Genomic DNA, 144179 nt, shown 5'->3' with positions numbered 1-144179 from the left:
TGCTAAGCTGGAGCTACAGTCAAGGAGGAAACCCAGGCACTGCTGAGAGACCCTGCTAAAGCAAATAGAGTGAGGAGTATCCTGGCCTCTCTCCGCTTTGGATTTGACCATTTTCTCCCCTTCCCACCATTAGTCAACCCATAAAGACATCAGATGGCAGAGGAGCCTGCACAATGCTGTCTGCAGGATTAGCCTTTGTAATATAAAACAGAACAAACAAGGGGAGAGAATGCATCTGAGAGCCAACAGGCAAATAGCTGGCACACCCAGTTATATGCTCCAAACATTTTCTAATTGGTCTTCCCAGAGCTCTTTATGATTAATATCTGCTTTCCCTCTAAAGTGTAAACTTTTAAGGAGAGGAATCACACATGTCTTTTTAATATTTTAACTCTAATGCCTAGCATGGTCCTTAATAAATGTGTTGAATAAGTATAAAAATCATTTAATTCATCAACTCACTCTTGTGATATTTCAAATAATCCTTTAACTACTATCAAATAATCATTTAACTATCATAATAAAATTAATCTGGTGGCGTACTCCAGGTATTCTAAACATATTTGGGGACTGTGAGCCTTTTTTAGTATCATGTGAAAGCCATGAATCCTTTCACGAGAAAAATGCATGTAAGCACACAATATTTTACATTGATTTTTTGGAAAGGGGGCTCATAGATGGGCTGAAGCCATCCAGGAATTTCTAATAGTTCTAATCTAGAAACAATGCGATCCTTTCCAGGAGAATGTAGAATTATTTGGGTGTATTTGTCTTCCCAGTATCTGAGACCAACTACTGTCTTTTAGTGAGAGAAGACCAGGTAAATTTCTTGCAAAAAAATTTTCCCTCCCAAAATACCTGTAATGATCCATCATGAATCTCAGGACTTCAGATTAAAATTATACTGGAGAGAAAAATTACTTGCCTATCAAATTCAAAATAATGGTTCCCTCTTTCTTTGGTGACAAAGAAATTCATGAAAGCAGCCTAATTTTAAAATGGCTTCTGGGACTATATACACGTTCCATATTTATTAATGTTTGATTTACATAATATCACCAAATTTTGAGAAGTTTACAATAAAATGTAGATACATAAACAGTAGAGTAATAAATCTCACCAGACCTGCAGGTCAGGAATCCAGGTGTAGTTTACATTTGTCCTCTGGCCCAGGAACCACCAGGTTGTAACCAAGGTGCTGTACGCAGCTTGGTCTCATGTTAAAGCTCTACTGGGGAAGGGCCTGCCTTCAAGCTTACTTACCTGGTTGTAATCAGGGTGCTGGTCCTTGAGGGCTGTTGGCCAAAGGGCTTCAGTTTCTTCCTGGCTATTGGTCAGACTACCCTCAGTTCCTTGCCACATAGGCCTCTCCCGATGACAGCTGGTTCTGTCAGAACAAGCAAGGGAGAAAAGCCAGAGAGAGTGCCAGAATGAGATAGAGAGTAAGCAAGGCAGAAGTCACAGTCTTTTACAGCTTCATCTAGGAAGTGATATCCCCTCACTTTTGCCATATTTTTTTCATTAGAGGTAAGTCACTAGGTTGAGTCTGTACACAAATGAAGAGGGTTGCACAAAGGCCTAAATACCAGGAGGCAGGATCATTAGTAGTCATTACAGAAGATTCTGTACCACAGGGATGAAGCCATAAAGGCAAAAGAAAATACCCTTCTTGAAAAAAAAAAATTGTTATCTAACGGTAATTATATTTTAGCTGCTAAAACAGTCAATGCTTTTATTCATAATTTATTTAACAATTGAATTTTCTCTCCATTGAAAGACAAATATATAAATATTATCTAAAATTTCTCTCCATTTTCACTCTAGAACCTCTCACCTTCTCTGTATCTGGGCATTCTTTTAATGGCACATTTAAAAAGAAGGAATTATGTTTTATAAGTTAAGATAAAATAAACTCGAATGAGTTATTACAGAAGAGTTTGACTATCTTACTCCTAGGAGTGATAATATAATTTTACTTGTGAGAAGACCTTTACAACTCATTAGCTCGTAAATTATGTATCTTTCACGCAAAGAGAGCAAATGTAATCCTAACTCTTTATGAGTGAGACACCCCATATTTATTTCTCTTAAAACTAAGTAGAGATGCCTTCAGATTTTTCATTACTCTTAAAGAATTAAATGGCTCTAACAAAAGTCAACTTTCTCTTCTCAGCAGGCAAATAAAACAAGCACTTATTAATGCATGAATCCACTCTCCAGCTTGTACATATTTTAACAAGAAGAAATTTACATTTTTAAAATGATCTTTAATTGTGTACCTCTCACATAATTACAACTGCTACTGTTCAAAGAAGGGTGGGTGCTGATACTTTATTTTAATTTGAAACTTTTGTCTTACCTGGAGGGATAGTGTTAATAATATTTAATCATATTTAAAGGAAACTGCTTTCCTGGCTATCAAGTCTAAAAATATCCGTCCCTAAAATAAGAGAATGACAAAGCAGAAGTGGACAAGTAAGACTAAAGATTCGTCAAAAATCATAGTCGAGAGTGAACTCAAATCAATGGGGTCATGCAACTAGGCCACATTTTAGGCCTTATCATTCTAAAAATAACAGGAAGATTTATTGTAGAAGGCTTATGAAGTTTAAATGTGGAGCATTTTTTAGGCTTGTTAGTTGTGTTTGAATGACTGTACATAGGATCATTTAATATTGCTGATTACTAAATGCCCATTGACAGCACCGCCCCCGTCCCCATACACTGCATATCCTAAAATACAGTGTCTGCAGATTTTGATGGCAAAATGGGTTTGGGAAACTTCTCGAATAAGGATTTAAAGAGAACATTGGATAAGCAATAGAGTACTGGGCAAATACTTACATAGAAATAAGTCAAAATAAAGCCCAACAAGGCAGCTAAAACACACACACACACATATGCACGCACAACACACACACACACACACACACACACACACACACAGAAAGAGAGAGAGAGAGACAGACAGACAGACAGAAGCACTGAAAATAAGCTTATTTTTTCCCTATTTGTCTGAAATCATTTCTGTTCAGGCTTTGTCAGAACAAAGAAGTCCAAATTCCAGACCTCTCCAGACCAATTACCATGCTATTTTAAATCTACTCAAAGAAAGCAGGTTATATGCTATATATTGCTCTTAAGACTTTTCAGGAAAGGAAAGGTATAAGAGCTGGGAAAACTAGCTCTTGTCCATCATTACTTCCAGGAATTTAAGGGTGAGAAAAGAGCACAGAATGTATCAACCATCTTTCAAAGCATTGCCTACTTTCAACTTGTCCTGAGGAGTAAAAGCAGAAAAGGAGAGGAGCAATTCTCAGCCTGGCCATTCCAAACTTAAATACAGTTTTATTTGTTGATAAATTGATAGAGTTTGGCCCGAATTAAATAGAGACAAACCTAAAATAGAAAAGCAATTCCGTGAGAAGAAAAGAGAGGCACAAGAAGTAAAATGAATCTCACTTGCCAATTTTGCTGTGGTTCTTCATGACTATGCAGTGACATCTCTCTCTTTAGCCTTGAGTTACCTTGAGCTTTTCTGATAAAACAGCCATATGGCATGAAAATACTCAGTTCATCATTTCTGAAATCCCTCCAAAGGCTCACTGTAGAACATCACTGTGTCACATTCACAAAAATAGAATGAAAAGATTAAATAATCACCATATCATACCACAGCCCTATTATTGTGATATTCTCAATGTCACATAAGTACCTCAGCCTCAATTTGTGCAAACTAAACTAATCTCTCCACCCTAAGCCTGCCCAACTTTCTAATTGAAAGACATCACCATCTACCAAATTGGTCATTATTTTTTATTGTGTCGCTACTTGCCCTGATCTCCGTTATTCTAATTAATCAGGAAGTTACGTTAATTAAAACCTTAAAATGTCTCTTGAACTTATCAACTCCTTATTCTCTGCGAAAACTGTAGTTTCAATCGCAACCATCTCTCCTTAAGACTTCTGCAGCATTCTTTATTAACATCCCTGGCTTGCTTTCCTTCTCCACCTCTACACAATTGTAATACAGATAGGATACTGCTATGCTCATCCTTTCAAGTTGACTTAGCTTTATATGATTTTCATGACCTGTACCTGTTTTTCTTTTTATATGTGATCCCTTCTCCTCTTGCCCCCTTGCCACCCTCCCACACGTACATCTATAATCCTAATTATACTTCAAGTTACAACTTAATCATTATTTTCTCTTGAAAGACTTCCCTGATATGTCTAGGTCATCTTGTGTGCCCCTATAACGTGCTTACATTACAGATGTTTAATTGTCTCTCTTTCAGAACTGAAAATTAGAGAGGGACTGAGGGTGAGCATTCACCTTAGCATTCACCTTTGAGTCACCAGCAAATTTCCTGGCTCATAGGAGGCACTCCATAAATACTCATTGGATACTTGAAATAACTTCATTTAACTTTCATAAATACAAGTTCCAGTTTTAAATATCCAATCATTGACAGCGTGTTGTTGCATTTAAACAATACTGCAATTCGTTTCGTTAGTTGAGTATGAAATGCATTCTCTGATATTTTCAGCACTTGTATGGCAAAATTTCGGTGCAAAAGTATTTTAAATTTCCCAGGTCCAGTCTCCAAAGAGAAGTCTTATTATTATTCTAATCATATCACAAAGGAAGCTGAGGCAAAAAGAGTTAGGTGACTTACCCAAATGACACAGTGACAATTCAAAATAAATGCAGATTAATCCTCTAAATAGTCTGAGTCTAATATGATTGCTTAGCTTCTGAGCTGTGCTCTTTAACATTCATGGGGGGAAAATGTATTTTTCAAAGCGTTGGACCCTTAAAGATGAATGTTATTTTTGTTTATAACAGATGTGTAAGTAAATATAAATATATATTTACTTCAGATATAAATTGGCTCTGGACTGGAAAAATCTAGCAAAATTTATAAATTTTGAAAAGTGAATTGGTAACTAAAGAAAGTATGCATGATTTAGGAAACTTGACTTTGGTGATCAAAATGTCATTGTAGGAAAGTTTACAACTCAAGGTAGATGGTGTCATGATCCTAGTGTTCTCAACAATTTAAAATCCTTTTGTTTAAGCAGTAACCCATGAAAAGGTTGAGATCACACGAATTGACTCAGCTCTGGACTCAAGCTGTAAGTGAAACTGGGCAACTTAACCTATTTTCACAAGAAAACCAATTAACAGCAAGGGTGCTGCAAAAGGGCAAGATTACCTGGAGCACCATGAGCTCCTGGGGAGAACTCCTATTACACAGTACTCACCATCTCACTTCAAAATGCTCCTAAGACCGACCCCTCCTCCAAAGCCTCCCAGGCAGGAAGTCAATCCTAGGGTTCCTTTCTTTGAGGTTCTCCTTTGTTTCCTTCACCTCAGAAAGTGTCCCAGCCAGGGAAGTGGGGAGAGGGACTTCATGTCTCTTATGTAACTCCCTCAGGTCAACACTCTCTCTGTTCTTACTTAGGAGGGAACATCCAAGGCTTGACAAATTAGCATTTAACACCTAGCCACTCAGCCAGCAATAACAAAAAGCTTTCAGTTTCTTGAACCCATTCCCCTTAAAAGGGAATGAAGTGAGTTAAAGAACATTTTTTTTTTGTTATTCAGGTATAAGATTTTTAAATGAACCAACATGTTTAAATAATAACTTCATCAGGCACCCGTCTTAGTGTTTTATGCCTGTTACTTCTTTTAATCTCATTAACAACCAGATGAAGTAGGTACTGGTTCTACTTTAGAGATGCATAAATTGAGGTCCAGATATAGTAGGTAGCTTGACCATGTCATATGACTCGTCACATGACTCAATGCCTGGCAGAGCCTTTGTGTCAACTTGAGGTATACATTTTTGTGTTTTAGCTCTTAACCACCAGGTCTGCTTCCTCTCACTCACAGGTATATGAGCATATGTGGGTGGGATATAATATGGATGCAAATGTAGATATAGGTGAATATAGTTATATGTCACTATATCTACAGTTACCTTTTAAATATAAAATAAATAGTAAATATATATCATATTTTTTTCAGTGTACTTCTTTATTTCCTTTGTAAGTTTTCTTTCAGTACCTTGTTTCACTAACTAGGTTTCTTCCTTTCTTTCCTTGAACTATTTTCTGCGTGGGGATAATTGCTTATTCTACCGTGAGCTACTGACACTTCCCTGAAATAACTGAAAAGACCTAAGGGACAGATTTATAGTCAGAGGCCTTAGGTGATAAAATACCCTGAGGACTCCAATTGAGCCTGAACATTAGAGCCCTAGAGAATGGATATGCCTTATCATTTTTCTTTGCTTTCCTTTACTGATTATTCTTACTAAATGGCAAAACCTCCAAGAATACCGCAAAAAAGCCATATTGTTCCTCTTGCTTTTTCATTGTTAAAGTGAAACACAGACTTATATTGCCACAGGCAATGTAAGTACACATAACATGGAAATTGGATAATTAGGAATATATCATTTTAGAATGATGAAGGATTTCTTTAAAAATATTTAGAATTGCTAAATATTAGAATGATAATTCTCTTCCAGTTATGCACCTAGAGAGTTCATTGCGAGGAGAGAAAATGCAACAAAAAAAGTCAGATTAACAATCTGTTGCGAAAGAAATTATAAATGCAATGGCAAGGTCAGGTATGTCTGGCCTGGAGAAGACGGGCACTTACTTTCAGATGAAAAAAAGCAATTCGGCTTATGTGAGCCTTCATTCTCTGCCTCTGTCATTGAACAGAGAATAGAAAGAAATTAAAACTAGCTGGTTTATTTGAGAGAAAAGGCAAAAAAGTGTCCCACTGTTACAAATTGAATGATATTAGAAATTATTATCCATGAAAGCTGTTACATCCCCTTACCTGGAGGTCTTCAAAATTAAAGCAAAAAGAACAGCTGCTCAGGATAATAAGGCCGGTTTAAATAACCCAATTCTAGTGGACGCCATGTGCCTGTATGTGTGGGAGAGAGGAGAAAGATATCAATCAGATAATCTCCAGTGGAAAATTTTGAAAGCAGCTTTTCATATATGATTTCATTAAAAGAGATATAACTTGAAAAATTAATAACAGGTTCTATAATTATTGCAAAAGATGATCCTGTTGGATAATAAAAAAGACAAGGCCGTAAAACTTATGTATACAAAAATCTTTTGTGAGTCCAGAGAGGGGGAAAATTCAGAAAGAAAAAAAGACATTTGGAAAGGGGAAGAAAGGTACAAAAAGTGAAAGGGGCAAGATATTGCTGAAGGCAAATTCAAGTAGCACACACATGTAAAACTCGTGTTCCAACTGTAGCTTAACACAATCAGAGGTGTGAGGAAAAAGGAGAATTAGATTCAAGGTTAGTTTATCTCTATTTAGAGCAAAAATAAATAGGATAAGAAGGTTTCTATTTTGAGAGCAAATACTTTAAGAGAGATGACTAAGTAGAAGCACTTACTAACTAATTGTCCTCTATGCTTTCCATTAAAGAGAAAAAGAGGGAGTTGAGGGATAGAAAGGGGGATATAAAGATATATGTTTGATTGTCCAAAAACACTTAAGCATCTAACTTAATCATTTCATAACAAAGATATATAACATAGCTTCAATACCTATTTTAAAAAGAGACAGAGAGACAGAAGGAGAAGGAGAGAGAGAGAGACAGAGACAGAGAATGGTGATGTGCTGTATAACAAAGTGCTTAACAGATTCTTAAATTTGACTACCAGGTTGCAAATCTAAACTCAGAATGTTTACTTACTGTGGAAACTCGGGCAAGTTTGTTAAATTCATTATCCTCATGCAGAAAGAAGTTGGGGAAAGAACTTAAAAATATATGGTTAGTGAAACCAGATATTAAAGGAACAGATTTTAATAAAATCAGAAGGGGGTTAATTTTTTTTATAATGAAATATTTCTACTCTAGAATTGAATAACATTCAATAGAGACAGAGACAGAGACAGCCAGACAGATGATGATAGATAGATAGATAGATAGATAGATAGATAGATAGATAGATAGATGGATGATAGATAGAGAGATAGACAGACAGACAGAAAGCAAGAAAGTAAGCAAGCAAGGAAGAAAGAAAGGAAGAAATTATAATTATCTATCATCTTTACATCTATCTATCCATCCATCTCTTGGTTCGGGTACTAATATCTATGTATAATTGAGAGATAGCATGTCTAAAGATTAAGAGAGCAAGGCATCCGTGACCTTAAAGAAGTTATTTATTTTTGCTGTACTCTGGCTTCTGTACCAGTGAAGTGAAATAAATCAAGATAGCTCCCTTAGGAGGATTAAGTGAGAACACCTATGGAGTACTCTGAGTGGTGTCTGCCACACAGAAAACACTGGCAATTGTTAAGGGCTGAGTAATGAATAAATATTCATATTGTGTTTCCAGTGTTACAGGCTCTTTTCTAGACCCTGGAAATATAGCAGTGAACAGAAAAAACATTCTCACCCTCATTTAAGGGTAACATAATGTTATTGTTAAAGTTAGGAATATGATACTTATTTTTAAGAGTCTGTTTGACTATTTTAGATGGGAAAAGCTTGAGCATATTTAACTGAAGGAAAAGAAATTATTCCTAGACAGAGTTTAAAGACTGAAGTCACAGAAGGAATAATTTATGGCCTAAAAGATTTCAGGGGGCCAGAAATGGAGAGTACGGGTTAAGAGGTTATTCTTGAAGAAAAGAAGGCTTGCTCCTTTTTCTGAGATGAAAAGGGGAGAGGTAGAAATTGCTAAACATATTGATAAGGTTGTTTTAAAAAGGAAGGTGAGCCTTGAGGTGGTGTCTATTCTCTTGGCGAAGTATTAGGTGAGACCTTACGCTGAAAGATAATTGGGGTGGAATGGAAGAGTGGAGGATGAAATGTTGATAGTTAGACTATTGAATGTAGAAAAAAAGGAAGGTTGACCATGAACTTTTAGGAGGGCTAAAACACAAAGCCACTGACAGACTATGACGTCTCAATGAAGATCCATTTGATGAGATGTTTTCTTTCTCTGTGGCATGTAGAAGGAGTGATTTTTACACATTGCTTCATGTGCTCGTTCATCAAATACTCACTGAATGCCTACTGTCTTTTAGGTATTGCAATACAGAGGAGAATAAGGCTGACCAGGATCCATCTTTGCCTTTGGTGGGATAGGGGTTGCTAAAGGACCTGAACTTACACAGAGGAGTGTAAAAACACTCCTGGGTACTGCAGGGAAGGAACTAATTTGCTAATTTCAGAGGTTTTAAAAATTATTCTTATAAGGAACTGTAAACAGAACTTGTTATTTTTCTGAATGATGTTCACATGTAACTCAAAAATACATTCCTACACCACGCCAGCTCTCATGCCCAAGAAAGTGAGAGCAGATCACAGAGCAGTAAAAAAACACAAAAGGTTATTTTTCAGGAGAAATGAACCAGCGCTTCACACTTTAAGTAGTAATATACCCAAAACCAATACCAGCCAAAGAATTTAAGATATTCTGTTATTTATCATGGAAACACTTTTTCCTGTTTCTGTTTCTGACTTAATCAGATTATCTTAACAAAAATCAAATACATTCACAGCACTCCTTTAAATAAATGTTAATGGCATTAAGACAAAAATGTTAAGTTGAAATCAATTGCTGCTTAAAATGAAAATTTATGTTTTAGGATATAAATATATCTAGTGATATATTGAAGAAATGAAGATGATTACTATCTCTTAGTAAAAATTGAGCGTTTTTTAACTCCAAATTATGCTCATAACTATTACTTCTGTAACAGGGTTGTAGGGTAATTAGTAAGTAGTCAATTAATGGTATTCCTGGAAATCTAGGTAGGAACAGAAAATAATATGGTCTATCAAGATAGAGAAGAAAAGGAGATCTAAGAATTATGAAATTTAAAACAAAACTCCAAAGATTCTAGAAGTAACTACATATTTGAACATAAAAAAAAGAGAAGAGCATGGCACTGAAAGTCAGAGCCTAAAATTTACACGAGGTCAAAAGAATATTTATCTCCTTTTATTTCCTCCTTTAAATCCCTATAGTGTAAGCAAAAGATTTTTATGCTTCTAAGGAAGCCAAGCACTCAATGGAGAATGTGCTACTCCTAATAGAAACTACCTGTGGATCTGAGAAAATAAAGTGGTTCTTACCTCTGAGCATTGGGAAGATAATAGCAGGTACTGCTGCAATGCACGCAGGATATAAAAGATTTTAAACATCCATACATTTTATCATTCTATATATAGGGTGACCATTTTAACATTCTATATGTAGAGCGATCATATATATAGAATGTTAAAAAATGTGTGCATGTATGTGTGTGTGTGTGTGTGTGTGTGTGTATACCCATTTAGGTTCTGTGTTATACCTGTTATATACAAGTTTGTGGAAGATTGCATTAATGTTCACAATTCTTCATCTTTCCTTCTACCCACACCCTTTGCTATGTAATTTTGCTATAATCTCCCATTTTAGGTGGAGCATACTTTCCCATCTCTTGACTCTAGGTTTGGCTGTAGACTTGCTTTGAACAACACATGACCCAAACAGAAGCTTGAAGTTAGACCCAGTCTAACTAAACTTAAAATCTAGAGTCGAAAAGAACAAACTAATCAAAAACAGACTCACAAATATAGTGGACAATCTGGTGACGGACAGAGGGGAGGGGGTTGAGGGCTGGGAGAATGGGGCGAAATGGTTAAAGAAGTACAAATTAGTAGATGGTCACGGGGATGGGGAGCACAGCATAGGGAATACAGTCAGCATTAATATGTTGGCTATGTGTAGAGCCAAAGGAGAGAAAGAGCAATTAGGGGGATTGTTTTATAAACTATATAAATGTCTAACCAATGTACTCTATACTTGAAACTAATAAAATAAATTTAAAAAAAAAAAAAAAAGGAAAGAAAGAAAAAAAATTAGGGTTCTTTCAATATCTAAGAGTTGATGAAAGAGCTGTAGCTTCTACCTGAGATTTAACCCAGGTTCGGGGAAGGAATGCTTGACAGAACGTGGAGGGAAACCTCCAGCTAATTCAATAAACTAGTTTTTCATGCAATTAGAAAACTAAAATGGGAGAATATTGCTTCCTTTGTCACCATCAATAAGAAGAAAACTATCCAAAAGAGTGGGAATGAGCAGCAGAGAAAATGCCAGATGTATCATCTTGTAAATCAGAAATATCTCCTGTTAAAACTATCTATTCCGTAAGAGGACTGCGAATAAATTTCGAATTCACAGTTTTATCCCCAGTGCTTGGTATAGGGCCGTACATAAGGGTTGTTCAATAACTATATGAGAATATAATAAATTGATTATTGGAAATTATCGTAAAAAGGATGTGTATTCATTTATGTATTTATTCAATAAATAATTGTTGAGAAATTACTATGTATCATGTCTTATGGCAAGTGCCAGGCACACAATAGTGAGAAAAATGAACAGATAAATCTCAGCCCTCATGCAGTTGATAGTCTGGCTGCAGAAAACAGAATAAATGAGGTACAAAATAGTCAGATGATGCTAAGTGCTATGGAGAAGAGATACATCCAAGAAAACAGATGGCTGGATTGGGATGGAAGGTCTCTGCAATTTTAAAGAGGCAGTTAGGGAAAGTCTCACTGGAAAAAAAAAAGAGAGCATATAAATAGATTTGTGAATGAGGTAAGGGTGTGAGCCATGTAACTATTGAGAAATAATGTTCCAGGTAGCAGTAAGGGCAGGTGCAAAGGCCCTGAGGCAGGGGTGTGACCGATGGGCTTCAGACATAGCAAGGTGGCTGGCTAGTGTGGCTGAAACAGAATAAGGGAGAAAGACTATTAAGTGAAGTATTCAGATAGGTCAATGGGGCCAGGTCTTGTTGGACTTTCCAAACCATAGTTAGAACTTTGGCTTTGATTCTAAGTAAGGCAGAAACACAATGATTTTGAGGAGAGAAGTGGGAGGACATGACATATTTTAAGTGAATCCTCTCTGACTACTGTGTGGAGAATATACTAGTAGGTGGAAAAGGCAGAAGCCAGGAGAGGAGACTTACAAATTTCCAAGTCAGAGATGATGGTGGCCAAAAAAAAGCAACATTCCATGAAATCGGTTACCTGGAAAACTTATAGAGAACATGCATATGTGTTTTTCACTAATGATTCTGAAGTTGAAAATTTTAGAGCAGCTATAAGCTAGAATTCTACTTTAATGCTATTTCATAAAATTAAAAATCTCCTTGCTCTTCCCACTATGTAATGTTCTCTCTTCTTATAGATAGAATATTCAGATATCTATATGTTCTACATGTACACATGTGATTTGAGTTACTTATACCTAAAATTCAGGAATGTATACCTCATTCCTTCACTGTCTTCTACTCCAAGAAATATAAAATTTAAGCCCTGAGTAGTCATAAAATGTCAATGAGTTACAAGATCCTTACCTAAAACTATTTATTTGCATGGCCAAGTCATCAAGAATTACTTCTACCATTAAGGTCACAAAGAGGAAACATGAAAAAGTATCCAAAACAGAAGAGGGATCCAGAGTCTTAAGATTAAATCTACCCATTTTGATTTTGAACTAGCCTCAATGCTTTCCTTAAAAAAAAAAAAATTGAAAAACATCAAACTGCAATGATAGTTGGGATAAAAATTACATCATTTTGAACACCTGCTATAACAATTTATGCAGCGTCTAAGAGAAAGCATTGCACACAGGAACAGCAAAGCAGAGAGAGAGAACTTTTCTAAAGGCCTACTTTCAAATTCTAACATCATCTATTTCTGCAGAGGTTTGAACCAAATGCTTGATTCAGTTTTGAAGTGTCAAGTTTTTCCTCTCTAATATGGTAGGAACAATGTCTTTGGACCATTATATTTTGAGGATCAAATAAAAAATAAATAATGCTTATAGAAGAGACTTACATGGCTCCTGGAAGATGTCATTTTTTTATTCATATTATCTTGCTCTCTGTAAAACAACAGAAAATTAATAATCTTAGGTAGGTAGAACTACTGAAGCAAAAAAGAGCATTGTTCTACTTCCCAAACCAAATAAGACAGGAACTGCAGAAACAGAAATAAGAAGTGTGAATCTGAGGCTCCTTTAGACTGTAGAGATTCTAGTTAACCTAATTAAGATAATGGAACCTTAATAAGCCTAAGGGTAGCTCCCTGTGATAAAATTGTGAGAACACATAGATTTATGCTGAATGCCTCTCAGAAAATGAAACCTGAGGGCAGATTCAGACAATTGACAGTGGTATAATTAATTCTGATAAAAAATTTTAATATAACCACGACAGAGAACAAAATTGGACATTAGCATGCATGTCATTGTTGTTATTATATATTTGCATATTTTCTCTTATTCAAATAAGAGTTTTAAACTAGTACATATATTGATTTTTGTATTATTTATTAATCCTTATATCTAAGTATTACTTATAACTTGTAAATGCTTCTAAGTCAACAAATTCTAACATTAATTTGAATTTTCTCATGAAATGATTGTCATTTGAATTCAATTCCCCAAGTGCCCCAGCTGTCCTGTCCCAGGAATATTCCTGTAGTATAATCTCCATGAGAGGTGTGTGAAAGAGCTTTTCTGTGCTCTAATTAAAGATTGTCACACACCTCCAGTACCATGTAAAATGAAATGATTATTACAAATAGGACTCTTCAAGTCCAAATATGCTTGATGTGGCCCAATTCTCAGTTTTTCCCTTGCAATAAGAGGGTTAATGTTTTGGGGGAAAATAAATTAAAGAAAACTGCAGAATTTGCTGCTACATCAAAAATCAACTTGGTTACTATTAAAATTATATTTAACAATGTTGCCATATACAAGCTTCTATTTTTTGGCTGGCTATACAGATGTGGATCTAAAGGAGGAAGTGCGTGACTTTCATCTTCGCCTGATAATTTTATGTTGATTACAAATTATACGGATGGAAGGAATATGAAATAAAGTGTAATGAAGGCCAAGAAAAGAAGGGGCTAGCATAGTTCAGTGACTGAGGAAACCAATTTTGGAATCAGAAAGACGTGTTCAAATCAGTTTTTCAACTTATTAGCAGTGCAACCTTTGGTGATTTATTTAACTTCTCTAAATTCATTTCCTGATCTTAAAAAGATACCTAATACCCCTATATCACTACGCTATTATGAAAATTGAATAAGAAAATACACAAAAGTTATTGTCACAGTGTCTTTAGCATATAAACGTCCAAGTATTATATTTACTCTATTATGTTACCTTTATAATAATAATAATCACTCAAGTATTATTACTTAGTTATTGTGGTTATTATTACCATAATCATTAAGAAAAGAAATAAAACATTTGATCTGTGATATTCAATATTCACTCCTGGCTAATTTAAGCTCAGTTTCTGTCTGGCCCACTCCTTTCCTAAGAATAAGGATTCTGATTATAGATTACAAAAAATCAAGGAAAACTTTCCCCCACTATGCTAAAAGATAGAGCTTCAGGCTGAGTGGAACAAAGGAAAGGAGTTGCCAACTATCTCTTGAAACAATATTCTCCCCCGAGGATGGGTATGTGAGTGATATAGACATAGGCCAGGCCTTATGAGAAGACCCAACTACAGATCTCTGATTATTGCTAATGGCCCATGACTCACTTGTTTCCGGTTTTGTTTTGTTTTGGTTTGGTTTGGTTTGGTTTGGTTTGGTTTTTTTGGCGGGGTTGGAGGCTGGGGAGAGTTTCTTGGCATAGAATGTCAGTGTAGCCTTGGTAATGACAAAAGTGAATAAACTTTCTCTCATCTAAGGTCCTAACTCTCCACTCCCAGGCATCTGATGAGTGAAAATGTTTCTGGGGGACAAAACCTTTTATGGAAAAGAACAGTGCTCTTTGCTCTAATTTCTAAGCCTCCGTTTGAAAGCTGGGACGCAACTCGCCTTAACGTGTATAGAACATTCCTTCTGGATCGAATCCAGGGAGAATCATAGGAATCCTACAACGTCGAGGTTTCCCTATGCAACCATGAGCAGACAGGGAAACTCGCTTTTGAAGCCCATATTAAGAGAGAGAGTATAAAGCAGCAAAATGCAGGGAAAGGAGAATGAGATGGAAGTGACACGTAGCAGGACTCGGGACTCCAAAGAACTCTACTGACCTCTAGAGCTGCAAGCATCCGTGTAGCCGCTACTTCGCCTCCAGCTTTGTTTTTCCCAACTGGGCCACCGTACCTACGTTGATTCTGAGCATGCGCAAAGCGGGCCGGTCGCCGAGAGCCTGAGGTAAAGACGCCGGTGGTCGCCATGGCGAATAAGTCGCGTTTCCGCGTCAAACTTCACGGTCTGAATGAAGACCAACAATGGACTGATCTAGGCACCGGATACGTCTCCTCCGTCTACGTGGAACGACTCCAGGGCGTGTGTCTGCTAGTTCAGTCAGAGTCCAACGGCTCACTGATCTTGGAGTCGAAGATACAACCAAACACTCCATACAAGAAGAAACGGGGCCTATTAATAGTTTGGTCTGAAGCTGAGAACCATGGAATGGCATTGAGTTTCCAGGACACAGCCGGGTGTCAGGAGATCTGGGAAGATATTTGCCAGGTTCAAGGAACAGACCCATCCGTCGACATCACACAAGGCTTCTTGGATATTTCAGAAGAAGAAGAACTTGATGAAATGCCAGAAACTAGTAACATGGTTGACCTCCCGAACTGTGAACTCGGTAAGCTTAAACAGATTGCTACCATAGTTACCTCAGCTCTCACTTCGCCTATCCGTAAAGAAAGGCTTGCCCTGATCTTGGAAAATGAGGACTATATTAAAAAGCTACTGCAGCTGTTCCACACTTGTGAGAACCTAGGAGACACTGAAGGCTTACAGCATTTGCATGTAATTATGAAAGGAATCTTATTCCTCAATAAGACTTGTCTGTTCGAGATAATGTTTTCTGATGAGTGCATCATGAATGTGGTGGGATGCCTTGAATACGACCCTGCTTTGACTGAACCAAAAAGGCATAGGGAATTCTTGACCCAAAATGCAAAGTTCAAGGAAGTGGTACCAATAACAGACTGTGAACTTAGGCAAAAAATACATCAGACGTACAAGGTGCAGTACATTCACAACATCCTTTTCCCTGTACCATCCGTATTGGAAGAGAATTGTCTTTCTACTATCGCAAATTTTATTTTCCTCAACAAGGTTGAGATAGTCCGCATGCTACAGAAAGATGACAAGTTTTTGCCTCAACTTTTTTCACAGTTGAAGGATAAGGCTACAGATGATGATAAACGGCGTGACTTGGTATTTTTTTTCAAGGAATTCTGTACATTTTCTCAGTTATTGCAGCCTGAAAGCAAAGGTGCACTATTCAGAACATTCACGAAATTGGGAATTCTTCCTGCTCTTAAAATTGTAATGATCCTGGATGACCTGCAAATAAGGTCAGCTGCTACTGACATATTTGCTTATCTGGTGGAGTATAGTCCATCCATGATCCGAGGATTAATGCTGCAAGAATACAAGCGGAATGAAGACTGTAAACTTTTCATTAATTTAGTAATTGAACAAATGATCTGTGATACCGATCCTGAGCTAGGAGGTGCTCTTCATTTAATGGGACTTCTTCGTTCTCTACTTGATCCAGACAACATGCTGGTGACACCTGATAAATGTGAAAGAACTGAATTTCTACATTTCTTCTATAAACAGTGTATGCATAAACTCATAGCACCACTTTTGGCCACTACTTCAGAAGATACATGTGAAAAGGATAATATACTTGAAGCTGACAAAAACAGCAAAGATTGCTTCAATGATTATCAAACAGCACAGCTGCTTGGCTTAATTTTAGAGCTGCTCACATTTTGTGTGCAACATCACACATATTACATAAAAAACTATATTTTGAGCAAAGACTTGCTAAGAAGAGTCTTGATCTTGATGAAATCTAAGCACACTTTCCTAATCTTGTGTGCTGTTCGCTTTATGAGAAGAATAATTGGCCACAAAGATGAACTTTATAATCGTTACATCATCAAGGGAAATCTTTTTGAGCCCGTTGTAAATGCTCTTCTGGATACTGGAACTCGATACAATATGTTGAATTCAGCTATTATTGAACTGTTTGAATACATAAGAGTGGAAAATATCAAGTCTCTTGTTGCACATATATTTGAAAAGTTCTATAAAACACTCGAATGGATTGAATATGTACAGACATTCAAAGGCTTGAAGATCAAATATGAACAAGAAAAAGACCGACAGAATAAAATGCGGAAGAATCTTCATTACACCCTGTATAGTAAAATATTTCACAGAAGTGCCAGAGTCTTGGAGAAGAAAGAAACCTGTTCTAAAGAAAATACACAGAAAGTAGAAACGGTTACACAACCATCGAAAAATGATACATTTACAGAGACTAAAAATCCACAAGAAAATGAAAACGAGCTAGATCTTTCAAAAATAACATCTTCTGGTGGCTGCAAAGTTACTTTTTCCAATTCTGCTGGTTCTGCTAGTGCAACAGGTAACCCAACCTGTAGTAGAGTAGTTGGCTTGGTGGATTATCCAGACGATGATGATGACGACGAAGAAATAGAAGATGAAATGCCCCCTGGGAAAAGACCACATCTTGACCCATAAAATCTTCATGGGAGACCTTCAACATCACTAAAGTCTACATTACTAAAATTCTAAAACTTCAATTAGCTGAAAAGCCTGACTCCAAAAGCTTTCTTCTGTGAACTTAAAATAAGAATGCAATAAGTAACAAATATGCTCACTGTTAATCATCTAAAAATGTTGAGTTCTATAAAAATCTAACTTTCCAGAATCTTATAACAAGAACGTTGGTGCATGATAACCTCTTAGCAAGAAAAGTCTCATTTTGGGGGGAGGAAACAAGCTGATAATATAGTATCAACGTAGTTTATTTCAGCAGTACATATTAGAAACAACTGTAACATTACTTGCCTAAAGGTTCTGATTCTGGTTTTCTTTAAGTTGCCTTCTTTGAAACAAAAATTTATGTTTATGTTTATATAGAAAACAAAGTTAATAGCAAAATGTGAAGTTAAGCTATTTATGTTCTCATGAAGATTTAATAAAAATTCAGCCTTATGAGTAATTGGAGGGAAGTAACTTTCAGTGTGTATTCCCATGAATAAAAAAGCTGTATTCAGAATGTGCAGTTTTTATTTTGTTTTTTATTAGAGATGTTAAGAATCTGTCCAGTAATATTTTAAAACGGTATTCTCTAGGACCCTGGGAGTGGGTAGAACAGAATGTTTTCAACTGCCTAGATTGTTAAAAATACTTGAAAGTCATTTTCTGATTCATTAATAAAGCTGTGTCTGACTCCAGAGCAGCAAGTAAATTTTAAAGTGTAATTTATGAAGACTAACATACAAAAATTTATGCTGAATGAAGTGGCACTTATTATCTAGAAACCATTTTGGACCAAGAAAAAGTTGCTTAGGTGTCAAATTTCACATGCAGTAAACAAACAAGGGTGTAATACAAAAGGACAAAAGGTGCTTTGTTAAAGAGTCAATATGAAGGCATTTCTAAAAATAAATTGTTGCAAACAATTACTAGGTTTTATTTTTAGAGGAGCAAATTAACTGGATCCATTTATCCTGGATTAGCTTAAATTGAAGCAGTTTTTCCTGTTTGGAAGATTTTAGGGTTAATTTTAATTTTGACCATCCTTTGAACAAGATGGGCTGTCTGCGTAGGTATAAAGTATAGTTTTTTAGAAGACAGATATTTACCATGTACTTCTTTTGTTTCATTTAGTGATGATATGCATACTGAACTAAAAAATTCATGACTTAAAAAATAACCCTATAATTCCAAAAATAAAAGAGACCATTTAAAAAGTACTGTCGTGCCAATAGGAGACACATCTTATGCAAAACTAAGAGACTGTTGTGTAAAAGCTATAAAGAGTGTATTCCTAAAACAAATAGTCATTTCAACAGATACAGTCTGCTAAAGTGTGGATATGACCCCACGAGATGTCATTAGACATTACTGAGGACATGACCCAGCAGGGGAACTGCGTTTTCACATCTCTCAAACCATGCTTGTTAAATTAAATGTAATGGGATTATTCAAGGTAAAGTGACTTTGTGAGTAAATGTCAAAAAAGGCAGCTTGTTTGAAAAGTATTTCATGTTTTCCTTCTGGCTAGACTGTCATGGGGAATGTTATCCGTAGTACACAGATTTATATGCACGCACAAGAGTTTTGCTTTGAAATAAATATACTTCACTCTTTCTTTTGGTGGGAGTAGTACCCGTTCCTTAACAGAGCAGCTATTTACATCTAAACAGAGAAGAGCAATTTTTTTTTATTGCTTTCTGCTTATTCTCTTCCCTTCAGCTAGTTTTAATCGGCCATAAAAAATGAACGCTGTAGAAAGAAAAAAAGTGAATATTTGCAGTTTTTGTTATATTGTCCCCAGTGATTTTGTAAGGCAAGTTGAGGGAGGGCATAAGTGTAATGGCAAGTTAGAAGAAAAATAAGTAAATAAAGAGGCGTTCTATTGAGCTGTGTAACCTCTATGAGCCCTTTTCTAGTGTCAGCTACTTAATGTTAGGGAAACAACATGACAGGCAAAATGGTGCAAAGCCAAATCGCCCATCAGATGGCATAACCTACTATTAAGGGAATAGTTAAGAGGGCAACAAAACACAGAAGAGCAATCCTAACTGTCTGCACACTGAGTGAAAAATTGACCAAAATGTTCAGTCTCTCTAGATAGATAGTGTGTGTGAGAAGATACCATGTCAAAAATGTTTAATTTCCTCAAGTTTTTTAGAAGTAATTTTAAAAGTCCCCTCAAGTGGGTTATTTATGAAATGAAGAAACAATTTGGAATGACCCTGTATGTACAATAACATTCAGGTGAACATTTTTAGAGAAGTGCCCTAGGTATGTCAAGGTTTTGGCTTTTAATACATGACTTCTGCTAATTTTTATGGCTTAGTGACTCTCTATACACACTAACAAGGGGAGGGGGACATAACAGATGAAGTAAAAGCTTCCTATTCAGACAGCCCTTGATGACAGTGCAGGCTCTGACACCAATTCTATGACCTTAGACAATTCACTTATTTTCTCCTCTAGCCACAATTTCTCCATCTTGTCTTAAAAGTTAGAAATTATATGTAAATTACCAAGAATATAGTTAGTATTCAATAAATATCTTTTAAAACTGATTATCATCAATAGCAACAGTATAATCATTTCCAAAAAATGGGGGATAAAGTGATATACGCACTTACATCACAAATTATGTTCATATATCAATAATCCTATATCTTGGATTAAATTAGTAACAACACGATAAAAACTAATGAGTTCAATTTTAGTTGGCAGAGAAGTCTACATGTATGCACTGTGTCCTGCTGAAATACAACTGAAATAAAAAGCATAAAAGTAGAAAAATAAACCTTCATTGCTATGAAGACACTTGGGTGGAGTGGTGTCTGGAATCTTAACCAAGAAATGAGAGATGTCAGGAGTGAAGAATGAAATTGCAATCAAAAGAGTTGGAGAGAAGAGAGGAGGGCATCAAAGATTTGTAAAAATAACAAGAGCACTTAAGCCCTGTTCTCTATTCCCTTGCCCCTCCGGACCCACCCCAGAAAGCAGAGCAGTCTCTAGAATGTGTCTCTAAATAACCGATGAAAGTTCTCTTCCTAAAGCAATTGGAAAAAAGAGGCAAAGCTGAGGGCCCTAGCATGGATGTTGTTGCCGCAGAGTTAAGCCCTTCTCTTTGGGGTACTGGAGGATCCAAGATGCTGAAAGCTTAGCACTCTAAGGTACGAGTCACTATTTTCAAGAAAGAGACACGTTAATGCCCATCTCCCATCCAAGAGGTACAATCTCAAGCACACAAATGGTGCCTCTGGAAAGAAAGTCTTTATAATTGGCAGTCCTATCAGATAGTACCTATATCAGGCAGGGAACACAGGTTGGGAATGCTAGCAGGTAAGCCTTAAGGTTCCCTGTTCAGCTAAAATAACAGCCTAGACCTTGTTTTGGAGGGTTTTTTAAATGCTGTCTGTCAATCCAATCTTATTTGTCCAGCATGGTGGTGTGACTTTAGTCCACCCCATGGAATGACCTGAGATTGAGTGTGGAGATGACATCCAGAGGGTGTGTGTGTGGGTGTGTGGGTGTGGGTGTGTGTGTGTGTGCGCGAGCGGGTGTGTTAGTGTTAGGAGCTGGGATCATGCCCAGTTTTTCCTAATCGATCTCTCAGTAAGATTAAAGGAAAAGGTGGTCAGAGTTACCTGGCCAGGGATGGCAGACCCAGCAGTCAGTTAAATTCAAAGTGCTTGCAATGGTTCGAGAGAGCCACGTTGGATTTTTTTCCTTGAGGAAGGCTTCAGAGTTAGTTCTGAAGTACAAATGTCATTAATGCTCCTTCTTCCCCTGTACAACTCTAAGAAATGGGTTGTTGCTCTTCCTCCACCTCCACAAATCTGAGTGTCCCTTTCCAGAAATTATAACTTTGCCCTTTTTTCAATCATTTCCTACTCTCATCCGAACTTTTATCCAGAAGGATCAGATGTGAGAGGGACAAGGGCATTTTTATAAAACCAGAATTAAGTATGAATCCTATAGGTCCCATTTTTTCTAGGCTGCCACCAGATGGTATACCAACCAGGCTGGCCTGGGTAAGGAAATATGCCCAGGAATGGTCAAGACAGAATCCTAAATTTTCAAAAGAGATCTATACAATTTCCCATCCCTTTAGTCCTGATTTAGTGACCAAATTGCCTTCTTTTGATGTAGGGCTTCTCAACCTCACCACTGTTGACATTTTGGGCCAGATAATTTATTGTTGCATGAGACTTTCCTGTGCATTGTAGGATATTTAGCAGCATTCCTGACATCTACCCACTAGATGCCAGTAGTATACCCCCAGCTGTAACAACCAAAAATGTATCCAGAAGAAGCTAAATATCCCTCAAGGAGGATATTAGTCTAAAGATGTGTGGAGCTTAATACAAGGGCTTCTCTTACTTTGTGGATATTAGGTCCACATCTATTGGGTTGAGTCACCTTCTCTTTTATCCTCAACCTGAAAGGGCCAAGTTCATACAAGGGTATAACCATGGCATCTTATTTGACACCTCTACTTCACAATTTTCTTATCTGTAATGTATGGCTAACACCACTGTTATGGCTGAATCGTATCCCTCAAAATTCATATATTGTAGTCCTAACCCAGATGGCACTGGAAGATAGGGTCTTAAAAGAGATAATTAAGTTAAAAAAAGTCATTAGGATGGACCCAATTTCAATATGACTTGTGTCTTTAGAAGAAGAAATTTAGACACAGAAATACACACAGAGGGAAGGACCATACAAAGACCCAGAGAGAATATGGTCTGTAAGCCAAAGGGAGAGGCCTCAGAAAAAAACAACTTTGCTGATACCTTGGACTTCTAACTTCCAGAACTGTTAAGAAAAAAATTCTGTTTTTTAAGCCACCCAGACTGGAGTACTTTGTGATGGAAGCCTTAGCAAACTAATATAAACACCTAATAGAAAAAAGTTTTGAGAAGATTAAAGAAATATATCTTCTAAATATCATAGAATTATGATAGAGTACACAATTAAGATATGGCAATAGCTTTTCTTTATTGAGCATGTATTATATGTCAAGCACACTTTCCTAGGCAAATTACCAACATTATTTCTAATTTCACATTAAACCTACCAGGTACATGTGGCGGCCATGAGAATGTACCTTGTAAAAAGGGAGGATAAATGATTAAAATTAAGAGCTCCAGCCACTATGCTCTGCAATCATTGCTTCAATTTCTCCCAGGCCATGTCTACTTCTTGAAGAACCTGAACTAACACAGGATGTATTTTGACTCTATTTTACAGAAAATAAGAGGGGCACATAGAAGTGTGTGCCAGTAATTATATAACTAGTACTAGTGAGAATGTATTCAGATATGTTTGTCTGATTCCATAGATTGAGTTCTTTCTCCTACATATAATGTGTCTTGAAATATATAGTGAAAGTACTTTAAACATAAAAATGATTATATGTGCACAACATATATATTTATTAATAAAGTAGAAATCTGAAATCAATGTATCAGGTTTATGAAAAATCTATGCACATAAATAGTACCAATATCTTTCTTTCTGCTTTACCTAGGTTTCCGAAGGCCATTTTAAGTTAACACTGCTTGAATTCTCCACAAAAACACAGCACAGCACTTTGCAAACCACTGTCATCACACTCATCACAGGAGTTGCTAAGAAATAACTAGTGAAAATTTCACTCTTGCCTCAGAAGTCAAGAGAGATAAAATAGCTACCTTTCACTTGGTGCCAAGCACCATGCTAAGTGCTTCATATATGTAGTGGGATACTTTGACATTAAGAGTGGAGGTCCATATTGCCATTCCTCTTCATGCATTCCCCCATGCTATAATTTAGTTGCCAATCTGAGAAAAATGTTGAGACCAGAGGTCTACTTAATTTACTGAGATTAAGTTTCAGCCCCATTGAAGAATGGGGGCTTGAAATAGAAATTATATTCAATTTTATAGAACTTGAAATGAAATATCTTGCCCTTCTGAATGTGTAGACTGAGTTTCCTAGCTAGTAGCCTTGCATCTTTTCTACCTTTCTTCTGGATTGTTTGAGTGTTTGTTGGTTTCCCTTTTCCCCCTTTATTGCTTTGGAAGGTATTCTTTCAATTCTAATCTGGTATTGAGTTACCTTTAAATTGTAACAGGTACACTTCATTTGAAAAAAAGACTAAATCTAATCAGTCAATCCTTCCCTGGAATAATAAAGGAAATCGTTTTACATCCATCATGTATTGTTTTAATATATCTGACACTTTTAACTGTTTTTACTAGAAGGTCTTTGGTCTCCAAACTGTTGGAATCCGAAGCAAACCAAATTTGAAATACATTATTTCCTGCCTTCACTACAATGACTAAATTAAGCAATTATGTAGGTAGTATTTGGAGAAAACTGCAGAAAATTACTTTTGTTGGAGAGTTACTAAGGCAACCCTTTAGAAAAGAAGGACATGTGAAAATGGTCTGAGGAGCCTGATTGGCCACACAATAATATTAGGATATTTCTGCTGTACACGTTTTCAAAGATACCCCACAAAATCTGAAGAGTGCTTTAGTCTACCACATTTGGCAGTGAAGAATATACAGTATTTTTAGTGTATTTCCAAAGATTGTGAAATATCATAGAACTGCAGATTTATTTCATGCTTAAAATAAGATATTCTATGGAAAGCTTTTTATGTTTTTCTCATATTTGAGCAGTTTTTTTAAATGTAATTAAATTGTGTATGATTTCTATTGATCCTAAATACGAAGATTTCTTTTTGATGTATATCATATTATGAGGAAAATCACACTATATTAGAGTTTTAAAAATATATCGGTTTCCTTTAGATAAGTACATTTTTGTTAATTGTTTTTTTTTCCAGTCTTATTGAGATATAATTGACATATAACATGAAATTAGTCCAAGTTGTACAACATGGTGATTTGATATATGTATATATTATGAACTGATCACCATGATAAGTTTAGGTAATATCAATTATCTCACATAGTTACAAATTCCTTTAGATAAATACATTTCTAATGACAGTATTATGTCTGATGGCTTTGCTTATCTTCACTAACATTTCGAACATAAGTGAAAATATATTGCATAGGATATGGGTTTAGAAAGGCTGGCTTTGTGTCATTGTTGAAGTATTGTCCACCTATCAGACTTCAGATCATTCATATAACCTCTTTAATCTCTGGGTATTTATCTATAAAATGATGCTTATGCTATAAATAACAATGTTGGTAAAATTATAAAATTTTCAAACACCAGGGGATGTTGATGAGTAGTTTCTACCTAGTTAATCTGACATTGTAACAATTTTTTTTATATCTAAAAACTACTGTGGTTTTATTATTTCTCAAATAAAATATAATATTATGGTATACAGATATGTAACCCTATATTGATACCCTGAAATTGGACTATAAGCAATGAATTAGAGTAACTTCTTTATGTGTTTCTTTTTAAGGTATTCAATTTAGATATAAGACAATTGGCATGTTTTCCTTTCTTTTTTTGTCCCATCTGTACTTTGAAATTTAAAAAATGATATTTAATACACGAATATAGTATTCCTATAAAGATACCAACTAACAACATTAAAATCTCCTTTTATCATTACCCGAAATCTAAACTCTATCACTCCTACATTTTGCTCAAGAGCTTATCCTTATCAGTTCGATATATATGAATTTGGTGTTTCATGAATTTTACATAAATATACTCATAACAAATTTATATTATAACTATATGTGTATATACATAAAATGTATACTTTATTATGTAACGAATAGATATTTTCTCTTTGTCTTTTTTATTCTCCTCCCTTTCCTTGAGAAGTATCCTAAATTTTCAATAGGAAATTTAGCCAAGCAGTTTGAGTGAGATTGACACTACCCCATCACCAACCCCGAGGATGTATTGATGTATTGCTTGACATTTGCCATTGATACATGGATAAATATGCAAAGACAAAATGAAATGCATACATTTCTAGTTATACTCTCTTCTTCCATGAGAACTACTTGAAAATATTCTCTTTGCTGCTGGATGTAAATGAGAAATGTGTTGCTTTTGGAGCTGGCGGCAGTCATACTTTGAGAACTTCCTAGGAAGAAACTTCCTGCAGAAGAAACCACTGTCAAAGAAGCAAGCCGGATAATTGTATAGGAAAAAATCCATCTGCAATATTTAATCCCTAGATCAAGTTGCATCTGAAACTTTACTTTTGGATTTTTGAATAGGCAGAGAAAACATTTCCTTTGTAATTTAAGCTGATTTACATTAGGTTTTCTTTATTTGAAATATTATGAGAATATTACAGATGAATTCTGTTTTACCTTCAAAGATATAAATGAACTCCAATGCTATTTTAACTGTTTCAGGGCACAGACAGAAAAAAAATTTTCCAAACACTCGAAAAATTGGATCGAAATTTTACTAGAAAAAACAGACGAGAGCCCCTGCCAAAAAATTTAATTCAGATTAAAGCAAATTCTTAAACAAATTGTTACCAATTGAAGCCTATCAGTGCATTATGAGCATTTTCCCAGAGAGTAAGGGCATACTTACACATTAATATTACAAATAAGAAAAAAATTCATCACACAGAAGGCAAAAAAATTTAACACCTATGTCTGGTAAAAAGTTAATACTTAAAATTAAATGCCTAGTAATACATATAATAATATAATAAGAAATGTGTAAAACCTATATGAAGAAAGCATTAAAGTCTCTTAAGACATAAAATCTTTTAATAAAATTTTTAATTAAAATCCTATAATAATAACATGGCCTGATTTGGGACAGGAAATCTGCATTGTGAGGAATTCCATTTTCCAAACAAACTCATTAATGTAGTGCAATGCAATCCAAAGAAAACTACTATGAGGATTTTTTTTTAATAACAAATTATTCTGAAATTCATCTAGAAATATAATTAGTTAAAAGTAACATGGACTTTTATGAAAAAGAATAATGTTAAAGGATGAATTCTAGCAGATATCAAACTATGTTAAGTCCAGTTAAATAGCAACATTACTGTATTGCTGCAGAAAGAAGGAAACATTTCAGTGAAAAAATAAAATTTAGTTTTATGTACAAATGAGGTTTCTCATATACTAAATATGAGGTAAACTATGTTATGCAAAAGCGATGTTGGTTTAGCAGTCTAGAAACTAGGAGAAAAATGCAGCTTCATCTCACATTAACTCTATTATTAAAATAAATTTTATAGAAATCAAATAGTTCAAGAAAGTAAATAATAAACTTACTAAAAGTTTATTTTCTGAAAATTTTACTAACTGTAGATGGTAAAGGCTTTTTCTTTTTTTTTTTTTTTTTTAAATAATGACAAGAAGTCCAACTGGTGACAAGGGGAAAGGCTGATGTAACTGATAGCAAAAAAAATGTTCTGTATTGGTGAGGAAAATTAAAAATATACCCCTTTTTCTCTGCGTTATACCTTCTTTTCTACAATAAAAACAGAAAAACAAAAATAACTAAATTTAATGCTAGATGAAAACATAAATTAGCAGTTCACAGAAAATGAAATACCAAAAATCAGTAAACATATAATCACATACTGTATGGCAAGCTGAAAAAGACATCCCCCAAAAGATATTCACATCCTAATCTCTGGAAACTGTGCATGTTACTTTATATTGTTAAGTCTTTGCAGATAATTAATCAAGGGTCTTGAGATAGGAAGATTAACCTGGATTATAAGGCTGACCCTAAATGCAATCACATGTATCCTTATAAAAGGAAAGTAAAGGGAGATTTGACACACATACAAAAAAAAAAAAGGCAATGTGAAGACTGAACAGAGAGAGATTTGAAATCTTTGCCTCAAAGACTGGAATGTTGCGGCCAAAAGCCAAGGAATACTAAGAAGTCACCAGAAACAGCTTCTTCCCTAGAGCATCTGAAGGAAATGTGGCCCTGCTGACACACTGATTTCCACCTAACGATACAAATTTTTGAACTTTTGGTTTCTACAACTGTGAGAGAATTTTTTTTATTGTTGCTTTAAGTTATCCAGTTTGTGATAATTTGCTACAGCAGCCACAGCAAACGAATCCATGCTCTATTAATTAAAAATATAAATTAAAATAACTGCAATATTGTTCTGAACTTATCTCATGGGCAAAGATTTAAAACCATGAAGAAATGTGGTAAAAGAAGAAAAGTGTGGTACTTTATTCCACTGCAATTTCAAAATATGCAGAGTAATAAACAGAACCCTTAATTCATATATTTTCTTGGAATTTTTTTCTGCTAAAATATTCAAAAATCATGAAGTGACAACTGTACCTTGATATTTATTGCAGCATTGTTTAGATCAGCAAATTCTGTAAATAGCTTAAGTATCCATCATTGAGTGACTAGAATTACATTATAATATTTTAGCTATAATATTTGTAAGATTATATATAATATATATGTAATTTGTAAGATTATATACATAATAAATATGTAAGATTTTAAATGAGAGTCTTTTGTCTAAGTTTCAACTGAGGTCCTACAAACAAAACAATAGTTGCCAAAGTGAAGCATGAGTTTACTTATGGCAGTTCATGCAAGGAAACTATGTGATAAAAGCTTTTGTGACCTACAGCCTAAAGGTAGGTAAAGAGAGAATTTCTTTAGAGGTATCTGTAGGACTCTGATTCTTTCTCTTATTTCACCATTACACTTATCTCTTGGAAAGAAAAGATGAAGGTGCTTGTCATTGCTAATTTGATGAGAGGAGCTTTATTTAAGGAAACCAGCTAAAAGATTTTCAAACGTGTCCACTGAAGTTTGAGGAACACCTGGTGTTTGACTCATACCCGAGAATTCTAAAGAAGCTGTAGAATTATCTGGACAGAAAAAGGGTCATATTAAGAACAAACTTCACTTCCACTTACAGGATGAGCAAGGCTATGAGTGTGTTTTCTACAAACTGGTCTGTTAACATGCGATCAGAGAAACAGAAAAGAGTTTAAAGCCACCTAAGCAGGGACTTGGCCTAAAAAAAGGTACCTGAAAGAGAGCTGGGGCTCTAGGCTATGAGACAGCAAGGAACTTAAGAGCCATCACACACATTATGTGGATGAATTCTTTTCAGTGGTTCTTTGCCCAGCCTTGGGTAGGTGTGTTCTCATGCAAATCCTCTGATCAGTAATCAGCTGAACACTTAAGGGGAACCCTCTGCCAATCTCTGGTGTTCTCTCTCTGTACAGCTCTCTCCAGTACTCTTTCCTAAGAATAATAGCCACTGTGGTCTCCCCAGATTGTCAATTCCACCCCAGGGATCCTCCAGGGCAATGCCTGGAAACTCTATAGCCATGAAACTCTCTCTAGGGAGTAAGTTTGGCAATTCTAGGCCTTCCCTTGTTTATGTTCCATCTCTGAAGAATCTCTTGTTCTTTGTTGACTGATACTGTAACTATTGACTGATATTATAAGTGTATTGTATCTGTTGTCTGTTTAGGGAATTCAGTCCTTATTATTCTACTTTAGTTAGAAGTATAACTGAAGTTTTTAAAGTAGAAATGCCAGGTAAAAATATATAATAAAATTCTAAATAGAGTCTTCTCCATTTTACACATCTTCCTTCTCATCCAAGAGGCTTTTGAAATGACAAAATAAGCTCTAAAAGATTGAATCCCTTGTCTTTACCTAGTTAACTTCCTTAAGATCTTAGCTCACTCTTTCAAGGTTCATTTCCCTCATCTCTCACTTTAAGGCTGTTTACCCACAATTCATAACATATGCTTCGATTACAATTTTATTTTTGTGTAAGCAGTCATTTGGTTAATCTCAATTTTCCTTCTTAAAATGTGAAAAAAAATATTATAAAATGTAAGCACTATGAGGATAGGTGCCCAGGTTTTTTTATTCCCCACCTCACTAATCTCTCCCCAGTGGCTATTTTGTTATAATGCTAGAAATCAAGAAACTGTGTTTCTTGGACATCAAATGTATTTGCTAGCATCCTCCCTATAATAATTTTGAAAAACTATGTACCCCTCACTTCTTTTAAGTAATTTCTGATGTGCTGAAAAAATTGTAATTTCAAATAAAATAATGCCAATTTTGGAATCACAACCGATGGAGCTTAAATATCACTATGAGTTTTTACTTATCTCCTGAAAATTGTTTTAACCTAGTTTATGTCTAAATGTTTTTTTTTTGATCACTGTTAAAGGAAAATGAACAAAAACTTAGATATGAGACACCTTGAGAGTATAAAGGACTTCAAATTGAAGTTATGTAAGAAAAGCATGTTTTCCTTTGTTATACTGAAGCAGTCTAAAAGATTCACTTCAGATTATTTGATTCTTTAAGAAATTGTACCTTTGTTTGGATGGCAATTTATTATTTATTAGAGTCTAGACTTCAGAGTTACATGTTAACTTATACAGATGGCATTCAGTAGAGATGTGTTATTTCTCTCAGATAGAAAAAATAATCTTAATAATTTATTTTTGTAGTAAGATATTAAACAGCTTTGTCTCCAATTTGGCAACTGTATAACAGAATGCCTTTCTTAAACCACAATATAACCACTGTTTGAATTCTCATTTGAACCAACTCTCCCACATACTGTTTTTCCTCATTATTTCCCTCATTATTTAGTTAAATAAATATTTGACATATGTTCACTTTATAACCTTAACTTTTGAAAGTTATTCTTATATAACATCCTTCCTGAAGAAAACAAAAAATACTATATATAAATATATAGAGAGAGAAATTTTAATGTGTTTTATACCTGTGGTGTAAGGATTTAAGAGTTATTTAAAAACAAAATTCAATTTAAAGATCCAATTGGCTTTTTTAAATGATTCATGAATTGGGGAGAATCTCATCTAACGACTAGAAGGAAACTCCAGTGAATTGTGAAAAATGGAAGGTTTTTATAGGCAGAAAGAGGGTGAGACCAAGAAATTAAAAGTGGGTTATTTCCTACAAGGATATCTTCCCTCAGGAGATGACAGGGGTCTTATCAGGCAGACTGTATCACTAGTGTTTATCAGGAAATTCCAGACCGAATGCTTTAAAATTCCATTCCTAGGAGAGTCTGAAACTGCAATCAGATTATTGGTTTTGTCTTATAGATTTATTTTTGTTACTGAAGGGGACCAGAGTTTGCCATCCCCAAATATGCTTCTTTGGGGATATTGGTTCATCTAGGCTGGTTAATTTTGAAAAACAGCAGACAGGGGAGAAGCTCTGAGGACCAAAAAGAAAGGACATTTACATTTGTCAGGGGAATCTCCATCTGTAAGGGTGGCCCCTTCAGGGTACCAGGCCTGGCTACACTATCAATGGAGAAGGTGGAGACTTAAATCTGCATAACGACCCTACTTTTATTTATTGTGCTTTTCCTGGTCACCTCTCTTTACTGACTCCCCACCCTCCAACATCCTCCTTTGTCTTTAGCTGAAGGTACTATTTAATGTGATGAATTTCACCATTTGGGCAAATGACTCAGTGTTCTGGGTCTCTACCATCTATACAGGACACATACTTGTTATTAAACTTTAATTTGCTTTTCTCCTGCTAATTTATATCATTGAAACAAGGATTCATGATTTTGATTTGATTTGTAACTATAGCTTTAGAAATCATATTTTTCCTATCCTTCCACTAGGCTGAAGTAGAAGACAACAGCCTAGTCTGGACCTCTGGCAGGCTAAGGATAACATCTTGACCTAATTTATGTTTCAGCTCCTGAGCTCTACGGGGGAATGATGACCCCCTGGCTATTTTTCAAGAAACTAGACAGAGGAACTCCAGGGCAGATCTCAGAGCTGTCCTCAAAACCTGAAGAAATGATTTGTTATTCTTACCTCACCTCCAACCAGTCAGCTCCCTACACAACTCCCCTAACCCACTATGTCTTGTGATTTTGCCCTATAGAATCTGTAACCTACATGCTATCGAGAAGTTGGGTCTTTCAGAACACTAGCTCACTTGTTCTCCAGATTGGCGCCAATTCTATACATTTCTTCCTTCCTCCATTGCAAACTCCTGGTTGTGCATTTTTTGGGGCCAATTCGCACAGGCAAAACAAACTCAAATGTTTGAGTATGAGAACATTGTTACCGCTGGAGTGATGTTAAACTCAGCATCACCTTGTTGTGGTGTGTTCAAATCTGAGACCCACGGAGCCACTGACTCTCCCCGCTAGGGAATCACCCCCAGAGCTTTGAGCTTTCAGAGGAGGTAGCTTATAAAGCCTATAATTACATTAAACAAGCAAGCAGGTTTACAGTAGCAGAAGTTACCATTAGCATATCTTTGCATAGGATAACTACACCCTTAACATTAGCATATCTTTGCACAGAATATCTCCTAGAACTACGCCCTGGTTAAACATTAAACAAGCAGGCAGAAGTTGGCCATTTGAAAATTTTCCCCCCTTAACATTCCCTACTGGTTTTCTAGGGGAATTCAAATCATTGATTTCCCAACCTGGAGTGGTCAGCATAAAAGCAGCAAGTCCTACCTAAAGCTATACAAATAAGGCAAGATCAATGCTTTATGAACGCATTAGTCTTATATGTATGAATTAATATACAAGACGTTTATTTCATTTTACAGATTCTGAAACTAAGCTGTTTAAAAGGTAAATTCTGAAACTATGGTTGATCCAGTAAATGAATATATCAAAACAAAACTTTATCTAAATATTTACATTAAAAAAGACATTTAAAACGGGGAAGGGTCCTTCTCAGTGAGGCTCAGGCGAGGCAGGTTGTGGCTGGGTGAGTTGGGACTCTGGTTGTGGAGACGAATTGGTGAGTTTTTCGCCTAGTAGTGGAGAGCCTGTAAGGACTTAAGAAGGAGAAGTTACGGATTTCTGAGAGCTTATTTTTTTCTAGTTTGGGGAAAAGTGGAGGAGGTCTTTTAAACATGATTTCATAAGGTGTGATCCCTTTACAGTAGGGGGTGTATCGTGTCCTTAACAGAGGGGAGGGAAGGAGGCTTTCCCAGTTTCGCCAGTTTCTAATTTGAACTTGGTTAAAGTTTCTTTCAGGGTCTTATTTATCCTCTCTACCTGTCTTGAGCTCTGAGGCCTGTGAATGCAATGTAACTTCTAATTAATTCTTAACACCCTGGCTAAAGATTGACTTAGTCTGGGCGATGAACTCTAGGTCATTGTCGGACCCCAGTGTTATGGGCAGGTCAAATTGAGGCACTATTTCTGAGACTAATTTTTTTGCTACTACCTGAGTTGTTTCCTGCTTGGTGGGAAAGGCTTCAGTCCATCCTGAAGAGGTGTCAATGAACACAAGCAAGGACTTGAATCTGAAGGTGCCTGGGCTGACCTCAGTGAAATCTAACTCCTAATGTTCTCCCTGTGCCTGTCCACGAAGTTTTGTCTCTTGCTGTACTCCCTTGGAGGGCCCTGGATTCACTTGTGTGCGGATGTGGCACTGGGCCAATATCTGCTTGGCCATTCGTTGCAGCCCCGGAGTGTAATAGTCTCTTTTCAGCAGTTTAATCAACTTGGTCTCTCCCAAGTGAGTGCTCTGGTGAACCTGGGTTATGAGGTCTCGGCTCAAGGCCTCAGGTGCTACAATGCGGCTGTCTGGGAGCCTGACCCACCTAGCAGATTTTTCTTTTTTTTTTTTTCTCAGCTCGTTGCATAGTTTAACTTCTCTTAGAGTGTAGGTAGGGGTGTCTGCTAGCACCCTGGGCAGTAGCGCCGGTAGAATGTCAAGTGGCCCCACTGGTTTTCAGGCAGCTTCCTTTGCGGTCGGTTGGCAAAGGAGTTGCCTCGGGCTATCTCAGACTCAGGCCTCTGGTGACCTGGGCAGTGTATGATGGCTACTTTCTTAGGCAGCCAGATGGCTTCAAGTAGAGCTAGGATCTCTTCTCTGTTCCTGACTTCCTTCCCCCCTGAGGTGAGTAATGTTTTTTCTTCATATAGTGTCTTATGAATACGTGCAGTAGCAAAGGCATACCTGCTATCTGTATAGATGTTGAGTGTTTTTTCCTTACCCCATCGAAGCGCTTGGGTCACGGTGATGAGTTCTGCTTGCTGAGCTGATGTTCTGTGGCTCAGGGCCTGAGCCCAGATGACAGTTCTTCCGGTAACTACTGCCACCCCAGCATACCTGACTCTCTCTGAGACAAAGCTGCTCCCACCGGTGTACAGTGTGGCATCTGGTTGTGGCCATGGGATGTCAGTCAGGTCTGATCTGAGGCTGGTGATGCTATCCAAGAACTCGAGACAATCATGTAATGGCTGTTGAGGGTCATCATCAGGCAAAAAGGGTGGTTGGGTTAAGAGCAGAAGTTTTCAAGAATCGTACTTGTGGGGGGTAAAGGAGAAGAACCTGGTATTGGGTGATTTGTGCATTGGAAATCCAACGATCAGGGACGCTGCGGAGCATGGTTTTCACCACATGGGGGACTATAATCTGGATAGTCTGTCCTAAAGTCAGTTTCAGTGCTTTTTGGTGAGGATGGCCATGTCCACAATGGCCTATAAGCAATTAGGCCACCCTGCTGCAACAGAGCCACCCTGCTGCAACATAGTCCAGTCTTTTGGAGAGGTATGCAATGGAGCTCTTCCATAGTCGTAGAGTCTGGGTGATATTAACTTTATCCCAGGGCCACCTCAACTAGCTCAGTCAAATTCTTGTTCTTAAACCTTTTTATCCTTATTACTTTTTTTCCTAACATCTGGGGCCGACTGACTGACAAAAGCAAGGTTTATTATTTGGGTCCTCCAAGTCAATAGGGGCGTATAACTGGTAAGACTCTAAGAATCCTTCTAGAAATGTCGCCAGCGAGTCATCCTTGGCCTGGATGAATTCGCTTACCTTAGAAAGGTTAGTAGGCTTTTTGGTGGCAGACTGGAGGCCCTGGAGCAGAAGCTGGCGATACCGATCGAGAGCCTCCTTACCTTGTTTGGTGTTGGGATCTCAAAGCAGATGGGTGTACGGGATGACATGGTGGACGCGGATGGGATTAGTGGTGGGCTGCCCCTTTGGGTCATGCACAGTCTTGGCAGCCTCTCAGAGAATCTGTTCTCATTTCTCGGAGGAAAAAAGGACCTGGAGAAGCTGTTGACAGTCATCTCAGGTGGGCTGATGGATAAAGAAAATAGCCTCTAAAGGAGAGATTAGTCTCTGTGGTTTCTCTAAGAAGGGTTTTGATGTTTCTAGTTATACAGATCTTTCCCGTTATCTGAAATTCCAATTTTAATATCAAGACCATGTATTTATTTAAATCATAGCTATCTAATTATTGTAATAGTTTTACTGTCATGGCCCAAATCAGAGCCATGCCCTTTGCTTCTTTATAAGTCCTTTGTTTTTGAATAGTCAGGTCTATTTTTGATATTTATGACATATAACAATTTATAATAACTGAAATTATGACTGATACCATTATACAAGGACATATGAATAGTAAAGATATTGACAAATTTCTAGGAACTTTATACAATTTCTAGAAAACTTGTATTAGTAACATGTATTTATAAAAATGTAACAAGGTTAAGCATCATTTATTACTTGACAATGCTTCCCATATAATGTAATATATTAAATGGACTGAATTAGCTTAACATTTCTCTTTTACAAAGTGACAAAACCAAACCTTTGAGATTTTCCAGGTGCCCTCTGGGAAGTCTCAAAGTTATTTTGAGATAAAACAAAAGATCCCATTTAGATTTTACGTTGGGAAATTTGTCATAATGTCAAAAGGTTTGATCACTTGATTAAATAGGATCACAGGTCACTATGAAACAATATTTAGTTATCTATTTAACGAAAGTGATAATAAAAGATTTTAAAAGTAAATATGACTATATAAAAACCTTAGCACTCTTAATGTTAAGACTCAGTTTTTTTAAAATAATCAAAGACAATAAAGACTATAAAACACAATATTTTGATAAGATATAGAATCTTTGTTTCTTAAGTGTATTGCTCACAAGTAAAGAAAAATCTTTTACAATCTTTTATTAGGAACAGACCAATAATCCAAACTCTAGTTTTTGTGTCAGTACACTGTTGATATTAAAGTTTATTTTAAAACTTTATTATAAATACATTTAATTTTAGCCAACTTGACTATATAAAACAAGATTTCCTTTTTCTCTTTTTCTTTATAACTTCATATATTTACCTGTTATTGTCCTTTATTTTTTTAGAATTTCTCTTTGCAAACCTTTTTTCCACTTCTCATTTCTTCAGTTTGCCTCTTCTCACTCACTCAGAAATAACCAACTTTAAGACAAACACCTTTCCTTCAATTTCTTTCAAAATAAATCTCTATACTTTATACCTTCTGTTACCAAAAACATATTTTCCTTTACTTGTATTATTCTCAGTAATTCATTTTGCGTATACTAGAATTAATAATTTTTAGTAGCCTTAATTAGAGAAAACAATGAAGCAGGCAATTATAAACTATGTTTTATATGTCAGCATTCAACAGGTTAGCAAATTTATGAATATACCAATTTCATAATTTTTAAAGGCATATTTTTTCTTATTTGGAAATGCTCTAGAGAGTCAATGAATATCTATTATTAAACTTAACTAAGTATTTTGCCCAAAAGATTTTGGAAACTATTTTTAAACATCAACACTCATTTTTAAGCTTTTAGGTTAAATTTATAATTTTATAATCTTAAACGACTAGTAGAAATAGCATAAACTTATTTGACTAATAAACACAGGTAGAATAAAATTGTGTGTCTGAAAACTTGAAAACATACCTATTTCATTTAACCTACAATGTTAAACTATCCTTATTACCAAAGATTATCTCAGATCATGTAAACTTGATAAAACAAAACTAAACATTTGGATTAGTTTCTATTTTTCTGACAATTTTAGGAAGACTTAATTTATCTATAAGTGCTTATCTCTCGCCGAACCAACCAAAGCAGAGCTCTTCTACACATCCACCTTTCCATAAAAACAAACTCCAACCCAAACCGAAGAACCAGTTAGAAAGGAGACTCTACCATCTAAAATTTTGCCCCACAGACACTCTGTGAACCTTCTAATCAAATTCACGTTCAGTCTCTCTCCAGATTCAAACCTCTAACACAAATGCACATCCATCTCTCCACCATCCCTCAACGACATCCCCACTTCCAGTCCCCACCTGTACGACCATTTTCCTACTGCTCTTCCCTGCTCTAATCTAAAATATAAAGAAGGATTAGCCTAAGATGCCCCTATTAGCATTTTTTAACTCTTGTAATTTCAATATCAAAAACAAACTCTCTTCCATCACTGGGTAAATTATTTAAACTTCCTGTACTTCAGTTTCTTCATCTGCAAAACAAGAATAAAAAAACAGCTAGCACCCTACCACTGTGCATCAGGCACATGACAGGTGCTGAACCACTGAACGAAAGAACTTTGTCAAAAGTTAAATGCCGCAGCAACGCAAGCACCTAGCACACTGTTAGGGACACCGAAAGCGCACGTCAAATGGAAGTCACTGCCATCAGAATCTTTAGTGCATCCCCACTGTCCACAAATTCTAATTTAAATCTTTCTGTACTGTTTTAAAAGAAGTCTGTGATTACCGTAGATAATATTCTGCACCTGAAAGGCTGTTTGCAGGTCGAGTGACCCCTTCTGATGGCCACCCTTTTCCAAATGTGGGCCAATCTAACTGGCAGAACCTCTGGAGATCGAACGGAGTGACTGACAACCCATACCCTTGGGCCCGTCATCTGAAATCCTTAAAACTGTCCACAAGACACCGCAAGGGAGTGGGCTTAGAAGAAGCCTGTCCCAGGGCAGCGGAGATGGACGTGAATGAGAATAAGAATCTTGTGAAAGATAAGAATGTTAGGCAAGGTCCACTCGGTGACTAGATAGCCACTCGGGTGGTGCTGTAGCAGCAAGAAACCTGCAAAAAGAAGAATAGATTAAAAAGAATAACAAGAAAATTACAAGAGACCTTTAGGGACCAGAACGATCAGACAATGAGACAAACTTGACGGAAACCAAAGTAAGTAAACTTATGAGGACCAAGACAATAGGAGGGTAACAGTATATCCGACCAGTCCAGACAGACACAATACAGACAGATAAAACAGACTACAAGTAACACACACCGCTAGCGTATCAGGCAGGTACTGGGTCAGGATCTGACGTCTCAGACCTGATCGTACTTGAAAAGTTGTGCTGCGTCCAGCCTTCCACTAGTTCTTAGAGCCCACGGACAGGAACAGGTCTAAGCTGAGACTTAGATGAACTCTAGGGCTTACTGGCAGACAGGTCTAAGCCGATGCTCAGACACCCTAGAGCTCACAGACAGGTCTAAGCTGAAACTTAGACGTACTCACCGGTGAGACTGATTCAGGTGGCTCGTGACTAATTCTTAGTAGAATTTATCCTCCAGCCTCCTGGGCTGAGATTGTCCGGCGTCCGGGGTTGAGGAACGTCTCTCAGCGGCCGCCCCCTGAACGCGGCCAAGTCTCGCCCGGACCTACCGGGGCCACGGGTCTTGGAGATGTTCCCCTTCTCTCTCAAGGGAGAATCTCACTGGGGCCTCCCAATGTTGTGGTGCGTTCAAATCTGAGACCCATGGAGCCAACTGAGATTAATAATGAGCCTTTATGAGCCGGCCGGCGACTGACTCTCCCCACTAGAGAATCAGCCCCAAGCTTTGAGCTTTCAGAGGAGGTAGCTTATAAAGCCTATAATTATATTAAACAAGCAAGCAGGTTTACAGTAGCAGAAGTTACCATTAGCATATCTTTGCACAGGATAACTACACCCTTGCATTAGCATATCTTTTCACAGGATAACCACACCCTTAACATTAGCATATCTTTGCACAGAATATCTCCTAGAACTACACCCTGGTTAAACATTAAGCAAGCAGAAGTTGGCCCTTTGAAAATTTTCCCCCCTTAACAGCCTGAGTGGCTTAGGGGAGAACAGTGGTGCTGTGTGTTATGTTGTCCCTCAGTTCTTCCCCGCTGACAAAGCGAAGAATTATAGGTCAGTGAGATTTAGAAAAAGTGAGATTTATTGAAAGTACATTTTGGAAGGCAACAGGCCACGCTAAGGAAGGCTGCAGCCCTGTGGAATTTGGGAGGTGAAGAGATAAGACAGGGCACGCCCCGAGGGAGGAGTTAATTTTCAGCAACAGGAGCTGTAACAAAGCAGAAGGGGTAAGATCTGTTCATATTTGGTCAGTGATGGGAGGTCCTAGATGATCCTTATATGAGGTTACCTTGGCTGACAGCTGGCTTCTATATATCTTTTTTGCCTACTGCGCATGTGCTTACCCAGAATTCAGTCTGTTACAATTAGATTCATGAACGTCCAGGCATAAACGTAGTATTCTAATGAAGCTTAAACTGCAGGTAAATTAGGGTAGTACCTTCTGAGCAGGCATCTGTACATGGATTAGGCCAGCTAAGACTATGGCCCTCTTGTCCTTTGTCTCCGGGTATGCAGGAGGGGTTCTCTAACTACCAATAGGGTGTTCTTCGGGTGGTCCGTAGGCTGAGACTTTATTCCTTTGTTCCCCTGTCGCTAGTGTCTGACAAACTACCTAACAACATTATGCCAATTTGATTATTAGACCCAGCCCGGAAAACCTTGAAGGGTAGAGTAAAACTTTTCCCTGACATTAGAATAATGGTTAGTGTACAATTGGTCAAAACAATGTAAGTACATTTTATATATTTATAATTAATACATAGTAAAGTTTTATGAAAACTGTACCTCCTCTTAAAATATGATAGGAATTAACCTCATTATTTAATATCTGAGAGCTAATTTTTTTATTAATGGGTAGAAGGACATATTAAACATTTTACAAGATAGAATGAGAATTGAATTTGTAAATAGAATAAGTATTTCATAATATGATTTGATAAAATAGGTTTTAACTTCATTATTAAAAGCCTATACTAAATTTGAACAAAATTGGATAAAACTTTTATCCTTGAATTTTATCCACTGTGTCTTGAAAATGTTCTACATGAACCTTCCAGTTCCATATGATAGTGTTGTGGTGCGATCAAATCTAAGACCCACGGAGCCAATGAGATGAATTGTGAGCCTTTATTAGCCGGCTGGCGACTGACTTTACCATGCAGGGTCAGAGGAGATCAGCCTTGAGCTCCCAGAAGAGGCAGTTTATATAGCCTAGAACAAGTAAGCAGATTACAGAAGCAGAAGTTGGCCCTTAGCATATCTTTGATCAGATTACCACACCCTGGTTAACAGAATCAGAAGTAAATATTTAATGCTGGCTTACTGGAAAATTTTCCACCCTTAACAATAGTATTAATATCATTAACCAGTACAGATTTGGCCACTGAAAGGTAATTGTCTTCCTGACTACTGATTTGCCCTCGGGGATGAGTATTGAGAAAAGCTAAATAGAGTTGCCTATATTTACATATGTGGAAAAATATTATTTTGAGCATTCGGTATTTCTTACTAAGACTTTATTTACTTTTCTCTCATGAAACTGTAATTGTAAAGGAGATGTATTCCTTTACTGTTGTCTGATGGGGGAAGAAAGGCATTAAGTAAATTATTACTACTACCATCACATTGTACCACATAACTGAATTCAAAATATCTCATCATGGGGCAAAATACCAAATTTCTAACAGATGGCTCCTAACCGAAATATGTAGAAAACAGGTAATACTGGGAACTTTATATGTTTATGCTTCCTCGATTCAAGTTTAAAGCAGGCTTTCCATTTTTTGGTGACCTGGAGATTTTCACACCCTGAGAAAATGCTCCATTGTGGGACTAAGAGTGGGTAAGAACTGCAAAGAAGACTCAATATAAAATTCTTATGTAAAGAGAGAGGAACTCTACTGTGAACTCATAGCTTTCACAGTCAAATCAGTTTCAGAGAAGAATACATATGGAAGGTGACTGCTTCAGAATTTATGCCTTTAAAATGATCTATTCATAATTCCCTACCTCCAGAAAAGGTTTAGCTAACTTTGCAAGGATGAATGATCTCCAGATAGAAGGCTATTTGTCCAAGGCATTCAGTGTGAACTTCAGAGCAGAGAAATGCAGAAAGCGGAAATTTGCCTCTAGGCAGTGTTTTCTAATTTTTTCTTATGATAAGAGTTGCTTGGGGTTCCTACTAGACTGTGCAAATCTGTTGCCCTTCCCTGGAGATTCTGATTCAGTCAGTCTGGAGTGTGATCCTTCAATCTGTAGTTTTAATAAGTGCTCAGGTGATATTTGTAACATATAAAACTGGATGCACTTTGAGAAAATGCCTCAAGGATGTGGTTTTCAAATCTGGCTTCTCAATTTAGGATTTAGGGGAGCTAAAAAACAAACAAACAAACAAACAAAAAATTCAGGTGCCAGGCTTCAATTAAATCAAACTTTCTAGGGGTAGAGTATAGACATAACTTTTTATTCATTAAGACTGTGTTTTTAGAGCAGTATTAGGTTCACAGAAAAGTGAGGAGAACATAAAGAAATTTCCCATATACCCTTTGCCCTTGTTAAGGGTGGAAAATTTTTCAGTAAGCCAGCATTAAGAATTTACTCTGATTTTGTTGACCAGGGTGTGGGAATCTGCTCAAAGATATGATAATGGCCAACTTCTGATTCTGTTAACCAGGGTGTGGTAATCTGCTCAAAGATATGCTAACGGCCAATTTCTGATTCTGTAATCTGCTTACTTGTTTTGATGTTAACTAGGGTGTGGTAATCTGCTTACTTGTTAACCGGGATGTGGTTCTAGGTTTTATTAACTGCCTCTTTTGGGAGCTTGGGGCTGATCTCCTCTTATCCTGCCTGGTAGAGAGTCAGTGGCTAATAAAGGCTCACAATTCAGCTCACAATTGGCTCCGTGGGTCTTAGATTTGAGCAAACCACAACACCCTCACACATGCATAACCTCCTCCATTGTCAACATCCCCACAGAGTGGTACATTTTTTATAATTAATGAACCTACATTGACACATCATAATCAACCAAAGTCCATAGTTTACCTTGGGTCTCACTCTTGGTGTTGTACATTCCATGGGTTTGGACAAATATATAGTGACATGTATCCATTATTCTTTTATTGTTAGCCTAAAAAAATGTCCAAAGTGAGAGGCAACAAGTATTTCTTTGAGATATAAAAGAATGGCTATTCTGGGAACACCGATTCAGGTAGAAAACGAAATAATGTTCTGATTAGGAGGTGAAGGCAAGAGGTACTTATGAGAAAGGGAAAGGAAATAATTACATAAATAGAAGGAACAAATTTCTGTGGGTTCAGATAAGTTAAGGAAGGAATTTCTACAGGTGCAGATAAACTAACATAGTGATGTTAATCCTGATGTCTTTAACTTTTAGTCTCATAGTTATAACTTCTGCTTCACTGTTAGTTGTGCAGTCTTTTGGAATACAATGCAGCTTTAGGCCCAGTCCAAAGGTTATTTTGCCCTGTTTTAACATTTCAAATATTTGAGCAATAAACTGTGCACGGCAGTTTCTCTGGCATGGCAGCTCGGATTCCATTTTGAAGTGGCTCCATTTATATTATTTTTTATGGTATTGTGTGGAAGATTTTCACTGCCCTAAAAGCAGTCTGTGTCTGCCTATTTATCCTTCCCACCTTCTCAATCCTGGCTGATCTTTTTACTGTTTCCATAGTTTTGCTTTTTCCAGAATATTATATAATTCGAATCATATAGTATGTAACCTTTTCATATTGACTTCTTTCACTTAGTAATATGCATTTAAGCTTCCTCCATGTTTTTTCATAGTGTGATAGCTAATTTTTTTTTGGAGCTGAATAATATTCCATTGTCTGGACGTGCCAGTGTTTATTATTCATGCATTTACCAAAGGACATCTTAGTTGGTTCCAAGCTTTTGGCAATTATAAATAAAGCTGCTATAAACCTCAGTGTGCAAGTTTTTTGTGGATGTTTTCAACTCCTTTGGGTAAACACCAAATAGCATGATTGCTAGATTGTGTGCTAAGAGTATGTTTAGTTCTGTAAGAAACTGCCAAAGTGTCTTTCAAAGTGGCTGAACCATTTTGCATTCCCATCAGCAATGAATAAGAGTTCCTGTTGCTCCGCATTCAGTGTTGTCAGTGTTCTGAATTTGGGCCATTCTAATAGCTGTGTAGTGGTATCTCACTGCTGTTTTAATTTGCATTTTCCTGATGACATATGATGTGGTGCATCTTTTCATATGCTTATTTGCCATCTGTAGAGACATCACTTTTTAAAGTTCCTCGGACATTTTAGTGCAAAATTTAGAATGCAAGCGGGTAGCAAACTACTTCACATGGACCAAATCTGGCCCACTGCCTGGTTTTGTAAATGCAGGTTTATTGGAACATAGCCACACCAATTTGTTTCTGTATTGTCTATGGCTGTTTTCATGCTACAATAGCATGGTTGAATAGTTGTGACAGAGACCATATGGCATGTGAGGGAAAGCAGAATTGGCTACCCCAAAATATGCCTTTTGGATATTGACTATTTTAAATTGGTTATTTTTAAGAAACAAAAGACTCAGAAAGAACCATTGACCTTCTCCCTAACTGCCTAAAAAAATTAGATAGAGGATCTGCTACAGTTAACTATGGTTTATTATGAACTAGATGTGATAGACAGGGAGGAACCTAGCAAGACCCCTTTAACCAGAGTCTTCTCTGAGTCCTGTGATTAAAGGTGGCCCAGTAAACATTTGTTTACCAAACATTTGCTTTTCCATCTCCATGTGAATTGCCTTCCTATCCTTTGAAGCCCAAACCACAACCCCGCTCTCATCCCTTAGTTCAAGATGGTATATGAGCCTTAACTGCCTGATCTATTCTGGGGTCTCATAGTCTTATGGAACAACCATATTTACATACATAATAAATTTGGTCATTTTTCTCCTATTAATCTATCTCATGTTAATTTGATCATTAGTCCAGCCAGAAGAACTAAGAAAGGTAGAAGGAAAATTAATTTTTCTACCCCCATGTATGCAAAGCCTGGAATATTTACTGTCTGGACCTTTATAGGAATTGTTTGCTTACCACTGCCTCAGATTTAGAGCAATCATCATGACCTTTTAAGAATTACTTTAGAAAAAGCTAGGGTAGTTGTGGACTTGTACCTCGAATCAGAAAAACACAGCTTATAGCTTCAGGTTCTCTCTCAGTACTTTCTAAGTAAGGGCTCCTAATGGGATCTGAGAGAAACAGAAACAGAACAAAGTCTGAGGTAACTCTTGACCTCTACAACACAAATATTTGTTTATGAGATGCACATTTGGAATTGCAATTTACTTATGACAAACTAGTATATGAATAGAATTCTACTGTCCAAAGGAGAGGAAGCTGGTTAGCCACTAAAGTTTGGAATTAACACATAGCCAAGTTTCCAGTAGTAATGGAAATTTTACAGAAAATGTGCAATCTATAAGAATAAACTATAATCCCTGCTGAAGCACACAATAGAGGCTTTGCATACATGAAAATTGTTTCCTTATATGGGAAGACTCAATATTGGTTCTCAATTTCTTCTGCACTAATCTATAATTTCAATACAATTCAAAATGGTTTTACTTTTATCAATTAAAAATAATTGAAAAAATTATAGAAAAATGAAGATAGAAGGATTTCTAAGAGAAAATTATAAAATTTGAAATGAAGGGGGAATTCCTTTGCAGATGCTCAATTATTTGTAATGCCTACAACGGAATGTATTATTGGCCTAAGATTAGGTGAATCGGTGGAATATATTAATATATTAAAAATTAGCTTTTTATATCAATTGGAGAAAACAATAGATTTATTTATTTCATTGTCTCTCAAATATGATGAAAAGTGTCCACTAATCACGAATTTGAGAAAAACTCTTTTAAAAGCTAAATGTTAAAATTTTATATTTCCTGAATATGTGACTACATGAGGGAATATAAATAAGGACCTGGAAATCAATAGATAGCATTTGACTATGACTTAGTCAGTCTCAGACTGTCTAATAAATGATGTTAGGAAAATCTCATTAGTATATGTAGAAAAATAAAACCTGACCCCTTGTTCTCTCAAATATAAAGAGGATTAATTCCACATGGTTTATGAAACTACATATGAAAAAAATTAGAAAGTTAATATAGAACAATTAGAAGAATATATTTGTCAGCTAAGTTTGAAAGACAACTTCTTAAATAAGGCTCAAAAAGCATCAGCCATGAGATGCAGAAAAGAATTGATTTGATTACATCAAAATACAGTAGTTCTCCCCAACTCCCTACCCTCTGCTTACCTGCAGTTTCACTTTCTGTGATTTCAGTTACCCATGATTAGCTGTCATCTGAAAATATTAAATAGAAAATTCCAGGAATAAAAAATTTATAAGTTTTAAATCATACACTGTTCTGAGTAGCGTGATGAAATGTCCAGTGCGTCCACACTATAGCTACTCCCTGCTCACCAGTTATTTAGTAACTGTCTCAGTTATCATAGTGCTTGTATTCATACTTGAGTTCATACTCATTATTTTACTTAATGCCACATTCACAAACTTTTATTACAGCATATTGTTATAATTGTTGTTTATTATTAGTTATTTTTATTAACCTCTTAATGTGTCTAATTTGTAAATTAAACTTTATCAAAAATATATATGAATAAGAAAAACAATGGAATAGGATTTGGTACTAGTCACAGTTTAAGGCATCTACTAAGGGTCTTGGAACGTATTCTCCACAAATAAAGAGATACTACTATAAAGATTTTTAAGTTTTTCCCCAATAAAGGACACCCAGAATAAATCTAACAGACGGATAAAATAAGGGAAAAAGATATTTGTAACATCTAAAACCCATAAAAACATAAACAGAGGATATAAATAGACAATTCAGCAAAGAGGATACCCAACAGGTGAATGAATATATAAAAAGATAATCAAACTCATTTGTAATCAAAAAATGAAATTACAATAACAGGAAGGTAGCACTTTACATTGGCAAATAAGAAAAAATTGCAAGTATCAGTACAGATGTGAGAAATAGAATCCCTTGTGTCCTGCTGTTGGGTATATTAACCATTGCAAATCTGGATATAAATTTGTCAGTACTTAGTCATATTAAAGTTGATTGTACTCTATGCTATAGTGATGCCACTGACCATATACCTGGAAATCATTCAAGTGTCTTTAACAGATGAAAAGATAAACAAATTATGACATATTTATAAAATGGAATTATATTCTGACACATGCTGTATGAGTTGCTTAGGGCTTCTGTAACAACGTACCACAAACTGTGCGGCTTACAAAACAGAAATTTATTGTCTCACAGTTTTGGAAGCTGGAAGCCTGAAATCAAGGTGACAGCAGGGCCATGCACCCTCTGAAACTTGTAGAGAGGAGAATCATTCCTTACCTCTTCCTAGCTTCTGGCGGTTTCTGGCAATCTTTGGTGTTCTTTGGGTTGGTAATGAATCTCTCTAATCATTGGTTATCACAGGGCATTCTTCTTGTGTGTTTCTTCACATAGCCTACTCTCTGTGAATGTCTGTATCTATGTCCAAGTTATCCATGTTTATAAAGACACCAGTCATAGGCCCCACCTTGCAGCTCCGGCACTTCATTCCATCTCTCTCATCACATGACATCTTGCATATCTGTGTCTCTTCTCTTATAAGGATGCTAGTCATAGTGGAATAAGGGTCTACCTTACACCAGTAGGACCTCATTTTAACTTAAATAATTACATCTGCAATGACCTTAGTTCCAAATAAAGTCACATTCTGAGGTACTGGATGTTAAAACTGCAACATATCTTTATGGGGGACAAAATTTAACCCATAATAATTAATCTTAAAACAATTACAGGTATACCTTGAAGATATTGCTGGTTCAGTTCCAGACTACTGCAATAAAGAGAATATCACGATAAAGCAAGTTGCATGAATTTTTTGGTTTCCCAAGGAATATAAAAGTTATGTTTACACTACAATGTAGTCTATGAAGTGCACAATAACATTACGTCTAAAAAAAAAACAATGTATATACTTTAATTTAAAAAAGACTTTATTGCTAAAAAAGTGCTAACCATTATCTAAGCCTTCAGGGAGTCATATCAAAGATCGCTAATCACAGGTCACCAAAACAAATATAAAACAATGAAAAGTTTGAAATATCGCAAGAATGATCAAAATGTGACAGAGACACAATGTGAGCAAATGCTGTTGGAAAAATGGCGCCAATAGACTTGCTCAATGTAGGACTGCCACAAACCTTCAGTTTGTAAAAATACTGCAATATCTGTGAAGCACAATAAAGCGAAGAGCAATAAGACGAGGCATGCCTGTATATTGAGTGAAAGAAGCTTGACAAGAAAATGTTTATACTGCATGACCCTATTTAAATAGAACTTCGAGAATTTCAAATGAATGTATAATAGCATAAAAGGATTGCCTACAGATGAAATGGCAGGAGGCAGTGTTGAGAGTTAAAAAGAGAAATTATAAAAGGCCATGAGGAAATTTGAGGAAATGATGCATGTGTTTATCATCATGATGATTGTGGGGATGTATACATATGTGAAAATTTATGAAACTATGCATTTTAAATATGTGCGGTTTATTCAATGACAATTATGCCTTATTATTTATGTTAAAATAGGTGTAAGTTTTCATATTCCTAAAAAATTATTAAGTATTATACATTTCAGGATTTTATATTTTATGTAAGCTTTGAAACCGATATAAAGATAAAAGGCATAATGATGTCTTAACTTATGATTTATCTTTATTTTTTGACCCACGAGGGACACTTGCTATTGGCGGGAATTATGTATTATTTTATCGATAACTCTAAGTAGAATGTCATGCCTTTTTTAGTCATAATGTGATGGCCTAAATATATATGCTTGGACATACGATACTCCTAACCTATGTCCCCAGGAAATAATTAAACCAATTCTACTCTCATTAAATTTAAGTGAGTTCCAGGCACTTTAATTATTTTTGCCTCTCAAAGAATGGAGCAGATATTACTGTGTAAATATTAATAGTGGTCCTAGTCTATAAATTAATTCTTTTTGCACTCTTCCTTGCAAACATGCATATTCCATCACAGCATTAACGCAACGGTCAGGTAACGGGCCATCTATCATGCAAACTGTTTAACTATGGTGGCAAGAAAGGATCCATTCATATCACAAACCCAGAGAACATTAAATCCTGTTGTTTAAAAGAGTGTTATTTGGTCATGAGTTTACTCTCCATACCTCCCTTTAACTATTACTTAACTCAGGAGAAACAGGGGAAAAAAAAATAAATTTCTACAAACCTCTCATCATTCTCTTTCTATCCTCTCTCTCTCTTTCCCTATTCTTCCCTAATTATTATTTTGCCCTGTCCCCTAACTTTTTATCTCCTATTCTATTGAAACGCCTTCATTTTAAAAAAGTATTTATTATTTCTCCTGATTTAGGAAAATGACAAGAAAATGAAGTATTCAGAAGACTTTGGGGTTTTGTATTCTTTTAAAAGATCATATGGCAATATGGCCTAAAATGGTTAAACTGACTTCTTTTAAAAAATACATATCATTGTTCCTTTTTCCATGGTTCAGATACAATTGTTTATTCTTATTTCAGCTTTGAGAGTCTGGGATCACACAGGTACTTGTTACAGATAAACTTTGTAAATGACAAGTTTAAAAAAAGGAATTGAGAATAAAAATTTTAGATTACATCTAATAAATACTGTTCATTTAATAACATGTTTTGCAAATAAAAACACCTTAATAATAAGTTAGGTTAGGGCTTAATAATTTATATGAAAAAATTATCATTTTCTGATGTCTAAATTATCTAGCAGTTTATAACATATTCTAGATATGCAAAGAAATGGAAAAACTATTAATTCAGCCTTATGCTTTTCTTAACTTTTTATTTGGTAAGACAGTATAACTTTTTATTTCTCTTGCAACAAAAATAAAATAAATATCAACACTTAAAAATTCAAAAATATAATTTCTACTGGGTTTATAGTTATCTTTGCCAAGTATAGTATATCTTATATCTCATATTTAATATATCTTACATAAATAATCCAAATTTTCCTTTTTAAGAATTCCTTTAATAGGTGTTAGAATTTTTTTTAAGAGTAACTGATTTTTCATTCAACATTAAGTGGTTTGGCTGATGAAATTTTATATGTGGTATGTCACGTTTCATTTCAGGAGTCTCTCAGTATTCTTTTCTTTTCTTAAGGCATCAAAGAGCAGTTCTTGGTCTAATTATTTTTTCCATTTCTTCCTAGTTATATTTCAATCCAACATGCATGATGTTTCATTCTTTACTAATCTTGCCTCACCTTTCCATGGATTATTTGCTGCCAGTTTTTTTGGTGGGCATTTTACCCTCATAAAAACATTGTTAGTATACATCTGTTATAGAGACATGTTGTGGTTAAAAGGGTGAAAGATCAATGTATAAATGAATAAATGTCACTTTGTGTGAGAATACTTGTTCTAGCATCTTGCTTCATATGCCAAGCAGATTTATTCATGTCCCCCACTGAACTCACTTTGTTTTTATTATGGATATAATGTCTCTCATTTTTTAATTTGCTTTTATGTGTATCTCTCATGTAGATAATGAGCTTCTTATGGACTAGGTCTAGATTTTACCAATATTTACATGCTTGGAATATAGGAGAGTTTTAATAAATGTATATTTAATTAATGTAGAAATACTCCATGATTTCCCTTTGCACATATTTATTAATGACATATTTTCATTTTTAATGAGATGTTATAAATCTATTATTTTAAATTGCATGTATTTCTTTTCATTTCATGGAATTTTAGTCAGGAGTTGGAAGATGCATGTTCTCTGACAGTAGACATATTTTTACAAACTATATTAACAAAATGAGAATCTTGAAAACAAGATTTTTTTCTTCTGGATTTTTATTTAAAATATATGAGGAGGGAATAGGAACATATCTATAGATGAAACATAAGGAAATATGACAAATAGTTTCTTATGCGGTCTACTTCTAATTGTTGCTAATTTGGATATGTCATCTCAGAGAAGGAAATATGTATATATATGTTTGCAGATGCAGAATTCATTTATGATACACATAATGTAATGAAAGTAATGTATGTTTGTGTGTGCATGTGTGTATATATATGCATATAGTTGTACCTATACATATAAATCCTACATTTTCTAATTTTCCAGTGACTCAGTGAATTACAGAAGCTAATCATACTGTTACGGCACATATATTGTAATTTTGAATTGCACGCTCCCTGTTTCCTCACTATGTGCTTGAATAAAGAATATAAATATAGCCATAGAGAAATACATTATTTTTCTTATCTACCCAGAGATGATAAATATGATAAGTTATCATTTTACACAAACACATATCATATACTTTTTCCACAATCTCTTTTTCCATACTAATTTTCTTCTCACCCATGTAGTTTAGATGGAAGAAGGAGTTGCTTTGGACCTTTAGTTTTTTTTTGGAAAATACAGAGGTCATTTGTACTCTCTTGTCCCATTCCCCACTCCAGGATAAGAGGTAATCAATCAGCTGTTCTCACTCCACAATCCATTCCCCAGTCCCATTCTAAATTAACTTCCTTCTCATTCTGGAGAGAAGTAATGACCTTATGACTTTTTAGGTCCGTTGAAAGGAGGAGATTTAGATCCCCCTTAGACTGGTTGGCTTATTTTCCTTCTTTTTTTTTTTTTTTGTCTCCCTATTTAATACTTCTGATTTTTAAGTCTTTGAAACCAAATCATGTTTGTATCTGGGGAAACGGATTTGAAATGCCTTTAGTGGCTAAACATAAAACTCATCAGTTTTATAGCAAACGGAGGAAAAAACTGAATGATTTCCACATCAGCTTGGAGCACAGTGCAACCTAACATGTGCGCGGAAGGAATCGTTGGTATCACAACCAAGTATTCTGTTCTTAAATGATGATTGAATTGTCATGTTCATTTAGGGAAACCTCTAATATCATCTTTTGTTTGTTGTTTATATGAAGAAAGAGAACTGACATTTAATAGTCATCTAATATGAAACATGATCTTTGCTTTAGAAAAGTTGCATGGAAAGATTGTAGACGGATTTATAAAACATCACCATAGAAACAAGTTCTAGCACATCCGTCGGAGGCCTCTGCCTTTTGTGACGCTCGGGTCTTCACTTTACCTCTGCTCAGTTCATTCTAGTGGGATCTTGGCCAGAATACTCTGACCATGATTGGTGGCCAGGTTCACCCTTTGTCCTTGGCACAGAAAACGAAAGGAAGACAGGTAGGGCTTACGATTTGAGATGCGTTTTGGGCTGAGGCGGCACTAGGTATGCTCAGCGATTCGCTTTCCCGGGAGCTGTGCACTGGGCAGTGTCACTTCAGCTGCGGGTCTTTTTAGACCACATTCATTAATGAATTAACATATCTCTCAGTAACCCAGCAATCTTGGTCACACTTTTATTTATGGACTTTCTAAGGAGCTGTAGGAATTACTGCCAAGCCCCGTCCAACTTCTACAGACTAGTGAATTCTAAAAAATTGTTACTATTGAGAAATTCCACTACAAACGAATAACCTGAACATTGTAGAACCGAACTGAATGACATTTCGCAAGAGTTCTGACTAGAATGGGGTAGAGTTGAGTTCACTGATTTTCTATTGACTGATTACTACTGTATTAAAACACTGAATTTTTTGTTTGTTTGAAGGTCGATTTCATTTTCTAGTACTCCTAACTTGGCATAGTCAGCTTACTGAAAATTTCAACTGCGTTATTTTGAAGTAAACTTCAATTTCTTTATATCTTTTCTGTATTTTTTAAAAAATAATTACATCAACAGAACAGGGATGAACCGCCTTGCTCCTGTAGAGATTGCATACACAAATATGAGATTTCTTATTGCGCACAGTCCAACCAATGCCTCCTTAAACAAATTCTTACAGGAACTTAAGAAGAACAAAGTTACCACCATGGTAAGAGTATGTGAACCAACTTACAACACCACCATTTTGGAAGAAGAAGGTATCCAGGTCCTGGACTGGCCTTTTCGTGATGGTGGACCACCATCCAGCCAGATTGTTGAAAAGTGGTTAACATTTGTGAAACAGAAATTCCACGACGATCCAGGTTCTTGTATTGCAGTTCACTGCGCCACAGGCCTTGGGAGAGGTCCGGTGCTGGTTGCCCTAGCGTTGATTGAAGGTGGAATGAAATATGAAGATGCAGTACATTTGATAAGACAAAAGTGCCGCGGGGCTTTTAACAGCAAGCAGCTTTTGTATTTGGAGGAGTATCGTCCAACAATGCGCTTACGCCTCAGAAACCCCAGATTCAAGTGTTTCATTCAGTAGAAGGCCCGATGCTATGCCTTGAAAGTGAAACTTGAGATAAAACCTTGTTTATTTTTTATATTAGCCCTTACGAAAGTATGGTGAATACTAAGTTGAATGAAGCTTGCATAAGAACACTGAAAAGTAGTTTCGGGAGGCCACAAACTTGCCAGAATTAGAAGGTTTATGTTTAATGTTGCATTAATACTTAATAAAAGAGCTGCAATATTTAAAATCTGTTTTTCATTTGTATCACTTGTATCTTATTAATATATAAAAAATTTAGAGTAATAAGATGCCAAAATGCCCAGCAAAAAATTTGTACATTTTTGGTCTCATATAGTCCTTATGTGGTTTATTCCTTCGTTCATTTCAAAAATTGAAGATAGAGCCCATATGGTCACTTGTTCACTTTATGTTTATATCTTCCACATTCAAACTGATATATAGTAGGGTTTGTACCACCATTAATTTTGTTGGATTTGTACAAACTCTTAGGTAACTTTTAATTTGCTTTTATAAATTTAATTTTGGTGCTACTATAAAAATTTTCATTTTAAAAAATCACATACACACAAAATTCTGATTGATAGTTCAATATACATTGTACAGAAGCACATGTCTTTAAAATTTTCAGACAAAAAAGAGTTACAGTTAATTTGAAGTTCACACTTTGAGGTGCAACATAATAGGACCTGAGAAAAGAATGAAGGAAGGTTATTAAATGTTTCTAGTAAAATATTTCCAAATGTTTTTTAAATTTAGTAAATATTTTTAAAGGATTAAAAGACTTTTGTAGCTGCAAGTCTTAAAATAAATATTCCTGAAATCTTGTTTTTGGATATTCTGGAAAACTGTTTTGTACCATACCTATTAGAAATTACTTACTAGGGGCAAATAAAAAAATAAAATGTTAAAAAAAATTATGTATATATAGTATGAAAAAAATAAACTGAAATTTAAAAAAATAAATAAAAATAAATAAATAAATTGTAATAATCCATAACAACAACAAAAAAGAAATTATTTACTAACTATGATTCATTTTGGAAGTTAGTTAACATTTATTTATTTATCATAATAGGGAGAAGAGTCATAATTAAACTAGCATTACACATTATTTTGTTTCAAATGAGCATCAAAATTCATATTTTCTGTGAAGCAGTTTCAAATGATGTTACTATCAACACTAGCAGGGCAGTTAATGAAATATTTTTTTAATAAATAAATACATATTTGTTTTTGTCTCATTTTCCTAGTTGAAATATTGTGCATTGAATATTTTCTAAATTCTAGGCCAAAAGAAATTCCCTAGAACTCCAAGGGACGATACAATAATGTAATGGTCTTGACAAGGTAATGATCTTCTAAAGCATTAATACAATTTTGTGAAGCTGTAAATACAGTGATAGGTGGATAGGTATTAACAACCTCAGGAGCACAAAGGTGAAAATCAGCCATCACTGCATATGGGAGAAAGGTCAGACAACACTTACAAAAAAGAACAATAGCAAGAAGGGATGGTGCTGTAGATTGAATTATTGGTCTCATTCCTCACTCTCCTTTAATAGATATTCTTCCACCCTACTGCCAGGTCCCAATGGTGGTTGATGTGTATTTCCCTGTTGTTTGAATTCATTTGTGGCTATGTGTGTTGGTTTGGCCAATGGCATGTTAGCTAATGTGATGTAAGCAAAAGCTTGAAATGTTTGATCAGAGATTGACACATGCCATTGCCATGAGAAAAAAATGCCCCTTAAGCTTGTGCTGCAGAATGATGCACATGGAGCAGACTTAAACTTGGCATTTCCTATAGCCAAGTCCAGTTGAACTGTTAGGTACCAGCTAAGCTAAGCCTAGGTCTGCCAGACCCTTAGCCACTGAGAAATTGAAGTGTTTTATTATGCAGAATTATTGTGGCAATAGCTAAGTAGTACAGTTAGCATTTCAGCAGCTGGGAAAAAAAGTGTGAAATAATTTGTGGACAGCCTGAAACTCCAGAATATTTGATGAATTAATTGTACTTCATTGCTACTGAAAAGTAAAGTATGCAAGACTTAATATATGCTTTAACACAAAGTTTGAATTTATTTGAATATATTCAAGCTTGTTTCCTAAAAGGTAAGGTGCATGTCTCAGTTTTCATTGTATATTAACACTTTATACAGTGCTTGATATAGAGTAACTGCTCAAACTGCACAGAAATAAACTAATTTAGACACTCAGAAACAGTAATTTATAATTGTTATAAGCATAATGGAACATAATCCAGTGTAAAATATCTGGATTGAAGAATTTCACATTTTACGATCCATATTATGGTCAGTAAGTTCTTAACTAGTTTTATTTTAATATCAGAACCAAACCTAAAGATAAGAGCTTGACAAATTGTAGTGTCTAAATACTGACATATTACTTTTCTTACTTGAGTTTAGAACACAGTGTGATATTTAATCTACCTATATATAATTTAATGGAAATAAACACACTAGTTCTTGGTGGAAATTTTTGTTTTTCAATCCTATTCCACCCTTTTAAAATTTGAATACAAAGTGATACTTTTTCCAGCTAATATATTATGAATGACAAAACTCTGAAAAATGCTAATATGTCTTTCTTTTATCTTTTTTTTTTGAAGGCAAATAAGTAATGTAAAGCAATGAAAAACTGGTCCAAAATGTGGACCATAAGAGTTTACTGTGTATAAATTCTTTTTGGTTTTGTTTTTTTTCCTATTCATTTTATTTTACTTTTTTATGTTTTTAATTAAAATTAAAATGTTTCAAGTGTATAATTCAACAATACATCATATATGTGTGTGTGTGTGTGTGTGTATATATATGTGTGTATATATATATATATGTATATATTACATTGTGTGTTCACCACTTGATTAAATTTCCTCCTGTCACCAAATATTTGATTCCTTTTACCCCTATCTACCTCTCTCCCTCCCCATTTCCCTCTGGTAACCACTAATCCATTGTCCATGTCCATGAATCTCTGTTTGTTTGTCATGTTTGTTTGTTGCTTTCAGTTTTATATTCCACATGTGAGTAAAATCATGGTTTTCAACTTTTTCTGTCTGACTTATTTCACTTAGCACAATTATCTCAAAGGTCCATCTATGTTGTCACAAGTGGCAGTATTTCATCTCTTCTTATGGCTGAGTCATATTCCATTGTATATACGTACCACCACTTCTTTAGCCAATCATCTATCGTTGGACACTTCGGTTGCTTCCATGTCCTGGCCACTGCGAATAATGCTGCTATGAACATTCCCTGAACTAAGTGTCAACCTGTATCACCTATGCTATTCTTCCAAAAAATTTCATTGAATGGTTATGTTTAGATCAAATTTCAGGGATAAGTAATATCTCTTTCTGAACTATAAAACAATAACAACAAAAAAAGAGTATACATATAGACGAAATCATTGACACACCACTTTGTCCAGGAATATATATATATGTTTGTGTTTGTGTGTATTTGCGAATTTGAGTTTGAGCTTGTATTATGTAGGAAGTTGAAAACAAGTACTTTCAAACTACTTTTCATTAAGGTGCTTTTTATTTTGGTAGATCTATCAAAATTGTAGTAATTTTTTGCCAATCAGAGGCATTTTATAAGACACAAAGATATAACAATGACTTAATTATTGGAGCTATGATGATCAATCTGCTGTTTGAAGAATTATATTTTAAGTTTTGAAAAAGCTTTATGATTCTCCACTTTTCTCCATGATATCTAACTTTCCAAACACAATCAAAATTATAGAACATATATTTTTAGTTAGATCTATAACAAAAATCTGCTTTAATGAAAAATATATTCTTTTTCTTCTTCTACAATGGTACTCATGCAACTATAGAAGTATATCACATGAGCATTGCTATTAAAAACATGAAAAGAAAGATGATGGGTCCTGGAGTTTTTTTATAGGTATTTTAGAAAATAATTACATTGAATTAAAATGAAAATAAAATGTAATCTTTTCAATTTTATTTTCAGAAATTTGTATGCTCTCCTGATTGAATCATTAGCTATTATTTTATCTTGATATAACTCTACTATGTTTATTTGCAAGCATCAGCAGGTTTGGAGTAGATAATTCTGTCATACACACACACACACAAATACACACACCTCACTCCTTAAAACATTTTTTTCAAGTTGTAATATCATGATGGTCTACATTCAGTCTGACAGTTCCATTTCAATACTTTTTATATATATTATGTACTGTACCACAAAGATGAGCTCGGTGTTTTGTTTTGTTTTATTTTTGAGCTACTCAAGGATTGCTTCTTTATAATGCATGAACTGTAGAGCTTGAAAATGACTCACAGAAAGCATCACCTTGAGGAACATAAGCTTTTCTACTACTACTCTGGCAAATTTAAATGCTGTGATCAAAACCAGCAATTGTCTTTCTTTATTAATGACTATAAAGGGCCTATTTGTTTCTATGTTGTTGCCTATTAAATTGATCTTGGTTTTATTGAGTACCAAATATGAATATGTTAGTGCCTTTCCACATTGGTATATTATATCATTGTAAGACTAGATATAGTTCTTTCTGAGGAAAAGTTAAATGCTATTTTTATAAAGCTGTTGATTTATGGAAAGTAAGCCATATGTAAAATTAACAAGCTTACTAGTATTTATTACAGTTCTTTTTATTGAAAACATGGTCGAAATGATTAAATGAGCAAAGATAATGGTTGTACCATGCAATGTCAATTGCCAATTATTGCAACTACCAAATACTTAAACAGAAGGAGAATATGTAAGACCTATCACTGTCAAACTAATGCTTTATGGTCTGAGTTTTGCATAAATTGAGATGGACCCGTCTATAAAGAACAAGTCGGTCTGCCTCTATACCTAATGAATGCTTTACTTGTTTTTAGGGTTAAATATCACAAAGCATTTACTAATCAAAGTGAAAAATTAACATAAAGGTCTACAAAGTCATCACATTAAATTCTAATTAATTAAATTGATGCATATCCCTCCTTTTAGGCTCTCAGTTTTGTTTTTTTGTTGTTGTTCACTTGTTTTTTGAAGTTATTTTTTTCTAGTAGTTTTATTAAAATATAATTCACATACCAAACAACTCACCCATTTTAATGTGTGTAATTCAAAGGTTTTTATTATATTCACAGAATTGTACAACCATCATTACAAATTTTAGGACTTTTTCATCATCTCAAAAAGAAAACCTGTACTCTTTAGCTATCGCCTATTAGTTCCCCAGCCTTAAGCAACCACCATTCTACTTCTGTCTGTAAATATTTGCTTATTCTAGATTATTCTTATAAATGCAATTGTATCGTATGTGATCTTTTGTGACTGGCTTTTTATTCAACTAGCCTAATGTTTCCAAGATTTATTCATCTTGTAGCATGTATCAGTACTTCATTCCCTTTTTTATAGCCCAATACTATTTCATTGAATGAATATACCACATTTTGTTTACCTATTCATCAGTGGATGAATATTGGGTCTTTGTTTTTGTTTTATCTTTTGGTGATTGTGAATAACAATGCTATGAACAGTCATGTGAAAGTTTTTGTGTAGACATGCATTTTCATTTCTCTTGAGGATAAACCTAGGAGCAAAATTGCTAGGTCAAATGGTAACTCTATGTTTAACTTTTTGAAGAACTGCCAGACTGTATTCCAAAGTGACTGCACCATTTTGCATTACCACTAGCAGTGAATGTGGGTTTCGGTTTCTATACAACCTCACCAATCCTTGTTATTATCTGACTTTTTGGTTATAGTTATCCTACTGGGTGTGAAGTATCTCATTGGTGTTTTGATTTGCACTTTCTGAGGACTAACAAAATTGAGCATCTATTCATGTGTTTATTGGCCATTTGTATATCTCCTTTAGAGAAATGTCTATTCAGATTCTTTGCCATTTATTTATTTATTTATTTATTTATTTATTTAGTCTATTTATTATTGAGTCTCAAGAATTATTTTTTTGAATTTGCTTACATTTTACTTATTTGTTGCCTGAGGACTCTTTTAAAGAGAAAACTATAGGTCCTAAATACCCTCACCTGTGTCAAAGCCCATGCTACATTAAATACCTGACCTAATTGCTATTTAAACCTTTCCTAGAAATAAAATCTTAATCAACCAGTCTGGAATTTTCTGGTCAAGCACCAGTAAGGTAATCTGTCATGTGGTCCCTCTCCATCTACCCTATCCCACAGAAGGAAGAGGCGGACTGCACAATAGGAACTCTCACCATTCCCTCTCCACCCCCCCAAAGATGTCCTGGTCTAAAAATAACCCTTTCTTTTCTTAGGTTAATAACTCCTTTAATCCACCTTTCTTCCTATAAAAACCTTTCATTTTGTGCAAGCCCTCAGAGCATTTTTCTAGTTGCTAGATGAGATGCTACTTGATTCATGAATTGCTTAATAAAGCCAATTAAATTTTCAGGTTGACTCAGTTGAATTTTGTTTTTTAGAAAATCTTATCTTTATTTTTTCTAGCTTTATTGAGGTATGATTGACAAATAAAAATCACATATATTTAGATTATACGGTGTTATTTTTAAGATGTACAACATGATGATTTAATATACATATATGTGGTGAAATGATTACCATAATCAAGTTAATTAACACATTTATCACCTCACATACTTTTTTTGTGGTGAAAACACTTAAGATTTATTATGTTAGCAAGTTTCATGTATACAATACAGTATTATGAACTATAATCACCATATAATACATTAGATCCCTAGCACATATTCATCTTATAACTGAAGTCTGTACTCTTTACCAACATCTCATTTCTCCACCCCCAACCCTTGGTAGTCACCATTCTAGTCTCTGTTTCTATTAGTTTGAGTTTTTTAGATTCCACACATAAGCAAGATCATATAGTATTTGTCTTTCTGTGTCTGGCTTATTTCACTTAACATAATGTCCTCTAGTGTAATATTGTGATTTATAATAAGAAACATATATTTGGTCTTCATTTCTGTTTCTGTTGCCGAGTTTCTAAAACCCTTGGAATTTCCTAAGTGATGAGAGCCAAAGAAATTGTCTTTCTTTATGTTAATATGGCGACAATTGGAAAGCAGCTAAGGATGGGCTGCTTGCAAGTAGAGCCAATCATGTGATTAGAGTGTTGGAACTTCTAGTCCCACCCCCAGACCTCCATAGAGGGGAGAGGGGCTGAAGATTGAGTTTAGTCACCAATGGTCAACGATTTAATCAATCCTGCCTATGTAATAGAGCTTCCGTAAAACCCCAAAAGGATGGGGTTCAGAGAGCTTCTGGGTTGCTGAACATGTGGAGATGTGAGGGGAGTGGTGCGCACTCAAAGAGGGCATGGAAGTTCTGTGTTCTTTCTCCACTCCTTGCCTGATGCATCTCTTCCATCTTCTTGCTCCTGAGTTATATCCTTTTGTAATGCAACTGTAATCTAGTAAGTAAATTGTTTTCCCGAGTTCTGTGAGATGCTCTAGCAAACTAATTGAATCCAGGGAAGGAGGAAGTAGTGGGAACCTCTGATTTATAGCCAGTCAGTCAGAAACACAGGTAACAATCTGGTGTCTGAAGTGTATTTGGGAGAGTCTTGTGGAACTAAGCCCTTTATAATGTGTGTACTCTGATGCTATCTCCATGTAGGTAGTGTTAGAACTGAATTGATTTTTTGGACACTCTGCAGATAGGTGTTTAGAAGTATCCAGATATGATTTCAATATGAATTTCCTCAAAGAATAATGATATTTAGAAACTTTATACACTTGCTGGCTTTTGGGTTCTCTTCTTTTGTGAAGTGCTTTTTCAAATCTTTTGTCCATTTTAAAAATGAAGTGTCCTTCCATTTACTTATTGATTTGAGGAGAAATTGCAGAATACACAATCTTTTCAAGAATGCATTGAAAACTTATAAAATGTGGCCATATACTGGATCATGAAGTGAATCTCACAGAATCCCAAGGAAACGAAAACATACAGAGGTTCTTTTATCTGTATATAGCTGTATTAGAAATCAATATAGAAAGATAAATAATTCCCACCACAGTTGAAGTAAATTCAATTAAAAACTACCCATGGGTCAAAAACAAAATTACAATGAATATTAGATAGCATTTCAATGATGATGAATTATACTGATAATAAAGATGATAATAAAATTGTAATGAAAATAGAACATTGCCAAGAACACTAAACCTAAAAACAGAATAAAGAAAATGATAATATGCAATGGCAGATAATCTATTAAACCAAAATCAATTGACTGTTTCAGACAGCTAATCAGAAAAATGAAGAAGTAAAATAGAATAACTATAAGCCATGAAGATGAGAGCAGTTTTACAAATCCAGTAGGTATTAAGAGAGACAATGAAATGATACTATGAACGACTATATCTTAGCCCATTTGGGCCGCTTTAGCAGAATATCAAGGCTCTGGGATATTCAGTGCCTGGTGAGAACTTGCTTCTGCTTCCTGGTTCATAGATGGCTATCTTTTCTCTGTGTCCTCACATGGTAGAAGGAGGCAGGGGAGGCTTTTGGCCTTTTATAAGGGCACTAATTCTATTCATGAGGACTCCATCCGCATGACTTAATTATTCTTCAAAGACCATATCTCCTAATATCATTACATTGAGGACTAGGTTTCAACATATTAATTTCAGAGAGACAAAACTCCATGCTATTAAATGGGAAATTTAGGTGAAATTGGCAAATTACAAAAAAAAAAAAACTGGTCGAATAATTATGTAACTATTAAATAAGTTGAATAAATTTTTAAAATTATTTTTCCAAAAAAACTTCAATCCCAGTTGGCTTCATTAAAGAATTAAAACAAACAGTTGAGGAAAAAAATAAAACCAATTTACACAAACTCTTCCAGGAAACAGAAATAGTTGGAATAATCTCTGCCATTGTGAGAAATAATGCTTTCCTGTAAACAGAGGTCATTCTCTCTTCTTATTCTCCCAGCTCAGCTAAAAGGAGCTGATTTTAACTCCATTTTTCTTGAAATATTGCTTCAGTGACAGCCTATTCTATAGCATGGCTTTGGAAATATTTTCCATTACCTTGCAACAGCCCACGGAGAGATAAATTTGGGACACTCTAAAGAAATAAGAAAATGCAAAATTCTGTTTATGCTCTTTCTTATTCCTTATTCTCTCCAGCCTGATGTATTTTTTTAACTTGAATTTGTTATTGAAGTTTCTTGTTCTACAGCCCTAAAGATCATACACCCATTCTGGAACAACAGGGCAATATAATACATTGAATTATTAACTTTGATTAATTTTCCATTCTCTATTCAAATTCAGCTAATAAAATACTGAGCCTACTAATAATTGAAACAATTTCCTAAATAATTTTTGCTTTGGATATTCTTCCTGTATATAAATAAAAATAAGATAAAATAACCTAATATTTAAGAAACGTATTACCAGGATTCCTACTGAAAGAGCTGGTAGAATTAATTGCTTCATCCTGTTTTTAAGCCATTGCAGTTTAAGGAGTAAAATTTAATAATCAACATAAAAATGATTTGCACAGTTATCTAAGGAAATAGTTATAGCTAATAAGTGACTAACATGAAAAGCATTGGTACTGTACTATATAACCAATGATAAAAATAGTGGGCTCTTCAAGTACCTGCTATCATTAATCCCACAGGTTCTGGCAATGAAATCCTCATAATGATGAACAGTCATTGTTAATGAAAATGAAGATTATACTGTACCTTCAACAAGGAAACTATTTATATAATACAAAAGGTTGAATTTAGTCAATGAACACCGGAGGTGGGGTTTGGGTGAGGGGATAGAGAATGGTTTATTAAAGTGTTATTTAATGTGTCAGGTCCCACATAGTGTTCTAGAGTTTCAGGTTGTGTAGCCCTCCATAGATAAAAACAAACAAACAAATAAATTAATAAGGAATAAAAAGCTAATTATATTTCTATTAAAATTAGACCGTGAAAATAATATACAAATATTTTTTTAAAGTATACATGATTAATTAGCTTGGGGAAATGGTTTTATTTTGGAATCATGTCATAATCAAAAGAATATAATTCTTTTAGAAGCCTCTGAACAGAGTTATGCTAGTATATGAAATGTAAAATTAGGAAAGCATGCTATTTCAGTGGATGTCTACAATAGATAATGTAAAGCAATTCTCTCTCTAAAGACTTAAGTGATATTGAATCTATCACAAATTCAGGCCTTAGTGATTTAATTAACCAGTTAGTTTTATTTTTGTTAGTGTATTAACAGGATTATGGTTCAATTGTAACTTATTTTGAAATAATAGTTTTGACACATTTTGTGTTAGGCCAGAGTTTTCCTTTATTCTTAGTTCTAGATTATGATATAGATTAATTAAGCAAATTTTATAGATGGGAAAATTATCTGTAGAATCAAACCGTGTAGTACATCTATTAATTACATTTCTAATTACTCTGTATTTTACTTGTCTTTATTTAACTGTATTATTATATAGCTGATGACTTTACAAGTTTTTGAATTTTATATTTGAACTATATTGAATATGCTCAGAGTGACGGACTCAAATTAAGAATCATAACGTGCTTATTTTACAATTAAGAATTCATTTTATTGCTAGACTCATTGATAAGATATAATTAATGTAGTTGCAGAGTGAGAAAGTAAATTTAAGATTGAAATCCATAAATGCTGCTATTAAGAAGTTACTGTAACATAGTAGGCACTTAATAAATATCCATTGTGTAAACCAATGGCACAAAGTAAAATACTATGATTATGTCATTGATTATACAAGTGGTAATTGATAAAAATTATTTTTCACATGTAGGATAAGTAAAATAATTCACAGATGCCCAATATACATCCATAAATATGTATAACATAATATTTAAAATTAAAATGTTATAAACGGTTAAGAATTGGTATCCTGTTTTCATATTAATATATCTTTTAAAAATATTAATCCTTTTATACTTTTCCTAATTTGCTATAAAAGAGATAGAAAATGTAAACTTCAACAACCTGACATTTAAGACCATGTAAGAACACATACCATAACCTGAGACTGAAAAGTTCATAAGTGTTTTGAAGAATGAACTATATCACCTAAAGTATAATTTGCAGAAGCTATAATGTATTAAAACTAGAAGGTTGCTTGACTAAGCATTCATTCCAGGCTGAAAAGTGGTTTGGCAATGGGTCAGCTTCTGGCAATTCAAGTGAGACTTCAATCTTATTACAAGTTCACTTATGGATCTTAGTTCTGGAATATATCCAAAAGCACAATTCATAAACTAGAATAACTCTAGGTAAAAATAACCTATCATGTCACTGAACCTGATCCTGCAACCTGCTTAGGAAAACAATCCTCAAAATCTTTTTATGAGCCCAAGTAACGATATCTTATAGCATCCTGCTGTGTGAGAATTTCACTGCTATTTTTTCAGGATGCATATATACACGTACCTTTGAAAAAAAATAGGCTTTAGTTAGTATCATTCTTATATCTATGATAATTCTTCCATTATAAAATCCAATTCCATACAACTTCTTCCGTGTTTGATCCATATTGACTTATGAATGAACAGTTCCGGGAATTTAAATAAAGCTTCTGATTTGTGAAATTATGGTTATAGCAGGAGGTGAGAATCTTCTAAAGATAATAATGCATATTTAAACAAATATTTCTTGAATAAGTACTATGTTCTAGATATTGATTATAGTACTCTTTCAATCAAAAACATTTTATTTAAAATACATTATGTGCCAGGTATTCTTGTGGGGTCAGAGATTACAATGGTATGATAAAGTCGATTGCTCCCTTAACAGAGAAAAGGTTACTGGTAGAAGAGAAACAATTAAATATATCAACGTTTGATAAATGTTTTGGCAGAGAAGTATAGATGTTCCAGGAGTACCTAACAAGACACTCAATTTGATCTGGAGAGATAAGGAAGTCTTTTCAGAGGAAACTGAACCTGAAATATGAGTAGAATAGCATTCAAGGCAGAGAAAAATCACATATTTGAAGAATAAAAAGAAAGAGAATTCATAATGCATTCAAGTGTTTATAAAATTTTTAATCTTATAAAGATGGAAGATTGAAGTTACGAAAAGTACAGGAAATTTCATTTTATTTACTTTTATATTTATATACCATCTGTATGATGAACAGTGTTTATCTCCTAGTGAGGGGTTGCCATAGCTTACCATGTGTTATTTGCTAATATAATAGAAAATATACTCTCGCATTTGTATTAATATTTAAAATAATGGTCTATTAAATGATACAAAAGATACATAGATATATAATATACACATACACACATGTAGATAGGTATATTAATCATGTTAAAATCTCAAGATTAAACAACTAGAAATGTTTTGCCTCTTTGGCCGTATTCTTTTTTTTAGTATAATGCATGATCGTACTTTTATATCAGAACACATGGCTAAAGTCTTTCAATAAAAATTATAATTCATATTAGCAGATATTTTTGGTCTTTTTTAGCTCTCCAGAGATTATTGAGAAAACTTGGGAGACAGTTTAAAAGGAATCCTGGAGTATAGATGTTCCAGATGTTTATAAAATGTGTTTGTATTGTTTCTTACTTGTAGCAGATATCTTAACTAAATCTGAAGCGATGTGAAAGCAAATAGATTTAGCTACCCTCCTCCTCCCTTTCTCTTTTCAAGAGCATGCTCCTCTCTTAATTATATGTGGTAACATTAGATGAAAAATATTAAAATGTGACCAAGTATTTTTCAGATGATAAAAATTAGGTAGGTGCATCAAGGCAATAGAGTATAAGATAGTATAGCTGAACAAAATAGATAACGTAGTGCCTTTTATTAGTCAGTGCATAAACAGGGTTTGCTTATTCTTTTTTCATGCTGAAAGCTAAAACCTTTCTCAACCAGAATAGATTTCCACTGCAATAGTGGTTTGTATATTGATAATTTATGCATGACACAAATTACATAATGCCTTTATCTAGTCAATAATATGTACAGTGTTTCTATAGAAACTATTATATTGTGGGGTTAGCATTTTATATGATTTAAAAATATTTTTAAAACAAACAGTATATACATCAGTCGAAATCTTTTCAGAAGACCACAACAACTTTAATAAAAGACATTTTTTCCAGGCCTTTGCTTACCTGTTTATTGTAGCTAAAGATGGTTATGCTAGCAGTCAGAGAGATTTCTCACACCATCTTCTCTCAACATGAAGCAATGATAATTTTTTCCTTGCAATGTAGAGCCATGTATGGTTCCATTGTCTCAGTATGTGAAAATTGATGTGATATGATTTTTTTCTTTGGTAGTGGTGATATATTTAAATGGATTATTTTTTTGTTGTTGTGTTCTACAACATCAAGTTGTCATTCTTGTGACAAATAGGATTAAACAAAAATTAAATTATTTTCTCTTAATTTTTTGATCTGAGCATAAAACATCATCATAATTGTGGAAATGACTTTAAAAGGTTATTTTAATTCAAAATATTTGGGGGGCAGTTTTGATCAATAATCAAGGAACATCCCTTTTCCCATTCATATCTCTAAAGTATTAAGTATGTACTACCTATAAGTCAGTGAATGGAAGGTTCAGATTTCTAAGATATAAGATCCCTGTCCAAAAGGTTGTTTTCTTTTTTGATTAAATTAATTTTACATGACAATCAGATATTACTAGCTTTAGTTTCCAGCCTTGCCTTAACCATTGTACCATTTTGATGATCCAAGGAAAGCTTCAAGACATGTTTCACTCTATGACTCCCTTCTCCTCCCTCTTAGAGCAGTTCTTAAGAAGAGATTTGCCCATGGTCGAGCACTATGAAAGTGAATTTGTGACCTCTCTTCTCCATTGAGGTCACCTGTCTTTTATTTTAACCCCCAAAATGTTCAACAATGATGACATCTAACTTTATCTTTTTTTCTTTCTTGTTGTAAACACTGATCAGGAAGTTTCTGCTATTTACCAAAAAGATATTTCAAAATAACAAGGAGGAAGTTTCTGATGATATACCATTAAACACAAAGAAACATCCCACATCACACTGCTTTTCCTTGTTATAACTTCCACAAATGATCCTATATACTGATTAAGCCTGTTCTAATAGGCTGACAACTTGTATTCACAGAAAATTCATATTCACAGAGCCAGTTGGAAAAGGAAGGCCCTATTCCAGTTTCGAAATCTCAGGTCCATGTCAAAAAATGTACATTTAAAGATTTTCCTTAATAACTTGGTCAATAACATTAGTTAACAGCATGACAGACAATGAGAGTTCATTCATTCATTGATCTATTTATTCAATATTGTCGTGAGCAGGGAAAGTGGCTAGTAAAAAAACACCATTTGACACATTTGTGTCTTTCCACAGTGCCAAGTTTATTGAATGGAACCTTCTATACACCAATCAGGTACACACGCAGGTTAACACACAATACACAGAGGGAAGGTACAGACTGTCATATGACAGAGCCAAGGGACGAAAGTACTTAGCGCCTCCCAAGCGATCTCTGTCGACTGGTGGTGCGAAGAGCTGAGCATCAATCCCAAACCACTGGCTACGGTGAGCAGAATGCCCGAGCCTTCGGCTCTCAGAGCATTTGTCTGCGATGCTCTGGAGTCAGGCTTGAGCATCGTCTGTCTCAGGTGTTCAGCTTCTATGCTCCTTACAAGGTGGGATGCTTATGTTTATTTGGCCTTGCAGTTGCGGGCTTCTCCAGAACAATCCTGGCTGAAGTTTCTGTGATTTGGGGCATTCTGGTCACACCCTAAGGGTGTCCCTATTATGTAGCAGTTGACATTACTGTCATGCCTCCCATGGAATCTATTTTGTAGGGTTCACAATGTCCTCAATTCTTTATTGTCTGTACATTCCATCCCCTGATTCCTTGATGCTATATCACAGATGGCGAGGAAGAAGCACTTATACCCTAAAATCATGCTAATACAATACTAAAATGTAATACTGATTATCAAATTATCAGAATAATATGATACTAAAATCTAATTACATTTTTACATTATATTTTAATCTGGCCATGCAAGCCTGGCAGTACTTATTATACAGACAAGCCATCAAACAATGTTTCACAATCAAGTATCCAATGTTAAGTATAACTAATAGTAAGTATATCCAATAGTAAATATAACTAATGCAATATTTTGAAGATGGTTCCAAATAGTTGAGAAAATATTATGTATAAAATACATATATATATATATATATATATATATATCCTGACTTAATCCAGTTAATAAGGTTCCAATCTGACCATGATCCTTTGCAAACGGTAGGTATAAAGATTCTCTTAATTACTTGTCAAAAAGAACAAGGTTGGTTAAGTTCAGGCATATCCTTAGTTGATGCAATATTGATATTTAATATTGTCACTGCTTTATATACATTCTTAGCTTGGGTTCCTAAAGCAGTGATTTCATTTTTAGTGAGTTTGTGAAAGGAATCCAATGACAGTAAACTATCTTGAATGTGTTTTTCTACTGTTTCTGTATCAATCTAAGGTGTTTCTTTAATATTAGTATGATATGACTGTGGGAAATCCCTATAGGTTATTTGTAGTATGTATGTGGTCAATCTAGGTATATTTGTTTTATAACTAGTATAATATTTATAACATTTGTCAGTTTAATACACTCATTCTGTAAAGAAAGTCCATTATTATATCTACTAGTATGTTATAAAAAAATACAGAAATATCCTTAGAGCTCAATATCCCTTGATAGTCTCCTAAGTTCAAGTATATTTTAGGGTAGGGCAAGTATCTTGTTGGGAATTTCAGCTAAAGTAGGAGTTAAAGTGGTATAAGTGTAAAATATGTGATCTGAGAATTAGAATACCATTTCTTTTTCTAAATAGTACCCATCTACATATAGTGGTGTTTTTATGAGGTATATTATTTGATTTTCAATTACTTCTGGTATTGCCACAGTGTGATAGGCTAAGAGGGGTTGCCCTATTAATTCAATGAGATTACTTACACATTCTCCATTACCTTTTCAAATTGATTGTTTAGTGGAGTTAAATTGTACTATGGCTGTATCCCATGAGTCAGATTGTTCTTTTCCGAATGTAATCAGATTCCTAATGTCATCCCAAGCCTTTAACAGTAATATTTCTGTTTCTCTTTATGATCGTTTTAGTTGTTGTACAATTGTATCTCATAATGCAAGTAAGTGTCTTGAGTATGTCCACCTTATGATTTATGTTATATTTGAATTCCTTGTTGTATTCTTCCATGTCTGATATATGTGTTAAAATTTGGTGTACTTGTATTAATGCCTGTGATCTTTCTTCTTGTACCTTCTGTATTCCCTTATGTGCAGAATTAACTGTTTGTTCAAAGTCAAATAATTTGGTCTTGATCTCTTGTATTTCTGCTTCTTGTATGCCAGCAATAAAGAAGTTAGTAATTATTCCTAGTCCTGCTAGCACTTGTAGTGGTTTTCTTAATGCTATTTTATCTAGAGGTGGTGGATCAGGTAATATTAGAGGATTAAAGCTTTTAAATCTTTACATTGGGGTATCATTTTAGTTACTTCAAATCGTTCCTTACGAAATGAAATGTGTACCATTCTAGGTATGGGTTAGTATATGATCCCCACAGGATTGGTTAGTATGCGTTCAAATACATTAGGTGTTAAAAGTTTTTGTGCTGGCCTAGTTATTTCATGTGTCCACTATGGTTTCCAATGTGCTGTCCTCAGGCATATTGTGGCATTAAAGCATCCTCTCTGAATTATACAGGGTTCTGGTGAACTGTCCTTAATGTGGCATTCTTCCTAAGATACCTTTTTTGTTATGAATATTGGTAACCTAGTGTCTATTCTCATTATGATATATTGGCTGTTGCACTGACCATGTAATCAATGTCCACTGATCTCCTCTAGGCATTATTGTAACAAAATAATATGATCCAAATCCCTGATCTATCTACTGCTATCAAATATTCTTGGTTCAAACTTACTCCTAGTGTCTTCCACTATCTTATTCCTTTTCACTGTATGGTGTTTTCTTTAGGTATGCCTGGGTAGGTGTATTGTATATAATCAGCAAATCTATATTGGCATACTGCCAATATTAGGGTTTTTTTTCTGTATAATTCTGACTCTATATACTCCTTTAGATATGTTGCATTATAAGTTTTGTTATGTGGTTGGCGTAAAAATATTTGAGATTTTACTTCTTTCAATATGTATGGTCTTAGTACTCTGGGTGATGACACTATAAATTCTGTGTATAATCTAAATAGATATAAGCATGTGAATATGAATCCATAACGAGTGTTAAAATTAAATATTCTATTTTTCTCTCGTGGTTCTGTGACTATTTTCCATGGATATTTTACCCATGGTGCATTTGATCATCAATCTGAGATGTTTTGATTTTTAGGTTTTTTATATGTGGTCACATTATATGTTATAAATGGTATCATGAGAGGTCTTTTCATCCTTTGTGCTTCCTGATACCTTGCTATTCCTGTGATGTTCCACCAAATAGCATTTTTGTCTACGATAATGTATTTCCTGAGTAGATTTGTCCAATCTTCTATTATGTGTAGTCCTTTATCTATTACTGATGCATTCCCAAGTCCTTGTACTCTTAGTATATTACTGAATGCACTTACATTAAAATGAGTATCATTATACCATAGTATAAATGTAGCTTTACATGGACCTAGCTGTTTCACATGGTTGTGTATCTAGGCCTTCAGTTACTGTGGTGTTTTTGTATTAGTCCATCTCAGTATATTATTAGTTTGTAAATTATATGTGGAGGTGAGATCTAGTGTTCTGGTGTAATGTGTACCTTCTCCCTCTGCTGTTATGTCTGTCCAATGTAATTGTTCTAAACTTATGTTAAAACAAGTTAATATGGGTTCTACCTTGATATACTAATTATTGTTCATTGTTTTGCATTTGTTTGAGCTTCCTGCAATATTTTTCCTATCGTTTTTTGTGTTACACTTTCTGTGATCCCAGCATGCATGTATATCTGTACTGAGAGCAGTGTTTCTACTATGCCCAATCTGTTCTGCTCACTGTCTTTTCCTGTTTTGGTAACAGTCCTACATGTGCATAAGTATCTATTAATATTAGTGGTGGTATTTTCTGTTGCCAATTCAACATTTTTGGTGCTAATTTCTCTGGTTTCTTATCAAAGTGTTGTTCTGGTATTAAATACTGCTCTAGTTTTGAGTATATTATTTTATACTGAGTATATTATTTTATCATGAACTGTGCATATTCCTAGGCAAAAATTTCCAAATGTTGGTAAATTAGGAAACCTGTTAGTCTATATTTACATGTTATTCTCTTGTCTGCTATAGTTACATTATATTTTTCTGGGTACTCATAAAACATAGGTATCTTACCCTTTGGTGGTACAAATTTAAGTTATGGTGCCTGATACCATGATATAGGTGTATTTGTTATAGTGGGTGTTGTTGTGTTATCTGTGGCTATAGTGAATGTGATAGCTTCATCTTCTTCCTCATCTCCTTCTCCATTAACTTCCTCGCAATCCTGATCTTCTATGTTTAATACTGGTTGATACCAGAATAGGTATGTTAGTTTGGTCAATGAAGTATAGGATGCTGTCAGCAACTCCATACATGGTAGATTTGCTGAAGTCAAGACAATGAAGTGTGTAATAGTTACAATAGGGATTTCTGGTTCTGTCCATTTCTTTGTTGTGCCTATTCCTAATGTTATGTGAGCTTTTGTAGTAGTTGTAATAGTATCAGCACTGTGTGTCCAAGTATTCCTCCAAATCAGAAGTGTAAGAACCAAGAAGGTCTTGTAATAGTGGTGTGCAAAATGGGTTTGGGGGTTTGCAGGCAGTAAAAATAATAGTTCAGTACATGTCCTAGTATTATTACATCTCTAGGTGTGCCATGTTCAGCTAGTCCCTGAATAGTATCTAACACTGTTGGTATTTTGCATAGTATCCCTCCATTATAACTTCTAGCTTCTTCCTATGTGACTAAGACTGGTCTTATATACCAGGGTTGATCTCCTATGGGTGGGAAGTCTAATTCTCATCTGAGGATTCTACAATTGGGTCCTTATACCAATGTGATTGTAGGCTATAGCTAGTGTCCCCAGGTAAATTGTCAAAGTTCCCAAAGTACTATCCAATCTCCGAGTATAGTAAGAGTATTGTCTGCTCCAAATTGTCTGGTGTGTAGCTGCTCGATGCAGCCAGGGAAGACTCACTGTTAGAAAAATCAGAGTCCCAAGGTTCAGGTGCAGGAATGAGTTCTTTCCAAGGTCTAGGCCTGATGATCCCAATGGGAGGCAAAGTTACTACGATGCAAGGTGGAACTTCTGGTTTATCCATTAGCACTCTGGTTAATGAGTGTCTGAAGATAATTCATCTTGCTGGTTTATCGTCTTCCCATCTGATGGGGCTTCTGTCTCTTCAAGGGCTGTGTTTAGGTTCCTTCTCATCAATATCACTCCAGTTCTCCTTGTGGCAAGACAAGTCTGGCGTTGAATGAGTAGTTTCAGCCTTCCTCTTATAAATCCAGGTTGCTATTGGGAGACTGGGGTCTATTTGGAAAATATAGTAGAAATGATGCAAACAGTGTAGTTAGTTAGCATATAGCAAGCATGAGGGGTGGTATTATTGGTACCACACTTTCTTCCCTCACAGAAAAAGTAGTAAGATGTTCCAGTTAAGATAAGAATGGCAAAGAAGATATTACGTGAAATTGTGCAAAGCAGCTTAGTCAAAGTGATTGGTGTCATTGTGGTAATTTGAGCCCTGCTCTAATTCTAGCTTCATATACAATGTGCCTGACACAAATGTATAGGATCAGAATGGCAAGAAATCCTGTGAATACATGTACTACAACAATGCACTTATAATCAAATGCATGTCCTGTTGTGGTGGGGTATACATGCCAATATGTGTATGAATCCCAAAGCTATTAGAATTAGTGCTGCCAAGCTATAAATGCTCAAGGATGTTTTTATAAATCTTTTATCTCGGTGAGGTATTTGTGGCTTTATGTAGCTCCAATTTTCCTTTATCTCCTGTGGTCCAGTAAGTATTACCATCTCTGCAAGAAAAAAATTCCTGTTGGGAAACAATAGAATTGTCCCTATTTTTCATAATTACTTTGTAAGGTATTTGATTTCTTGTAGGCAGTGAATGGTACCTTTCTATCTTTATATTTTGGGGTGTAATTTTATCACAAGTGCAGGTTTGTGTAATCGGATTCTTTGATTTAGCTCAAAACATGCTATACCTAATTCTTGTAGAAAATTTCCAATCTTTTCTATTGATTCTAAATGTCTTTTCAATAATCCATTAAATCTTTCAACATATCCAGCAGCTGTAGGGCTATGTGTCAAATGAAAATCTCACTAAATATCTTTTTCTTTAGCATAATCCTGTGTATATCTAGCTGTGAAGTGCATTCCCTGATCTGATTCTATTATTTTAGGTGCTCCAGAATTTGCTAACCAATTATCCAATGCTCTACAGGCTGCATGTGCTATTAGGCTTCCTGCAGCTGTAGCTATGCTTATTCCTGAATAAATGTCCACTATTATACATGCATATTTCTGTGGATGTTTATTGTTTAAGGGTTCAATAAAACCTATTTGTAGCATAAAATTGAATATGTTAGGTTTTTATGTTGTTGTGAGGAGTCTCAATTCATATTTATCTAAATGTGTCTTAATGTGGGACAATTATCAATTGCCCCTTAAATCTTGCGCTATGTTATCTTTATGTTCCTCTCTGTAGCCCATTTGTATAGTGAATGTTTTCTTATTTGTTCCATTGTTTTATGTATGTTTAAAATATCTTCTCTTGTCCATATGTGGTCTAATCCTTTATCTATCTTCCATTTATCATTTTCCTTTTTTAATTTAATGAGTGGTACTATAGGCATTTCCCAATCTCCTTGTGTTGACCTTTCTAATCTTAGTCTAATAGGTTTGATATTCCTTATTAATACATTTGCCACATTATACTGAGTTGCCTTACTATTATCTTTCCTATGTGTTAGTGTGTTACTGAAATTCTTATCTTTTAACTGGCTTCATCTAATTCTTTCTAGTATTCTGCAGACCATATCTCCTTTCCATTAATCTTCCAACTTGTATTCTTCTATTTTCCAGACCACAGGGCTATACCATTTACTACTGCCCAAGAGTTTGTAAACATATATATGTTTCTGTTTTATGGTAACACCACACCAATCAGTTCAGCATGCTGTGCTGATTTGGACTTACCCTTCTTCCCTCTGAGTCATATGGTCCTTGGGTCTTAGGGCTACAGCTGTCCATTCCTTGCTACCAGAGGTCATGGAGGCCAATCCATCTGTAAACCAGGCATTGGTGAGATCCTTGGACCATTTCCCAATGTTATGGGCATGGATGTTCTCTCTTACCTCTGGTGGATGCCCTATCTCTACCTCCTCTAGCTCCTTGATGAGGGCTCCGGGCTTGACCTCAGTGCTTGACATTTCTGCCCTGGACATGCCATTTCCATGCCAGGAGTCTAAGATCAATTTCTATGCCTGCCAATTCTTCTGGTGTCATCTTTACCCATCGTAGGACTGGTAAACGACATCCGATGATAATGAGTGAGTCTCCTGTTATTGGTTCTGTATATCTTAAAGCTTCATAAGTGAGTCATATATGCTTAAAGAAAGAATACTCGTTGGAGTGTGAAAATTTAGTAGTTCAGAATCCCACTGACATAAATGTTAGATCCTTAGTATCTTTTTTTCCATGTGCCATAATCTTGTTTACATAACATATCTAATCTTAATTTATATTCTTTAGTAGAATAATGTAATGTGCTCAATGTCTCAATGTATTCTTTAACTAACTGTAATGCCTTCTCTTGCTTTTCTCCCCATACAAAATCTTCTGCCTTCCTAGTCTCTAAGTATATAGGTTTTTAAATGACTGTTAAGAATGATATGCACTGTCTCCATTATCCAAAAAGTTCGATTAGTCTTTGTGTCTTTTATTTATTTTTAGATGCCGCTAATTATTTAATCTTATCTAGTACAATGGTGGAGATTTTGTGAATTGAATGGCCTAATTAGATGACCATGAAATGCCTAAAAACCTTGCTTCATGGAGGGTCCAATGGTTTTGTCCAGATTAATTGTCCATGCACTGTCCCTTAAATTTTGGATTAGCTTATCCTTTTCTACTTGTAATATATCCTTATCATTGTTTGCCATAATTATGTCAATCTATGTGTGATATTATGAGGCTTTTGTACCGTGTAGTATCTGTGAGTGTAGTTAGTATCAAATGTGCTATTACTGGACTATTTAAGTATTCCTGTGGAAGTCTTTTAAACCTATATTGTATTCCTTCCCATGAGAAAGTAGTATATTCTCTTGAATTGGGTGTATTGAAATTGTAAGGAACATGTATGACATATCTATGGTTACTTAGTATGTCATATTTGCTTGTGTTATTTTGTTAGTTACCTCTTCAACATCTGGAAGAGCACTTGGTGGTTGAAGTGATTCCTTATTTAGGTTTCTAAAATCTACTGTTAATCTGTATGAGCCATTAAGTTTTAAAACTGGCCATACTGGGATATTATATAAAGTTGATCTAGCTATTTCTATATCTTCCTTCAATAGTTCTTATATTTTCTTAGTAATTTCAGCATGTAAATGCTTTAGAGGGTATTGTTTAGTATATGTTCATTTTTCAGGTTGTGGCAATTCTATAAGCTCAATCTTTACTTGTGCTAGATTGCATATTTTGTTATTTTTAATATTTTTCAGTGGTCACTATGTGTTATATAATTTTGCTATGAGACCCATTCCAATTATATTTTCTAAATTGGAGTTTGCATAAAATTTATGTACTACTGGTTCTCTATCATACAATAGTATTTTATCAAAGACTGGTGATACATGTGATACATAATTTCTTAATCTTGTTATTGATATTCCTTTGCCTGTTTTAGCATGATATTGGGTTATTGATATTTGTGGTCCTGTATGTATCTAATGAAAAGGTATAGTTTAATTTGACATGTTAAAATTGTGCTGTCAGTTGTATAAATGGTCTTATCTCCCGGCAGCCTAATTAAGATAATCCAAGTCTGTACTTGTTTTTTCGAAAACATTTTCTAGTAAAGTTTGTAGTTTGTTGTTGCTGTCTAGTCTGAAATTTGGATTAAAATTATTTTACCTCGTTAGTCCACCTATATTTCTTGGTGGCCCCTTGTTCTGTTGTCTCTGATTGTACTGAGGGCTAAAGTTTGGACTGTTCGTGAATCTAGGTTTAAATTCTGAATTGGCCAGTCTAAACGGTTTAAATCCAAATCTTGGCCTTGGATTATAATTTCTTGAGTTTTGGTTGTTAAGTCTCTTTCTCTGTACACTGAATGTGAATAATGTATTAGCATTAAATGTTATTTTATTAGTGCCTTGTAATTCTGCATTTAGTCTGATTACCTGTAGCATGTCCTACATTATCTGTGCTGCTGCTAGTGGACTTGAATATGGAAGTTAAAGATGATCAGCGATTAATATCACTCTCTTAAACTCATTAGTAGCTGGCACCTGAAATGAGGTGGTGTATCATCCTTGCTGGTAAGACCAAGGTGAATATAGCTAATTTTCTAATTATTTTTTTGTGTCTGGTCTAAGTTATTACATTTTGAAGAGTCTCCAGATTTTGTGGGATTTATATATGGATGTACTCTTCTCCAGGCTCTTGATATCCAATCCCATAATGTTTCTATTCTCTCCGGAGCTGCCTGTGTCATTAGCATTATGCTTTCATTTAATAATGAGTTTTCAGTTAAACTACTAATTTGATTCATCTCAGCTCCTGTTAATTGCATAATATTTGCTCCTAAATTTCATATTTGTAGGAGCCATTCTATATCTGTCTTTTCTTTCTGACAGAAGTCTGTCCTTATTTTCTGTAATTCTGCCCTAGTATATTCTGTTCTTTCTATTATTTGCCTATGCTGCCCTTGTCCATGGTTATAATCTACTACTGTTTTCTGAGTAAAGATGGTCTAGCATAATAAAGTCACCTCTTCCTAAGGATTATCACTGTCTGCTGGGTTCTCTGGATGGAGGTCTTGAGGCCAGATTTTAGGATCTGTGGGCTCTTTTCCTTTTGGAGAGGCTGGCACTCTTTTTCCTAAATTTTTGCATCTACTTCTATCCTCATCAATCTGACAAATGGTTCTCAGCAGTATTGCTAGTATTTCCTTTTTCTCAGCCTTGGTCAATAAGGGATTAACATTCCTAGGATTTTTTCTATCTATTTTCACATCTTCTATTGTCTTGGTAGGTACCTTCTGCATTACAATCACTTTCACAGGCAAGGATCTTCTACTTGTAAATTTGCCTGCGGCTTCTTTTTTAGCATTTTAAATAAATTGAATGTTGTTTATGCTAGCTTTGCTGCTATTTTATACAACCAATAGACCTTTTGTTTCTTTCCATCCCACTGTAGCCAATTATATGTTGTTAAATTTTATCTCAGTTCAAATTCTATTTTCTCTGCTTATTCAAATATCAGTTTTGCTATTATATAATCTCTGATAAAGCAGTTCATCGTTAATTCTCCCAAAAGGTTTAATGTTAATTTTATTATTTACTGTTTTGACTAAGGAATATTGCAATACTTTAGTTGGTTGAGTACGTGGATTCGATAAATCTGACAATGGTATTGTAAATCTGATTTTTAATTTTTTCATCAGATCCATTGCTTGATTTAGGACATTTCCCAGCCACCGAGATTAAGGGTTGTCAGCCCCTGTAGTCTACTGCATCAGTAATATTGATCCTGTCGGCAGGAGGCCTGAATAGATCTGTAAGTGCCTACTATACCAATTGTCACAAGCAAGGAAAGCAGCTACTGTAGTAAGACCCTTGGACACATTTGAGTCTTTCCACAGTGCCAGGTTTATTGAGTGGAACCTTCTCAGATATACCAATCAGGTACCCACGCAGGTTAACACACAACACACAGACAGTGGAAGTACAGAGTCTCACGCGACAGAGCCATAGGATGAAAGTTCTTAGCACCTCCCAAGCGAGCTCTGTTGACTGGTAGCAAAGAAAGCTGCATGTCAGTCCCAAGCCCGCGGCTACAATGGGCAGAAGGTCAGAGCCTTCAGCTCTCAGCACACCTGTCCGTGATGCTCTCAGGTCAGGCTTAAGCATCGTCTGTCTCAGGTGTTCAGCATCTATGGTCCTTACAAGGTGGGATGCTTACGCTTATTTGCCCCTGCATTTGCGGACTTACACAGGACAGTCCTGACTGACGTTTCTGTGGTTTTGGGTGATCTGGTCACACCCTAAGGGCATCCCCATCATGTAACAGTTGACATTGCTGTCATGGCCCCCCATGGAATTCATTTTGTAAAGCCCAAGGAGTCTTCAGTTCTTTTTGCTCTGTACAAATAGATACTTACCATTTGCTTGAAATACAAAAACTTCAGTTTTTAACTGAGGTTAAAGGCTCCGCCCTCTATGAGCTCTGGGTATAGTACCATTATAACCTAATTCTTCAAAAAAAATTATAATTTTACCTATAAGGAGGCTTGTGTTTATATAGAGATTTATGAATTGTAGTCTTGGCTATTTTCTATTATTAGAATTTGGATCACAATTTGGATTTTATTATTCATTCATTAAATAACTAAAATTATCAAAGTCTTGCTATAAGCTCTGTACTGTGGGGATACAGAGAAGAAAAACATTGCTAGATTTCACAAATGTTTATAAAATACAGAAGCAGTAACAAATAATATATATGCACACCATCCTATGATAAAAATGTGTAACAGTGGGTTAGAAATCCACTGATCTAGCCATCGAATCAAATCGGGAGTTTAAAGAAAGGTGTCAGTAACGGATAAAATTTTGGATAAAATGTGTAGCAATTATCCAGCTGGAAAATACAGTGAGGGATCCTGATTGTTTGTAGAAGCGTGAAAAGCCAGAGAACTTTAATATACAGTTACGCGCTGCTTAACGTGGGGATGGTTCTGAGAAATGTGTAGTTAGGCGATTTCGTTGTGCAAATATTATAGGGCGCCCTTAAATAACTTAGATGATGTAACCTACCACTGTAATTGCATGTGCTATACTTTTATACAACTGGCACACAGTAGGTTTGTTTATACTGGCATCACCACAGACATGGATGGAATTGCAGTGTAAGCCCTGACAGTTGGTTTTTCTTTTTGAATTGCAAGTGCCTGACTTAAGCTTTGATTGCTGAGACAATCATTTCAAAGAAGCATCCACAAAGAGGCCTCTGGAATAAACACATTGCCAGCCTCACAGCTAAATAAAGAACCAGGAAATGTGCTAGTGTGGGCCATCTTGCCCTCTCATCCACCCTTAGGCTCCTTTGTTTTGGAACCCTGGTTGATTTAGATAACTGACCATTCGGGTCACTTGTTTTTCTCTTCCTGAGCTTTGAATTCCTGCTCTTGCATTTTAAATTCGCTAATAAGGAGTCAGCCTTTGAAATCCTAGGCCCCTCCCCTCCAGCCCAATAAAAAATGGGACCCCAGCTCCTTGATAGCTCTCCCTGTTTCTCTCTCTGCTTGCCACCTCACCGTGTGCTCGCCACAAGCCTTGTGAGCTCCAGGGCTTACAAGTAATAAATAAACTTTTTTCTTTCTTTTTTATTCTTTTTCTTCTTTAGGCACGGCAAACCTTGGTTGACCTCACAGATAGCAAGGACCTTGTCAGCTTATAATCCCTTATTTTTTATTTTTTACACCTTCAGCACCTGATCTTCCTAGGTGGTCTCCCATCCAAGTACTAATCAAGCCTGACCCTGCTTAGATTCCGAGATCAGACAGGATCGAGCTTGTTCAGGGTGGCATGGCCATAGACAAACTCTTTTTTCTTTCAAAGTTTCCTAATGGTTACTGATGAAGGGTCCCTTGCAATCTTAACAAAACCCCCAAGGGTCAGTCTAGTCTTAACAATGGTTTAGAAAGGGAGGCTGTCTGTGGGAAGCTCACAGGCCTGGCTGAGTGTCCCCAGGTGTTTCTATCATGACTATGAATAGGCTGAGATGGCACAAAACAGTAATGGTTTGCATTTCCTTATGACTTTACTATGACAGCTACTATGTCACTGAGTGATCAAATTTTTCAGCTCCATTATAATGTTATGGGACCACTGTCTTATATGTGGTCCATGCTTGACCGAACTGTCCTTATGCAGGGTATGACTGCATCATAATACAGTTAAATAGATAGGAGAGTGTGTTGGTCACATGATGGAAGATAAAGATGTAGCTGTAAAGGGCAGATCATGAGAGATTTGTGCTACAGACCAAGTGATTTCTTCTGAAGGATTTCAAGAGATAGGGGCAGATTCCTTTGTTTATGATATGGATGATTGGTAAATGGCAGAACTGGTGACAGGGGACAGTTAGGAAAAGCATTACCGTAACTCAGGGAAGTTATGCGGGCTTAAATAAGCCAATGACAAAGAGGATACCAAGGTATAGATCACTCTGACTGAGTTTTATAAGATTCAAAGCATAGCAACACATATTTGTCTCTTTTTTTCCCACTTTCTTTTGCTTCTGGAGATCCACTCTCAAATAAATTACCTACGACCAAGTCCTTGTCTCAGAATCTGCTTTTAAGGAAACCCATAGGAGGTGTCTTATCATTCTTCATGTCAAACATCCTCTCTGGCCAAGAACCAATGAATATCTTATTTCAGTTGCACAGCAAAAAAGTAAGTTATCAGTGTAATACCACCCAATACTATACACATACACCAACCGATCTACTTTTCAAATCATGTATTCTTTTTTCTATTGCAAGAATGGGGTCTCCCTTCTATCTACTGCCAACTCCTTCATTTAACCACTAGAACTTATTTTCTATTGTCTAGTTAAGGACTTTACTTTTGCAATTATCTCTTACTCTTTATGCACCATTATTTGGAATTCTATCTATTATCATTACTATTAAAACATCTATGATATTTTTTATCTAGTGGGGAAGAGAAAAATCTTTCTTGACTTTGCATCCTTTTCAACTGTGTTCCTTCCTCTCCGTCCCCCTTAACAGAAAAGTTCTCCAGTATGTTATTTGTACTGTTCTCTTCATTTCCTTGCTTCTACTCACTCTAGAACACACTCCTATAAGACTTGGATTCCCAGGTCTTATGCTACTGCAATCATTTTTATTAAAGTTGCCCAATGACGTCTACGTCAAGAAAGTCAAAGGAGAATTTTCAATTCTCATCCCATTCAAACCTACAATAGCATGTGAGGTTTAACCACTGTTTTTCTTCATAGCACTTACTAATATTTGACATTTTATTGGTGTATATTTATTTGGTTTATGTTCTCCCACTAGAAGGTAGGCTACATGGGAGCAAGAACTATGTAATTTTTTAGTTTACTATTTAATCCCTAGTGCTTAGGACAGAACCTAGTACCACTACTAAATAAATCAATAAACAAATGATTGAACCTATACAATGTTAATGGTATAGGAAGCTACAAGAATGTTGACTTTGGTTATTTCATGATGTTAAAGAAAATGCCACCTTGTCATCTTAGGTATCATTAAAATAAATGTAGAAAAATTATCCTTTCTTTATCTTTAAGCAAATCGAATTTCTTGAAACATTTAACAGAACATCAGATGCTTTTCAGAATCGGAAATTCTAAAAGAAAAAAATCCTTTTAGTAGATTTTTAAATTAAGGTTTGGTGGTTTTGTGTATCTTAACAGAAAATTTAAACATGATAAAGGGGAGCATATTTCTTAGGTCATTTTGTCATCATCATTTTAAGGTGATGAGGCTGAAAAGAATAATTTGTATCACAGGACAACATATGTAAAAGCTCAATCACAATAGGCTAATTAATAGCATTTCTACAAAAGAAATAAGGTAAACCATATGTTTATTTAAAAATGTATTTAGATTTACTGTCTGAATCGCTTTAGTGGCTGACTGATTTCTACATGATTTAAGGAATAGCAGTATAGACTCATTTGCTTGTCTTCCAAAATGTCTATTCAACAAGTATGTATTTTTAAAAAGTTAGCAAAGAGTATCAACTGTTAACTTATATAGAATGTTCATAATTTGAAGTCAACAGGCATTTGGAAGTCAGCCAAAGTTCCTAGCTGTGATTTGAAGAAAACCAAGAAGCAAGAAAGCAAATGCATTTCTTATCAAGTCTTGACAAAATCTGTTTCCTAATTTTCATTTTTCTCAATCAGCTGCTGAAGGCATTCATTTTCATCTCCTTGATTAGATGCTGTAGTGACTGATTACTGGATTTAATAGTTCTTTTTAATGGAACATTGTCATTTGCTTTTCTATGATTACCTTACCTAAATTGTTAGTTCCTTATTTATTTCCAGTTTTTTCTCTATGTATTCTAGCTCCAACCACCAAGCCCCTGATTTTTACCAAACCACTCAGGTTGCCCAAAGTAATCTCATATTGAGCATTCCCTTGTCATTTAGTTAAGCTTATGTTAAATCCATCTTGGACCATAAAATCTTTCACTAACTTATAGGAAGCAGTGATAAGATATCTAAAAGCAACTCATAAGCTTTACGACTATTTAATGTCTTTTTAATTTAAAAATGATGAAAAGAAGAAAATTATGTTATTTCTCCCTGATATCGAGATTTTTTTCTATTCACAGTAATGATAATAGTTCACATTTTTTTTTATGCTATTACTGGATTCTATAAAGTTCTGTGAAGTAGATAGAATTGGGATCATTTTCTTTTTCAGAAGAAGAAAATGCTGGTCTTAAGGAGTATAGAATAAGATTTATTTATTTATTAATAATAGTTTTTCCACCAGACCATATTAATAATCAAAATAACTTTATAAATTATAATTTTCTTTGAATCATTGAATTTATTATTATTTGATATTTCCTGAGACTATGAAGTATACATGATACTAGAGGGTTTTTTTTATGATATACTGTTATAGTTTTTAATGGTTAAAACATCATTTCTTTAAAATGTTGATGACATTTTTTGTCTAATTATAAAAATTATATCCTGAATAAATTTGAGCCTTATTAATAATTTAATATTCCATGGTCATGCAATCTCCAATTGAAATTCAAATATCTAATAACTGTGACTCATTTCTGAATTGAAGTCTTTCACTGATATTTTTGTAGCCATCAGCCCCTGATAGACACACAAACCACCAGAAATCAGTGAGTTATAGAAAACGCACTCTTTATTCATCCACCTGGGTCTGCCAGGGGTACGCAGACTCCAAATTAAGCAGCCCCAAAATGTAGAGGTGCAGGAATTTTAAGCCCTAAACCCCATTCTTCATCCTGTTTGAACACACAAGTCTATTTTTCTTCTTCTTACTAATTGTCAACCCACAGGTCGGTTGTGCAAGCGGGTGGGTACAGAATCAGAAAGCTTATTGTTAAAGTGTTATGTTCCCATGGGCGATAGCCAAACAGTAATTTTCCAGCCAGCACAATATTTGTATAATAAGTATCATTTTACAGAAAATTCAAATTTAAAGCACATTAGCAGTTATAATGAAAACCTCTACATGGTCTGTAATATAACATAACTACATTTTTATAATGACTTGTCAGGTTTATGACTCATTTATAGATTATTCTGCTTCCAGTTGTCAAAATTGAATCTCATAGCAGTGCTGACTGGTGAGTAAGCAAATATTAGCAAAGTTTTAAATATGAAGTGACTGAGGTTCTGAAAGGTTAGATAACTTGCCTAAGGATACAGAACAAGCATGAAAATACGAAAAAATGAAAACCAGATTTCTGACCCATAGGCCCAACACTCTTTCTGTCACATAACTAACTTTGAAGTGCCAGAAGGGATTTCTGTGTTAATTAATTCCATATCTCTAGCTTTATAGATGAGTAATGTGGATCCGGATGAGATAGATGTCTTGCCCTTTCCTTCTTTCAGTCTCTCCCAAATGTTAAAATCAATCATTTGGAAGCTTGTTTTTTACCCCCTCTGCATATTATTTTTAAATGTTCATCAATTTCTTTGAACATTTTTTCATATTTTTGACTCAGTAGTATTAAATCTTATTTCCTTTATTTTTCCCCTTCCAATTTCCTGTCTTTGTAGCCATCATTGTCTTCCTCTTCTTCTCCTTCTTCCTCTTCTACTATACATCATAATATTCTTTTTTATTCGAATCTAGTTAATCTTCGGTTCCTACCTGAAACATAAACTGTGTATCTGTTTGTCTTATTAAATCTGCTAAGCCTGAATTATTTCTTGAATTTCTTAAACTAGTTTTAATTTGGTTAAGAGAAAAAAATAGTATTTTATTAAAAAGAAAAATGACAACTGCAATGTTTTGCTTTAATAAATTCAAGTTTTCATTAAAGTACAGCAAGCATACAAGAAAGTATGCAAGTCATAAGTTACAGATTGATTAATTTTCACAATATAAAAGCACTCATGTGACTAGCATACTGAGGAAGAAATTTAACATCATTAAAAATGATGGGATTTTAATTGGGATTATATTGAATCTGTGACTCAGTGTGAAAAGATTAAAAATATTGAATCTTCCAATCCATAAAAGCATTATACCATTCCAATTGTTCATGTCTCCATTAATATTTCTGAACAATTTTCTACAGTTTACTGTGTACAGACCTTGTACATCTTTCATTAAACTTATACTTGGAGTTTGATATTCTTTGATGCCGTTGTAAGTGGTATTTTATAATAATGTGATTTTTAAATTACTTGTTTGTGGTCTCTAAAATTACACTTGATTCTTTTTTCTTAAGTTTGCATTCAGTAATCTTGCTAAATTGACTAACATACTAACCATAGACTATTTCTAGATAGTATAAATAGATAATGACACAATCTGTGAATAATGGCAGTTTCATTCCTTCCTTTCCAATCCTAATGCTTTCATTTACATCTTTTTCTTGCATAGTGACCCTGGTGAAGGGCATCCCTAAAATGTTGAGTCAAACTGGTGACAGAAAGCATATTGTCTGTTCCTGATCTCAAGGGGATAAATTTTCAATATTTCACCACTAATCATTATATTTGCTTCAGATTTCTAAGAGTTTTTTTTTTTAATTGAGTATGGTAAATGTTGTGGCTTTTTACATACTTTAGGATAACCATATGATTTTATTCATTTGTTCTGTTAATGCTGCTTAATTTCCAACTGTTGATGTATCTTGGATTAAGTTTGTTATGCATTCTTCTTTTTTTATTTAGTCATGAAAGAGATAAACCTTTGATTTTCTTTTCCGATAAAATCCTTGTTGATTTGGTGTAAATTTCAAATGGGTGTAATTAAATCATTTTAAAGATTTTTACTATATTTATTTTCTGGAAGAGGTTGTGCAAGATCAGATTTCCTAAGTTTTTTTTTTTCTAAGTGTATTTTTCTTGGAATTTTGTCATTTCACCTCGTCAAATTTATTGGCTACAATCGCTTATAATTTTATCTCTATATCTCTAGAATGACCCCCATTATATTTCTAATGTGGATTATGTGTACCTTTTTTCTATATGTCTCACTAGGTGTTTATCAATTTTATAAACCTTTTCAAAAAAAGAACTGTGTTGGTTTTGTTGATGTTCTCTTTGTACTTTAAAAAATTCATTAAATTTTGATTTTAATTTTACTATTTTATTGCCTTCACTTTACCATTTTTTTTTCCTAAAGTCTTGTGAGGTATAATCATATCCTGAATTTTCTTTAGATGCATGTTTTGGTGCATCCTACACATTTAAAAAGATTTCTTGAGGTAAATTGATATATAAGTGACTGCACATATGTATATATTTATGAAACAAGATAGTGAACATATCTGTTATCTACTGAAATTTCCATGTGGACTTGCAGAATCACCGTTCCTGACTCTCCATAGCTTCATGCCCAGGCAATGAACATTCTTATTAAAATATGTATATGGACATATGCCTTAACTCTTGGGGATAACACCAAGAAGTGGAAGAGATAGATCACACCATAAGTCATATAAAGTCAATAAATTCTTTTCCAAATAATTGAATAATTTTATACTCTATCAGTAGCATGTGGAAATTACAGTAGTTCTACATCCTTGCCAGCACTCGGAATGATCAGTACTTTTAATTGTAGTTCCTCTAACTGGTGTACAGTAATATCTCACTGTCACTCTAATTTGTATGGGTATAACCAAGTCATTGATCTTTCTGTTTTAGGCATCCACAATAAATAAAAGAAATATAATATAGGCCTAATGTTAATCTTTTATTTCCATTCATTTTTGCATCTATAGTTATTTTTGATTACAACTAGGTTTTCTGTATGAAATATTATGGAGATAATTGAAGGCCAGGGAACATTTTATTTTGTTTCCGAGGGGCAGTTAGCATGGGAGCAATTCATCTTATAATAATGAAGGATTGAGTCCTTTCGAAGCTAGGTCTCAGGTTTTCTAAGTTTTGTATTTCTGGTTCATATTTACATGTAGAGCATATTCTCTCAGAGATGTCAAATGATCTGTTGGATTATTTTCCAGAACCTCTCCTTCCTGGTGTGTGGTCAGATCCAATTTGTGTCCCCTGGGCTGGTGAGACTACTAGAAGGCCTGGTTAGCTGCATAGCTTCTGAGCTACAACTTTCTGCTTAGCATTTTCAGTCCTCAATGATGTCTTGAGTTACTAAAGGACTGAAAGGGAAAAAGGTGATACCAAATTTGGTTTCACTACTTGGGTTTCTCATCTCTCCAAGATCCTGTCCCTTCTTTGGGCCTTTCGTAACTTTGCATAGCATCTTTAATATCTTCCAGCTCTCCTAGTTTTTCTGAGTAGGATAGTTGGGCTGAAATGGCTGGCCACTACTGGAAACAAACATCTATACAAATACCATTTTTTTGAGGGACTATTTATTAATTTGTAATAGGTTTGCTTCCTATAGCCAATTAATCCAAAATAGATATTAAGAAGATGAACAAATTCTTTCGAGGAAAATATTCTTGGAAATTCAATCCTTTTTGTCATCATTTGCTTAATTTTCCTCCATTTAAAATTTTCATTGACTCCATAAATGTTTCTCCAGTTCCCAACATGTGCCAAATATGGTCCATCTCTTGGAGGTATATTATTTAGTCATTGCCTAATGTGGAAAAAAACAAGTTATTAAGGAGATATATTAGAGAAGATAAGGGCTAAGGTACAGGTAGGTATGTACATGTTCTTATATTAGCATAAATAATAGACAGCTGATCATATCTATTAAATCTTGAAATAAGTATTAAGGATTTTAAAAAAGTTTTAGCAAACAAATTACAATCTCTGACCAAGTCAATCTATCAATCATCAGTCTGTCTGTCTGTCTATCTCTCTCTCTCTAGCTACCCACCCACCCACATCTATCTATTTATCTATCATTTCTCTCTCTTCCTCTCTCTCTCTCTCTCTCTCTCTCTCTCTCTCTCTCTCTCTCTCATCTATTATCTATCTATCTATCTATCTATCTATCTATCTATCTATCTATCTATCTATATGATAAAAACAACCTAAATGTCCATCATTTGAAAATAAATGTACTAGAACTGTACAGATCAATATGGATGAATCTCACTAACATCATATTGAGTCAAAAAAACAAAGTCAGAGGCACATTAGGATCCATAATATGTACTCATTTATAAATTGGAGATGCTTGTCTGATCAAGGCAGGCTAGGTAAAACAGATCATCTATATCATCTGAAATGGTGGAAGAGAGAGAGAGAAGGAGAGAGAGAGAGAGAGAGAGAGAGAGAGAGAGAGAGAGAGAGAGAGAGAAGGAGAAGGAGGAGAAAGAGAAGGAGAAAGGAAATTAACAAAGGCAATGGTTTGCTGGGAAAATTACAAAGTGAGGATCCATGGACTTCAGTTGAGCATTTGCAACTGTCTTTCCCCTTGACAGATCTATAGGTTCAGGTAGTTTACTTAGAGGCAGAACTTTCAATAAACTCACCAGGCCACAGGAAAAACAGATTTCAGGATTCACTAATCAGTGTCTGTGTGTAGTGGAAAGCAGGATAAGAGGCTGTAAATTCTGCTGGATTTGGGCGGGACACTGAAGGCTGTGGTTGGGAGCAACAGTAAACCTGAAATTAACCAACTCTTACCAGGCTCAACTTTGAACCATTTTAGTCTCTGTTTGGATTAAATAGGCCTGGAAATGATAGGGCTATTAGTTGCTCAGCCATAGTAAAATTACATTCGAAGTATCTCTACAATTTTCATATCTAGTTTCTGGCATACAATTAAAAATCATCAGGATAAGTAGGAGAAAAAAACATGTGACTAAAATTCGATTGAAACAGTAGATAGTGGAAATAGGACTACAAGTTAACCAGGTAAAAGACCTATAAGATATGTATTAAAAATGCCTGATATGTTCAAATAAATAGAAGACAAATGAAGAATTATAGAAGAGAAATAAAAATTACAAAAAAAAAATCAGATCTTGTTTCATGTACTTTAAAATTCTGCAGTTAGGCACTTAAACATTTAGTATTGCCTTACTGATAAATGTATCTGTTAATTACAATGTGATGTCCTTGTATATCACTAGTTATATTCTGTTCCTTAAAGTCTATTTTGGCATAAATGTACCCATTCAAGTTTTGTTCTGCTTAATTTTACATGGTATATTGTTTTTATAGTATTACTTTCAAGCTAACAGTGTCTTGCAATTCAAATTACATATAAACAGCATATAATTGGGTTTTGCTTTTTATCTGGCCTGAAAAACTCTTCATTTTAATTGGAATGATTACTTCTTTTTAAATTTAATATTATTATTAAATAGTTTGCTTTAAATTTTACCACCTTGTTATTGTTTTTTTATTTTTCCCTGTTTTTGTTTTTTCCTTTTGTGTCTACTTTTGTGTTTATTGAAGACTTTTTACTACTCAATTCAAATTATTTTTCTGAATATTTATTTGTGGCAGTCTAAAAATATGTCCACACATTCTTTAACACCTTTTTCTTAGAAAGATGGGTTTTATGGCTCTGCTCGGAGTTTTGAGCCAAGCTTAATGAATCTTTGTGTCCAAGACAATGTAACACTTGAGATGCTGCACAGATTCCTGGGCTGGAATGCCAGACAACTGACATTACCTACTCCGACCAGGAGAGGGCGACATCTTAGTCTTCCTCCCAGTGCTGTTCGCACATTTCACTTCTTCTTAGTTTCCATCTAGAGCCTTTTCCCTTCAACCTTTGAACTTACGGTAGCAACGTCAGTAATAGGTCGTAACGGACGGTTCCTCACGGGTTTGTTTATTTGGGTCCGTCTTAATTTACTTTCAACTTGGAAAGATAATTCTATTGCCAGTTTTATCTTGTCTTTCAGGGTCAGAAAGATTCTGTTCCATTATTTTTGGTTCTCTATGGACTCTGTTGAGAAGGCGGCCATTGTTCATGTCGTCGTTCTGAGGAAGGTAACGTGTCTTGACTTCTCAGAGGTTTCAATTTTGTAGATTTCACTAATATTCTTTATGTTTCATATACATATCTAATATATAGTTTACTACGAAAATATTTAAAAAGTTAAATAGCTATTTCGTCCATCCAGAATTTCTCATTTGTATAAAAGGATAATTTATTGGCTTTAAAATAGCAACAAAAGCAAAAGCAAAAAAAAACTCAGGTGAATAATAGCAAAAGCCAAGGCATCCATTTTTTTCTTACTAAGATACGTAAAAATATACATAGATTATCTAAAAATTAAAACTAAGCATATTCATAAGCAAAATATCAAAATGACTTGTTATAATTGTTCTAATATTATGTTATAATTGTTGAATTCGATGAGAAACTAATATGAGACTCTTAATAAAGTGACATTTATTACCTACAGCAAAATATTTATATTTACTGTAATTATATACAATAAAATTCTTTGGAAAACATTGTCGGTGAAATTATTTATATGGAGTACATATCAGAACCAGTTCAATAGCGGAATATATAGAATGGGAGTGGAAGTAATATTTTTATGCATATATACATGTAAACATACTTAGGTAATAATTTTGATATTCAAATAATTATATACTCTTTAAAAATTATATTAATAAAATGAATGTGATAAACACAAAAATAAGTACTAATTGGCAATTAATATACAATGTGCTTAATACTTAGTGGAACTTAAATAAATAGAAAAGTATAACCTTTTTTATATATCGATACTAGAATTTGGAGGGAGTGTAAAATGGTATTGAGTTTTGGAAATTAATTTACTATTTTTTAATCAATATTTTAAATTTGTCTACCTTTTTCCACAGTAATTGCCTTTCTATCACTATATCTGACAGAACCTGTCAAATGGGTACATAAAAATATATAAGAAGGCAAAACAACTATTTTTAATGGACTATATTATCATACTCTAAGTGCACCGAAGGTTTTACCCCCAATCAGATAGATCTTAAATAATCGCGGAAGGTATCTCTAGGACATATTTTTAATAGAAAGCAACCAAATTATAATTTATTTCACGTGTTCACAAGTATATAAATGTATATAAATGCATATTCATATGTGTATTTGTTAAATTACACTGTTTACTGCTAGTCATAGTTATGTCTGTGAAAGGATATGTATCTGCATAGTTTGGAAATTTTATGCTGAGTGAACATCTTATTTGTAATCAATTAAAACGAATTGCCACATGACAGCATATCACTAATGATTCTTTTGAATTATCAACATTTTTTCATTTTTAAAAGTAGTATAGTTCAGTGAGAAGTTATGCTCAAAGCCAGAATTAGACCAGAGCTAGATAGGAAAGAAATTATAAGAAAAAGTACAGAAAATTTAAATGGAGAAATAATTTTAGTTGTGAACCATTTATAAGAAGCTGACCTCTATTTAGTCAGTGAAATCATTAAACTAGGGGCCGTAAGTAAAATTGTCACAAATAATGCTCTTTTTACTCTTCAGGGTTAAATGTCAAGTTTAATGTAGAGCTTACTATTGAGGGGCCTCTGTTGCCATGATATCAGAAAAAGTGACAACAGTAATCAGGGTTAAAATCCTCACTTTTTATCTCATCAGTATATGGAAAAAGGCTTAAAACTATGCTCTTGGTTTTCATGCCATTTCTTATGATGTACACAAAATGTTTAGTGAGAATTGCTATTTTCAGACATGTATTTAAGTTGTGGAATCCAGCAATAACACTAAATGCATTTATTTTAATTTATTAATATAGATTGTTTTTAGATAGTCTGGAAACATAAACATACAATGTATAAATAAAGATGTGTTCTTTTCTTTCTTTCCAATCATTTATTTTTTAACTTTTCCCTGTTTTATTGGCCTGACTGTGATCTCCATAAAATGTTGAATAGGACTGGTCATAATAGATAACCTTTCCTCCATCCTGCTCTCAGGTTGTGTTTTTCAGTATTGCATCACTAATTATATTTGCTATAGTTTTTGATTTTTTTAACTCATAACTTGATAGTAAATTTGACAAATGGTTTCTTGTCGTCTGTTGTGATAATGACATGATTTTGTCTTTTGTGAAAAAGATTTGCTTTTAAAATGTTGAGCCACTAAGAATCCATTCTTGAATTAAACCCAACTAGTTACTGGGATACTGTCATTAAAGTGTGTCTGAACTTTGTTTTTCAAAAATAAGGAATTTTTTTTTATATGTTGTTATGATGTATGTCAACCATTGATTTTCCTTTTTTTAAATGTCCTTATCAGTTTAGTGTAAAATTTATAGAGATCTCATTAAATATTTTGGTGAGTGCTTTTACTGTTCTATTCTGTGGAAGAGTTTGTGCAAGATTGGTGTTACTTATTTTTTATATTCATGGAAAAATTCACACAATTAGGCATCAGCACATAGAAATCATTTGTAGGAAGGATTTTTGTTGCGTATACAATTTAATTAAAACATAGGATTTTAAAAATTGTTAAGCTGTATCTTTCTGAAATTTTGTCATGTAATATGACTTCAGGTATTATGTAAGGGTCTCTAGCATCTGTGGTGATTTTCTCTATATTTCTGGTATTGACGATGTGATGTCTTTTTGTGTGTGTGTGTGTGATCAGTTTTGCCAGGATTTATGATTTTTAACCTTTTCCAAAAAAATTAGCAATTTTTGGATTTTCAATCTTAACTTTGTATTTTTTTCTGGGTTTCATTAAATGATTCTAATTTTCTTCTATTATTATTATTTGGTTTAATCAATTCTTTTGTTCTTGATTTTTGAGGTGGATTATCAGATCTTTTCAGGATTTCTTTTTTTGCTTTTAATGTTAAAATCTCTTTAGATATACATTTTTGTGGATCCCACACATTTTAACAATTTTTCATAGGCATAGTTAATTAAAATAAACTATACAACATTAAAATAGTGCAATTTTAAAAATATCTATATTTTTGAAATCATTGCCACAATTAAGTTGATGAACATATTCATCCCTCTCCCAGGTTTCCATGTGCATCTTCAGGTTTTTCCTTCTTGTGATCCAGCCCAGGCCCTTCCGTCTTTTTCATGCTGTGAACATTTTCATAGAATTCTTCGTGAGCATACCCACTTCATTTTTCTTGTATAAATATTAAGGAACGGAATGGCTGGGTCACATGATATGTGTATCTTTAAAATACTTTGGAAAATACCAAAGTGTTTTGTAATCTGATTATATGATTTTATACCCTACTAGCAGTGTATGAATGGCACAGTTGCTCTATATACTTGTCAGTGTTATGGTCAATATTTTTAATGGTAGCACTTTTAGGTGTGCTGTGGTATGTCAGTATAAGTCTAAATTGCATGGGTGTAACTAAGTCATTGTTCTTTCTGTCCCAGGAATGGAAAAACTGGATGCAGGCCTGATGCTGATCCTTTTGTTCTCATTCATGTTTTGTATGTATAATTGCTTTTTTAATGCATGCATGAATTATTACATGAAATAGTATAGAGGTAATTGGAGGTTCTGGGTGATTTTATCTTCCTCTAGGGAGCATTTTCTTTTGCTTCTGGGAGGCAGTTAGTGTGGTAAGATAGTTCATCTCATTACAATCAGTGATTGAGTCTTTTAAAGCTGGGTCTCAGAATTTTTGAGTACTTTTCTGTTTCAGCTTCATTTCAACATTTAGATCTCAGACCCTTAAGGATGTTAAATTTACTACGAGGTTGTTTTCCAGATCCTCTCTGCCAGCGGGGCTTGAAACCAATCTGTGTGCCCCAGGTTGGTGAGACCACCGGAAGCCCTGGTCAATTGGTTAGCTTCTCAAGCTGCAACTTTTTTCTTAGTTTCCTGTACTCTGTCACCTCTGAATCAGCAAAAGGCTTGTGGAGAAAAATGCTACTGAATTTGTGTCTTATTGCCTGGGCTTCTCTGAGATCCTGTTCCTTCAGATGCTTACTTCTTTGTGTTTGTGGTACCTTTGAACAAAATGATTAATATCTTACAGCTTTCCTGGTTTTCTCAGCAGAATGGTTGGGCAGAAGTGGCTAATCAACCAATACTGAAGAAAACAGCTCTGCACATACTGATTTTTGAAGTATGTTTTAGTTTTCATTATTTTTCTCCTTTAGTCAGTTATCTAGTCTTTTGCCAAAGTGTTCCTTTAGTTTCCTAAATGTGCCAGGTATGCACATTGAGGTATATTATTGAAGTATATCTTGGTGGAAAACAGACAAGTAAATATGGAATATATTACAGACGACAAGTTTTGTGATAATTTTTTTATGCTGCAATGACAACCAAAATTTACCTATATCTATTCGTATTATATTTAGTGGTTACTCAAAGCATTGACATATGACTCTTTAAATTATCTTGGTCTAATAGTATAAAGTATACCAATTCATGTATATGTAACCTCAAAACAAGATGAATCTATTTCTTATCTCTTGACTCGTTTGTCAAATATATTATTTAAATGTTTTTATTTAAAACTTAAACCGATTATATGTAAATTATTATTGCCCATTAATTTTTAAAAATATATTGTGTATTCACTTAAATGCATGAAGCTTAAATGCACAGATTGATTTCGCAAATTAAAGTATGGTTTATCATTTTTCAGGGAACAGTTTTTTAAAAAGAAATACAGAAAAAAGTAGTCTTTTATGTTTCTCTGCATATTTTCCCTATCCAGTGCTCTTCTCTCTTTTCTGTAGTTTTCTATCAGGTATTTTTTCCCTTCAGCCTGAAGAACTTCCTGTAGGATTATGTAATATTATTTTTTGGACAGGGAAAATCGTCTCAAGTTTGTTTATGTGTCCGTATCTTATTTCACTCTCAGTTTGGCAGGGTAGTTTTGGTTAATAAAGAATTCTGGGTCGATAGTTTTATTTTTTCTTTCAGCATTGAATGATGCTGCTCCATTTTTGCCATTTCTCGAAGGATTCTTTTGAGAATACAGCCATCATTGGAATCCTCGTTTTTGGTAAGTAATGAGCTTTATTTTTCAGAAATGTTTGCTCCTATACATTTGTGCACTTCACTGTTAAACGTATATATCACATAGATGTTTAACATACATTTTACTGACAAAATATTTTAAAAATTTAATAGCCGTTTTATCAATCTAAAATTTTTCATTTATGTAAATAAAGACAATTTATGGGATTGACAGTAGCAACAAAACAAAAGCAAAGAAGTCTCATGTGCAAAAAATATTTTGCAAAATCCAAAATATCTAATTCTGATTTCTCATTAAAGTATATACAAATATCTGCACATATTATATACAAATTAAAAGGAGTTGTCAAGTTCCCGTGCAAATATCAAGAGTTTATTTTAATTATTAATTTGGTTCTCATGCTGACATGCATGAGAAATTGTGTGAGAACAAATAAAACTCCTGATTAACAATAATGTGATGTTACATACTACTTAAAGCAAAATATTTTATACCTATAGTAATTATAACATAACATTCAATTTGGCAGACATAGTCTACATATGAAATAATTTGTATGTATAAATATATATTGGAATGAATTAATGAGAGGCTCATGTTCTCTCTATATATGTGCAAGTAACAAGGTTATATGTATATGTGCAATTAATATATAATAACTTTTGATATTTCAAATATTTATAAGATAATAGGCTATTTAATGACTAGAATAGTAAAATAAATGAATATTATCCAAATAAGAATAAGAAAATGCTATTTATTTGGAGCTTGCTGTAGCAAGGGAGTCAGCCAACATTACTTGTGTTTGGCAGAGACTAGAAGGCAGACAGTGGAGTTGGGAAGCTTTTTGGTGGGAAAAAGGAAGGAAGGCTTGGGTGTGCCCTGATTGGAGGTTGTTGGCGGGGGAGGGGAAGGTAGACACTGGCTATGTGGAAGTGGGAAGTTGTATATTTTTGGCTAAGGGTTCATATATGTATGATAATGGCTGCGCTTTTTTTTTAAATCGTTACTGGGTTTATGATAGTTATTCGATACCGAAATTTTTATCTCACTAGAATTCCTTCTTGGTTTAAATCCAGTATGTTGCTGGGGGTATTATAGGTGAAGTACCTTTGGTTTCTCTTGTCAAACATAAATTGTGTTTTTTGGGGGAGTCAGGGATTGATGAGAAATATACACCATTGCTTTGTATCTTTTCTTTTTCTTATCATTTTGATGTAAAGTTTATAGGGATCACACAAAGGATTTTGGGAAACATTTTTACTATTTCTATAATTTAGAAAGGCTTGTGCAAGATAGTTGTTACTACCTTTTTCATTATGTGGAAATGTTCACAACTTAAGGCACAGCACTTGGGATTCATTTGCAGGAAGATATGTCATGATAGACACAGCTTATTTACAAGTTATAGGACAATTGAGATTCTATACGTTTTATTGTTCATCAAGCTGTGTCTTCCTTGCAATTTTTGCTTGTCATATATCAAACATTTTAGCATAAAGTCAGTTATATAATCATTTTTGTGTCACCAGGGTATGGCACGAGGATTTCTTTTTCGCATGGTTCATGTCGGATGTATGTTCATCTTTGTTTCCTTTATCGATCTAACCAGAGGTGTATGTAACTGTCCCCGCAGCTCCACCAAAAAAAAAAAATTGTTTTTTTCATCTTTCTCTGTATTTTTTGTAATACCACTCATAGACCTTAATTTTGTTGTTTCATTTGTATTACTAGTTTGATATTGATTTCTCCCGAATATTAGGAGGCGGGTTTTACAATCGCAAATTTCAGGATTTTGCATTTATTGTTGCTGTAAATATTTCTTTAGCTATAAATGTTGTTGCAGCTCACACTTTGTAATGGCTTCATTGAAATATAATTGAGTTTAAACAAAGGTTATAAGTTTAAATTGAGCAATATAAGCGTTGACATTATATATATATATATATATATATATGTATTTTTTTTTAAATACCATTACCAGAAGCCAAATACTGTATATATCCATCCCTTCATTGAGTTGAGTTTCCCCCTCCTTTTTCTACCTAAACCTTCCTCCTCTCCTATGGTGTGTGCATTGTTGTACATGTCTTTGTGTGGATGTATATTTTTATATTTTTGGACGAACATGAAGGAATGGTATGGCCAGATCACATGAGAGGTGTACCTTTAAGTAATTTTAGACTATGTGAAAGAGTTTTGCAATGTGGTAGTAACGGTCCTCCATTCTAGCAGCAGTGTGTGAGTCTCAATTGCACTACATCCTTGCTAGCACTTCTTGTGGTCGGTCATCCTCTTTTATTGTAGCCCTTCTAAAAGATGTGTGGCATGTGTGTAAATCGCATAGATGTAAGCAAGTTATAGTCTTTTCTTTCTCAGGCATTCCCCGTAAATGGAAAAAATAGATGCACAGGGAGAGGGACAGTTTGGGTTGAGTCTTTACAGCCTGGTCGTGGTGAATGTGTAGGTTCTTTACTGGGCCTGTGCTGGTATGGATGAGGATGGTGTTTAGCATAGAACTGTTTTATGTGCGAATTTCCTCTCTTGTTTGCCCGTATCTCTCCTGGTCCTTTGCCTAGAGAGAACAGGCTTTTCGTTGAGCCTTCTTTTTTATTTTAACACTTGCAATCTTGATTGTATCGCTTTCTGTTATGGGTTTACCGTATGTAAATAAGTATGTCCCTAAACAATACAGAATATTTCCCCCTTTAAGTGTTATATAAATGTTGTATTCTGTCTTGCTTCTTTCGTTCAGTATTTAGTTTGAGATCTGTCATAGACCTTACATAAAACGGTAGCCTATTCATTTTTTTTAAATTATTGTGGTGACATCGGTCGATAACATTGTATAGATTTCAAGTGTACAGTTCAATAATAGATCATCTGTGTATCTCGTTGTGTGTTCACCACAAAGTCAAATCTCCTTCCGTCGCCATATATTTGATCCCCTTTCTCCTAATCTACCACCTTCCTTCCCCCTTTCCCTCTGGTAGGCATTAAACTGTTGTGTGTGTCCATGAGTTTTTGTTAGTCTTGTTCAGTTGTTGCTTTCGGTTTTATATCTCACATGTGAGTGAAATCATATGATTGTCAACTTTTCCTGTCTGACTTATTTTTCTTAGTTTAGCATGGTAATTTCAAGATCTATCCATGTTGTCGCAAATGGCAGTATTTCATCTTTTCTTATGGCTGGGTAATATTCCATTGTATGTATGGACCGCATCTTCTTTATCTGATCATCCATCGAAGGGCACTTTGGTTGTTTCTATGTCCTGGCCGTTGTGAGTAATGCTGTAGTGAACATCAGGGTGCATATACTTTCATGGGTAAATGTTTTCAATTGTTGGGGGTAGGTTCCCAGACGAGGGATTACTGAATCATAGGTAATCCTTTTCTTAATTTTCCAGAGAACCTCCATACTGTTTTTTATAGTGGCTGTACCAGTTTACATTCCCACCAGCAGTGCATGAGGGTTCCCTTTTCCCTACAACCTCTCCAACACCTGTTCTTTCTTGTCTTGTTGATAATACAGATGTGAGGTGGTATCTCATTATAGTTTTGATTTGCATTTCCGTAATACTAGTGAAGTTAAGCATCTTTTCGTCTGTCTGTCAGCCATTTGTCTTCATGGAGAAGTGTCTGTTCAGGTTCTCTGGCCATTTTTTAATTGAATCGCTTGATTTTTTGTTGTCGTGTGAGTTTTCTATATATTTTGGATGTTAGGCCCCTATGAGAGGCATTGTTTGCAAATATCTTCTCCTATTCAGTTACTTGCCTCTTTGTTTTGTCGATGGTTTCTTTTGCTGTGCAGAAGCTTTCGAGTTAGATATAGTTCCATTCATTGATTTTTGTTTTCACTTTCCTTGCCTTTGAGGTCATATAGTCCTCTCCAAAACCAAGGTCCATGAGTTTAGTGCCTACATTTTTTTTTCTATGAAATTTATTGTTTCATGTCTTCTATTTAGGTTTTAGTCCATTTTGAGTTAATTTTGGTAAATGATGACAGCAGTCTAGTTTCGTCTTTTGCATGTGGCTTTCCAATTTTCCCGGCACCATTTATTAAGGAGGCTTTCCTTTCTCCATTGTATGTTTTTGGCTCTTATGTTGAAAAATTTTCAATTATAAACCTGATCTATATGTGGTTTTATGTCTTGGCTATTAGTTTTGTTCCATTGGTTTGTACGTCTGTTTTTCTGCCAACCAATACTGTGGTGTTTTCATTATTGTTGCTTAGTATTACAATTTGAAGTCAGGCAGTACCTCGAGCCTTGTTCTTTTTTCTCAGGTTGACTTTGGCTATTTGGGTTCTTTTGTGATTCCATAGAAATCTGATGATTTTTTGTTCTATTTCTTTAAAAAATGCCATTGGCATTTTGATAGAGATCGTATTAAATCTGTTTATTGCCTGGGGTAACATGGCCCTTTTAACCATGTTGATTCTTCCCATTCATTAACATGGAATATCTTTCCATTTCTTTGTCTCTCCTTCAATTTCTTTTAATAATGTTTTATAGTTATCAGTGTATAGCTCCTTCATATCCTTTGTTAAGTTTATTCCTAGCCGTTTCAATCTTTTTAATGTAGTAGCAAAAAGAATTGTTTCTTGATTTGTTTTTTTTGAAATTTCATTGTTAGTATATGGGTAGGAACACAGTGGATTTTCGGACATTGATTTTGTATCCTGTAACTTTATTTGTTTATCGTTTCCAACAGTTTCTTGGTTCAGGTATCTATATAGAGAATCTTGTCATCTGCAAGCAGAGATAATGTGACTTCTTCATTCCAGATTCGAATGCTTTTTATTCCTCTTGCCTGATTGCTCCAGTTTCGACTTCCAATACTATATCGAATAGGTGTGGTGAGAGTGGGCATTCTTGTCTTGTTCCTGATCTTAGAGGAAAAGTTTTCAATTTTTTGCCATTAAGTATATTAGCTGAGGGTTCGTCATTTCTGGCCTTTATGATGTTGAAGTACTTTCCTTCTATACCCATTTTATTTATTACGTATTTTATTAAAAAATGGATGCTGTTTCTTGTCAAATTCTTTTCCTTCATCTATTGATGTGATTATATTTTTATCGTATAGTTCGTTAATGTGGTACATCACATTGACTGATTTGCCTGTGTTGAACCATCCTTGCCCTTCTGGAATGAACCCTCACTTAATTGTGATGTGTAATCTTTTTAACATGTTGTTGTATTTGATTTGCTAGTACTTACTGTGTTTAGGATTTTTCCATCTGTATTCTTCAGAGATATTGGTCTGTAATTTTCTGATTGTTTTATACTTACCAGCTCTTGGTATCAGGGTAACGTTGGCCTCATAAAATGAGTTAGGAAATATTCCTCTTCTTCAGTATTTTGGAAGAGTTTGAGAAAGACAGGTATTAGATCATCTTTGAATGTTTGGTAGAATTCAGCAGTGAAGCCAATTGGTCCTGGACTTTTACTTTTCGAGAGGTTTTAGATGATTGTTTCATTTTCCTTACTGTTGATCGGTCTATTTAGATTTTCCAGTTCTTTGTGATTCTGTAGGAAGGTTGTGTATTTCTGAGAACTTGTCCATTTCTTCTAGGTTATCAAATTTGGTGGCATATAGTTTTTCATAGTTTTGTTGTAATGATCCTTTATATTTCTGTAGTTTCTGTCATAAGTTCTCTTTTCATTTCTGATTTTGTTTATTTGTGCCTTTCATCTTTTTTTATTAGTGATTCTAGCTAGGGATTTGTCAATTTTAGGGATCTTTTCCAATAACATGCTCTATGTTGAGTTAATTTTTTCTATTTGTCATTTGGTTGTCAATTTCATTCAATTCTTCTGTAATTTTATTTTTTCTTTCCTTCTGCTATGTTTGAACTTTATTAAGTCTTCTTTTTTTAGTTTTTTAAGATGTAATGTTATGCTGCTTATTTGGGATTTTTCTTGTTTCTTGAGATAGCTCTGTAATGATATAAACTTTTCTCTTATTACCACTTTAGCAGTATCCCAAAACTTTTGATATGTTGTACTTCATTCTCATTTGCTTCTGTTTCATTTGATCACTCTTTTTATTTCTTCTTTGACTCATTCATTCTATAGTAGCATGTTGTTTAATCGCCACATATTTATGATTTTTCAGACTTTCATTTTGTAGTTGATCTCCAGTTTGTGATTGGAGAATGTTCTTGGTAGCATTTCATCTTGTTAAATTGTTGAGACTAGTTTTGTGACCCAACATTTGGTCTATCCTTGATAATGTTCCATGTGCACTAGAGAATGAATAATCTGGTGCTTTGGGATGAAAAGCTCTGTCAATGTCAATTCTGTCCAATAAGTCTAATGTGTCATTGCAGACTGATATTTTCTTATTGCTTTTCTGTTTCAATGATCGATCCATAGCTGTCAGTGGGGTATTTAGGTCTCGTACTGTAGTATGTTTTTGTCAGTTTTTCCCTTTTATTCCATTAGTAGTTGATTTACATATTTTGGGCTTGGGCTCCCTGATTGGGAGAGAGAGAGAGAGAGTGTGTGTGTGTGTGTGTGTGTGTGTGTGTGTGTGTGTGTATATATATAGATATAGATAGGTGTTGTGTCTTCTTCATGTAATATCCCCTTTATCATTATGAAATATCCATCTTTGTGTGCTGTTACTTATTTTTCTTTGAAGTCTGTTTTGTCAGATATGAGTATGGCTGCATCCACTTTTCTCTGGATGCTATTTTCTTGGAGTATCGTTTTCTGCCCTTTCACTTTGAGTCTGTATTTGTCCTTGAGTGAGATGTATTTCAGGAAGGCAGCATATGGTTGGATTTTGTTTTTTAATCCAATCTGCTACTTGTGCCATTTTTTTTGGTGCATTCTGTCCATTTACATTTACATTTTATCATTTGTTTTCTGATAGCTAGGTGTCCCATTGTTTCTTTGCTCTTGTGTTTCTATGTTATTTTAGTTTGGTGGTATGCTATGATTTTTTCCCCCTCTCTTTCCTCTTTGTTTGTGTTATAGGTCTTGGTTATGGATTTCTTTGTGTGTGTGTCGTCACCATTAAGTTTATGTAAAAAAACATTTCATGTGTACAGTAGCTCTTTTTCTTCTGTGTTTGTCTTATCTCTATTTCCCTTTGCTAGTCGGACATTTACCCCCTCCTTTTTTCTCTTTTGGTTGTCAAAAATTATTCGTATTTATGCTCTGAGTTCATTTTGGAGTTGGAGTAGTTCTTCTCTTTTTAAAATGTTTTTACAACTTTAACCATTATATAATATTTAAGTATATAATACCCTTTCCTGAATAAGGGTTTCAACTTCCTGCTTCTGTTTGTCTGTTAGTTGTCTTACTCATAGTTTTGTAATTTTTTTTGTCTGCTTCAGGTAGAATAACCCCCTTCAGCATTTACTATAATGCAAGCCTTGTGCTTGAAAATTCCTTCAGCTTCTGTATATTTGAAAATGTCTCTTATTTCTCCTCATATCCAAAGGATAACTCTGCAAGATAAATTATTCTTGGGTGGTCATTTTTCTCTTTCAATAGTTTGAATTATTTGATTCCACGGTCTCCTAGCTTTTACAGCTTCTGCTTAGAAATCTGATGATAATCTAATTGGATTTCCTTATAGGTTACTGTCTTCTTTTCCCTGGCCGCCATGAGAATTCTTTCTTTGTCATTAGTATCTGACAGTTTTAATATAATATGCCTTGGAGAAGCCTTTTTGGATTGAGATAATTCAGTGTTGTGTTAGCTTCTCAGAATCGAGGATTCAGTTCTTTCCATAGGTTTAGGAAATTCTCATCGACTATTTATTTCAATAGGCTCTCTGTTCCATTCTATCTTCTCCTTCTGGCGTACCCATTATTCTTATATTGCTCTTTTTTTAGTTGAGGCAACCCTTGGTCGACGTCACAGATTGCAAGGACCTTGTCAGCTTACAGTCCTTTATTTTTTTATTTTTTACACCTGCAGCACCTGATCTTCCTAGGTGATCTCCCATCCAAGTACTAACCAGGCCTGACCCTGCTTAGCTTCTGAGATCAGATGGGATCAGTTTTGTTCAGGGTGGCCTGTCTGTAGGCTCTTTCTTATGGAGTTCTTGTAATGTTCTTTCATTTTTTTTTTCACTCTTAAATCGCTCTCTTCATCCATCTGAGTCATTTACAGGTTTCTGTCTTTGATATAACTAAGTTTTTCCTCCATTTGATCAGCTCTATTTCCTAAGCTCACTATTTCATTCTTCATCTCTTTTATTGGGTTCTCCAGCTCCACAAGTTTTTCTTGGTTCTTTTTTAGAGTTTCAGTCTCTTTGGTAAAGTATTCCTTTGTTCACTGATTTTACTTCTGAGTTCATTAAACTACCTGAGTTTTCTTACATCTTTTTGCGTTTTCTCAGAACTGCAATCTTCAATTCTGTCATTTAAATCATATATTTCTATGTCCCTTCGTTTACTTTATGTAGCTATTACATTTTTGTCAGAGTGCCTTGTTACTTTGAGTTTTCATGGTATTTGATGAACTATTTCTGCTACTAGGCATTTATGGGAATGAACTCTTCTTTTTCAAAGTAAGAGCGATATTTCTTCAGCAGGTAGATACAAAGAGGTTTTTCTTCTGTTTTCCAGTAGGTGGCGCTTGAAGGAGCACATGTCTCCTGCACTGGCCAGGCCTGCTCATCTCTGCTCAGTGAAAAATGCCCTTTATTCCCTGTGGATACGTCTTATTCACTTCTTAGTTTAGAAGAGTAATTTTGTTGAATCTAAAATTCTGGTTTGAAAGTCTTATCTTTTCATTTATAATTGGGAAAATGATGCTCTTTTTTCTCTGATTATCCATGGATTTTGTGGAGTCAACATTTAAATCATCATTTCCAGATAGCGAATATATGTATTTTTTGAAGCTTTTGGTGGATATACATTTATTCAGTTCACTAATGTGTTTTGCATTTTATATGTATTTCAAATACAGTGTACTAATGAAATAAAAAACTTCACTCGCTATGTTGTAAACAAAAATCATCCCATTTATGTAAAAAAAATTACTTTGGATGAAAAATAGCAAACAAATTGAAATGCAAAAAAAAAAAATAAATAAAAAGCTGCATGAAAGTCACCATAACCAAAAAAACCCCCATTCTTCTTGTAGAAATAAATCTGCACTGTTTATATAAAAATGAAAATAATTTCAGCACAGAAGTACATTATCAAAAATGTTTTACATTTTCTGATGTGATTCTCATGTTCATCAGGAAGTGATACTGTATGAGGGCACACAAAATCTTTTTCTTCCCCACAGCTTTATTTAGATGTAACAGACAAATAGTTCTCATTTTTACATTGTACAATTCAATGAGGTTTTCTTCAATTATAGTTTACATACAATAATATATTAGTTCCAGGTGTAGATCATAGAGATTAGAAATCTGTATAACTCACAATGTGATCACCCCACTAAATCTAGTACCCATTTTCTCCCGTTTATATTTATTACAACACCGTAAACTATTTTCCTTATGCTACACTCCATGAGTATTTTGTGTGTGTCCATTTGTCCTTCTAAATCTCTTTGCCCTTTTTCATCGTACCCCAAACTCCCTCTTGTGTAGTAGCTCTCAAAATACTCTCTGTAGCTATGAGTTTGTTTCCGTTTTTTTTTGGTTGTCATTGTTGATGTTTTCTTTAGAATCTACATGTATGTGAAATCATGTGATCTTTGTATTTCTCTCTCTGACTTATTTCATTCAGCGCAATACCCTCTAGGTCCATGAAGGCAATATCTTTTTCATCCCCCTTTTTTTAGTCTGTGTGTGTCTTTAAATCTAAAGCCAGTCCCTTGTAGGCAGAATGTGTAGGAGTCTTGTTTTCTTAGCCATTCATTCATTCTGTCTTTTGGTTGGAGCACTTGGTTCTTTTCCATTTTAGGTACTTGTTGATAGGAACGTAGTTATCACTATTCTTTCTTCCTGTTTTTCATACATGTTTTTTTTTTTCTTAAAGAAGTCCGTCCAACATTTCCTGTAATACTGGCTTGGTGTTGAATTCTTTTAGCTTATTTTTGTCTGGGAAGCTCTTTATCTGTCCTTCGATGCTCAATGATAGCTTTGCTGGATAAAGTATTCATGGTTATAGAGCCTGGGTTTTCAACACTTTGGATATTTTTTGCCAAGCCCTTCTGGCCTGTGAAGTTTGTGTTGAAAAATCAGCTGCCAGTCTTATGGGTGCTCCCTTGTAGGTAACTCACTGCTTTTCTCTTGCTGCTTTTATGATTCTCTGTGTATTTAACCTTTGCAATTTTAACGATGGTGTGTTTTGGTGTGGGTTTCTTTGGGTTCCTTTTTGTGGGGGACTCTGAGCTTCCTGGGGTTGTATGTTTGTTTCCTTCACCAGCTGAGGGAAGTTTTCCATCATTATTTCTTCAAATAGGTTTTCAACTTGTTCTCCTGTTATCTTTCAGATACCCGTATGACACAGATGTTTTTACATTTAATTTTGTCCCATAGGCTCCTTAAATTATTATATGCTTGGCTTCTTTTTTCTTGCCATCCTGATTGGGTGTCCTTTGCTTCCCCATCTTCAATATCAGTGTTTCAATCCTCTTCCTCCTCCAGTTTGTTGATTCCCTCTAATATACTCATCATGCCATATAATGTAGTCCTCATTTCTGGCTCGTTCCATTTTTTAATTTCCATTTTCATTTTTATGATTTTATCTCTTTGTTAAAATTCTCACCGAGTTCATTAACTCTTCCCTACATTCATTGAGCATCTCTATAACCAGCCTTTTGAACTCTGCATCTGTTAGATTACTCGACGCCGTTTTTCCTGGATCTATCTTCTGTCCTCTCCTGTGGTTTCTGTTTCTTTGTCTTCCCCTTTTGGCTGCCTTCCTGTATCTGTTTCTATGTAGTAAGCAAAGTTCCTAAGTCTCTCGGTCTTATTAGCATGGCTTTGTGTAGTAGGAGTCCAGCGGCACAGTCCTGAGAGGGGTTCAGCTGCAGTCTACGTTTAGACCCAGCCTGTGCCCCTCCAGGGCCACCTGTTAAGATTCTGCAAGCAATCCACAGGTGCTGTGCTTACAGTTGCCTCAAGAGGCCACACCAGAAACTGAGGTCAGCTCCCACCAGTGTGGGTCTCGGAGCCACTCAGCATGGAGTTCGAGACTCGCCAAGGACACACCTGGATGTGGCTTGGGTGGGTCCATGAGTTGTGGGAGGCGGAATTTCAGGGAATCTGTTGTGCTGAGCGACCTCTTTTATCCAATTTGATGAGGTTTCAGCTATAGCAGCACTGTGTCCACACACTGGGAGTGGGGAGGGCTCAATGGAGAAACAAAGGATACTGCCAGCACTTCTGCCCGTGGGAGAGCCTCGACTGCAGCACTCGCTTCAACAACTCAGTGTCCCCCTGTAAGTCCCTGGTGCCCACCGCCCCCAACCAGCCGACCCGAAGGTGGTACTTAGAGCAAGTCTATCACAGTGAAATCCAGTTGCTGACATGGCCTCTTTAAGAGGAATGTCTGCAGCTGCCACAGCCTCTGTCCCACTCACTACTGGGGACCTGGCAGCCTCTCACCTTTGCCCCCTACTACCTTGTACCTTTGCAGGGGGATCCTTATTTCTCTCTCTAGTTGTAGGGCTTCTGTTCAGCTAGACCCCAGGTGACTCTGGTTACTTTTGACTCCTTGTTCCCATCATGACTTTGATGTGGTCACAAGAGGGGGTGAACAGAGCCTCTATCATCTTCACCATTTTTCCTGGTCTCCCAGGCAAAATCTCTTGATAGAGAATAATAAAATGACACTTGTATTAATTTTATAAAATATTTTATAACTACCATAGTTATGTATGATATATTGTACAGGTGAAAATATCTAATAAATATAATAAAGACCAGAATCGGTTTGGTAACAGGCAGTAATATAGAACATAATTGCAAGGAATGATAATTTATGTATAATTGTGTATATGTACATACATGATGTGTAATCATTTTTGGTATAGATTTTTTTAATGAATACGAAATGGTAGACTGTGGGATTAATATGTTTCAAAGAATGTATAAAAATAAGTACTTGAGTAAGTACTATCTTAAGTATGCTTAGTATTTATTTTTAGTATAGGCTAAGTAACAAGATGCTTTTTAAAAATCTTGATACCCGGTTATTGAGGGAGTACAAAATAGTAATTTGTTTTGGGAAAGTAATTTAGTATTTTTTGAAAAGTTGTGAATTTCCATACAATTTTTTAGTAATTTACCTTTTAGGATTGTATGTGACTCAGCTACTCACACATGGGCATTAAAGTATAGACACAAAATAGTCAAAACAGCTGTTTTTGTGATAAATTATGCTGTATCCATAGTATAACACGATGTAGCTTTTACAACCAGTCAGGTAGATATGAAAAACTTACAGGGGACTTATCCAAGGTATTGCTAATAAAAAGAAAGTAACTGTAATTTACTTACAGATATCTATACAATTATGAAAATGTTATTCATGTAAATCAATGCTTATGTTTGCATCTGTTTATGTACACGCTTACCGGTAAGCACAATTACTTGTGAAGAGGGATCTATGTCAGCTTTTTTGAAAAACTTACACTGAGTATGCGATATATGTGTGTCATAAAACATATAAATCAGAAATGAATCACACGATAATAGCTTCTTTCAGATAATTGTTTAAAGATGTACTCTGCGATTTTAGTTTAAAATACAGAATGGAATAAGTAGTAAGTCTTTAAGGCAACAGGTTTAGAGAAGAGTTAGAAGAGAAAAATAAGAAAAATATAAACAGAATTTGAGAAGAAAATAAATTAATGGCGAGTGCTTTATAAGGAGCTAACCTCGAATTAGTCAATGAGATAATTAAACTGGAGACGATACGTAAAATTGTCACGAAGAATGCTCGTTTTATTTTTCCACCAGAATTAAATTTCAGGAGTTTCCATGTTTCCATGATAGCAAATAAATTGACAGCAGAAATTTGAGTTAAAACCCTCTGAAATGCCACCTGATCTATATATGGAAAAGCCTAAAAAATATTCATTGGTGATGTATGGTTTTTGTGTCATTTCTTATGTGTATGATAAATAATTTTTTTTTATTTTAGGAGCAGTTACTATTTTTAAATTGTTTTTATTTTCTTTTTAAATTTTATTAACATTTATTGGTAAATGATTAGTATTAGAAATGATGATGATTAACAGTATGGAATCCAGTAGTTTTGCCAAATTTAGTATTTAATTCTAATGCAATGTCTATTGAATGCTTTTATGTAATATGGAAATATAAACATGCAATCTGTGAGAAAAGTGATTTAGTATCTTTCTGTTTAATTGTTAACGTTTTTGAAAATTTTAAACTTTTTTATTTATTGCCTTGCTTATGATCTTTCTAAAATATTGAATAGAACTGGTGATGGTAGATGCTTCCTTGTCTCCTTTCTGATTGAAGGGGGAGGTTTTCAATATTTTGCTACTAGCTATGACGTTGGCTACAGGTTTTTTTAAGTTTTGTAAAATTTTATCATGACTAGATGGTAAATTTGATTTTATTGTATTTCTCTTCTGTGATAGTACTTGCTGGTTGCTCTTTCTTTCATTAAGGTCATTTGGTTCCAAAACTTTACTCTTACCATAAAGAATTTTTTAGTTAACCCAGTTTGCCCTCAGGGTATTATAGTTGAAATAGCTTAGAGTTCTGTTTGTCAAACATAAGTTTTATTGTGGGAGGATATCTACGCCTTTTCATGAGGGATATATACTATTAAATTTACATTGTTTTAATATCCTTATCATTTTGATGTAAAGTTATTTAATAAGGGTATCACAAAACATTTCTAGGTAATATTTGTAGTGAAATCCGGTGTGTCCTATGGGCTGGTGAGTCCAGCAGAAATGTTACTCAGGTGCCTAGCTTTTCAGCTCAACCTTTCTGCTTAGTGTCGTGGGTTTTGAATCTTCTCATTTGAGGAGGGATATTCCCATGGGAAGAAAGGTTATCAGATTTGGTTCTCACCGCCTTTGCTGGTCTTTTCCCTGAGATTTAGTCTTTTCAGTGCTTGATTATTTGGGTTTGTATCTTCAAACAGATGTCTTATATTTTTCCATCTTTCAGTTTTTCTCAGTAGAATATTTGGCCTGAAATGTCTGGTCTGCTATTATTAGAAAGAAGGTATCTTGGAAACACTATTTTGAAATGTTTTAATTTGTGTGTGTGTGTATATATATATACACACACATATATATATATGTATATATATATGTAATGTGTAGCCTCTTATATATCCAGTTAATGCAGTTTGTAAATTAAGAATATAAGCAATTTAAATTAAACGTTCAAAATAGAAAGTATCAAAATAGAAAGGGATAACATGCATTCATTTGCAGATGTGAAAAATAATAAAGATCCCTGTGTACCTTTTAGCCAATCCAGCCAATTTTAACATCTTTGAAAAGGAAAGTAAAATTTCTCAGGATGTTCACATTAGTACAGTCAAGATATAGATATCATTTTCATTACCACAAATATCCCTTTCGTTTCCCTTAAAGACATACGCACCTCCCTCACCCCCTCTCATCCTTTAATTCAAGCAACACTAATCTATTCTTCATTTCTAAAATTTTTCCTTTCAAGATTATTTTAAAAATATAGTCATACTCTATGTAACCTTTGGGATTGGCTTATTTCAGAACAAGTAATTCTCTGTAGTCATGAAAGTTTTTCTATCAGTTGTTTATTCTGTTTTCTTTTTGAGTAATATTTCATAGCATAGATGTACCCTATTTTCAGAGATTCACACTGTTGTTTTTAATGTATTTTAATTTTATTTTTTTATTAAAAGTTATTGGGGTGACATTGGTTAACAAAATCAAATAAGCTTCAAGTGTGTCATTCAACAGTAAGTTGTATATATATTGCATTGTGTGTTCACCACCCAGAGTTACATTTCCTCCCATCACCCAGTATTTGACCCCTTTTATTCCTCTTTTCCTCCTCTCTCCCCTTTCCCTATGGTAACCACTAATCTACTGCCCATGTCCATGTCTCTGTTTGTCATGTTTATTTGTTGCTTTCAGTTTTATATTTCACATATGAGTGATATCATGTGGTTTTTAACTTTTTCTGTCTGATTTATTTCACTTAGTATGATTATCGCAAGATCCATTTATAAACCGTTCACACTTTGAAGACTATATGGTTGTTTCCACTGTGGGGCTAATAGTGATAAATCTACCATAAACATTTATGTACAGGTTTCCTGTGAACATTATCTTCATTTCTCTGGAATTAATATCTGAGAGTGCAGTTGCCGTATCATACATTTCCAAGCTCAGTTTTTAAAGAACCTACTTATTTTTTCAGAATGACTGCAACATTTAACATTCCCACAAGTATTTATATGAGTGGTCCAGTTTTCCTCTATCTCGTCAGCATTTGCTTATGTCATTACTTTTTATTTTAGTCATTCTTTTCTGTGTAGTGATGTCTCACTGTGGTTTTAATTCGCATTTACCCAGCGGTTATAATGTTGAACATCTTTTCAGGTGCTTATTCGCCATCTTCACATGCTCTTTGGTGAAATTTTTGTTCATATCTTTTGCTCATTTTCAAATTGCATTGTTTATTTTATATTGCTATTTTAAGAGTTCTTTATATATTGTAGATACTAGTCCTGTATGGGATATATGGCTTGACAATATTTTCTCCAAATTTGTAATTTGTCTATTTATACTCTTAACTGATGATGCATCTTTTTAAATAGCAGAATCTTTAATATGGAGTCTAAAGTATCAAAATTTTCCCTTTTTAGCTCAGGCTTTGATGTCAAGTTTAAAGACTCTCTTTAGGCCTAGGCCCAAAGATTTATTGCTGCTATTTTGGGGAAAAAAATCTGTTTCATTACAAGCTCATTTTTGTATAATTATTGAGGTTTAGATACAGGTTTACATTTTTGCCTATGGATATTCAATTTCTCTAGCACCATTTGTTGAAAAGTTTATTCTTTTCTCCATGAAATTACTTTTCTAGCTTTATAAAAAATGTGTTGGCCATACTCGTATGGGGCCGTTTTTGAGTTCTCTTTTTGTTGTTTGAGTCTGTGTGTCTATCTCTCCAACAATAATCATACTATCATGGTTACTGTAGCTAGAAAATATGCCTTGAAATTGGGTAGAGTGATTCTTCCAAGTTCATTCTTCTTTTTTAAAATATTTTTATTCTATATCCTTTGTCCTATTATATACATACTAGAACAATCTTGTCTGTATCTTTAAAAAAATTTGTTATAATTATTGTTATAATAGGAGTAGGATTAAACTGGTATATCAGTTTGGGGAGATCGAAATGTTTATTTTACTATGTTGAGTCTTGCAATACATAAATGTAGTATATCTCTCCATATCTTTATATCTTAAATTTCTTTGATAAGTTTTTATAGTTTTAGCATATAAAGCCTGTAGATTTTTTGTTAGATTTACACCAAAGCCTTTCTTTTTTTTAGCAGTTTCACATTTTATTGTATTTTTTAGCGTCTACATGTTTATTGCTAATAGAGAGATAAAATAGATTTTGTATGTTTATCTTGTGTCCTGCAATTTTGCTGATATATAAGATAAAATATTATGATATTATTTAAAATATAATATTATATATTTCTTTCACACATATGACTTTTATTTCCTTTTCTTGCCTTATTGCCTGGGCTAGGACTTCCAGCTCCATGTTAAATAAAATTGGTAAGTAGTCATGGCATCATAGATTGGCCTTGTTTCTAATCCTAAGGGAAAAGCATTCAGTTTCTCAACATTAAATGGAATGTTAAGTGTTTGGTAGATGTTCTTTATCAAGTTTAGGAAGTTTGCCCCTCCCTGTTGCTTTTTTTCTGAGAATGTTTATTATAAAGGGCTGTCGAATTTTTGTTAATTACCTTTTCTTTATTGATTTTGTTGATGATGTGATTTTTCTAGGTTAGCTTGTTAATATGCGGATTATATTGAGTAATTTTCAAATATTGATCAGCCTCGTATCCCTGAAATTAATCCTACTCAATCATCATGTATATATATATATTTTTAATATGTTGCTGAGTTCTATTTGCAAGTATTTTGTTAAGGCTGCTTGCAAGTATTTTGTTAAGGCTGCTATGTCTGTGTTCAGGAAATATTAATTTGTAGTTCTTTTTTTTTTGTACTTTGTCTAGTTTTGTTATCAGTAATTATAGTTCCGTGATATGAATTTAGAAGTGTGTCCTCCTCTTCTACTTGCTTTTATTTCTATTTCTGTTTTTTATTATATATTTTGAAATGATGTACTTTTGTATTCAATTATTAGATGAATTGTTTTGAATTTTCCTCTTACCGGTGGATTATAAGTGTGTTTTTGTTTTGCTTTGTTTTTGCAAATGTTTGGAAATTTTCCTGTTATGATTTTAGTTACTGATTTCCAGTTTAATTCCATTGTACTCAAAGAAATCACTCTTATGATTTCAGTTCTTTTAAATTATTTGAGTCTTGTTTTATGCCCCATATTATTGTCTATTCCATATATGTTTCATGGACACTTGAACTAAAAATTTGTTCTCTGCTATTGCTGGGTGCAGTGTTTTATAAATGTTGATTAGATCTTGTTGGTTAATGGTACTGTTGATTTTTTTTATATCTTTGCTTAATCTTTGTAATTGTTCTATCCATTGTTGATAGTGGGGTGTTGGAGTATTTAGCTATGATTGTAGATTCATGTGTTTCTCCTTTGAGTTGTATCAGTTTAGCTTAACACATTTTGTAGCTCTTGTTAGGTACACATTTAGGATTGCTGTATTATCTTGTTCAGTTGACCATTTGTCATCATAGAGTTCCTGTCTCTGGAACATTTCTTTGCTTTGAAGTCTACTTTATCTGATATTTGTATAGCCATTCCTACTTTCTTTTGATTATTGTTGGCATGATATATGTTTTTCAATCCTTGTATCTTCAGTCTGCCTTTATTATTATATTTGAAGTGAGGGGATTTTTTTGCATTTTTACATTATTTTATGTTAATTTCAAGTATACAGTACGATGGTTAGATATTTATATAATTTATGAGATGACCCTATTTCTCTAGCACCCATCTGGCACTACACACAACCATTTAAGTAATATCGACTATATTCCCTATGCTGTACTCTAAATGTGACTGTTTTGTAACTACTGATTTGTACTTCTTCATCCCTTTGAAGTGAGTTTGTTGATAATCAGATAGTTGAGTCATGTTTTTTTTTTTTGAGTCATGTTTTTTATTCCACTTTTCCAATGTCTGCCTTGTCATTGGCATGTATATATACCCTTTTCATTTAATGTTGATATCAATGTTAAGATTTCAATATGCCATATCTATTTTTGTTTCTTTTTTCCCTTCTCTGCCTCCCTGTGGGTATTAGAACAATTTAAAAGATTCAATTTTTATTTATTTGTAGTGTTTTTGAGTGTATCTCTTTGTATCACTCTTTTTAGATTGCTTCGGACATTTTATATATCTATATAGTTCCATGATGCGAATTGATATATATATATATATATATATATATATATATATATATATATATATAAATGTATGAGAGTAATGATAAAAATGGATATATATTTAAATAAAAAAGACACAGACATATCTTATCACAGACTGTTGGTGTCAGTTTTTACAACTTTGAGTTAAGTATGGAAACTTGTGTCTTATATCCCTTTACCTTCCTTCATTTATAACATAAATGTCTTAAATATTTTTTTCTACAGACTTTGAGCATCAGTTCAGTAAATGTTATCATTTTTTCCCTCAGTCATCCAACCTAATTTAGAAAAAAAAAATGAGAGAGGGAACGTCTATTGTATTCACCTACATATTTTCTTTCTTACCTTATTCTTTCTTCTTTTCTGATGACCCAAGGTCACTTTATTTACCATTCCTTTTCATTTAAAGAACATCCTTTAGTGATACTTCTAGGATATTATGATGGCAAACAATTCTTTTAGTGTTCCTTCATCTGAAATTGCCTTGGTTTCAACTTTTTTCCTGAAGGATATTTTTGCTGGGTATGGGATTCTGGGCTGCCAGTCATTTTCTTTTAGCCCTGTAACATTTTTGTTTCACTTCTGTCTGTCCTCCATTATTTCTGATGAGAAACTTATGCTCGTTTGAATGTTTTTTGACCTCTAGTTAAGGCGTTATTTCTTTCTTGCTACTTTCATGCTGCTTTTGGTCTTTAATTTTCGAAAATTATGTCTCAATGTGGACATAATTTCAAAGAAATAATAGAAATATTAGCTTTTAGGAGCTGCCTTTTTGACTCTTTAGGCACATGTCATTTGACAAATTGCAAAGGTTTACGGTATTATTTCTTCAGGTCCTCTTTCAGCCCTACCTCTCTCCCCTCATCATGGGATTCCAATGACATGAGGCTTTTGCTATAGACTCACAAGTCCCTATGTCTTTTTTATTTTTATTTTTAAATCTATTTCCTCTCTTTTGTTCTGATGAGGTAATTTCCCTTCTGTTTTCAAGATTATTGATTGTTTCCTCTTAAACCACAGCAGCAGGGGAAACGCAGAAGTACCACCTCAATTATTAGGTGTCGAAGTCCACATTCCTCCCGCGGCCTACACTGACTTGCAAGTGAGGGATGCTCTTGGTTTCTGCTGATCAAGGTTGGGAATTCTGGCTCCCCAAGGCCTCCACTAATTCCTCCCTGATAGGAGTGTGAGGTCACAGGTCCTCACATGGACTCCACTGACAGCATACAAGGTGACTTCTTTACAGTGAGCTCTGACAAAAGTTATTGATCTCCACTAATTCTCCTGTGACATCACCTCAGCAAGGAGAGAAGTAGCATGTCATTACTTCTCAGGAAGTGGATGTCCAGTCTCCTTACATGTCTGCATTGATACTGTGATGGGGGGAGTGCTTTTTAACCCCAGCAGTATGAAGTCTCAGTTCCTACTTGATTTCTCTGACATCATACAATGGGCAGTTTTGGGCGTCTATCTTGGTGAGTGTGGGACTCTAAGCTCCCCACAGGGCCTTTGCTAGGCACGTGTGAAGATGAAATCTTCATTTTGTCTGTCATGCTGGGTAGAGTACGATGCCTATTGTCTTAAGTTTTCTGTCTCATTAGGCTGTCCTTTTTCTACTCATTAAAGATTTGTGTGTGTGTATGGTGGGGTGTGGGGGGCGCTTGTCTATACCCTTTGTTGTTTACAGATTGCTGGATTTTTCAGTGTCGTGTCTGGTATATATGAGGAAAAACCAAAACAAAACAAAATAACAAAAAAACTTAAAAAGGAATTTGCCATCATGTTGTTCTGTGGATCCCGATGTCCATAACTATCCTCCCTTCTCTCCACAATTGAGTCCTTTTATGTTTGTTTTGTTTGTATAATCTAGGGTTTTTAGTTGTGTTAGGGGGAGAAATAGAGAAAAATATGTCTGTTTCATCATCTAGGAGGCCAAATTCCAACAAGTATTTTTTACCCATATGATCGTCACTAAAATGGGATTTTTCCCCCATTATGTGCTTGATCACTTTCAACCTAATTATTTCATTCACCTCACAAATGTTTCTTCAGTTCCCAACATGTGTCAAGTGTGGACCATGTACTGGAGTTACATTATTGAGGGAGAAGTTATTGAGAAAACAGACAAGTTTTTTAGTGGTTTCTTTAGTGTTACATTTGGTGGTTTCTTGAGGGATTGAGATTTGAATTCTTTATTCTTCATGTTCTACTTAGAGTTGCGACACCTCCTATAATATACAATAGTATTGTGCTTTGGCAAAATGTATTTAAATGCAAAATGCCTTATAGATACATAACCCATATCAGAATCAGTTAAGTACCAAGCAATATATAGAACATAAGTGCAACAAGTATTTATGTGCCTGTCTATCTATCACCTACCTACCTACCTATCAATGTATCTACCTACCTACCTATCACCTATCTATCTAGTGTGTGTGTGTGCTTCGTGTACTGTAATTTTCGTGAACAGTAATTATGAATGATAGAAGAGTAATAAAAATGGAATTAGTAACATCCATCAAAGGATATACAAAAAATACATATAAGTGGACAATTACCTCTAAAGTGTACTTTAAATTTAGTATAAATTTGTTCTAGTGACAGTAATTAGAGTATTATCTATATATTTTTGTGTTATGTTTGGTCCTTGCTCAAAGGATTGGTCTTTTGGTTTTTTTACTTCTTGTGGTGTACCTAGTTTTATACAGTATCATTCCTTACATATATAACCTGTTCTGTGTTATATGTCGTTGAGTCAGCACAGACTCTTGGGAACCCTGTGAATGAGTGATGTGCACCATGTTCTGTCCCAAACAGTCTGCTCAGCTGACATCTGGTATCACTGTGCCTCTCTTATCCTCACATCCACTGTCTGCTAGGCTTTGATATGTCTCGTGCACTTGTGTAGCCCAATCCTTGACCAAAGGCCTGTTGTGAACTTCCACTCAGACTAACGCCCTGGTCCTGTGTTTAGCTCCCTCATCTTCAGTGCTATAGCCAGCTGCTTTAGCTGCCCCAACTCTGTCTCATCAGCTCAGCATCACCTCCATGCTCTGCCTGGTCGCAAACTCCCTACCATGCGGGAATTTGCCCCTTTCTGAAGGCCGGGACAGCCTTGAGGCTCTCACCATGGCAATACGTTATGTTGGGGAGGAACTCTCACGTATTGCTTCTGGAAGGATAAATTGCAGCAAGGACTGTGGGGAAGTTTAGGCAGGTTGTATTAAGCTGAATCAACGTACAATAAAATCAGTAATTCTAACCTGGCTTATACAGGTAACCTAAAAATGTACATGTGTGCCAAGAGGCATTTAGAAACCCTAATTCCTCATTGCCCTAAACTGGAAACAACTTAAAAGTCCACCATCTCTTAGAATGTGTAAATATGAAATATTTCAAAAATTTTAAAAGGTATTTTTGCAATTAAAATTATGTCCTTTATGTGAGGTAGAGGATACTTAATTTGACATAAGGTAAAAGCAAAACCAAATAAAAAGACTAATAGAATAAAATTTTACAAATATCAAAAAAATCAAAGTTAAAAAATCATACTGAAGTAAGCAAAAAGATCTGAATAAACTGTATCCCAATTAATAATTTAAGCATGTTTGAAAGAAATTTTCAAAATGATTTGTTCTGTTAATTGATGATATGACTCTAATGTTGACCTAGTTGAGAAATTGTATGAGAAGTGGCAAATTCTATTAATATAGAATAATAAATTGACACCTGTTATCTATTTCAAAAACTTTTATTACTATAGTAATTATATAATATACGATCACAGTCAATTCTGAGAAGACCTTTTATGTTACAATATATAGACTTATTTAAAGAACATTAAATAAAAAATGTAATGGTACTGTATTTTTGGAAAGCTATTTAACATTAGCAAAATGTTGAGTTATATATGTGTTATACAGCAATTCTCTCTCTAGGATTACATAGCTACTCAGGCAATTGCACAAAAGTGTGAGTATGAAAAAAGCAAGAGAACAATTCTGAAATAAATTATGATGTGTCTATACTATGAATACTATTCACCTTTTGCAGTCTGTTCGATATGTATATATGTTTTTTACACAAAACAGCTCCAAGAAATATTGCTAAGGGGGGAAAAATACATTGTACTTTAATTTTAGTTACGTGCACAAATATATAAATATGTATGTTAATGAATGTTTATGTATATATCTGTTCATCATATAGATACTTAGTACTGCTAATTATAGTTACTCCTGAGAAGAAATAGGTATCTGCAGTTTTTCAAAATATTACACAGGGCACACTGTATTTCTAACTGAGAAAAGGAAAACTAGAAATAGGCACATGAAGGCATATCACTAATGATTATATACAAGATCTCTTTGCTTTTTCTTGTTTTTGTAAGTAGCACAAAAGAGGGTAAGAAGTATACTTAGAAAAGAGAAAGGAAAGAAATAATAAGGAAATATACAAATTAGCTACACGGAGAAAATACTTTATTTGTGAAGGCCTTAAAAGAAGCTGACCTTTAGTCAGTGAGTTCATTTAAGCGAGGGGTCATAAGTAAAATTGTGACATGGGGATAATTTTTTATTGTTCCAACAGAATTAAATGTCATGTGTAATATAAGTTTATCTTAAGAGTCTCTGTTCCCCTGATATCAGGAAAAATTACAACAGTGGTCAGGTTGTAATGACTCTCAAATTTTATGGGATATATATATATATATATATATATATATAAGCATTAAAAGTATAATTTTGTCCTATAGATTTTTTGTGCCATTTCTTATGCTGTGTAGACAAACCTTATGAAGGATTGTTATTTTCAGAAAGATGCATTTATGTTTAACTGTATGATAGAACCATGGCCAAGTACAGCGAGCCACTTAGATGCCATCAAAATCACTGGACGGTTCCATATTTGAAAGGGAAGAGTATAGTGTATAAGAAAACCAGCTTCCAGAATTTATTTATTTATTTATTTACTTACTTACTTACTTATTTACTTATTTTAGAAAGTTTCATTTTTATGCCTCTAAGTGAAAGTTATACAATAAATAGTCAAATTGAATATAGAACGGTCCAATAAGAGAAAAACTACATTCTGTACTTAACATTATTTTCTTCATAAAGCAAAGTAGTATAATTTGTCAGAAATCTAATTTATTAAATCCTAAAATTAATTTGCAGAGGATCTTGCATGCATTATGTTAAAGTTCTTTACTAATACATACTTGTGAAATGTTGGGAAGTTACCGATTTCTCAGCGATTGCTCCTTCATTTTATTAACAACTGTGCCTCCTTTAAGCAGGAGGTGAATACATTCAAAACCATCAGAATAATTTCCTCAGATTTGAATAGATGCTTTAACTGGACTCTATTTCTGTCCAAATCACAGCTAATTATTTTTTCGGTTCCTATAATATGTAATCACACACAAACTAAGCATTGTGCTTTAACAAATTATTTCCAAAATGGTAAGAACAGCAGAGTCCAGTTAAAGCATCTATACAAATGTGAGGAAATTATTCTGATGGTTTCGAATGTGTCCGCCTCCTGTTTAAAGGAGGCACACTTGTTAATAAATGGGTATTTTTATGGAAACTCACCTTGAGAGAGCAGCATAGTGTAACACTCTGTTGTGCCATTCCCTCTCCATAAACTTGGGAAAATGATTTTTCATAACATTCTTTAAATATTTGGAGGGGTTGCCTACTACTTTTATTCTCTATAATGTCTTATGTAAGATTGGTGTTATTTTTTTTTCTTAATTATACAAGACAATTTCCCAGTTCAGTCACCAGAGCATAGGACTTGCTTATAGAAGATTTTTCATTATAGAGTCAACTTATTTACTAAACAATGGACTATGTAGATTCCCTGTTTCATTTTTTGTTACATTAGGTTTTATATTTCATATAATTTCATATTTATTGGAATACAATTGCTTATATTTAGTCTTTGTCTCTAAATTCTATAATGACATTTCTCACATATATAATACATTTCTTTCATTACCGAATGAATTTTTTAACCTTAATGCAATGTCACTCTTTATCTCTAGTTATCCTCCTTTCCTGGAAGTCTAATTCGTTTAGCATTAATTTACTCATCTAATTTTTTTATGATTAATTGTGCATGGTATATCATTTTTCTGTACTGTTACTTTCAACCTTATGATATCTTTCATTTTAAATTGCTCTTCATATAACCAGCATATAATTGGGATTGCTTTTTTTCTAGTCTGAAAAACTTCACATTTTAATTGGAAAGTTTAGACTTTATAAAATTAGTATTTTTTGGATGTGGATTGATATATAGTTGTCTATCTTGTTCTTCATTTTCTATTTTTCCTATCTCCTTTTATTTCTCTGTTCCTTTTGTGCTTGCTTTTGTTTTTTATTGAGTAATTTTTGGCATTCAATTGAAATTCCTGTCTTGGATTTTTATCTCCGGCAATTTAAATACATGCCACAAGTTTTTTGACACTCTCTTGCTTCAAGAGGTGCCCTTTATGGCCCGTCCCAGGTTTCTGGGCCTACCTTCGCGACTCTCTTGCAACCAATAGAATGCAGCAGTTTGGTTGCTTTGTGAACTCTTAGGCTGAAATGTCAATCAGCTGCCATTACCAACTGCCACCAGTGGAGGGCGCCATATTGGCCCGCTGTCCCTGAATCTTGCTCTCCGTTGGTTCTGTATACAGCACGAGCCGTTAGCAGTGTAATTTACAATTTATCGACCAATAAATTGTCTCAGGTTTGTTTATGTGTCTATGTCTTGTTTAACTCTCAGTTTGGAAGCTTAATTTTGATGGCTATAGAATTCTGGGTTGACAGTTTTATATCATCTTTCAGCGTTGGAAAGATTCTTCATTTTCTCCGGTTCCCCGTGGATTCCATTGAGAGGGCAGCCATCTTATAAATCATTTTTTCTGGGATAGGTAATGTATCTTTATTTTTCAGATGTTTTCAGTTGGCATATATCTGTTGGTTTTAGTGATATTCTTTTTATTTTATATAGATGCCTAATATGTAGTTAAATAATAAAACATTTCGAAAATTTCAAAACCTATATTTTAAATAGAAATTATTCCGTTTATCTCAATAAAAGTGATTGACAGTAGCAAGAAAAGAGCAACAGCAAATCTCCCATAGGAAACTATATTTCATTTTTACTTCCTATTTAATACATACCTACAAATTATATACAAAATAAAATAATTTAAGTACCTTCCCAAGTAAAATACCAAAATTGCTTTTGCAATTGCTCGTCTGTTGCTAATGTTGACATGCATGAGAAAGTGTTCGAAAAGAAATTAAATGCCTTTATACAGACTCATGAAGTGACTCGTATTACCTACAGGAAAATACTTGCTGTGGCAAGTCATATATCTGAAGCTATATATGTAAATATAATATATCATGGGAGTTGATTCAGTAACAGGCAATACATAGAAGGTAAGGGAAAGTAACAAGTACATGCATCCATATAGTTTTACTATATACAATTTTTGTTATTCCGTATAATTAAAAAGTGATAAACTAACACACGGAATAGTAAAACACAACAATTTACACAAAATAAGCACGAATTGTCCACAATTATACTGAATATGCTTAATAATCCGTACAAATTAAATGAAAGATAAGATTCTCTTTAAAGTGATCACAAATTATTGAGGAATTATAAAGCGGTACTGGTCTTTTGGAAATTAATTTGGCATTTATACTAACTTTTTACATATTCTAAAAAACTAATTTGATTTGAGGACTATATCACAATTGAGCATAAATGTATGGTTACATAATTGGCAAAGGAAGTATTTTTTAATGAATTATATGTGTTCATTCTGTGGATATTGTGTAACTATACAGGCAATCAGGTATATCTTATGTACTTATACATAATATCTCCCCATGATGTATTACTAATAAAGAAGAAAGGTAATTAAAATTTCAGATGTGTGCACATGTAACTGTATTCTTTATGTAAATACATATTCATGTATATATCTGTTTCCGTGCACACTTTATTGATATTCTTGGGTAATTCTGAAGTGAAATATGCATTGCATTTTTTTGAAAATTTCGCAATGAGCATACACTGAATTTGCTAGTGGTAAAAGAAAATTAAATAGTTGTATGATGGTATGTCGCTAATGATCTTTTTTTGAACCTGTTGAATTCTTTAAATTTTTTTCCCCTCTTATGGTAGGTAGTACAGAATAGATAAGAAGTCATGCTGAAAACATTGACTGATTAGAGATCCGCTTCTTTAAAGTGTGTCATAATGAATTATTTCCCCATAAGACTTTTTGTGATTTTATTTCTCTCATTTCTAAAATGAGATCATTATTAGGGACCACAGGTAACATTGTCACAAATAATGCTCTTTGTTGTTCCCTTTGCATTCGATGGCAAGTGTATTGAAAAGTTTCTTATCTTTTGTGATCTCTATTAATATGATATCATTGAAAAATGACAATATCAGAGTTATCATGACTCTCAAAATTTATCTGAGGGCTGCATAGCAAATGCCTTAAACACATATCCTTGTCCTGTGGAGTCTTTGTGCTATTTCTTATGATGTATATGAAAAGGTTATTGCTATTCTCAGAGAAATGTGTTTATGTTTAACTGTATCCAACAACCTTGATAAATCAATTCTAATGCTTTACCTATAAGTTGCTTTTAGATCGCGTGGAGACGTAATTATGTGATCTGTGAATAAGACATGTTCATTTAGTCATGTCCAATCTTTGTGTTTGATTTCTCTTCTTTTTCTTTATTTCATTATTGCCCTGACTAAATTTTCCCTAAAACGTTGATAGTAGTGGTGATAGTAGACATCCTTGTCTCCATTTTGATCTCAAGGAAAAGTTCTTCAGTGTTTCACCAGTAACTATATATGCTGCGGCTTTCTAAGGTTTTTAAAAAAATCATCAGTAGGCAGTTAATTAAATCAAATATGTTTTCTCTGCCTACTGTCATAGTGACATGATTTCATTCCTCTGTTTTTCAAGGGAGTTTTATTTGAAAGTGTTAAGCCAACAGGAATCCATTCTTGTATTAAACCCAATTTGTTTCTGGTGTATTACATAGTTGAATTATCTTTGGATTCTGTTAGTGGAACATAAGGTTTTAACTTACTTTTTTGGTGTTTGTCATGAGGCATAAAAAAGTTTGATTTTCCTTTCATGCAATGGTGTCAGTTTGGTGTCAAGCTTGTAGGGGTCTCATAAAACATTTTGGCAAGGGTTTTCTGCTGTTTTTCTTTCGTAGAAGAGGTTGTTCAAGATTGGTGTTCTTTATTTCTCAGGGATATGGGAAACATCAGGATATCGGGATATGGAATTCAGGTTTTGGAAGGTTTTTCTATACAGATGCAGTTTATTGCATAATACAGAATCCTTGAGATTTCCTAGTTTGACTCTCTTGTTATTTAAGAAAGCATTTATCACTTCATAAATTTGAAGTTTATTGCTATACGTTTCCTTATTACATAATGTATATGTCTCCAGGAACCTAACGATCATCCCCTCTATAATCCTGCTATTATTGATAGCGTGTGTCTTCTTCATTCCGTCGATCAGTATTGCCAGGGGTTTATCATATTTTTGTCGTTTAAATAAAAAAGTCTTGGATTTGTCATTTGTTTATGTTTTCATAGTGGGTGTTAATTTTTCATGTTCAGAATTTCGGTTTTAAATTCCTGTTTTATGTTCTCATTTTGTGAAGTGTATTTTCAAATCTGAGATTTTTAAGCTTTCCTCTTTTGCATCGATGCTCTAAATTTTCCTTTAGACACTTGCTTCGACGCATCCCGCACAATGTTTAAGAACTTACTGGAATTAAGTTGATTTAAAATGAACTGCACAGCTTAAAAGTAAGCACCGTGTATTTCGATACATGTGTGCATTTATGTGTGCATGCGTGTGTTTGTGAAACCATCACCACAGTCAAGGTAGCTAATGAAGGTATTCATCCTTCTCCCTAGATTTCCGTGTGCACATTTGGATCTCCCCCTCGTTATCCTGCCCAAGCACTCCGCACTTTCCCCTGCTAGCGAAGTTCTTATATGAGTCTTTGTGTGGACATATAATTTCATCTTTATTGGATAAGCTACAAGGAATAGAATGACTGCATTATGTGAGAGGTGTATTTTAAAGTTTTGTTAGAATGTGTCAAAATGTTTTGCAACTATACCATTTTACATCTAACAGTGTGAGTCATAGTTGCTTTATATTCCTGCAGGCACTGGTTATGGTCAGTGTTTTTAATTGTAGCTCTTTAGTGGGTTTGCAGTGGTATTTTTTGTTGTGTGCTGGATTTTCTGTGTGAAATATTATTGAAGTAGGCAGGGGCTCTGAATGATTTTTTCTTCCAGCGAGCAATTGTTTTTGCTTCTGAGAGGCTTGACAGTATGTGGACAGTTCATCCTGTGGCGATCAGGGAATTAGTTCTTTTGAAGCTGGGTCTCAGGTTTGGTGACCGGTTTTCTGTTTCTGGTTGATGTGAACATTTAGGTCGGTGGACTCTCAGGGATCACAAATGAAGTGGGTTGTCTTCCAGAGTCTTCCTCTCTCTGGCGCACCTTTTTTCCAGGCTGTGTTCTCTGAGCTGGGGAGACTGCTGGAAGCCCTCCTCAGCTACGTAGTTTCTAAACGACAACTTTCTCTTTAGCATCTTGGCTTCTCAACACCCCAGTCATGAATAAGCATGTACCTTGAAGGGAAAAGAGGTACCAAATTTGGGTCTCATCACTTGGACTTCTCTTCTGAGATCTCATCTCTTCAAATGCTTGCATCCTTGGGTTTGTGGTGCCTTCGAGTAATATCTTTCCTATCTTCCTGGTTTCTTAATTGTTCTGAGCAGACTAATTGAGTTAATAGAGGTGCTCAGTCATTACTGAAAGCAGATACATATATACTCTTTTTTTGGAATAAGTTTTTATAATTGTTTTTCCTGCTATACCTTATTAGTTCAATCTTCATATCAATAAGAAAACAATTTTCTTTTAAGGCATGTAATCTCCCAAAGAGTGGATCTTTTCTGTCCTTATTTGCCTAATGTACTCGTTACTTATTTTTTTATCGATTGCCTAAGTGTTTCTCTAGTTCCCAACGTGTGCCAGATATGGATTATGTGGTGCAGGTACATAATTCCACTAGGTGTAGCCTAGTGAAAGCCAATCAAGTTAATGTGGGTTATATTACAAGAGAGAAGTTTTCTGATTACTTATAATGTACAGTAGTCTAAAGTGTTACCTATACCTCTTTGTATTATGTTTACTTGTCCCTCTAGAGGTTGGCATATGAAACGTTACTTGCTGTGGTTTGCTTAGAGTTCAGAAAGTATCAATTTAAGCAAGTGTAGTCATACAACTGGAAACTCCCATGTATCTCCCCCTTTCTTTGTGGTCTTTTTTTCAGATATTTTTTATTTAAAATTTTTATTATAACCTCAAATTGATGGATATTCATTCTTCCCTTTAATTTTCGTTTTTTGCGTTTTAATCACGTGAACCAAATTATTTCTTCCCTTTAATTTTCTTGAACGTAGGAAATTTAATATTCAATTACATACATAATCTTGAGCTTACATTTCAGTGAATTTTGCCAGTCATGTATTTTACTTCCAAAATGTTCTTTAACATTTTTGCTTAAGAATCAGTTGTCTTTTTAATTTTCTAATTTCCCATTTCAATTCCTCTTTGATATATTGTTTATATGGTGTGGAGTGGTTTTGTTTCTGCTTTTCTTTAAATTTTAAATTTTTGTCCGTTGGTTTATTTTAATAGCTTTATTGAGGTGTGTTATACAAAACCCTGCACATATTTAATCTAAACAGTTTGATGTATTAGAGTATATGCATGCACCTGTGAAACCATCACTACAATCAAGGTAATAAACAGACATCTAATTTCTGTTATTGTTTCAGGGAACCTACTTTATTTTAATCCTTTTAAAACTATTGTTTGGTGGATGGTGTATTCTGGAGATATATTCTAGGCCTAGATGTTTATAGTGTTGTTCATATTTTATACTTATTTGTTGATATTTTGCCTTGTTCTATTCATTGTTGCATGTGAGGTAGTGAAATCTCCACATATTACGGTTGAAATGTTTGCTTTTCCTCTCAATTCTATCGGTTTTGCTTGAAGTATTTTTGCATTTTCTAGTTATGGGGCATATCTGTTTATAATTTTTACATCTTTATGGACAGTTGGGCCTGTTATCATTATAAAATGTCTAGTAACAGTTTTTTCTGATTTTGCTTGATATTAATATAGCCGCTCCCTCTCTCTTATGTTGCCCTTTGTCTGGTAGTTTTTCCCATTCTTTTACTTTCAACATATTTGCAGCTTTAAAACTAATATGTGTTTCATGTAGATCATATATAGTTGTATCTTATTTTCTTATTTTGTGTAACAGTCTTTTGCTTAGATTGCTTAATCCATTTGCATTTAATGTTATTCTTGGTATGGTTGGATTTATGTCTGCATTGTTTTTTCTATATGCTCATGACTACTTCCCTCTGTGTTTCTCATTTATTGATTTCCTTTTATTAATTAGAACATTTAAATTTCATTAACAATTTAACCTTATTTTTGGATTATTATCTTAGTGGTTTCTCTGTGGTTTACAATAGAAATATTAGCTTATTAGAGTCTACTTTAGACTTACATTAATTCCAGTAAAATATAGAACATTTATTCCTATATAGCTCTTATTCTTGTGCTATTGTTATAGGTATTATGTTTCTATATGTTACACACCCAACAATACAGTATTATATGTTAAGTATTTTATATAATCTTATTTCTAATGAATAAGCTAGAGGAAGAGATAAATCATATTTATAGATTTTTTTAATATTAAACTTATGTACTGTATCTGAATCATTTCATTTCTTCTTATGACTTGTGTTATCATTTATTTCTTTTTTTACTCCTGTACAGATCCATTCACAATTCCCTGTTTTGTGGTCTTATTGTCAAATATATTATATTTATATATGATACATGGCCAAAATACAATTTTATAGGTAATGTTTTGTGCAGTTGTGTTTTAAATAAGTTATAATAAGAAGGAAACATCAAAATTTAATTGTGCTTTGTATTGTCATTACTTACATAATTACTTTTACTGGAGAGGTTTGTTTCTTCCAGGTGGATTTTAATTGCTGTCTGGTGTCATTCCTTCATGCCAAAGAACTTCCTTTAGAATTTCTTGTTTTGCAGGATTTGTAACAACAAATTTTCTTTGTATGTCTCAATTTTTGTTGTTAAAAACTAGACATGTTGGATAAGGTAGGGAATGTGGAGTCTGCTTTCCTCACCTGGCTTCTTCTTATTGTTTGTTTTGTTTTTTGCTTGGTGGCAAGGCCAAACTAATTATGTGAATTGTTTCCACGGAAATATGCATCTTCTGATATCTTTGCTCACATTTCTCCCCATGTTTTTATCTTTTAACTTGGCTTCTTAGGGATCCTCTCCTGGTCAGTATAAGACACCTATCCGTCCAATATTGTATACTTAAGCTCCTGAACCAAAAATGATGTTTGTGCATTGGAAACTGTGCTTGCATGGTTCTGGATTTAAAATTATATCTTTTATTTCATCAGTGGAAAGAGTCTGCTCCATTTTTCTGGTTCTCCATGATTCCTTTTGAGAAGGTAACCATCATTTAAATCATTGTTCATGGATTAGTAATGTATATTTATTTCTCAGAAGTTTTTGGTGAGCATACATTTATTCACTTCATTGATATTCATATTTGATATAGATGTCAAATATAATGTTTAGTAATAAAAGATTTTAAAAACTTCAGCTTTTATATCAATTCCAGTTATTCCATTTGTGTAAATAAAAGGATAATTTATTTGATTGACACCAGTAATAAAGCAAAGCAAAAGCAAAACATTTGGCTCATATGAAAAATAACAAAAGCCAAAAATCAAAAATTTTATTTTATTATTCATAAATCTATCTGCACATATTTTACACAAATTAAAATAAATTAAAGCACATTCCAAGCAAAATATCAAAATGGTTTGTTAATATTGCTACTCTGGTATTACTTGTGACTTAGATGAGAAATTGAATCAACAGCCACAATCTCCTGATAAAGAATAATGAAGCGACATTTGTATTGCCTAATTGCAAAATGTTTCATATCTATGGCTATTATATAACACATAATACCATTATACTTTGGTGAAACATACTCTGTATTAAAAGTGATTTATATAAATACAGTAAATATCAGAACTAATCAGTAGCAAGCAATATATAGCACATAAAGAAGATAATGAGAAGATATGAGTAAGAATATCTATGGGCTTAATATATAATAATGTTGGTATTTCAAATAATTATGTAATGATGGGTTAACAAATGAACTTATCAATTGCATCTAAGTGTGTGCAGAATTAAGTATAAATTAGCAATTCCTCTATTAATTGCTTAATTATGATTAATGTTTAGTATAAGTGAAATACATAACAAGACAATTTTTGTCTTGATATCAGTTTATTGAACAGTATAAAATTACACTGACTTTTTAGTAGTAGTTTGGCACTTTTTACCAGTTTTAATTTACTTACACCTTTACGCAGTAATTTGCCTTTTAGTACTGCATCTGACACAGTTAATCATACACATGTGTTAAATTATGGGTACAAAAAAGTCAAGACTGCTATTTCTGAATAAGTTATACTGTGTACCATGCAGCTTTTGCAGCCGTTCAGATAGAGCTATATATACTTATAGAATAAATTTTCAAGATATATTTCTAAAAAAGAAAGCAAATTTTAAATTACTTTTAGATATGTGCACAATTTATATATTCATGTGAATACATACTTATGTATATATCTACTAATATATACATTTCATTGCTAATTATGGTTACTTCTGAGAGGGAATATAGGTCTACATTTTTCAAGATTTTTTCACTGAACCCACAATAATGTGTTATTAATAAATGATAAATCAAAGAAATAGAAACAAGATGGCATATGTTTTGCTTTCCTCCCCTTTTAGAGTTAGTGCACGACAGGATAAAAAGCTATGCTTAAAAATAACAGAATTAGAAAAAAGTTCCACTGATATTAAATGTCAAGTATATTATAAAGTTGATCTTATATTCAGTGGCTTCTGATACCATGATATCAGAGGAAATTATAATAATGATTAGGGTTATAGTGACTCTCAAGTTTATCTGATAAATATATAGAAAAATCCTTAAAAATATAACCTCATCCTGTGGATTTTTGTGCCATTTCTAATGATGTATATGAGAAGTTTATTAAGAATTGTTTTTCTCAGAAAAAATATGTTTATGTTTTACTGTATAGTATTAATCAATCTTGCTAAATCTTTTAGCTTGCTATTTCTAATACATTACCTACAGATTGCTTTTAGATATTCTGGAAATATAAACACATAATCTGTGAATAGTGATGGTTGTATATCTTCCTTTCCAGTTTAAGGTCTTCTAAATATTTCCTTTCATTGCCCTGGCTAGGACTGCCATAAGACATTCAATAGAACTAGTGACAGTACAAATCCTTTTATCTTTTCTGATTACAACAGAGAGTTTTTCCATATTTCATCACTAAGTATGATGTTTGCTGCATTGTTTTGTGTGTGTGTGTGTGTTTTTTTGTAGTCTTAAGCGGGTGGTAAATGATGTCAAATGGTTTCTTTGTATCTAGTGGGATAGTACATGATTTTTTTTCTTTGTTTTCTGAAAGTGGTTTGATTTCATAATTTTATACCTACAGGAATTTATTCTTGGATTAACCTCAAGTTATACATTATATTTTATAGTTGATGCATCCTAGATTCCATTTATCAAATGTTATTTTTTTTCCTGTTATTTGCTCATATGGGATATAAACCTAATATTTACTGTCTTATAATTATCTTCATTAATTTGGTGTAAAGCTTATAAAGGTATCCTAGAACATTTTGGGGAATTTTTCTGTTGTGAGAGAAAGTTTGTGGAAGACTGTTGTTATTCCTTTCTCATTGTATGGAAAAGATCAGCAATTCAGACACAAGGACGTGGAATTCATTTATAGGAGGGGTTCTTATTATAGACAGTTTATTTAATAACTATAGGATTATTGAGATTTTCTAGAGATTTAAAAAATTTTGCATCGTTTCATATAATTTCAAATTTATTATTATTTATTTTATTTATAATAGTATGTATTTGCTTCCAGGGTTTGCAGCGAGGATCCCTTCTATATTTATAGCATTGATATGTATGTTTTAAAATTTTTCTTGATAAGTCTTACAAGGAATTTTTAAATTTTTATTCCAGCTTTAATGAGATGTAATTGATACAGTGTTTGCATTAAGGTGTACAATTTAACATACGTGTACATTGTGAAATGATTAGCACAATCAAGTTATTTTATTCTATTAAAAAGAAACTTCAGAATTAGTATTCTCTGCAATCATTAAAATTCAATTGATCTTAATTTTATTTCATGTCTCTAATTATTAGTAGTAAATTACTCTTTTTTTCCAATTTTTTGAGGTAGATTATCAGATCTTAACTTTTCAGCATTTCTGCTTGTGCAATTAATGCTACAACTTTTTCTTTATACATATACTTTGGTGCATCTCATATATTTTAATAGCTTTATTGAGGTATAATTGATTTAAAATAAACTGCACAACTTTAAAATAAACAGTATGTGTTTTGAGATATGTATATATATGTGAAACTATCAACACAATCAAGATAATGTAAATATCCATTTCACCTACCTTTCCAAGTTTCCTTATGGCACATTCATATTCCCTCCCTTCGGATCCTGCCCAAATTCCATACTATACATATTCTGGTGCAGATCCTTATATGCTCTTGTACTTTCATGTTTTAAAAATAAACTTTAGCCTACAGCTATGCAAACTTGAACATACCTGATTTTGGAAGCTAAGCAGGGTCGGGCCTAGTTGGTACTTGAATGGGAGACCACCTAGGAAGACCAGGTGCTGTAGGCTTTAAAAAAAGAAAAAAACTTCAAAGAATTAGGATATCTTTAAGTTACTTTAAAATGTGGTAAATATGTTGCAAGCTGATTATACCATTTTACATCCTACCAGCAGAATGAATGTCTCCTTTGCTCTGCATTCTTGTCAGCGCTTGCTATGGTCATTATTTTTAACTATAGTCCTTCTAATAGGTGTGCAGCAGTATCTCATTGTCCAAGTTGCATGGGTATAACCAAATCATAGTTCTTTCTGTCCCTGCCATCCCTAGTAAATGGAGAAAACAGATCAAAGGCCTGATGTTAATTCTTTCTATTTATTGCAGGTGAGATTTTCTGTAAAAAATACTGTAGAGATAATTGTAGGCTCTGGGTGATATTTTTCTTTCTTTAGGGACCATTTTTTCCCCCCACTATTCACAGGCACTTACCTGCGGGAAGTTCCTTTTCACCTTAAGTCCAACTTTTGAAACTGAGTTTCTAGTCTTATGAAGTATTTTCTATTTCTGGTTCATATAGACATTTAGGGCATAGCCCTTCAGGGATGCCAAAAGAACCCACAGGCTTGTTTTGTTTTGTTAGCCTTCTTCCTTGCTGGGTCCTGAGCTCAATTTGTGTTCACTGTGATGCCGAGAGTACTGAGGAACTGATCAAGGTGCTTAGCTGCTTAGCTTCAACTTCCTGCTCAGCATCTTGAGTGTCCAATCACCTCTTTTGAATTAACAAATACTTTGTGGAGGAAAGAGGTACCAAATTTGGATCTTGCTGACTGAGTTTTTCTTATTCCTGAGACCCTGTCCTTTCCATGCTTGCTTCCTTGAATTTGTGATACCTTGAAGAGATGTCTTTCATATATTTTCAGCTTTCCCCGTTTTTCTTAGCAGAATGTTTGGGCTATTTGACTATTATAAGAAGCAGATGTCTTCCCCAAAACTATTTTTTGAAATAGGTTTTAGCTAATAGGTGTTTTCTTTTCCCTCCCATAGACAATTGCAACTTTATATCAAGACTATAAACAATATTAATTTAATTTCTTTTTTTAGGTAACTGTACATTCATTTGCACTTAAGAAATATTATATAGATTGTGGGTACCTTATATCCAGTTCCACTCAATTTTAACATCCTGCAAATGTGTAGTACAATATCTCAACCAGGGTATTAACATTTATATAGTCAAGATACAGAACATTTCAATCACCACAAGAATCCCTGGTGTTTCCATTTTATAGGCAACCCCTTTGCCCCTTTGCGCATCACTGACCTCTGGCAACTACTAATCTGTTCTTCATATCTATAATTTTTTTCATTTAATGAATATTTTATAAGTGGAATCATTCTTTATTGACCTTTGGGATGGGCTTTTTCTCACTCAGAATAATTATGTGGAGAGTCATCAAGGTTGTTGAGTGTATAAATAGTTTTTTGTTTTTATTGCAGAGGATAATTCCGTGGTATGGATGTATCACATTTTGTTCAGTCATTCATATTTTTAAAGACATCTGGGTGTTTCCAATTTTGAGCTTTTCCTGAAAAAGCTGTGATAAATATTTCAGTACATGTTTCCTTGTGAACATGAGTCTTAATTTTTCTGGGATAAATACCCAAAAGTACAATTTCTGTGTCATATGCTATTTGCATGTTCAGTTTTTATAGAGACTGCCTAACTTTTCCAGAGTGACTGCATTTTATATTACAACAAGCAATTCATGAATTTTTCTGCACCCTTGCCAGCATTTTATGATGTAACTATTTTTTATTTTAGCCATTCTAGTAGGTGTGTAGTGATATCTCATTGTGATCTTAATTTGCATTTGCTGGATGTCTATGGTGCTAAACAATTTTCATGTGATTATTTACCATACGTGTGTCATCATTGGTGAAATTTCTCTTCATTTCTTTTGATTATTTTCCAGTTAGATTTTAAAAAATTTTTGTTATGAGAGTTCTGTGTATATTATAGATACTTATCCTTTGTCAATTTATATGACTTGTAAATAATTTCTCGCAGTATGTAGCTGCTTGTTCCAGTTGCTTAACAGAAGAGCAGAGCAAATGTTTTAAAATTTGATGAAGTCTACTCTATTAATTTTGCTTTGTATAGATTGTATGTTTGGCATCAAATCTATTGGCTCTTTGCTTAGCCCTAGGACCTGAATGTTTATAATGTATGTCTTTTATATAAGTTTTACAGATTTTGTTTTACAAGGAGATCTGTGATACAGTTTTTTTTTTCTTTTGTATGAGATGTGAAATTTAGATTGAGGCTGTATATTTAGACTATGGATAGCCAATTACTATAACACAGTTTTTGAAAAGACTGTTATTTTTCAATTGAATTGCTTTTGCAGCTTTATCAAAAACAAATTGGCCGTACTGCATGGGGCTATTACTAGGTTCCCTTTCTTTTTCATTGATCTGTGTCTCTTTAGTAATACCACACTGTCTTGAATATTGCAGCTATATAATACATCTTGAAATTGGATAGAGAGATTCTTCCTTCTTTACCCTGCTATTTCAAAATTTTGCTAGCTGTTGTAGTTTCATTCTGTGTTCATTTAATTTTAAAATGACCTTGTTAATATCTATAAAATATTGTTAGAATTTACTTAGGAATTATATTAAATCTGTATATCAATGAGGGGAGAATTTAAATTTTTATTAAATCCTAAATCTTCTAATATTTCTGAGTAGGTAATTTTTAAGAAATCATGAATCATATTTTTTATTTCAGTGTCCGCATGATTATTGATAGCATATAGAAATACATTTGAACTTATATGTTCATCTTGTATCCTATAACCTTGCTAATATCACTTATTTAAGAAATTTGTATAGACTCCTTGGAATTTTCTATGTAGATATCTTGGCATCTGAAAATAGCAGTAGTTTCATTTCTTCCATTCATGTTTTTATGCCTTTTATTTCCTTTTCTTGCCTTATTACCCTGGCTCACCTTCCAACACTATTTCAAATAAAAGCTATGAATATGGATATGCTTTCTAAACTTTAACAGGAAAGCATTTAGTTTTTAACCACTATGCATAATGCATATTGTAGATCTTTCATATATGCCCTCTATCAAATTTAGGAAGTTTCTCTTTTTTCTGAGAGTTTTTATATGAATGGGTATTAAATTTGGTTGATAGCTTTTGCTTTCATATGAATGGGTATTGAATTTGGTTAATAGTCAATATGTTCATGTCATTTTCATTCCATAGCAGGTTCATATGGTAGATTACATTAATTGGTTTTCAAATACTGAACCAGCCTTGGATGCCTAGAATTACACCACTTGTTTGTGGTACATATATCTTTATATATATTGTTGAATTCTCTTTGCTAGTGTTATGTTAAGGATTTCGTGTCTATATTCAAGAGGTATTAATGCATTGTGGTTTTTTGGGTTTTTTTTTTGGTATCTCTTTGGTTTTGATATTATGGTAATATTAACTTCATAAAATGGATTATTAGAAAGTGTTTCCTCCTCTTTTATTTACTATTTTTATATTTCTGCTTTCTATCTTAAATTTTGATGTTTGTATTTTCTTTTTAATTTATTTCATTGATTTCAATTTTTTTTTCTTGATACTTCCTCTCTGACTCATAGATTTTTTAAAAGTATGTTGTTTTGTTGGCAAAATTTTGATTTTCCTGTTCTGTTTCTATTTATTGATTTCTCCTTTGATTTCATTGTGGACAGAGAACATGCTCTTAGAATTTCAGTTATTTTAAATTTGTTGAGCTTTCTTTTATGCCACAGGATATGGTTTATCTTGGTATATGTTCCATGGGTATTTGAAAATAATTTGTATTTTGCTGTTGTTAGGTGCAACTTCTATAAATATCAATCAAATTGTATTGGTTAATGGTGGTGTTGATTTCTTCAGTGTCCTTGGTAAATCTGTGTAATTGTTTCTATCAATTGTTAAGAAGGGGAACTTGAAATTTTCATCTATAATTGTAGATTAATCTATTTTTCCTTTTAGTTATATCAGCTTCGCTTCTCATATTGTATAGCCCTGTTCGTTGGGTACATTTTCATTTGTATACATTTGGGATTACTGTATCTATCTTCTTGTTGCACTGAGCATTTGTCATATGTCTATTTTTGTCTCTATTAACTTTCTTTGTTCTGAATTATGCTTTATCTGATATTCATTCATATTACCTTTCTGTTTTTTTAATTGAGGTATAATTGACAAAACATTAATTTCAGGTTATAAAATATAAGATATAGCATTAGTGTCAGATTATAATATAAAATTTCAATTATATCATTGTATTAGTTTTAATGTAATGATTCAATATTTGTATATACTGTGGTAAAATGATAACCACTATAAATCTGGTTACCATCCAACACCATACTGTCCTGCTTTCTTTTTATTACTGTCGGTGTAATGTATCTTTTCTCATTCTTTACTTTCAATCTGTCTATATCATATTTAAAGTGATTTCGATGTAGGCAGAAAATAATTGAGTCATTTTTTAATACAGTCAGCCAACATCTGTCTTTTAGTTGATATATTTAGGCCATTTTCATTTAATGTTATTATATATTAAGACTTAAGCGTGTCATTTATTTTTTTGTTTTTCATATTTTAATTTTTGTTTTGTTTTCTTTCCTGTGGGCACTTGAACAATTTTTTAGAATTCAAATTTTACTTATCTATACTGTATTTGAGTGTATCTTTTTGCATTCCTCTTTTTACTGATTACTCTGGACATCTTACATATCTGCTGTCAATCTACTGTTATCATTTTACCACTTCTAGTGAAGAATAGAAATCTTACCTTATATAATATCCCTTTCACTTTCCTCCTGTTTTTATTATAATTGTCTTAGTATTTCCTGCATATACATTGAGATCCATATCAGACAATATTATAATTTTTGCTTCAGCTGAAAACCTAATTCAGAAAATTCAAAAGTAGAAAGTAAGTTTATTGTACTCATCTGTGTATTTGCTTACTTTGTTCTTTCTTTTCATTTCAAGATATTTCTTCTTTGATTTACTTTCTATTTAGAATACTTCCTTTACACTTCTTCTGTGCATGATTTAAGGCATTTTGCTGGCAGTCCTTTTAGTGTTTCTTCATCTGAGAATGTCTTGGTTTTCACTTCAGTCCAGAGGGTATTTTTGTCATATATAAGATTCTGGTTTGATCGTTCTTTTTTTCCAGCATTTGAACAATATGCCACTCACCCTAGCTTACCTGGTTTCTGATGATAGACTGTATTTGAATGGCTTTCTCCCCCCTCGTCCCCATAATAGGTAAGGTATTATTTCTCTCTTGCTGCTTTCCAGAACTTTTGTTTTGTCTTCAGTTTTTGGATGTTTGACTGTGGCATGTTTTGGTGCAGATTTTTAGATTTAAACTGATAGGGTTTGCTAAGCTTGAATCTTTAGGTTCATGTCTTTTGAAATATTTAGGTTTTAGGCATTATTTCTTAAAGTACTCTTTCAGTCCCACACTCTGCTAATTCTTTATGTGATTCCAATTACAGGATTATTAGAACATTTGTTATTGATCTACAGGTCCCTGAGTCTTTGTTTTCTCTCTCTCTTTTTTAACCTCCATTGTTTCCTCTCCATGGTCTTGACTAGGTAACTTCTTTTTTTTTTTTTTTTTAAGATTTAATTAATTGATTGATTAATTTTTATTAAACTTATTGGGGTAACATGGGTTAAAACAATCATATAATTTTCGAGTGTACATTTTCATTTGACATCTGTATATTTTATTGTGTGTTAACCATCCAAAGTCCAGTTTCCTTCAGCTACCATATATTTGATTCCCTTTACCCAATTTGCCCTCCCTCTACCCCCTATATTTGACCCCCTTTACCCCGTCTACCACCCCTCTCTTCCTCTACCCTTTTCCCCCTGGTAACCACTAGTCTATAGTCCATGTCCATGAGTCTCTATTTGTTTGTCCTGCTCATTTGTTGCTTTTAGTTTTATATTCCACATCTAAGTGATATCATGTGATTTTCAACTTTTTCTGTCTGGCTTATTTCACTTAGTATGATTATTTCAGGGTCCATCCACGTTGTTGAAAATGACAATATTTCATCTCTTGTTATGGCTGAGTAATATTCCATTGTATATATGTACCACAGCTTCTTTAGCCAATCATCTATTTGTAGGACACTTCGGTTACTTCCATGTCCTGGCCACTGTGAATAATGCTGCTATGAACATCGGTGTGAAAATATCTTTTTGGATATGGGTTTTCAAGTCTTTGGGGTAAATACCCAGTAGAGGGATTGCTGGATCATATATATGGTAGATCAATTCTTAGTTTTTTGAGGAACCTCAATACTGTTTTCTATAGTGGCTGTACCAATTTGCAGTCCCACCTGCAGTTCATGAGGGTTCCTGTTTTTCTACATCCTCTCCAATATTTGTTATTGCTTCTCCTATTGATTATAGTCATTGTAACGGGTGTGTGAGATGATATCTCATTGTAATTTTGATTTGCATTTCCCTAACAGCTTGTGATGTTGAGCATCTTTTCAAATATTTGTTGGTCATTTGTATGTCCTCTGGGGAGAAGTATCTGTTCAAGTCGTCTGCCTGTTTTTTGATTGGATCGTTTATTTTTTTGTTGTTATTGAGTCATATGAGTTCTTTGTATATTTTGGATATTAGGCTCTTATTGGAGGTGTTGCTTGTAAATATATTTTCCCATTCGGATGGTTGTCTCTTTACCTTGTTGACAATTTATTTTGCTGAGCAGGAGCTTTTTAGTTTGATTTGGTCACATTCATTTATTTTAGCTTTTACTTCCCTTGCCTTTGAGGTCAAAGTCATAAATCCTCTTTAAGTCCAAGGCCCTTAAGTTTAGTTCCTATGTTTTCTTCTATGCATTTTATTGTTTCAAGTTATATTCAGGTCCTTAATCTATTTTGAGTTGATTTTGGTGTGTGGTCATAGACAACAGTCTAGTTTCATACTTTTGCAGGTGGCTTTCCAGTTTTCCTAGTACCATTTATTGAAGAGGCTTTCCTTTCTCCACTGTATGTTTTTGGCTTTTTTTTGTCAAAAATTCTTTGACCATATAAATATGGGTTTGCTTCTGGACCCTTGATTCTGTTCCATTGGTCCATGTGTCTGTTTTCCTTCTTTTTTTCTTCCTTCAGAATCAATTATTGTTTTCTCTGATAGCACACCAGGAGGGGAAAGGTAAAGGCACTGCCTCTATTACCAGGTGATTGATAATAGAAGTCCATGTTCCCCTCTTGGCCTTCATTGACTCAGGAGTGGGGGATGTTCCTGGTTACCTCTGGGTGGGATTAGTTCTGGCTCCTCACTAGGCCTCCACTAATTCCTCCCTGATAGGAAGAGCAGGTGTGTCAGGTTACAGCTCCTAGCAGAGACTCCACAGACAGCACACAGAGTGATTTATTTAGCATAGGCTGTGATGAAAGTCATTAATCTCTGCTAGGCCTCCTCTGCTAGTCCTGCTCCCTACTAGACCCTTGTTGGCCACCATAAGGTGGGAGGTTGGGTTAACTAATTACAATCTGGTGAGGGTGATCCTTTGGTGCTGTGATTGGGGATGGAGTCTCAGTTTTTTCTGTGATGTTTGGCTGGCGTAGAGCAGTTCTAGTCAGTTATTTTTTAAAGGAATAGTAAAAAATAATCTTATATATTTATCTACATAATTATATATATCATGGAAGCATAATTTTTTTGCATATGGAATTCTGAGTTGACAGTTTTATTTTTCTTACAGCATTGAAAAGGTGGTGTTCCATTTCTCCAGTTCTCTACTATAAACCATTGGTTTTCCTTTCTTATAATATTATCATTTTGGTGTAAAGTTTATAGCTGTCTCATAACATAATTCAGAAGTGTTTTTAATGTTTCGATTCTGTAGAAAAGATTGTGCAAGATTAGTGTTATTTCTTTTTCATTATATGGAAAAGATAAGGTGTTCAGTCACCAGGGTGTAAAATCATTGGTAGGAAAGATTTAATTACAGATGCAATTTAGTAAATAGATATAGAATTGTTGAGAATTCCTAATTTTTTTTTTTATTAAGCTGACTATTACTTGGAATGTATTGGTTTCATGTACTTGGCATGACTTTGCTTATGCTGTATATGTCTCAAAAGATCTGTAGTGATAATCCTCTCTACAGTCTTAATAGTGATAATGTTTAGCTTTTTTCTTTTGCTAAATATTTTCAAGGGTTTGCCATTGTTTGCACCAGTCTAAAACAACACCATCAAAAAAAACCCTGGATTTTAAAAATTTGTCATTTAAAAATTTTATTGATCTCAATTTTTTATTACATATTTGATTTAAAGTTCCAATATTTCAATTTTTTGAGGTGATGATCAGATTTTAAATATTTGTACTTCCTCTTTTGAATTTAATGCTCTAAATTTTCTTTAAGCCACACATTTGATGCATCCCGCACATTTTGAACAGATTCATTGAGGTATAATTGATTTAAAATAAATTGTACAACACTAAAGTTAACCGTATAAGTTTTAAGATATGTATGTATTCATGAAACCATCACCCTAATTAAGATAATATAAAGGTTCCTTGTGAAACTCATATTTCTCCTGTATGATCTTGCCCATGCCCTCCACCCTTTCCTATATTATGTACATTCTTGTAGGAGTTTTTTTATGGAGATATAATTTCACTTTGTCTTGCAAAAACTTCAGGGAACAGAATAGCTGGATTGCGTGATAATTGTACATTTCAATTATTTTAGAACATATCAACGTGTTTTGCAGTGTGAATATATGTTGTACTCCTTACCAGCAGTATATATGAGTCACATTAGTTTTATTTCAATGCTATCATTTGTTATGGTCAGTATTTTTCATTGTTGCCCATCTAATAGGTGGTATAGGTGTAGTGATATCTCACCGTTGCTCTCAATTGCATGGGTTTAACCAAATCTTAGTTCTCTCTGTCCCACATTGTCAGTAAATAGAGAAAATGGATCCCATCCTTGAGGACACAGGTGTTGTTTTCCTTCCCATTTACTTTTTGCATGTCTGGTAATTTTTTATTGTAGGCTGAATTTCCTGTATAAAATACTATAGAAGTAATTGAAGTTTCTGTACGATTTTATCTTTCTTTGATGGCATCCACTTGTGCTTTTCAGAGACAATTAGGATGGGGACAGTTCCCTTCATCACAAACACTGATTGAGACTTTTCGAAGCTGGATTTCAAGTTTTGTGTTTTCTATTTTAGGTTAATATTGACATTAGAGCATAGCCTCTTCGGGGTACCAAATGAATCTCTGTTTTGTTTTCTAGAGCTTCTCTTCCTTGGTGCATTGTTAGGTACATCTGTGCCATGCCCTCTGGGTTCATTAAGACTGATGGAATTCTATTCAGCTCCTTAACTGCTTAGCTATAGCTTTCTGTTTAGTATCTTGGATCCTCAATCATATCTTTGGAATCAGCAAAAGGCTTCAAGAGAAAAAGCAGCAGCAAATTTGGGTGGATCTCACCACATAGACTTCTCTTCTGGGATTCTGTCTCTTCAGATGCTTGCTTCCTTGGGTTGTAGTGCCTTCAAACAGTCTTTAATCCAGATTTCCTCATTTTTCTCAGCAGGACGCTTGGGCTGAAGAGGCTGGTGTACCAGTAGTGGAAGTGTTATCTCTGTAATCACTAGTTATTGAAATACTTTTGGATCTGTAGATGTTTTTTCCTTTATAGAAAACTAATACAATCTATATATACCCATAAGATAAACTATTTTTGTTAAAGCAGATGATCTTCCCAGAAGTGGATCTTTTTTCTTATCATTTCACATAGTTTATCTCAATTTAAATATTTCGTTAGTTCAATAAAATTTTCTTCAGTTTCCAGTATGTGTGAGGTACAAGCCATGTGATGGTGATACTTACTGAGGTACAATATAATGGGAAACAAAAACAGTAAATAATGAATATAATATAAAAAAAAGATAAATTTTGGAGAAATTCATTGTACAGCTGTAGTAACCAGATTACCATATTTAATTGTTGCTCAAGGGGTTGGCATATGAATCTTTATCTTATCCTGGTCTGTTTAGAGTTATGATAGTACCACTCGATGTGAATATGTCCTCACACCACTTTATTTCCTTAAATTCTTTTCCTTTCCTTTGTCATATTTCCTATATGACAAATATATCTTTGTCATATATTGTAAGTAAAGAAGAATATTTACCATTTGTGCTCCGTAGTGATGTATTTCAAAATAGAGAAAAGTTGTCTTATATTTATTCAAGCATTTGCCCTCTCCAGTACACTTCACTTCTTGTAGTTTTAGATTTCCATGAGGTGTCTTCTTCCCCTCAGCCTGAAGACCTTGCCTTAATAGTACTTGCATTATAGGTTGTCCAGTAACAAATGGTTTCAGGTTTCATTATGTAGATGTGTCTTATTTCATTCTTAGTTTGGAAGGGTAATTTGATGATTATAGAATTCTGGATTAACAGGTATATCTTTTTTTTTTCAGCATTGGAAAGGTGCTGCTCCATTTTTTAGGGGTTTACATGGATAAATAACTACTCTTGAGAAAGCAGGCATTTCTATCATTCATTCCAGGTAGGCAATTTATCTTTATTTCTCTGGTACTTTTAATATTTTTATTCTTTGGTTCTTAGCAGTTTAAAATGATGTACCCAAGTGGATATCTGTTTTAATTTAACTTGTTTTGGTTCCATTGATTCTAGAGCTGTAATTTGACATATTTATAAAACTTTAGGAATTCTTTATTTCAGTTTTCACATGTTCATATTAAGTATATAAAATAATGATTGTTTTTTGTTTCTTGTTTCTTGTATCCTACAACCTTGCCAAAGTCACTTATTAGTTCTAAGAGGGTTTTTAGTAGATTGCTTGGAATTTTCAAAATAGATAATGTCTTCTGCAAACTGGGGTAATTTTAATTCTTCTTTATAATATGTAAGTATATTATTTATTTTTCTTGACATTAAAATATTTTAATGTCAAGACTTTCCAGTATTACATTTAATAACAGTGATGGGTTATTAAATTGTTCTTGATATCAGGGTGGAGACATTGTTGTTGTTCTTGATATTAGGGTGGAAACATTCAGTCTTATACCATTAAATATGATGTTAGCTGTAGTTTTTAAAAAATGGTCTTTATCAAATTGCAGTAGAAATACTGTACTGATAACTTGGTGAGATTTTTTAAAAATCAATGAATGATTGTTGGATTTTTTCCAAATGTTTTTTCCATGTCAGTTGTCATATTGTTTTCTTCTTTATCCTGGTTATATGGTGGTTTATATTGATTGATTTTTAAATATTTAAATAATTTTCCTTTGCATACCTGGCATTAATTCCAATTTGTCATGACACATAATTAATTTTATACATAATTGCATAAAGTTTACTAATTCATTGAGGGTTTTTGCATCTATGTTCACGTGAGAGATTGGTCTGTAGTTTCCTTTTATTACCATACTGTCTGGTTTTGGTACCAAGAATACTGGCCTTCCAAAATGAGTTGGGAAGCACTCTTTTCTATTTTCTGAAAGAGGTTATATAAAAATTGGTGTTCTTTAAATATTTGGTAAATTACCAATGAAATCATCTGGACCTGGATATTTATCTAGCAACTTTTTAAATTATGGATTCAGTTTCTTCAATGGTTATAAGACTGTTCAGATTCTCTGTTTCATCTTGATTGAGTTTTGATGTTTGTGGTTTTTAATGGATTGATCTATTTCTTCTAAATCGTCAGATTTATTTGTATGATGTTGTAGTATTCCTTTGCTATCCTATTAATTGCTGTGGTGTCTATACTATAGTGATAGCTTCTCTTTCATTTGTGATATTGATGATTTGTGTCTTTTTTGAGCTTCATCAGCCTTGTATTATAGGTTTACCAATTTTGTTTTTTTTCCCCAAAGAAGCAACTTTTTATGGGTGTATATGTTCTTTTCTATGTCTTCAATTCATTGTTTCCTGCGTTTCTTTTATTATTCCCTATTTTGAGCTTGCTTTGGGATTATTTTGTTCCTTTTCTGATTTTTTTTTTTTAGTGATGTTAACTTACATAATTTGAGGCATTTCTCCTTTTTAAGTGCACCTTACTAAAAATTTCCCTCTCAGCACTAGTATCGCTGTGTCCCACATATCCTGATGTGTTGTATTTTCATTTCATTTAGTTCTGTGTATTTTTTTAAAATTTGCCTTCAGGCTTTTTCTTTGACAATGGAGTATTAGAAGTATGTTGATTAATTTCCAAATGTTTAGAGATTTTCTTTTGTTACTGATTGCTAGTTAGATCTCATTATGGTCAAATAACACACTTTATGATTTCCAGCTATCTTTTATTGATTTCTGGTTAATTTTTCTGTGGTCTGAGAATAGACAATGATTTCTGTTCTTTTAAATTTTTTAATGTGCAGTTTGTGACTCAGAATGTGGTCTATCTTGGGGAGTGTTCTATATGAGTTTGAGAAGATATGTATTCTGATGTTAGAAATAGTTTATAGATGTCAGTTCAATTATATCCAGTTGATTGATGGTGCTGTCGAGTTCAACTCTGTCTTTACTGATTTTCTGCGTCCTGGATCTGTCCATTTTTGATAGAGGGGTGTTAAAGTCTCCAACTATAATAGTGGATTCTTCTATTTCTCTTGTAGTCATATAGCTATTTCCTCACATATTTTGATACTCTCGTTAGGTACATGCGCATTAAGGATTGATATGTTTTATTGGATTATTGACCCTTTTATCATATAATGCCTGTCTTCATCCTTGATAATTTCCCTTCATTTGAAGTATGCTGTGTGTGAAATTATTATATAATATTAATAATAAAAATTAATATTTTAAATTATACCTGAATAATTGACAAATAAAACTTGTATATATTTAAGGTATACAACATCATGTTTTATATATGCATACATTGTGAAGTGATTACCACAATCAAGCTAATTAACATGCATCACCTCAAAAAAGATATAGTTATCTTTTTTTTTTTTTTTTGGTGCGAGCACTTAAGAAGACTACTGTCTTAACAATTTGAAGTCTACAATACAGTATCGTTAACTATAGTCAACATAGTCAACATACTTTTACATCATATCTCCAGAACATATTCATCTGGCATACCTGAAATTTTATACCCTTTGACCAACATCTCCCCATTTCCTCCATCCCCAGCCCCTGGCAACTACCATTCTACTCTCTGCTTCTATGAATTCGACTTTTTAATATTCCACATATAAGTAAAGTTTTAATTGAGCATTGTTCTGTTTTCTCGTTTTTCTTAGCATGTTAATTATACTTCCTTTTTACCTTTTCTTGGTGGTTGTTCCAAAGTTTCAAATATACATATGCATATAACCCAAGTCTACTTTCACATTACACTATACTGCTTCATACGTAGTTATAATAACAAAATATTCCTAATTCCTTCCTCCCATCCCTTATATCATTGCTGTCATTCATTTTACTATATATAAGCATACATGACATATATGTATATATTTAAATACATTGTTGCTATTATTATTTTGAACAAGCTGTTGTCTATTGTATTGCTTTAGAATAAGAAAAATAAAAGTTTTTATTTTACCTTCACTTATTCTTTTTCTGATTTTCCTCCCTTCTTTGTGAGGATATGAATTTATGATATATCATTTTCCCTCGGTTCTCGTTTGCCTTAGGAGGTTTTATTTCTTTACTTTTGAAGGATAATTTTGCAGAGTAAAGAATTCTAGGTTGGTGGTATGGTATAGAGCCTTTACTGCTATATAGCTCCATTCCCACTCACCTTTATTGTGTTATTGTTTTTATATATATTATGTCTGTATATATTACACACCCATTATTATATTGTTATAATTATTCCTTCATATAAATATATGTCTATTGAAGAATCTAGTAGAAAGGAAAGCACAAATATATTTGTAATTTTATTTTATGTTAAATTTCTTATGTCCCATTTCTTCCTGTGAATTCGTTACCATTTTGTTTCATTTCTTTATTCCAATATAACTTCATTCACAACTCTCTCCTTTGCATTCTTACTGTCAAATATATTACATTTATATATGGTATATGGCCAAAATAAAGTTTTATAGATATTGTTTCATGCAGTTGTCTTTTAAATCAGTTATAAGAAAGGAACATCTATATGTAATTTTACTTTGTTTTATCATTATCTGCATAATTATTTTTAGTGGAGATCATTGTTTTCCAAATGGATTTTATAAGTCCACTGTCAATCCTTTCATGCTGAAAAACTTCTTTTAGAATTTCTTAGATTGCCAGATTCATAACACACATTCTTTCAGTTTTTGTTCATCTGGTAATGTCTTTATTTTGAAAGATAGCTTTGCTCGATGTAGGAATCTTGTCCGTTTGTTATTTTTTTCTTTCAGCACTTTGAATATGTTATCCCATGGCATTCTGACAACGTTTCCAATGAAATGTTAGCTGTTGGTCTTATTGATGTCCATTTGTACATGATGGTCCACTTTTTTTCTTTTGATTTCAATATTTTGTCTTTATCTTTTCCTTTCAACATTTTACCTGTGATGTCTCTTGATGTGGATCTCCTTATATTTGTCCTCTTGGGGGTTTGTTGAATTTCTTGAATGTATAGATTAGTGTTTTCCATCAAATCTGGGAAGTTTTCCATTATCATTCCTTCAAATATATCTTCTATCCCATTTTCTCTCACTTCTCTTTCTGGCACTTTCGTTATGTGTATGTTATTACTCTTGATGGTGTCTCATATTTCTCTGAGGTTCTGTTCATGTTTCTTCATTCTTTTTTCTTTGTGTTCTTCAAATTACATATTTCCTATTGATTTATCTTTAAGTTTGCTGATTCATTCTTCTATTGTCTTAAATCTACTTTTGAGACCCTATAGTGAATTCTTCATTTTGTTTATCATAGTTTTCTACTCCAGATTTGCAATTTACTTCTTTCAAAAAAAATAACTTCTAGGCCTTTATTGATATTCTTGACCAAGTGTTCATAAGTGTCTGGGTTTTTTTTTTTTTTTTTTTTATCCTCTGCTTTGCCGTCACCACACGTTAGTCAGGCTTCTCTCTTTTTTACCAGCCTCTGAACTCTACTTGCCCCAAGCCTGAGCAAGTGCCAAAAGAAAAAAAAATGCAATGCTCTCCTTTATCAGTTCATTCTGGGAACTGGCTAACTGTAGCATGACCATTATCCTGTCAAATCTCACTGGTCATTTTAAAATCCCTTGTTTGTCTTACTTCCTTCCAAAGTTTCTGCTTATCTCTGTTTGCC

General features: G+C 34.0%; 2 protein-coding genes, 1 long non-coding RNA gene and 2 pseudogenes across 5 annotated transcripts; 3 read left to right on the top strand and 2 right to left on the bottom strand.

Annotated features, from left to right (window-relative positions):
• The first annotated feature begins 15263 nt into the window (after positions 1 to 15263).
• On the top strand, positions 15264 to 17606 carry PPP4R3C (protein phosphatase 4 regulatory subunit 3C). The gene is made up of 2 exons (XM_016130730.2): positions 15264 to 16776; positions 16936 to 17606. Exons 1-2 carry the CDS (start codon positions 15264 to 15266, stop codon positions 17604 to 17606), a joined length of 2184 nt encoding a protein of 727 aa, XP_015986216.1.
• Positions 17607 to 51444: 33838 nt separating this feature from the next.
• On the top strand, positions 51445 to 51948 carry LOC107502960 (protein tyrosine phosphatase type IVA 1-like). Its single transcript, XM_036227259.1, has one exon. The coding sequence runs from the start codon at positions 51445 to 51447 to the stop codon at positions 51946 to 51948; it is 504 nt and encodes a 167-aa protein (XP_036083152.1).
• Positions 51949 to 78734: 26786 nt separating this feature from the next.
• Positions 78735 to 78853, bottom strand: LOC118608301 (annotated as a pseudogene).
• A 9402-nt stretch (positions 78854 to 88255) lies between these two features.
• LOC107502949 lies at positions 88256 to 139474 on the top strand. Of its 3 annotated transcripts, none has more exons than XR_001595114.2 (6): positions 88256 to 88433; positions 91827 to 91883; positions 92456 to 92524; positions 93334 to 93415; positions 118743 to 118828; positions 139388 to 139474. It is a non-coding gene; the product is annotated as an uncharacterized LOC107502949 (long non-coding RNA). The 3 variants fall into 3 exon arrangements; XR_001595115.2 differs by having other exon boundaries at positions 92453 to 92524; XR_001595113.2 differs by having other exon boundaries at positions 91827 to 92524.
• Positions 101317 to 101435, bottom strand: LOC118608442 (annotated as a pseudogene).
• Positions 139475 to 144179: the final 4705 nt, after the last annotated feature.

This window comes from Rousettus aegyptiacus, unplaced genomic scaffold (genome assembly GCF_014176215.1).
Source record: "Rousettus aegyptiacus isolate mRouAeg1 unplaced genomic scaffold, mRouAeg1.p scaffold_m13_p_9, whole genome shotgun sequence".
Classification (NCBI taxonomy): Eukaryota; Metazoa; Chordata; class Mammalia; order Chiroptera; family Pteropodidae; genus Rousettus; species Rousettus aegyptiacus.
This window is presented reverse-complemented; position numbering and strand designations above follow the sequence as displayed.

Excerpts from the sequence above, each read along its gene's own strand:
- PPP4R3C (XM_016130730.2), top strand. The coding sequence starts at position 15,264 with ATGGCGAATAAGTCGCGTTTCCGCGTCAAACTTCACGGTCTGAATGAA. Across the intron at positions 16,777-16,935 it reads AAACAGCAAAGATTGCTTCA|GTGCTGTTCGCTTTATGAGA; the intron begins ATGATTATCAAA and ends TCCTAATCTTGT.
- LOC107502960 (XM_036227259.1), top strand. The coding sequence starts at position 51,445 with ATGAACCGCCTTGCTCCTGTAGAGATTGCATACACAAATATGAGATTT.